This window comes from Cygnus atratus, chromosome Z (assembly GCF_013377495.2).
Source record: "Cygnus atratus isolate AKBS03 ecotype Queensland, Australia chromosome Z, CAtr_DNAZoo_HiC_assembly, whole genome shotgun sequence".
NCBI lineage: Eukaryota > Metazoa > Chordata > Aves > Anseriformes > Anatidae > Cygnus > Cygnus atratus.
The window spans coordinates 11,231,258-11,375,436 of record NC_066396.1 but is presented as its reverse complement, the minus strand read 5'-3'; the positions used below and the strand labels follow the sequence as shown (position 1 = coordinate 11,375,436).

Sequence of the window (144,179 nt, the reverse complement as noted above, 5' to 3'; positions counted from 1 at the left end):
TTGTTGTTGTTGTTTTTGTTTTGTTTTGTTTTGTTTTGTTTTTTAGAAGGAAGAATCTAGCAGGACTCTCAGCCACTGTGCCCTAAGTGGGGACCAATTTGACATTTTCATGAGTGATTTGGTTAGTGGTATATAAATCATCACTGCTAATAAATTGGCACTGGCTGGGAGGAGTGGGGGGACATGCTGGCTGAGAGCCCTAAGGAATTGCCACAGGTAACAGCAGAAGGGAAAAGGGGGTTGCATGGCCCAGAGAATAGGAAGCACAACTGAAAAGTGGTAGTTGCCTTCAAATATGTGAAATGTAAATGCAAATCAGGAGGGCAGAGCCTGTTACCCAGGCCTGTCTGCCCTCTAAAACCTGGACTAATAGGCGTACATTTCATCAAGGGAGATGCCAGCAATGCCTTGGTGTGAAGCAGTTTAGAGGAGCATCTGTGTGCAACTGATCCTACTTGGGGATCAGGGCTAGAACAACACTCATCTCCTTCCTAGCATGGCATTTCTTCTGATTTTAATTGTAATGGAATATTTGTGTGGGCTTTAAAAAGGAAAGTAAAACCTGAGATTAATGTGTGGACATCTACTGACATTTTGCTTGGACTGTTACCATCATTAGATTGATGCTAGTTAAATGAGCAGTGAACATCATTTAATTTCATTTCAAATTTTAATTCAAGATCAGTTTTTCACAATGAATCATTCAAGCACTGGTGATTAGCTATTCCAAAACAAATTAGGTGTTTGAAAAAAACAAAAGCGAGGGGGGGGAGAGAGAAGGTTGGATTCCAAGCTGGCCTAGAGTTTACATGCAAGTAGTTTTATGAAGATTCTCAAAGACATTTTCATATCCCATCACTTTTTGCTTTCATCAAGTGAGAGATCATTTCATATTTAGAATGAAAATCGAGACACTCAGGAAAACTAAGTTAAAGACACAAAACTTTAATCACATTTGTTTTTCATTTTCTTCAAAAGCTCATGACCAGTCTTTCATGTGTGTTGAGTATATATTTTTAATTCTTTAATTTTATTTATTGGACAAGATTCTGTGCTGGACAAAAATACTATATCAGAACTCTCCTGGATGCTGCTACTAGACACCTAGAGAGTTTTAATGCAATACATGGAATATGTAGAATTGTAGCCTTGTCAAGATTTTTAGAAAATATGATCAAGAATTTGTAAACATTTGTATCAGCTTTTCATGACCATCACACTCACAGATTTTAAGATCAAATTTAACACTGGGAACCACTAGAGAATTACAGAGCACTTTATACCTGAGGAATTAATGAAGAAGCAAACAAAATCCTTTTAAAAAGACAAAAATAGGAACTACAACCATCATAATCTCTGGGGTTGGGAAGTACAGACAGCGCCATCATCTTGGTCCATTTTTTTTAAGGAAACACGCTAAAACGGGTCAAAGTCTACAAAGAATATTAAAAAAAAAAAAAAGAATAAAAATTTCAGAATACAAAGCAAATAGCTTTGGAGAAAGTCCTGGCATATTAAAGAGGCAGAGGCTGAATGACTGTGAGTTGAATACAGTCTATTAAACCCTTGTTAGCTAAATAACATATTTCCCACACACATATCTCTAAAGACCTGCTGGAAACAGAAGCTGTTTATTTGTAAAGGGGTGTGGGGTGTGGTGGTGTACTCCCCTGGCCCTCCCTAACCTGACCCTTCCTCCCGTAACCCTGCTTGGGCAATAAACTGGGCTCAAGGTGGGTTTGGGGCAGACAAACACAAGGGCTAAGGGAGCATGCACTACCCAAATACAGCTGGTATGTTAATACAACTAGTAGTCATTTGTCTCATCCTATGAACAAGAGACAGCCCAGAGCCCATTTTACTCTCCCGTGCTGTTGCGGGCTGCATGCCTGGATCTTCCCCTTCTGTAGGGATGCCTCTTGAGGTTACTCCTCAAGGTCAAGAGATTCCTGAGCTGCAAAAGATACTTGGTAAGTGACTAATAGCTAGCCTGTTGAAACTCAGCAGGTAAGTTGCTAAGCATGCTGAAATTTTGTGATCTTAGCTAAGTGGCATAAAAGATTGATTGTGCATATAATCCTTTAGCCATAAAAACATTAAGTCCGAGATTGGGATAGGTTCTGGCCATCTTGATTCTTTGGGGTTTGGACAGCAAAAGGGACTCCATTCTGAACCTCATTACAAAACACAAGGCCTGATGTTTTCAGCCTGACCCTGTACTTTATGCAGTAAATAACCAAATGGCCTCGCCTTTACAAATCTTGCTAATGTCACATTTACCACTAGAACTTTGTTAAATTGGTGTCTCATCCACAATTAAGACCTGCTAAATCACTGTTTTCATCCATAAATATATTGCTGCTTCTCTCTTATGAGCGAAGTGCATGATCCCTTCTGGGACAGGGGGACATGCTCACATTCTTGTCTAGATCCAGTTAGGGATGAGGGCATGATAAGCACAGCTCTCCCAGAGCCTGGAGCTTTCCATCCAACAGAGATTAAAGAGACATGAGAGGTGAGAAATCAATTTTCAGTGGGGGGAAACAGCAGAACAAGTCTTTGGTTTTCCTCCTGAACACAAAGATCATCTTAATAATGATGAGAAAGTAAAGGAGCAGAGGCTTGGATGCCCCCAAATAATGACACACCAGGAAATAAGAGTATTTGGCAGTCCAGGTGTGCATCCTGAATGGATATATGCAGTGATGTGCTGCCGGTATTTTGACAGCATTACCACACACCCTCCCTCCCAGCGCTGCTGCCCTGGCCCTTCAATCCTACAGAGCTTCTCTTCTCCAGGTATGACCATGTTTGAAGGAAGAGAAAGAAGCATCCTGCATGGCTCATATGCAGGATATTTAATAACAGGCATTGGAGTGTTTTCCTCTCTATTTCTCAAAAAGCTTCAAATTATCTTGGTTTTATCCCACTGTAGAAAAAAAAAAATATATATATATATATATATTTAAGATGAAAAGGGTTAGGGGACAGAAAAACTATTTCCTGCCAAACTTTAATTTCAAGTCCATTGAGTCAAGCCATTCTGACCTCACTGTTTAAATTTCAGATTTACTTGGCCAGCCCTTGGGCTTTTGGACTGGAAGTGCTTACCCTGTGCAAGCAGACCTCTGTACAGCCTTTCCCAAAGTCGCAATAGCAAAATCACTTTGGGAACCTGACTTTGAACTGTGTCAATGCTCAGTGTCAGGGTCAAGGTTGAATGTGCATGCAAGCAGTTCTTTAAAAATGTTATTTTCTCGCAGTCTAAGCCCATGGTGAATGGGCTCTGTGGTCGTCTGTTGGAGCTTATCTTACTTTGATTTATTTGCAGTTCTTTTATATGCAAGGGAAGTTCTGAAAGAAATGTACATTTTGCCATGAAAGTCACAAATCTTGTGCTGGGAATCCACACATCATTTCAGTGTTTTAGCTGAACAAGTTTTCACCATGCTTCATATGGCTTTGTGATAATAGAGCAACTTTTACTATAGAATGGAAATTGCCCTAGAGCAAAGTAAAATAGGTTATATTTGTATTATGTAAAGTGTTTTGTGATGTGAGAAAATATATACACACATTTTCTAAAAGGAGAGAAAAAAAACTCTTTTAGTTCATGTTTGGAAGTTTGGATTATGTGCCAAGCTTTGATTGAAGGGCGAGCTTAATTTGAACACCTGAACCAACAACGGGTATTTCAAAATTCATCCATACATATTGCATTGCTTTTATTTGAAAGTTCAGAAAATAATGGTGGTAAGAATTTTAAGTAGCATGTTAAATCTTCAGCCAGTCTTTCCACTCAATATATTTGTTAAAATAATGTGCTGAAGTAGCAGGAATTTATTATTGGGCTTTTTCACACAAGACACACCTTGAATTTTTCCATTCTAAATCTTTTAACAGATGCATAAACTGGTAAAGTGTTTCACAGAAAAAGCTTCATATATGACATGAGCTCAAACAGCAACATAAAGAAGATATGAATTATCAGCTATTGAACTGTATCTTAACTAGTTTCAGATTTTCAGTCTACCATTTTTAGGTGTTTTTGAAGTCAACAGTCCTATAAAGCAAAATCTGCAACAGACATTAGGCTATCAAGAAAAGTCAGTTATCATTTGCTTATAGTTGGAGTAAGTTTCTGGTTTAAATTTTTTAAAATAGCTGTTTAAAGTATCACTTTTACAAATTCAGAACACTGATATGCCAAAGATTTTGCACACATCATTTTTAGATAATGTCCCACTGCAGCCAACCTTGCATTGACCAGCAAACTGAAGCAGTGTCAGAGGCACAGAAACCTCCATTACCATATCACATGCAGTAACTGCATGCAAAGGTGCCCATATTGTCTGAACAGATGAAGCCAGACAACAGTGCAGAGATCCTGAAAACCAGACTTACTAGGACATATAGCACCTTTGCTTTTGGAGATGTGCACACAAAACGCTGCAACAGATGCACAGGAATCAGACTCTTGTGTTGCAAATACACACAGTGCAGCATGGGTGCTGCACCAGACAGTGCTGCCCTCTCCTCTTGGCACAGGTTCACGTTTGGATATCATCTCTGGCAAAATGCAGCTAAGATGGGAGCTGCTGGAATGGATTAGACCACATTTCTTCTTTCCCCATTTGTTGCAGAATCATACGTTGGCTTCTCGCCCATGGGCCCTTTGCCTGCACTCACACTACATCCACCCTGCCACCTTCTCTACAGAGACAAACCATCTGTATAAACTTTGGCTTTAAATAGATGTCATTATGTTACACAAAGAAATGGCTAATCTCTCTTGAGCTTACATTAAAATTCAAAAGTTTAAGGTTATCTCTTTTGTTTTTATTTTTGTTTATTTGTTTTTATATTCTCTCTATACATATTTATAATCCTGCCTTTCCCTCAGAAACATCCCATCATTTATTCTTGGACAAAACACATATCATAGTATGGCACTAATGCAGCGCCTAAACAGATCAGCTTCCAGGATTGAATCTGAAAAAGGCAAAGCCCCGTCAAGCTTGCAGAATTCTAGTAATAAGTCCTGGCTTTTAAGTTATGCCTAATGTCTTTTGTTTTCAGCTCAAAAGTAAGGGTTATAAAAGAGCTATATATATATATAAAGCTGTTTGTAAGGTTACTGAATCAGAAGTAATTGCCCACTGAGATCAGACAGCTGTTGAATCAAGAAAGCCAGAAGTATCTCACAATTTTATAAGAAGGTTTGCAATTTTCAGAGCCTGTTGTGTTATATATAGTTAGCTAGGCTGCATGGTGTAGGTCACAGTATTTCATCCATTTCGTACCCGGCCTCTGGGTAAGTGAAAGAATCACTGGCTTAAAACTTTTATTAATAAATTGTTTTTCTATGGTGTTTTGCTTCACAGAAGAAGAGCTACTTTGGGGAAGGAATAAAAAGAGTCTTTTGATAAGAAAATAATCCACACAGGCAACCAAATTAAAAAAAAAAAAAAAAAAAGAGAGAGAGAGAGAGAGAATTTCACTAAATATTTCAGCATTTATGTGTGTTTCTGGAAGCAAATCACGTTTTGTTTCCCAGCAGGCTACGTATTGCTGGGCAGACTCCACTGCCTGTGGGCAAACTGGAAACGTTCCGGCCAGTTCAAGGCAGTTTGCCATTTCACTCAACTCACTTTTTGGAAAAGAGAAACCAAATGGGAGAAATTGTCCTGGTTTTGGCTGGGATAGAGTCAATTTTCTTCCTAGTAGCTGGTATGGTTTTGGATTTAGGATGAAAATAATGCTGATAACACACTGATGTTTCAGTTGTTGCAGAGCAGCACCTACACCATGTCAAGGACTTTTCTGCTTCTTATGCATCCCTGCCAGCAAGGAGGCTGGGGGTGCACCAGGATCTGTGAAGGGACAGAACCAGGACAGCTGGCCCAGGCTGGACAAAGGGATGTCCCACACCATATGGCATCATGCCAAATAATAAAACTGGCGGATTTGCACAGGGGGGCTGCTGCTGCTCAGGGACAGGCTGGGCATCAGTGAGCAGGTGGTGATCAATTGCATTGTGCACCACTTGCTTTGTATATTCTTTCATCGTTATTATTGTTACTATTTTCCCTTCTTTTTCTGTCCTATTAAACAGTCTTTATCACAACCCATGTGTTTTACCTTTTTCTGATTCTCTCCCCCATCCCACTGTAGGGAAGTGAGAGACCTGCTGTGCAGTGCTGAGCTGCCTGCTGGGTTAAACCACAACAGAAATGTAGAACAATATCTGCACTTGAGCAAGATTAACCCTTCTCACTTTTGAGTTTTAACCTTGTCAAAGAATCTCTGCCTGAGCAATTGAAGTTTTGATAAGGACTTACAGCTGCAGGAGTTGTTTGGAAGATGAAAACCACTTGGAGGATTTTATAACAAGAATAATTAGGCACTGAGCTCAGCATTTGTAAAAACAAAACAAAATTGTTGCTGCATTACTGCAGTTAAAAATTCCCAAGATGTAGAACTTATGGAAAGTTTCTTCCATACTTTTAATTAAAGTAATCAATTGGAAAAGAAAATCAGTCACAAGATTTGGTAGCACTGAGAGAGCAGGTGAAGTTCGTATAGGATGCTCCATGAATAATTGGACTATCACCAAAAAGACAGGATCCTCTAGAATACAGGTACATCCAGAACAACTCTAGAAACCTGGAAATATGATACATTTTTTATCTGTTCTAACATCTTAGAAAACCAATGGAAGGACAAATGCAAGTGATATTTGTTGAAACTCTAAATAATACAGGAGAAGAAAATCTGTGGCAGGAAAATAGTTGTGTGTACAACAGATATTGAAAGTGAGCAAATGAAAAACAGCACACTTTTATTTCAGTTAGATTTAAATATCAATATGCTTTGTCTGGGTGGGTGGAAGAAGTAGGTCTGCAAGTATTTGTTTTATTACTGTAGAATCTTAGAATCATTCAGGTTGGAAAAGACCTCTAAGATCATCTAGTCCAACCTTTGACCTAGTACCAACAAGTCCACGACTAAACCATGCTACTCAGTTCTCCATCTACACATTTCTTGAAGACCTCCAGGGATGGTGACTCAACCACCTCCATGGGCAGCCCATTCCAATGCTGCACAACCCTTCCAGGAAAGAAATTTCTCCAAATATCCAACCTAAACCTGCCCTGCCACAACTTGAGACCATTTCCCCATGTCTTATTACTTCGTGCTTGGGAGGAGAGCCTGATCCCCACCTTCTTTAAGGTAATTGTACAGCGCTATAAGGTCTCCCCTGAGATTAATTTTCTCCAAGCTAAACAACCCCACTTCCCTCAGCTGTTCCTCATAATATAATTTTTTATTACCATAAAAATGTGCACACTGCCATAAAGCAAGGCAGATAGGTTGCAAGTCCAATAGTCTACAAAAAATGTGGCAACTGGGAACAGCAAACACTGAGCAAAGGACCAGGACATCTAGAAGTGCACATGACTTCATGATTAAATGATATGGGGAGATTAAATGCATAAAATGAGCATTTTCAGGGAGAGCAAACACAGTTTAGAAAGTTTTTTATAGCCAGCTTGCGCTAGCACCTGTCACAGGTCAGCTTTTAGCCACTGTGCAAGACTACCTGCTTGGAAGTCAGTTGTGGCTTCATTTCTGTTTTCCCTAGTGAACAGCTTTCCTTTTCCTAGATGTTACAAAAATTTGGCCTTTTCATAAAATTGCTCCCAAGTAAATTAGCAGCCCACATCCTACTTTCAAAAAACATGACTTGCTACTTAGGAATGTAAATTACTTTGCATCATGATCTTTGAGAAATGTAGCTCAGCCCAAAGAGTGAGAGAATGATCGTCCTTGTTCTCAGTCGCCCAGAGGTCTAAGGGTGGGCAACCTCTGCCCCCACAAGCAGAACATGCTTGGCTGAAGGGACAGGGTAGCAAATGAGTGCAGGTCACGTTGAGTTGAATGCGTTTCATTTACACATAGCATGGGCATGCCCTCCACCAGCCTGACGGAGAGGCTGGATGCCAAGACTAATGATAGGGCATTTCAACACCTTTCAAAAGAGAGCATTTGTTTGTTGAGGGCATTTTCTGATACTTTGTTTTGTGTGTGTAGGCAATATATACGCAAAGGCCTGACTTGCTGGACACTCCTGGAGGAGGCAGCAACATGGCACAAAAGAAGAAGGTAAAGCCTCCTCCAAAATGTCTTTAAAATATTTTGTCAAAGGTTTTAACCCACAGATGAAAATAGATTATTGCAGCACTGATATAGTTAGATTTACTTCTCTGCAATTGAACTGTTTTTAAAGACAAACATTTTTATGAGGTAAATATATCAAAGCACATGAAATACATACCACATCACAGGAGTATGGTAAATTATGTACAGTAAGTTATTAACAAGACAGTAAATTATTAAGCTAGTAGTGCGATAACCATCAGGAGAGGTTGGTGCTGGTCTGAATCCACAGCGATATTTATCAGCCTCTATGGATATGTTTCAAACTTACTATTATGCAAGTGCTGCCCTGGGAAGACTCAGGGAAGTCAGATACACTCTCATCACCTTGCAAGCAGTGTTAGGGAAGGTCCCATGGAGATTTAGTTCCCAGAGAAAGACATTAGACATCAAAAGAACAAAAAAGAACACTTACTGACCTAAGTGAGTCACAAGCACTTGGCTGCCTACTCTTCTCGCTACCACAAGCTTTGTTTTTATTCTCTAGGCAGAAACCTCTGATACCATTCAGTCTGGCCTGCTTGCTTTTATCCAGGTGCAAAGTCATTGCTAAATAGGGGCAGATACACAGGCAAATCACACATTATTTCCTAAGTTTCTCACTCAGGAACAGTTTTGTCCCATATTACTGTAAGCTCTTTAAGGTAATAACTACCATGGAACATTGTATCTCTAGGGGCAAAAGATTAAAAGAATATTTCACAGAGTTGTTGAGCATCACATAATGTTCAAATTACCAAACCTAATTTTAAAAGTTCATAACTAGTAAAAACCATATTAAATTAAATAATTGTTGCTGGACTAGCTCAAAGAAAACATAAACAAACAATGAAGTTACCAATAGTTACTCTAAAACAAAATCCACATTCCCACTTTGTTCTTTCATATATTTGGGGGCTGCCAAATGGCTTATTTACTTTTACTAGATAGTGCTTACTGATTCTCAAAAAAAAAAATAATCAGTAAATCGCAAACTTAGTTATGCAGTCCAACAAAGGGAAATAAGAGAATTATGTGTTGAAAAATGTTTGATTATGTACAACTGTAGTATTCATGTTTTGGCAATAAATAGCAATCAGAAATATCAGAGTGTCTTCAGTGATGACAGTTGTTTGGAGCCCAAAATTTTAAATTCAGGTATTTATGAATCAACAGAAGTAGACGAACCATAAAGACAATAAAGCAATTATGAAAATTTGCCGAAAGACTAAATGATAGTAAAATGTAATTCAATTAAATGAACTAAGATGCAATTTCATATTCAAATCTCTTAGGCTAAAGAAAAGATTCAAAGGCATAATTAGATATGATGGTAATTGCTTAAAATCTCACCAGTGCACCCTATTAAACAGCTAATAATACCTTTTAGTGCTCCTTCATGGAAAACCTGTTTTAGAGCTAACACTAGGATTAAAAAGATAATGTCATATAACAATTAATCCCCAAGGCTATGGAGTATTCCTGTTAACAGGTGTAGCTGAACATTTTTACGTTGTAAAAGTTGGATTAAAATAGCTGTATCCAAAGAGATAACTAGAATAACATTACAAAATGGGACAGAGGTAGTGTTAATTATACTAGATTTGTTGCACACCAAAATTGGCTTTGTTGAATAAAGGTTAGAATTTTAATTATTTCAATATTCAGGAAAACGTATTTTTCCCATCAAGAGCGTATCATAGAATCATAGAATGATATGCTATCCTGAGCTGGAAGGGAACCACAAGGATCATCAAGTCTAACTCCTGGCTTCACACAGGACTGCCCAGAAAAACAAACTACAAGTCTAACACTCCACAAACTCTGTCAGGCTGGGGGCCATAACCACGCCCCTGGGGACTTGTCCCAGTGCTCGACCACCCTCTGGGAGCAGAACCTTTCCCTAACACTCAGCCTGACCCTCCCCTGTCCCACCTCCATGCTGTTCCCTCGGGTCCTGTCGCTGTCCCCAGAGAGCAGAGCTCAGCGCCTGCCCCTCCGCTCCCCTCGTGAGGGAGCTGCAGGCCGCCATGAGGCCTCCCCTCAGCCTGCTCTGCTCTGGGCTGAACAAACCCAGGGACCTCAGCCACTGCTCACATGTCTTGCCCTCTAGACCCTTCACCATCTTCATAGCTCTCCCTTGGATGCTAACCGTTTTATGTCTTTCTTACACTGTGGTGCCCAAAACTGCACACAGGCCACACCAGTGCAGTGCAGAGCAGGGCAGGTCAATCCCTTCACTTGACCAGATAGCAATGCCGTGCCTGATGCACCCGAAGCTGCCAGAGCACACTGCTGGCTCAAGTTCAACTTGCTGTTGACCAAAACCCCCAGATCCCTTTCTGTGGGGCTGCTCTCCAGCCTCTCAGCCCCCAGTCTGCACATATAGCCAGTGTTGTCACTTCCCAGGAGCAGAATCCAGCGTTTGCTCTTGTTGAACTTCATGTAGTCAGTGATTGCCCAGATCTCTAATTTGTCAAGATCTCTCTGCAAGGCCTCTCTGTCCTTGAGGGAGTCAAGAGCTCCTCCCAGTTTAGTGTTCTCTGCAACCTACTTAGTATACACTTGAGTCCTGCATCCAGATCACTTATGAAAACTTTAAATAGATCTGGCCCCAAAATGGAGCCCTGTAGAATCTCAATGCCAAACTTGTCCGATTACAGCTCTTTTTGAAATCCTGAAGGCTAATAAAATGAGATATAACCTGTCTTTGTAGCTGCCAGAAGCAGCTTTCTCCTCCTTACTTTAGGGTTCTTCCGTCTTCCCTTCACATGTAGGAAGACTGTATTCTTCCTTTGTTAAGTAAGTCTCAAGTTAATTATCATAACCATAATTAGTATACCTTACATAGACAAAAAATTCTGCTTGAAAAATCTAACTGCCTAGAAATTTTTGAAAATATAATGCTAAAGAGTATGGCTTCTGACTAGTAGCATCTCCTACAGTTGCTTCAGAAAATACATGTTTTGATACAATTCTTTGCATTAGTAGCTGAATAATAACTCCTAACCAGAAAAAAAAAAAATCACATAGATACAATATTTGTAAAAAGAAAAGTTATCTATGCATCTATTTAGAGTTTCAAGCTTCTTACAAAAAAAAAAATCTGCAATTTTCACTCTTTGTTTGGGAAACTACTCACTCTTAAGTTGTTTCTTTTTCTGAATCAGAATAATCTCTTAGAGTTTGCATGGCTGATTAAAAGTCTGGTTTTTTTTATTTATTTATTTATGAATGTCCTATACATACTTGCTTCTTTCAACTCCTTAGCAAACATTATGAGTTATAAACATGGCACCAAACTTGCTGATTTCTGTGAAAGTAAGGAAAGATTCTCAAATAATAAGCTTCATTATTTTAATACTAGCAATAAATTCCTGATTGCAGCCTTCCTAGGAGAGTTATAAATATTTTTTGTCAGTGTCCAGTTCTACCATTTGTAACATGACGTGACATTCATAGTAGTATCAAAAGTTCAAATCACAATATCGTCCTAGGAAGCTTTAAAGCCACTCTTAGACTGAATTAAGATATCTGTTAAGGATCAAATATAGATCAGTAGTTGCTCATTTCCCCACTGACTTCTATTTACTAACCTGATTTTCTGGATAACACACAGAAACAATGGAACATACAACTTGTAGAAGACAATTGCAGTCATTCAGAAAGGAAAACAGAAACAAATGGCACTGTTGTTTTCTTGTTCAAAATATTTTATGGTTAAAGCAAGCAAGTACATCCCTGCACGCACAAGGAACAGATTGATGGGAAGAAGATGTAGCCATGACACTGAAGACCAGCAAGGGGATTGTAACACTAATTCTCAGTGCTCTGTGTGGGCCTGCACAGATATGACTAGCTGTTAAGAAGTGCCATGTAATCCTGGGAGAGGTGTTTGAATCCTGGGTGCTCATTTAAAACTTAAAAAAAAAACATGCTGAGAATGTGATGCTAGCATATACATGTGATACTAGCAGCAGCATTCATGAGATGGCTTCTATATGTGATATCAGGTTCGTTCACAAACTCAGAACATGTCCACCTCTCCCTCATACATAATGCCAATATATTACAAGACTCATCTATTAACTAATTCCCGTCAGTTGTAAATCATTGTGCAAAATATGACATAAAACTTATTGAGTATGAGGTACCACTCCTCCCTTCAAATTACATACGAATTAGGCCTGAAGCTGAGTTTAAATATTCAATTTCAGATTTTTATATTGTTCCCAGAGTCATTGTTTTCTAAACATGGAATTTTAAAGAAATCTCTAAAGTCTGTTGTGAAAGGAGATCAGAAGCGTGCGACCAAGTGTGAGAACTGGGATGGGATAATTTTAATGAAAATCATACTTTTCTATCATTGTTACTTAGAGGAAAAACTGAAAGGACATAAAAATAATCCTTTTTGCCAAAATTAAGCAATGAAACATCCTAGGGGAATCTTCAGAGGAAGAATATCCAAGCAGAGAAGCAGAGTATATTTGGGGTTCTCTAACCATATGTGAAGCTGTCATATAAAGTTTTATGAGCCCTTTTCGAGAAGCTATAAGGAAGTCTTTGTTAAGTGTACTGGAGATAATCTGAGCTCTTGAAAGTGCTTTTTAAGTGCAGTGAACATTAGTGCCCTCCGTGCTAGTGTGAGTTTTATAGAAATACAAATGTATTTTTATAGAAATACTACAGATACATTTTCCCTTTTATAAATAAAATGTTTATTCACATGTAAATGGGACCATGACCCACTCAAGAACTGTATATATATTTTCAGCCTCTAATATGGGTAAATAGTCTCTTAATGGAAAGATTGGCTGTCATATGGTGAAGGAAAAATGTAGAAGGTCTTACAATTTATAAAGCTTTTCTGGATACTTAGGCTTCTCAGCTCTTGAGGGAACAAGTGGGAATTCCTGCAGCTCTTAAGTTCTCGCCTCCCAAGTTTGTTTGTTATCTCCTGCTAAATTCAGTCCTTAGCAAGGTTTGAAACAGATTAAAATCCTTCCTCTCAGCTTGCAGTCTCACAGAAGGTTAGGAGTTCATGAGTTCACTGCTATTGCTACAAAAACTTAAGGCCCACTTTTCCTCAATGTTTAAAATATGCCAGAGAGAGTGAGAGAGAGAGAGAGAGAGAGAGAGAGAGGAAAAAAATAATAAATAAATAAATAATTTTAAAAAGATACAAAGCTTTCTGACAGCTTTCAGGTCAAATAAATAAATTAATTAATTAATAGAGAAATAGATAAATAAATAAAGAGTTAAAAAGCAAAGAGAGCACAGGGATGTGCATTACTGGGACTGAGACCTCTCAGTCTGCCAAACCAGTACCTATATATGGATCTTCTACTCTTCATTTGTATGTTCTTCTCTGGTTAACCTTCCCAGGTCATGGCTAGATAGGGAAAAAAATAGTCAAGTGCAAGGAAAAGACACTTTAATTAGCCACTGCCCTCTGCAAGTGGGGTCACCAAAGTGATGAACTTACTCAGCATCCACCAGTAAAATCTTTTGGTAAGAAGACAAGTCATAAACACATGCGCCAGGCTTCCTCCTCCCTTCTTTGAGTTTCTAGTCCCAACCACATCTCTCCCACAGAGACAGCAACCTCCATGAGTGCTGTCCTCGCAGGGTCAACCCTGAGTCACCCTCAAGCCTGCAGGTCTTTGGGACAACCTTAGTATCAGATACAGGGAATAGTAATAGACAAGGGGAGACTTTCACACTATCCTTGTCTCTACTAGGGAGTGATCTGGTAGAGTAAAGGAGCTGGGGCTGAGGACCTAGCATTCATACATCAAGGTCAACCTCTCCCAGTAAGCCCATTCACAGACCTTCTGGGGCAGCCATTCCTTCTAACCAGGAGATGCAATACAAAGTAAATCACAGAAGAATAAACAGTTGGAGCTGGAAGGCACTACCCTGCATGATACTAACCACCACTACCAGCAAGGAGGACAGCTGAAATGTACCCTTACTTCTGACAGTAACTCTTGAAGAATGGAGCAACTTTTTGGCAATTCTCAGCACAGCATAGGGTGGCATTCAGGAGAGAAATGGAACGCTTCACAGAAATTAAACATATCAAAGGTGAACTTGAATAGCACTGGGATAGGTTGCCCAAAGAGGTTGTGGAGTCTTCCTCCTTGGAGATCTTCAAAAGCCATCTGAACATGGTCCTGGACAACATGCTCTGGGTGTCCCTGCTTGATCAGGGGGTTGGACCAGATGGGCCCAGAAGTCCCTTCCAACCTCAGCCATTCTGTGAGTCTGTGAATTTGAAAAAGAGATTGCAAATGGAAAGTGACACCAAAGATGTCTGTGATTCACCTAAAACCATTCATACACGTGGAAGTAAATGCAGGCAGGAAGGTGGTAATTTCACTTTGAAAACAAGACTGAGAATCAAAAACATCAAAAAGAGATGCCGTGCAGAAAGGCTGGGACTGCTCCAGATCAAACAGGAACAGCAATTCCGCGGTCTGGACCTTGTTGCTGGACCCTGTTCAACAGTGACCAAAAAAATATTTGGGGTGGGACCCCACCTTCACCCCAGTGTTCCCTGAAGGAGGCCATCTCAGGTTTGCCAGAATGGTTTGAAACACGATGGGGTGAGAGCAAGAGCCTGCGATGCCACAGCAGGTCCAGAGGGGAAGGAAGGGACAAGAAGAACAGCATTACACAATTACACTTCTTATATATCCAGAGTGCCCAAACCACACCATGCTTTAAAAGAGGGTGACCTTCCAGGAGGAAGGTAAACAAGGCACGGGCTTTAAAGGAAGCCAATTTACTTCACAAACATCTTCAAGCCTTAAAAGCAGGCCGTTCTACAGCCTTTGGGCAGAAGTTTGACTACTGCAAAACAGCAAAATAGCTGAAATGAATTTAATTGAAAGTAAACAAAACCACAAACCTAAGCATTCAAAATAAATACTGAAAGCATAAAGTAAACCTTTGCCAATAATCCAGTGTCTATTTAGATGACATTCTTGGGCTGCTGTTATTTTAAAATGAAAGTTTTAACAATATACAGTGATATAATCCAAGCACTGCAATAGGCTCTGCTTTAATTAGGAGCTCCAAGCTTCCCCATCCCAAAGGAAATAAAAAAAAAAAAAAAAGAAAAAAAAAAAGAAAGTCATGTTACACTTGAACAGTGGAGAGAAGCAGAGGAAGACTCCCTGGAAAAGGGAATTTGCTCTTTTTTTTATCATAGAGTGCAGGGGATGTGTGTATAGCCCTTTTTCCCTTCAAAATACCTTGGTGACTTGAATGGAAATGTCCTTCTTTCTTCCAGCGACACTGTTTCCTTGTGCACGATCTTTGATATTTCTGTGCAATTCCTAGAAGTCTCCCAGCTTTCTGCAGTATGCTTATTCCCTAGGAATTACCTATAGGAGCAACACGTCTGCCTTAACCATTCAGCAAGAAACTTCCAAGCCACATTCCTGCACTCTTGCCCCAGAGCCTCCTTTCCCTATTTTCCTCATCTTGCAACCACAGGCAGTGTGCAAGAGCTCTGAGCTGCACTGGTGTTCCCCAGCAGACTGACCTTCTGTATATGGGGTGAAAGAGCTCCACAGTAAAAGAGCTGAAAATGGGACAATTTTTGCTTAAAAAAAAAAAGGAAATAGGCAATCCCCTGTGACACATTCTGCTTCTTGGGCATCTAATCCGGTTCTTACAAACTGTTCTGGAGCAAATGACCAAAACCTTGACAAAAGCAGTCTCTGCACCCAGTGGACAATTACCATGGTGCTATAACCAATATCCCTTCATACTCCCATTACTTTCCCAGTCCCATCATCAGGCAGAGAAATATGTTCACCTGTTCCCAAGGATATCAAGGGTGACAGTGATTTCCTCCACACAACATTTTGGAGTGACACAGGAAAGCAGAACTGTAAGTTAAGTGTCTGTGGGTCCTCTCTCAGGTCGGCCACTCTTTAAACAAAAATTTTGATCAATGCACAAGAAGAATTTCATGATGTTTTGTTGCCACATTTTCAAAATGGGGGAATATTTGCAGAGGCTGATAGGACAAAGACAGTTCTTCCAGCCCTCTGATTCAGTTCAACAGTGTAAAGGAAAAAAAAAAATAATAATAATGAGAGGCAAAGATTTTTAACAGATAAAGTCTACACACACACTTATCCCTTTTCTTCTCTGAGAGACGTCACAGTAATTTTATGATGCTGCTAAGGAAAACCTTTGGCTTGTATTGGTTTGAAAACAGAAATTCTTTGCATATCATAGTCATTAACTAGCCTGGCTAAGAATTACTCGATGTTAACCGTGACCTACATGGATTGGAAGCAATTATCCCTTGATACTAAGAGCTTTTTCATTCAATAATGAAAAAAGGTTATTTTTCACTATGGGCCACATTTGAAAAAAAAATAAAAACAAAACAAACCAAAACAAAAAAAATGTTTTCCAAACCAGCCTAAATGCAAAAACAGATATTTACCCTAAAAACAATTTGTTTTAACTGATGCAACATCGCTTCTCATAATATATTTGGATCTATTTCAACAATTGTTGGAGAAAAACCGCGAGTCCGGGAGCTCAGAGTGCCTAAGGGCTGCCGTGGCAAGCTTGCACCATCCCATTGCCGTGCTGTGTCACTGGTATGAGGTACAGCTGCGATGCTGGGGGGCCGAGCACGCAGGATTGGCCTTGGCTACAGCCCTTGCTGCCCCACCACGGCACAGATGTGCACCCTTCTCCCCTTGTAGTAAATGCTTGAGCCGCAGCCAGCAGTAGGGAGTTCCCCTCTTCAAGGGGAATCGTTCACAGTGTCTCTCCGGTCTAGTTAAGGGAGCAAGGAGCCCAGCTTTAAGTATCTCCATGTAAGAGATTAACACTACGAGAGCTTGGTTTGCAAGAATAGAAGTTTCAAACGGCAGTTTTAAGTAACGAGTCAAGGTGCAGTATGAGGAAAGAGCTGCTACTCACTTCGTTCCAGGAAGTGCTTATTCATATCCTCATGCCAAACTGCCCAAAGCACATCTCTTGGGGGCTTTGAAATGAACATTTTTTGCTCCACCAACTGAAAGTGATAAAAGTTTCCCATGGTTTAAATATGTAATAAGAGCACAGCACAGAGGATTTCTGGTAAGAAACTGTGTTCTGCTTTCTGGCTCAAACCACAGGATCTCGTTCTGAGCTAAGGACGTCAGTAAGGCTCACTGGATGGCAGGTGTTACCTACCAGGGCTGGTGGGCAGGACACCAAGGGGTTGGTCCTGCGAGGGGGCAGAGGTACACATGAGTACTCACTGCTGGGCCTGCAACGACGGGCAGGGTTATAGAAGTGCTGCAGCTTGGTTTGTTGAACCAAGGATTTGAGTTTTTTTTCTAGCCAGGATCAAGCAAGGATTTTAGCCCACTTTTGGGGAAGAAGGTGTTAGCCTGTATGGGAGGGTTTCTCAGCCTTTTGGGGAAGAATGGTTGAATTGGGATAGACCATGAGGAAGGATGCCGGGCTGTAGGAAGATGTGTCGAGGGAGATATTTCTGAATCAGAAGGGAAATGAGTTGCGTTTGGAGGAAAGAGTGAGGGTGAAGAGGTGGTGAGGGGAAAGCACTCCCATGTGCAGCAAGCAGGGAGACAACAAACGCATGGAAGCACTGCCTTCTCTTTGGATTTCACACTCTGGCTTGTGCAGCTCCATCCTAAGCTGAAGTAGCCACACAAAATAAAACATAAGGAGTACATCCCACTGCAGAGATATTTTTGCTTCCTCAGATGAGATGAGCTATGTACTCTGCTTTTTCCTTCTAATTTGACACTGTTTTCTAGCTCAGAATTAGTTGTGAACTTGCAGTAACTGTGCCTGGAAACCACACGGAAAAGCAAGAGAGTCTTGGCGAGGGATGGCACAGTTGCAAGGCACCTTCCCCGAGCTCCCTGAGCAGAGCTGTGCTCCTCCGGATGCGCTGCTTGCACTGCAGAAAGCAGAGCAGTGACCTTTCTTCTGCAGCCTGGAACAGATGAGCTTGGGCTTGTTCACAGAGGGCTTGGGGGCACGAGGGAGGAAGGATATTTCATTCTGTTTACCATCGCCAAGAAAAGTCTTTCAATAAATGAGAAATAGTTATTTGTTTTGTATTGGACTAGATTGCATCCAGATTCTTCCTCTGTTGGAGCTTGGTTGTATTTCATTCTACTTGTGTAACAATCCTGGCCCTCTCTCAGAGGGGTTTGCATTTTGGATGATTGCCTGATAAGTGCTAGGATGGGACCCCTCAGCACTTCCCCATGCAGTGCGTGTAGCTTGTACCACAGGGCTATTTTCCAGGGGGTGAAGTTGTGGGATAGGGAAAATATTTTTCGTGATACTTAATACACTGTGACTCAAAGAGCATTGGGGTCTCATTTTGGCTTCTCTTCCCCATTCAACTGATGGTCAATTTCTTGCCTCTTTCTCTAAAAGTCATGGTTGGACAACACCATTTTGCACACAGCAATCAGACACCTCTGGGACATGGCCCAGACTCACACTAAAGGTGGACTTTCTCAAGTTAGAATAGAACAAAATACATCATAAATGTGAAGCCAAGGGTTTATTGTATTTCTTGGTGTTGCTGAGGTTTCTCCACGTGGATCCTTTCTGCTGCTGTCCCACAGTTAAGAGAAATAATCATCCCCATTGTCCCTGAAGCTGCTGCAAAGATTTGAAGGCACCAGTTGACTCCTGAAGGAAGCTGTCAGTGCCCTGAGGGCACCAACGAGAACTGCTGGCCCTCACCAAACTTCCTGGGGCCTCCCTGACAACCACAGCACCCTGACAGAAGTCAGAGGATGGAGGCCAGGATGGAGCCATTCCCCTGGTCTGGGGGAGCTATAGGCAGGAGCTGCCCTGGAGGAGGCACCCTCCTGGAGGAGAGCAGAGCCAAGCTGCATGCACGGTGGAGCAAAGGATGGCCTGGAAGCACATGCCCAGTGATACAGCTGGTAGGTAAGTGCTCAGCTGGCACTTGAACACACGTTCCTACTTCCCAAGTTCATAATGGATCTCTATAAATGGCTTTTTTGCAGTAGTTCCCTATGGAAAATACATGCAGGAGATGAGAGTAGGAACCAGGGGGAAAGTAGCTGAAAGAAATTTTAGAAGAGATTTGAAGGCAATGTAAAAACACAGCCAACTGTGCTTTTCTGGTGATTACAAATCCAACATATAACAAAAATCCCCTCTTTGCTTCTCACTCTAGTAACAGGTCTTGTTGTCATATAGACAGTTTGTTAAAATCCCATATCAGGGACAGTGCCAGGATCTGACCAATGGCTTTGTCCTGGGAAATCACAGCCTCAGATCTGAAGCTCCTAAAGATACACTGGTCAGAAAGTGGTGTTAAAACGCTTCTCAGCAACATACAACTCCAGACAGTCTCATAAAGGTGACTGTGCCTACCTCAGTGGACATCAGCATGGATGGAAGGGTCACTCATTGAGTCTGTGAGCTGTTGCTATTATTCTGTGATTGATTTAGTAGCTGCTAAGTAGAGAAGTAAAAAGAAAAGGGGGGTACAGTTCTCCTCCCACAGACAGATGGGCAAAAACAAATTCTTGCCTTTATACCTTAAAGAAGAGGGATTTGTTTGTTTGTTTGTTTTTCACAGTGGTATTGGCTTTTTAAAAATCTTTACAACTCTTTGAAAACACCTGTGGTCCAGAGAGCACTGAAATTACCCTGCAAGGACTGAAATCAGTCAGCCCTCAGGCTGTCCCACCAGGTCATTTTGGACCTTTCTTCGTCCTGCTAAGGCTTCTGCGTAAAATTTATCTTCTTCATTTTTAACCCAAAGCCACAGCCTTTCGGAAAAAAACAGTATCTGAGCAAACCGAGCTGAAAGCCTTTGCACGGAGCCCTGCTCAGAGCTAAGGCGCAGGGAGATAGCGCAGCCGGCAATGCCACCTAGCTGCGGCACTGCCTCCCGGTGCTGCTCGCCGTGGTGGTGAGCCCGTCAGCCTGCGTGGCCCTTCCTAAAACAACTTCTGGTCATTATTCCTTCCGCTGGAAAACGTGTTTGTTTTTACTCGGGGCATGAGATAAAAGGCTGGTGCTTCTGCACCAGTTATGTTTTATTGTACTTTCAATCCGTTCTTGTTTTATTCGTCCTTTCTTCTGATTTTAATCAGTTCTGATTCTAATCAGATGTTGCTGTGATTGCCTCTGCTCTGGTCTTTCCACCAGTACTGGAAATAATCCCCACTCCCTCTTCCCACTACCTGGATGCCTGCATGCCATCAACCAGTTTCTCCTTCCTTTTGACCTTCTCAGTAATAAATATAACTGTTCATTTCACAAAAAAAGACATAGTCTCCTGTGCAGTAGTTTCCAGCACCTTTAGAAAAATAAATGACTAGGCTCATTCCTCAGACCATCCAGGTAGCCCTGGATTTCACAGACAGCACAGCTGCCCCTGCTGCTTTTGTCTTCTCTCTGATGTTCCAGAAAGCTGACGATAAGGAAAGAATTATATATCCAAAGTCTAACATTTCTCTGCCACTAATCAAAAAGAATATGAAATAACTTAGGCAATAAGCAAACCTTTTAATGCAAATGATGACTGTTACTCATGAAGGTTTCAGCAATTCTAAAGAGGATTTAATTTTGAAAGCATTCACCTCCCAGCAGACTCTGTAAGCCACAGAAGACCTCCTGGACACTCACATCATCCATGGATCCAGGCTCTAAAGCCATCCAACACCTGTGCAAACAGAGCTAGTATTACACAAGGCAGTGTGCCCTGCCATAACATCCACTGTGCTGGGCTTCGTGCAAAGGACATACATCTTTCCAAGGGGATCCAATGTAGCAGTGTTCAGTAATGTCAGTGTACCTGCATGGTGAAAAAATGACACAAAATGATCTCGGATAGATCACAACAGCAGCAGATGCCCGAATATCTGCCACGGCTCATTTGTCCTGAGATAGTTTGAACTGCCAACAGTCTGGCCATGGGGGGAGATGCTGTGTTCTGATTCATACTCAGCCAATGTGAAATATCTGTAACTCAGTTGGAGCTCATTAACCACTCATGACTCCTCTGTCTTTTCCAGGAATCAGACTATTTCTGCATATTATGGCCAATGACCCCATGCATCTTCCATGGCGCGTGAAATACAGCCAAACAGAAAGGGACTGTGCTAGGCATGCAGAAGAGGACACGCTGGGAGGAGGCAGAGAGGCTATCCCTGGAAAATCACGCACTACACAGCATCAGTGGCCGTCTGCTCTCATTCTGCCTCGGGGGGAGCCCGAGTCTACGGATTCATCCCTCCAGAACACAGCGAGGGGGAAGTGGTGGTGGTGTGATAAAAGAAGGATGAGTTAATGGCAATGACAGCCCAACTGGAGCTTGTTAGAAACCAGGACAATGCAGGGTAAGCTGTTGCTAACACATTTGTCAGTAAACTGAAAACCACATCTATTTAAACATGATGAATGCACATAATTGGAGGCAAGCAGAACTAAAAAGGAGCATTGTAAGCTGTGTTGTGTGAAACCCCTCTGTATTATGAGACCCCTCTGCATTACACACTGTTCACTTTAATCCATTTCTTCAGTATGGATCCCAGAAATTTGCTTCTGGCCAGAACACAATCCCCCAGAAAGGCATTCAGCCCTACCTTAAGCATACATGCTTTGTTTGCAGTACAGGTGACAAAGCAAGGTATTGGGCTATGACCAAAGGTCAGGCTGGTGACTTGACCTCTCACATTACAGTGAAAGCTTGATCCCTCACATTGTAAAATCCTATTTTCAACCACATACAACGTTGCCAAACTATAACCATTTGGAATGAAATTTTCCATGCCAGGTATCTGCCTCAGGCTGAAGTGTTTGGAAAAAGTCCACAAACTCAGCCGTTTCCAATAATGAGGGTAAGGAAAAATTCCTTGTTTTGTCCAAGTTAAAAAACAATTGTGACCTTTTCTTTGAAAAGCTCTGGCACCCCTCTTCCTTGGAGCAGGAACTTGCTAGGGGGTTGCCTTTCATCAGAGATATCCCTTTTGCCCTTCTGAAAATCTGCCCAAATTTGGCTTCATTTTAAGCCTTTGGAAAGCTGAATTTGCACATGCTCAGTGTATAACTATGGGATTCCTTTCATTTTAGCAATTGAACCCCTGAAGGTTTCATCCTCCCTGAGCAGGTTTCAACCTGAGGTCAATCAGGTCTTTCCATGCAATTTCAGCTGCAGACTTCCACGGCCTAAAACAAGGCCAGGCACCTGAAATCAGAGCCAGGAGTCTGTCTCTTTTGCACTCTCAGTGATATTCTTTGGGGTGAGACAACGTGGAGGAGAAAATTCCTGTATTCCAACACAGAAAGGACAAGAGCCAGACGTGTAGGCGGTGATGAGGGAGGGAAAGTCTCAGAAATCCTCCTGACAAGATGAGCAGAAGGAGCAGGGACTCAGGGATGGCACATAGATGTGGAGCAACAGCATGGGATGGATGTAGAGCAGGGTGGTGGGAGGGGGTAGAGGAGTGTGGTGATTGTGGAGGTTAGGTGAAATTAAGTAGGGACCTTTAGAGGTGATCTAGTCCAACCTCCCCTGCCATGGGCAGGGACATCTCTCACTAGATCAACTCACCCAAAGCCTCATCCAACCTGACCTTCAACACTAAGAAGTCTTTCTCACCTGAGAACATGGTTCCTTGGAATGTCGTGGAGCCCAGGGTCAGCATTTCTACGTGCCACATCAAATGCATGTGAAATGCTTGGCCTCAGCCCAGACACTGGAATGAATATATATCCTTTACACTAATCTTCAGAGTTATTCTGTACAAACAGCACCTCTGAATGATACAGTAAAAATGAATGAAATGCCTCTTATATGTGAGAGCCTGTGGTCTAATTTTCTTGGCACTGCTGGCATTATCCATGTGTAGTGGGTTTACGTGGCAAGGTTTTGGTAGCATGGGGCCATAGGGGTGGCTTCTGTGAGAAGAATCTAGAAGCTGCCCCATGTTAGGTAACGGCCCTGCTGCTAGCCAGAGCCAAGCCAATAAGCAATGTTGTTTGTGCCTCTGTGAGAGCATATTTAAGAAAAGGGGGAAAAAAAAAAAAAGAAAAGAAAAGAAAATGCTGCTACACAGCAACTGGGAGAGTGAGAGGAGTGAGAAACAGCCTTGCAGGCGCCAAGGTCAGTGATGGAGGAGGGGAAGAGGTGCTCCAGGCGCCAGAGCAGAAGTCCCCTGAGGCCTGTGGTGAGGACCATGGTGAAGCAGGCTGTCCCCCTGCAGCCCATGGAGTACCATGGTGGAGCAGGGTTCCACGCTGCAGCCCGTGGAGGAGACCACGGTGGAGCAGGTGGACCTGCACTGACGGAGGCTGCAGCCTGTGGAAGACCCCTGCTGGAGCAGATTCCGGGCCGGACCTGCAGCCTGTGGAGAGGAGCCCACGCAGGAGCAGGTGACCTGGCAGGAGCTGCTGCCCGTGGGGGACCCAGGTTGGAGCAGTTTGCTGCTGAGGGATGGACCCCATGGTACAGACCCATATCTGGAGGAGTTCTTGAAGAGCCTGTGGGAAGCCCACGCAGGATCAGTTCGGCAAGGACTGCATCCCATGGGAGGGACCCCACAGCACAGGGGATGAGAGTGACCGAGAAGGAGCAGCAGAGAAGAAGCGCTATAGACTGACCATAACCCCTGTTTCCCTGTTCCCCTGCACCACTAAGGGGGAAGGAGGTGGAAGAGGGTGGATGGGGGGGAAGGCGTTTTTGGTTTCTTTCCTTTGTTTCTCACTTCTCTAGCTTGTTAGTAATAAGCAATAAATCTTACTATCTCCCTATGCTGAGTCTGTTTTGCCCATCACGATAATTTTTGAGTGATCTCCCCGTCCTTATCTCAAACCTTGAGCCCTTTGTGTCGTATTTTCTCCCCCTTTCCCTTTGAGGAGAGGGAGTCAGAGAACGGTTGTGGTGGAACTCAGCTGCCCACCCAGGTAAAACTACCACACCATGGGAGCTAACTTGCACTTCAAAATGAAGAAGAGCAATAGGCATGGATAGCTGTACCAGTTGGGATTTGGCACTGGCTCTGGTTATTTAGAGGTGAAAAATCTGAGGCAGGAGTTGTTCAGAAAGGAAACTGAGATCAGACTGTACCTTCTAGAAGGCTAATTTGGACTGAAGAGCTGCTTACTCTGGAAGAGAAGGGGTGACCCTGGGAAACTCTTCTTCTCTATATAGCTTTTTCTTCAAACATTTTTTCAGGTATACTTAGAAAGGTGCATAAAAGAAGCACATCTATCATCATATCGCTAGATTAATTTCACTTTATAGGAGTTTGGATTTCAACTGGAAAATTTCTCCTGCAAATTAAGAAGTTATTAAAAATGCAAACTAATGTTTCTGGAAGAGAACTTCTGACCCACTGACGTGTGTGCTGATACAAGGAAACATTACAGACATTGGTGTATATTTGCCTGAAGTTCTTTTTACTGTATTTGCTAAATGCATATGGCTCTGCCATGGGCACCCACAGTGTTTCCATGAGATAACCCCATGTTTCAAAGTCTTGGAGACAGGGCTAAAGACAAAATCAAGACTCTGTTGTTGTAAGAATGCTGACAGTATAGTTTGGTACTGAAGAGACATATTTATAACAAAGGGAAAACCTGGTATTTCAGTGTTGTTGCAGTCCCATGAAGGGAACTTTCTCATTGTTTGACTGTCCGTGGGATATCTGTGTGTTCTACCTCAGTGACTGGGAACAAAAATTCTGCTACCTACTTACCCTACCTACATAACAAGCCTGACTGATGGCCCAAATCCAGACCTAGTCCCTCTAACGACTGCTGCTTTGTGCTCTTACAGACTTTCCCAAAGTGAGCAAGTGTCTCTGCGAAGCCACCAGGCACCATCTGAGGAACCTAGCTTAGTGTCTCAAAACTCTTGCCGAGACCTATAGACTGACTCAGAAGTTCCTGTGCAACCATTCTGTATGCTTTGGTCACCCAAGATTTCTTTGAAAGCCTCCAGATGTCATTCGCATATATTAACAACTGCTTAGCATATGCTCATAGTTCCCAGATGGGAAATGTTGCTTTGCATTGGGTAGGTCCAAAATAAGTGGAGATTCTGAGCATTACTGCATGGCTTCACATGAGTCCCTTATCAGCCCAGACATCAGAGAGCCTATTGCCATGTCAGCAAGCTGAGTACAATGGCATCTGATCAAAATATCGATCCAGAGACACAGAGAAATATGCAGTCCTGCTTGTAGTACATACTGGCATGAGGTCAGAGCCAGCCTGGAAGACTGTTGCGTTCTTACCAGTTTGAGGAAACAACACCTTTTTCTTATGTTTATTTTTGGGTTATTTTTGACTGCCTGGGAGGTGCTCAAATATTTTAGTGTGATGGGAATTACACAAACAATGAGGCTGAATAGGGGACGCATTTTTTTCTTGTGGGAGACATGTCATATGTTCAAGAGTGGCAGTAATTACTAGGCAATTTTTACCTTAAACGGTCACCACCAAAGCAGCCTTTGTAACTATTATTTCCCAAGAGGCCTCTGGACTTGGGAGGCTTTCACAGTCACTTGTTTGCATGCCACTGCGGAGGGGTCATTAACCATGCTGAATTTTTTCTATCCATTGGCCTTTGGGCAACTGTCTGTGCTTCTTTTTATCCAGAGGACTAACTATGGAGAGGCAACAAGTTTTTTATTGTTGTTGTTTTTTTTCTCACTGTCCTCATTCTTCCAGAGTCAGTAAAATTTTTCAAAGCATCAGAAGCTCAGAAGTGCAGGAAACAGCTCACACCACAGTCTGGAGTGTGGGTTCAGCCTGAGTGAATATTCAGATGCTTCTCCAAAGCTTATCTGGCCTAGCCAAAACCTCCTGAATTTACAAAATTGGGCTGGGCATTTTATAAGAACAGGATCTCTTACAAGATTTTCAGTATTTCCTCTACTGACTAGAATGAGATCAGCTTTGAAATCAAAATAATTTATTTTGATTTAAAAATGGATCATAGTGCTTCCAGATCTTTAAAAGATTCAAAGTGAATTGGCTTGTAGAAATTGGTTGAAGGTTGAGGAGGATGACTCCTTTTATTTTGCTCTTCTTAATCCAGTTTGCTCTTGTTCAATGGCATCCAAATAAACTCTACCCTTGGCAGCTGTGTGTCTCATTTCAAACACCACCCTCTCCTCTCTCCGACATTGCCTTGCTGCTGCAGCACCTTCTCTTGAAATAAATTATTAGCAACTTGCAAATTCTAAGCCAGCAATTATTCTCCAAAAGGTCAGGCAGATCAAATGACTTCCACATCAGCTTAAAGCTCCTCCGTCAAAAATGAGACAAAAGCACTCGTGTGCCTGATTGTCATTCCAGTCCTGTATCCCAGGTTTCAAAGGCCACCCTCTGGTTTTGAGGTTGAGGATGGGCAGTCAGCTACCTTGAAGCTTTCCATCCAAAAGGTTTTCCTATGAGGCTGATTGTCTGCTCTTTTGAGCAGACATGTCAGGTCATTAACATTTACACCCACTAGGGTGGCTTTCTTACTGTGCTCACAACTGAGCTGGCTTTATCTCTGCAGGCTTCAGTGTGGCAGGAGTCGAAATGCCAACTCCCAGCAAGACCTGATAAAGCTTTGCTGAGAGACATGGCTGGCACTACTTTGCGGAACAGTAGGAGCAGCAGCTGTATCCCACCACTCATTACATCTTCATCTTGCACACACCACCCTCTCTCCCAGAAAACATTTCAACAACGAAGGTTACTTGCAGTGCTTAGAAGCTTTCCCCAGAAGAGGCTGTTTTTCCTGGTGTTGCCTGTGAGAAGGAACACAGCCACTCTGATGACTCCAGACACATGAAAATGTAGATGCCAAGAGTGGTGGAGACCAACCTTGCTATGACCCGCAGGATGGGGCCAGGAAGTCTGCAGTGGCTGCTCATACTTGCTCTGCCTTCCTATTTTCAGTTTGCTTTAATTATTTGTTTCTGCCCTGGTGGGTGGTTGACTTTGATGACCGAGTTGTCCCTTTAATGACCCAGGAGATGGGCAGAACCCAACGGTCATCTGCTTTGTACACAGACTGCCACATTTCCCCATCAGTGCTAATGGGGGTTAACAAAGGTGATCAGAAAGGGCTGCTTTTGCTCCTGTACTGTGTGCTGTAACTGGGTGCGCTGCAAGGAAAAACATGGATGCATGTATATACAACCCTTCGAGGAGGCAGTAGCAGCAGTATTAGAGCTTTTTTCACACTCAAAGGAAAGCCAAATTCAACTGTGAAGAATAAAACACAGTGGCTGTGACTATTTCAGAGAAGAGTGAGCTCTGGCCAGGCCTGGACTGCATCCACACATCACAGCTAGAGAAGCTGCAGCACTGCCACAATGAGAAGAAGCAGCTACTGACCCCACTGAACAAGTTAATGTGTAAAAGCTGCTTGAATACCCTGCTCTGAACTACAGCTTTTTATTTTTGCTCAGTGTTAAAACTTGCAGAGATTAAGGAATTTGACAGAGGAAATCTCCCAGCATCAAACATATGAGAGAGGAAGTTCACTGGACATTTTAAAGCAGGCAATAGAGAATAACAGTACAACAACACTGTAGGTGATTGGCAACCCATCTGCCAGTAGTTTCATCTGTGTCACCTGTGGAGATGCTTATGGTGGCCAGAGGTGAGGGTACGCACCACACTGCAACCTGCATTGAAGTGCAGTGAAGTAGCACACTGAGGCTTCCTAGGGGTAAATGATGAAACCCCAAAAGATGTTACCCCAAACTCTTAGGAAAACACTTTGACAGAGAAAGTGTGGTGATTTAAGGTGGGCAAGTTGCCGTGGGTTTAAATCCACTCTCGTGAATGTAAACCAAATCTTCCTTTTCAGGCAACAGAGCTAGATAATGAATAGATAATGACCATACCAACTCTATGGAGCCCATAGTTAGCTTCAAGTGCTTGATGCTGAAGCAGTATCTTTGAAATTCAGGGTGATTACTCTACTGCCTAGACATAAAGAAAGCAGGTAGTTGGATATCAAGGATTTATTCAAGTTCCTTTCTGCTATCACACCCTGGTATGGCTCAGGCTGCTAGGGAGATGCAAAACTTGCTGTACATGGTAGTGTTATTTGTCAGCACTTAGCAAATAAATGCTGGTGACAATACAGCCTTGGGTCGGATACATGCAGACTTGATGAAGTCTCTGAACTGCATTCTTTCCCTTCTGAAAGTTGACATATGCATGCTTTAAATGTGTGTCTATCCTGCAGTTATTTCCTTCAAAGGGAAAGAACTGCCTCCCTCTAAAGAAATCTAAGCAGGGAAAAGGCAAAGATCCAGCAAGGAAAGACAACCCAAAAGACAGAAGCCTAAGAAAAAAGGGGAAAAAAAAAAAGCATAACTTTCACTCTGAGGCTTAAGGACTGGTGATGATGTATGAGATTTTACAATAAGGTATTTTCTGTGGTTTCCCTCTCCTTCAGACCCACAAGATGTCTCTCAGCAAAGCACAAAGCCCATCATTGCAGCTGGGACTGCACAGGGCACCGAACAGTAAGTGGAGTTCAGAAGGCATAAGTAAACTATCATAGGGCAGGTAAGACTTCTCCTTAACCAAACTATATTGGGAAAAAAATCTGAAACAACCAGAAAAATAACTACCAGACTCAAACAGAGGGGAAGGGAAGAAATAAAACCAGTGGAAAGCTGGACCAGTGTCACCTTCCCACCAGACGTCTGTCTTGTGTCTCTGAAACACACAGCATGGTTCACACCATGCTTCTCCTGGTCAGAACACCTTGGCAACAAATTCATTGACCATTTTAAGGATCCAGGTGAAGTTTTGGGAAATGACATTTTTTGTGCCCTCAGATGGCTTGCAAACCTCACTTTTTTGTGGTTATGTTTAACTGGGACCTTTTCACTGTGAGCTGATTGTTAACATGGATTTCACACCACTGAGAGAATGTGCAAAGTCTACAAAGAAAGACATTGTCTGCTTTGTTAAACAAATGACATTATTTCCCTTCTGCCTAGCAACCCATAACAGGGCCAGAGGATTTGTAACAGGGAGCTAGCAGAATAGAGCATTTCAAACTAGCAAACAGGTCTCATGCTTTCATTGCACTTTGTAGCTTTGCCAAGAACTTGTAAAAGGATTAGAAAAAAGAATGGATTTCATAATCTAATAACTGTAAAAAAAAATCTCCATAAACTCACATACTTAACAATTTCATCAGAACTGTAAGGAAATATATCTTTCAACAGCATTTCAAAACACATTTTTTGGAACAATTAATTACTTGAGTCTTTCCAAAATAACAGAAGCTTTATAGAATACTTACATCTTTCCATGCAGACACTAAGATCATCACCTTACCATACCCTCAATTTCCATAGTGAGAACCAAAAAAATAATAATGTAATACTGTTACTGTAAACATTAACAGATCTGTAACCTTGGCCATTTTCTCACACTTCTTCATAGTCATCATAATTCCCTTTATGCCTGTGATATGCTGAAACTGAAAGAATATCTGGATGTTCCTTATTTTATGCTTTGCACTTAGTAGGCTTGCCTACAGCCAAGCCATATGAGTCAGGCTATGTCATTTCATGTGGAAGGGACAAGAGGATGAAAGCAAGAGGCAGGTAAAGGACTGCAGCCATCAGCTGGGCCTAGTGGCTAACCTGTAAACCTTGTACATGCAGTAGAGTTGGAGAGGGGAGAGGGGGACATTGCTAAAGTATATGTAGATTTGTTTATCAATCCAGAATGACTTGAAGAGCTGACAATACAACACTGAGACCAGAAAGCATGTCGGGGAGCAGCAAGAGCTGGATGTCCTGTAAGGGCTGGCAAGATAGAGTCGAGGATGACAACAAGGCCACCAGAGAAGTGACAACACCAACAAACCTCTCCCACAAGACTGGGGGCAGTACCTGGTGTCAGTCACTACCCAGGGATCACCAGACAAGCCCATGGTGATGAAGCAGGGTGGAGGCCAAGCTGAGAAGGCAGTTAAGCAGGTTGGGGTGAGGATGAGCAAGGTGCAAGGCTGGGCACTGGCATTCCTGCGGCACAGCTGGAGAAGACATCCACATTAAGGGCCTGAGCTTGACTGCAGCTGCTGGGCAGAGAAAAGGAGATCACAGCCAACCTCACTGCTCTTCCACATGGATTTTTTTCTCAGCAGTCTGATCCCAGGTTGCCCATTTGCTGGCTGTGAGCCCAGGCATCCCAAGTCCCAGGAGACATGGGACAAGGCTGCAGAGCCCCTTGATGCACACAGGGCATGGACAACATGTATGACATGGTGCCTTTCCAGCTTCTTCCTGGAATGGAAAAGGCAGAGAAGAATAGACTATGATCACCATCTCTGTTAAGTTACTAGACTTAAAGACCTCAGAAGAAGCTCCTGAGGTTTAAAACACCCACATGGAGGTGGTGCTTAGGGCCCCCACAGAAGTCACTGCCAGCAGATGCTGTGACACACGTGAAATGTTGCTTGGCTCAAGGGGAGACCAGGCAAGCACATAAAAGAGAAATCCACTGAGGGTCACACAGACTCAATGACAGAATTAGCTCAATGACAGAAAGAAGTTATATACCAAGGAATAAATGAGATGCTCAAAACCTTTCCTGCTTATGCAGGATGTTTTCTCATGGTATCTTCTTAAAGACAACCCTCCCACTTGTTTGGGACTCAAGTTTAAATTGCCCTCTGTTGGTTCCTTCAGCTGAATATCAGAGACTTTAGCTATATTTAATTACCAAGTTCGTGTAGCTAAATTATGCTTGTCTTTTTAGAGCCTGATTTTCAAAGGTACCATGTATCTGTGATTCTAAACTGCATTAAGTGTAGCTGTAGGTGCCTAGCACTTCTTCATCATCATGTATTTAAACACAGTTTTTTCCTTACCACAAACTACCAAAAATTAAACACAGCTATTGGCACAGTGTTTGGTAGTTTGGAGACTGTTTTTTAAAAGGTGTTCATTTTCTTCTCCCACTGTTATTTCTGACTGATTGATCAGTGTTGCTGTCAATATATTAGAGGGCCCAAAAGTGGAGGGGCAGGCGCCGATCTATTCTCCTTAATCACCAGTGATAGGATCCGCGGGAATGGTGTCAAGCTGAGGCAGGGGAGGTTTAGCCTAAACATCAGGAAGAGGTTCTTCACCGAGAGGGTGGTTGCACACCAGAACAGGCTCCCCAGGGAAGTAGTCACTGCACCAAGCCTGTCTGAATTTAAGAAGCATTTGGACTGTGCACTTAGTCACATGGTCTAAAATTTTGGGTAGACCTGTGTGATGCCAGGAGTTGGACTCGATGATCCTTATGGGTCTCTTCCAACTAGGGATATTCTATGATTCTATGATTCTAAATTTCTGTGCTGAAGACAGCACAGGAGGTTAGGAGGCTGCTGCAGGGAAGCATCCTATTCACTTTTCCTGTCTTTACTCTTCCCTATCACTTACAGCCACTGCTGGAGACAGGACACTGAGCTGCAGGAGAACTTTTTCTGACCTGGGACAGCTGCTTTGATGAACTTCCTGGACATACTAAAGGATCAGCTTCATCCTTCTTAAACTGGGAGCAATTCAGGCCCCTCACACAGTTATTAGAAAGAGAAATGAGCCTCATAGAAAAGCTCAGCTGAGACTCATCTTCCTCCATTCAGCATATAAAGACCAATTCCTCAGAATCCCAGTGCTATGCAGGATGAATCTAGGTCCTGATATCCTTTTCTGTCTTACTGTAAAAATAAGACAATAAAAACCTCATTTTGAACATCCTTATTGCTATAAGAATTGCACACGAAAGTTTAAAAACCTTATTTTCTCAAATTGCAAAACTGGGCACCTAATTTGACTCCTGTTGTAAGTGATGCAGTATTGAAAAAACTCACCTGAGAAAAGATCTAACTAATCTTGATGAAATGATTTTTAGATAAATACAGTTATTCATTGTACACACAAACGTTCTGCTTTATTGTACATCTCTTATATGATCAGATCAGAAACATTTTGCAGAGATATTTTTATATGCTGTGTATGTACCTTATTTTATCTCTGGTATATTACAGGTAAGGTATAAACTGTAAAATGTCATGGAGTCCTTCCTACTGCCACTGTTTCTTGTATTGCTTTGCCTGAAAAGCCAGGTCGCTCATTTACCCATGAGCAAACTGAAATGTGATTCTGTGAAACTTCATTAGGGACAGGCAAAAGAAAGCTCCAAATGATTGAAAGTCTCTCTACAAATGTGCTAGCCCAGACTTTCCCAGGTTGAGCTGTCTACACCCTGTAGTCCATAAGTTATCAGAAGGTGTCTGCAAAGCAGACAGAAGAAAACAACAGCACAAACAAGCACTCATGGCCACACATGGGCAAAGCAACAAAATGCGGGGGAATATGAATATTAAATGAACATTCAAGATTTGGCCCAACTTTCAGTTAATTGTGAAAGACAGACATTATTGCTATATAGTATAAGATGGCTTTGAATTTTCAAGTTGTCTCTTAAAAGTGGGGAAAATCTGGGTGGGTATTTTCTCAACAGTTTAGGATTTAAAAAACTTCCTAAAAAGGAATCCCTTCTGCTTATGTTCAGGCAGCAGTAATTTGGGAGAACAGAAAATGTCAAAACTAATTGTGACAGGAAGATTTTGAATATATACATGTAATGCATAATACAAAATAATATAACAACAAAGCAAAACAAAAGGCCAGTACCTTTTTGAAGGAACTCAATATTCAGAACTTAGAAAAAAGACTAAGGAAGTAGTACAAACCCAGGTATTTGATAATTAAGCAATACATTTAATTTTTTGTCACAGGTAGCATATCTATATACGGGGATGTGGAGTATGCACATCCATGCACAGCAGCAGTGAACTTCATGCCTGTCCCCATCCCTCCCTCCCCTCCCCCCACTCACATGGATTCTGTGATTATTTTAACAGCACCATGTGTTTTTCCTTATTTCCATTGTTTAATTTGAACAAAAACAACCTGCAGCCTCACTCACAAAAATCATAAATCTCCCGGTTCGGTAGTCTGTTCGGGCGAATTGTGTTGGAGCTCCTGGGCTGTATGAGAACTTGGGCAGTCCAGGAAGTGTTTATACAGATAAGAGATTTGCAGTGAGAGGCGAAAAAAATAAAAAAGTGCACGGTTCACGTGGGATTTCAGTTATTCACGGGCTCAGAGGGGCAGCAAGAGGAGCATGGGTTGCAAAGTGGGCTGTCAGGCCCATGGCAGCCGATTTTCTGTGGGCAGCATCACCCCAGGAGTGACGAAGACATGAGCACCTTGCATGCTTCCCAGAAAAATGAGTGATGGAAGAGTTAAAGAACTGCATGACATATTGCATGGCCTATAAACAAAAGCCAAAGTAAACGAAAAGCAATAATTTATCCCTCAGAAGTCATTGATTTCCCTTATTCTCACACCAAGCGCTGCAGCGTCAGGAATCTGTGTTTGCAGCCAGCACCAGGAAATCCTGACTGCTGGGGCTAAAGCTCGGAGGGATCATTTGGTGTGGCAGAGCAGCACATAGGCAGGAGCCCAGCTGGGGGAGAGATGTGCAGAGGCCTCATGTGGGCAGAAAGAGCCCTGTAAAAGGGGTGATATGAGAAAGAGGGCATCAGGCTGTTCCTCTGCTGCTTTCCTGCTGGAAAGCAAGTCACAGCAGAGAAAAGAGGATCTGTGACTCCTTCTAAGCTGTTAAAGTATGAAATGGAAGCTTAATATTAAAGGATTCTTAACTAATTAGAGGAATGCTTCTAAATGAAATTGCTCTGGGAAGCTTGCTGAATCCTATGTGAGAGCAGAGGAGCCTGCTGACAGGGGCTCCCATCCTGCTTGCATGTGCTGAGCGAGTAATTTAATTAAAAGCGAGTAATTCAGGAAGTTTCTTTAACCCAGCCAGGGGACACACTGTGATTCTCAAAAGGAAGGTGCTGAAGGAGCACAAAATTCGCATAAATTCCTGATTTCACGGTCCCTGTAAAAGTTGTTAAGAGCTAGGTAAACAAAGTGTTTTCTCAGTAGCATGGACGCAGTGGGAAGTGAAAGGCTTAGTTTGATTTAAATTGTGACAAAACACTCTGAAACCATGCTAAGGGCTTAGGGCAGGCAGATGGAGTGTTTGTCAAAGCACAGCTCCTGAGCCCTGCTGCCTTGGTTGATTGAAACTGGGAATTTTTAAGGTTACACATGTAAGGCTGCCCTATGCCTTTTGAGAGTGAAGGCTGAAGGCAGTGTTGGCTGAATTATCTGGATTCACAGAGAGGAGATTAACATGGAGATGATATCAGGGTACCAGAGGACAGCACAGAATCACTAGGAATTCCTGGCCTCTTGGTTTGTGTAAATTAATAGCACGAGTGCAAAAGGAAGGTTTCCAGGTTTGCTATTTAGATTCAGCAAATCTCTACTCAGATACAAAGGATTTAAAAATCTATCCAAGAATTTGCACCAAGCAGCTATCAAACATAGTCCATAAGAGATAACTGGGGGACAATAAGGCTGAAAGCAAAAACCCACAACAGGAAATACATGTTTAAAATGCAGGTGCTGTATCTGATTGACCAGGGACATTGAGTTATTATAGACAAAGTCCTTAATTCAATGTACAGCTGCAGATGAGAGCTGCTTTTGAGATGCTAAAAAACTTGTTACATTTTTACATTTAAAGACACAGGATTTAATTTGATTGATTTAGAGTATGCTTTTAGGGGCCCTCATGCTGGGAATCCCATACTATAGCTTTCCCAGATCTGTTTCACTGCAGTGGCTCCTTTATTTATACAGGTTAAATGCAATTGCTGGTCATCCTAAACATACTCCTGAAGGGGGATCATACTCCACCACCAGACTTCCCCAGACTTTGTCTTGCCTTGTGGCATAACTAGTTGCACTGGGAATTAGCAGGTGTGCTTCTTCGTCCCCTTCACGGTGCTCCTCTCTACCAGCTGTGTGCAGCAGGACACCAAACCCTGCACTCGCCTTCAGCCATTTTTCCTCTTGCACTTGAAGTTGGTGCCTTCTTTCCAGGCTCTCCCAGGTAGGTCCTAATGAAGGGGGATCACGAGCCAAGTGTAAGGTCCTGCAGCTGGGCTGGGGCAATCCCAAGTACAAATAAAGGCTGGGCAGAGAATGCATTGAGAGCAGCCCTGATGAGAAGGACCTGGAGGTGTTGGTTGATGAGAAGCCCAACATGAGCCTGCAATGTGTGCCTGCAGCCCAGCAAGCCAACCATACCCTGGGCTACACCAAAAGCAGTGTGGGCAGCAGGGCGAGGGAGGGGATTGTCCCCCTCTGCTCTGCTCTCGTGAGACCCCACCTGGAACCCTGCACCCAGCTCTGGGGCCCCCAGCACAAGAAGGACACGGATGTATTAGAACAAGTCCAGAGGGGACCACAAAGATGATCAAGGGGCTGGAGCACCTCTGCTATGGGGATAGGCTGAGTGAGCTGGGGGTGTTCAGCCTGGAGGAGAGAAGGCTCTGGGGAGACCTTACAGGGGCCTTCCAGTACCTAACGGGGCCTACAGGACAGCAGGGGAGGGACTCTTTGTCACGGGGTGGGGTGATAGGACAAGGGGGAATGGCTTTAAACTAAAAGAGAGTGAGTTTATATTAGACATTAGGAAGAAATTCTCCACTCATAGTGTGGTGAGGCCCTGGCACAGGCTGCCCAGAGAAGCTGTGAATGCCCCATCCCTGGCAGTGCTCAAGGCCAGGCTGGATGGGGCTTTGGGCAGCCTGATCTGGGGGGAAGTGTCCCTGCCCATGGCAGGGGGTTAGTATTAGGTGGTTTTTAAAGTCCCTTCCAGCCCAAAACACTCTCTGATTCTCTGATTCTATGATCTCATCAAGGTCTACAGATACCTGAGGGGAGAGTCCAAAGGGGATGGATCCAGGCTCTTTTCAGTGGTACCCAGTTCCAGGGCAAGAGACAATGGGCACAAACTGGAGCACAGGAGGTTCCCTCTGAGCATCAGGAAGTGCTTCTGTACCGTGCAGGTGTGAGAGCACTGGCACAGGTTTCCCAGAGAGGCTGTGGTTTCTCCCTCCTTGGAGATCTTCAAAAGCCACCTGGATGTGGTCCCGAGCATCCTGCCCTGGGTGTCCCTGCTTGGGCAGGGGTTGGACCAGGTGGACCCAGAGGTCCTGCTAACCTCAGCCATTCTGGAATTCTATGAAGCTAGGAATCAGCTCCTTGCTCTCTACATCCACCTTAGAGATACTTTGTTTTGCTCTGTTGAAAGAGAAGCCAGCATAACTGTGATTCCTTACCCCACCTGCGGAACAGGAAACTCATTTTCTCATTGTGGAGGGGAGAGAAGTTAGTGTTTGTCCAAGGCTTAGATAAGCTGGAGAGCATCGACAGCAATGCCACAGCTCTTCTGTGTTGCTCTGGATAAAGCAGGGCTGATCCCAGCAGAACAATTCATCTCATTTGTGTGTCTTTAACAGGCCTTCAGCCTGAATATTCAGGCAGCAATGTGCTGCTCCTACCACTAACATCACTCTGCAACTGACTGTGTTCGTTGGCATGCTCGCCTGTTTATTTAGGTGTGTGAGAGGCTTCCATTGTTATTTGGATCAGACCTGCCTCATTATGTTCATTCCAAGCACTGCTTGCGTGCTGTTTTGTAGACATCTCCTAGACGTACAGGGCACCAAGGGGATTAATAACATTCATCCAAATGTTTTCCCAGAGGTTGGTGCGAGAAAGAAATATTCATATTGACCTCACAGAGCTGGTTTACAGATCAGATTCACTTAGAATGTGTACAGAGTTAAGGCTTGATATGATAGAACAACATTACACTCCACAGGGTTTCATGCTGGTCTTCTTTTCTAGACACTTGGTGTTATTCCCTCTACCAGCAGGTCCCAGGAGAGAACTTCTCTGTGCATTCTGCAACCAACAAAGAAGGGTGGTTTAGCATTGCAGAAAAACAACCTATATGTAATGAGTCTCATCGAAGTATCACCTCTCCATCATCTCTGATCTGCTCACAGCAGCTGGGCAGGTGAACCACCAGGGAGAGACGTAGCTGGCCATTTGGTGCCAAGAAGGGTGAGGACCATCTATGATGGGTCTGGTGGCCTTGGTGGAGCCTATCAGTATGGGGCAGGGAGCTGAAACAGAGCTCTGAGCATCTGAAGGAATGACTTGAGTATGAACACAGGCAGGAGATGGGAAGAGGAGTACAAAAAATTCATCTTCAGTAGGTGTACTAGTATCAGCAGGATGGGCTATAACTTTAACGTTTCGCTTAGAAAGAGCAGGAACTTCTTTCCTACTCTTGTTGGATGGATGTGAAACAGCAATTCACCCCTTGGGGAAGGAGCTGATATGTAATGAACATGGATGGCATCCTCCACCCCACTCCCCAAACACAGGAGAAAAGTAGATTGGTGGAAGTAAAGACTTAAGTATCGTTGACTTAATTCTCTTACACTTTGACCAGCACAGATTTAAGGTACTTGCTCACTTTCCTCACCGTCTACGTACAAACCCATATCTGCCATTATCAACTCTAGGAGAGAAAGAAGTATTACTTGCATTATATGGTCAGGTAAGGGTCATGCTATTTTTGGATGAATACAGGGTGCAGAACCCATAAGTGATTTCATTAAGAAAACATAGATTTACAAAAGAATTTACCAACACATGGGCAACAATTGGAAAAATGCAGAGTTACACTCCCAGAGACAGTTGGGCATGGGACACAGGGAGGATTTTTGTTTTGTTTCTAACAAGAAGTAATTCCACAAGTGGAAATCATGTTTATGATCCTTTTCATAAGCCTTTAAAGAAACTTGTTTGTGTTGGACACTAAACAGGATTTTGGCAAAGGAGTGACAAAGAAATAAACTTAACACTCTGTAAAAAGCACTGCAAGAACAGGATAAAACATATATCTTGTGACAGTTAGTATCCTGAAATAGGTTATTTCAAGGAACAATCCCAAGCAGTAACCATCTGCACTTAAATGCACATCAGACTTCTAACTTCAATCCAGGTTACTTTTCAAAATCAACATTCACCAAACTCTTGTTGAAATGAGCAGGCACAGAGCCAAGATTGCACATTTATACCAGTAACTTCAGCTCCCACTGAAGTTAATGGAAGATCTGCCATTATCTGAAATAGGAGTTTTTCACACATGGTTGAAGTCTGGTGAGATTTGGGAGCACTGTTTGAAGCCAGATGACTGTATTTGGCTGATTTGTTGTGCCCCTGACTTAGAGTGTTCATGTTTTTGAGGTCTACTAGCAATAGCTGACAAACCTGTTTTGCTTCCCCATTTCACATCCCTTTTAAGATACCTATTGGTCATACTTTGCTGAATCAATAGTGTTATGAAATGGATCCAATACAAAACCAAACCAACTGAAAACAATTCCCTTAGAAGTGGCAAGTCAGTCATTAACTCTAACCTCACATTTGGCAGCACATACCTCTTTGAGATACATGGAGGAATGAACTAGGCTGCAAGGTAAGAAATCCTCACATTCAGTCTTGATTTTTACAGGTTACTCTAGTGCAGTCATATTATATATTATACACATTACATGTGACAGTGTCATGCTCAGAATCCATTCCTGGACATCGACTTTCCCAGAAAAGACACACAGTGGACTGGTTTCTTCAGCTGGTTTCTTACATAAATCTGCATAACCGAGGAAGCGAGCTCTAGAAGCAGGTACATCTTCACTGCAGGGCAAGCGTTTGGTCTTTAGCAAAGCTGACCTCCAGAAAGCCCAGCTGCATCTCCCTCCAGGTTTCATCTCTTCCACCCCTCTGTTACCCTGGCTCAATGGTCAGTCTTCTGGGTTGCACCTCAACAGCCCTTGTACCTTGCATGCTAACATCCCACGAGATTTTCCAGGGTTTCTTTCAGGGAACATAAAGTAAACATGTGTCTGTCCATCCCAAAGCCCTGGCAAGAAGTATCCCAGCCCTTCTGATGCACTGCAAGCTGCACAAGGGGAATGAGGATGTTGCATAGCATGGTAGCTCATGGCCAGTGTATTTTCCCTTGCTTTCATGAGATTACAAGGAATCAAAACTCTATTAAAAGCTTCTAATTGAGATTCACAATTCTTTGGTATTTCCCCAAAGACTCACACACTGATTTAGTTTACAACCAAGAACTGTTAAAAAATACTGCATTGAGAACCGTTAAGGACATCTCAGCTGCCAGGAAATGAAGTGTGAAATGGCAATAAAGTCAGAAAATGCAGCAAACCCTGCTCTCAGTGGCCTGGCTCAGACTCCTGCATGATGGAGTTAGAGATCTGCTGGGGGCCTGATAGGTTTACCCAGCTGTAAGCTGGGGTCACCTACTTCTGCAGGTTTCTAGCTCAGGGGGCTGCCGCATGGATTTTTGGGCTACCTGGTTATCCACCTCCCAAAACTTCTGGTGCGGCAGTGAGATGGGCTAAAGGGAAGGAAGGTTCACAGGCAATGATAGTGGTACCACTCCACTAAAGAAAAAAAAATGAAAAAAAAAAAAAAGAAGAAAAGAAGAAAAAACTTTGGAGCAAGCTTTGGGGACATGGAATTTAGGGTGATCAAGGATTCTTGACTGCTTTCAGATTTCTTCTGTTTAAAGCAGCATCAGCCACCAGTGTCTGCTTACCTGTTGGCTATTTCTCAATGCTTTCTGGCCTGCAAGGACAATTTATCGCTCTGTTCAAGGAAATCTGTAAATCACTGAACTGAGAACAATAGTGAGACACAGAAAAGGGCTGTGACACTCTGTGTACCAAAAAAATCTCCCAGACCAACTAAAACTATCAAACATTACCAGCCAGGCCAATGTTACATGCTTTCAGACTCCATCAGTGTTTGCCAAGAGTAGAAGAAAATTTCATCCCTTCTTTATGGACAGAGTGCAGTAGAAAGTAAATTTTTATCACTCCCTAGGGTCTTTTGTGAGGGTTCATAACTCAGACTGTAATGACAATAAAATAATATTAATATTAATCAATATATGCATAATTACTCAATAATAATCATAATATTGTCAATATGACAAAATAATGATGACTGTAATGACAGCCCCAGCATACCAGCACAACAAGGTGAGAGAACTGTCTGTGTCAATCTATGTACCAGTAGTTCTCAGCCTGTATCACCAGCTTTGATTAATTATTTTGGGGTCAGTCAGTTCAGATGTATGTTAAATAATATATTTCCCTATTTAAATCCATCCTTTTCACCAAGTGTGAGGGAGTGGAGTGAGAAGGAGCATGACACTGAGGTAGCTTCCTCCTTCCCCAAAACTACAGCCTCCTCAAAACATGTTATATGCTTTACAACAGAAACTGCATTTATCATAACCCAGGAAAAATCCCTTTATATGCTGCAATTTCCCCTCCTGGCGATGGTGTCAAAAGACTCCAGCCGTGACTTTAGTTCTCTCCTTCCCCCTTTTCTGCACAATACCCAGATATACAACCCATGCTGCTTGAGATTTTCCCCTTTGGCCCCGGCTTTGCTCATTTTACACCCATCTTGACAGTTTTGGCCTCGGCCCTCTGCTTTTACAGCCTTTTAGCATTTGTCACCTAAGTGTCTTCCCAATGGCTTCTCACACAACTTCTGTCTTAAATTTTCACCCAGGTGGGGTTGGCTAAGTGCTTTGCTTCTTATGTCCTGCAGTTTCTCTCATTGCTACCCTGTTAGTCACCCTTCTGTGGGTTCTCCATGCATGGAGGCTTTCAAGATTCACTTAGATGCACACAAATAACATTTGGTGTTGGCAATAGTCCTGACCGAAGCAGGAGCCTGGGCTAGATCTTTGGGTTACCTGACCTCCATGGGTCTCTCCCCACTGCTGTTTCTGTGATTCCTGCATGAGATAGCATCTGCAGGGATGTTTTCTGTCTCTCACTTTGCATTCGGGACCTCTGATCTATAACTTTTTGTAGTTTTCGAACTATAACTTTGTACAGCCTTTCTGCTGTCTTGAGAGCACTTGGTCATGTGAACATCAGAACAAGGTCCAAAAAAAATCTACAGTTTCAATGAAATAAGAAGTTCTCTGAAAATTGACAGCACCACCAGTCCAGTGCCCATATGACATGGCTTTGGGTTAAGGTGTGCCTTACATTGACAGCCTGTCTGCCAGCAAGTAGACTTCACAATGTTCTTCCATCACTAGATCATGCAGTCAAAGCTTACAGTGGGCTGTGTCCCTTCCTGCCACCCCATACTTATTTTGTTGTCGGTTCCAGGCTGGAGAGCTGGTGGAATGCATTCTTGCAAAGCCTAATCTTAAAACCATTGAGATTTGTGTAAAGTTTTGGATCAGTCCTGCATCCTAATTCCAGAACTGGGCAGATGGCAAAAAGTGAAGCGTATTCTAAGAGAACGTATTGGAATATCATAAGAAGCAATAATGAGCAAAATTTGTTTTTTTAGTGAAACATTTAATATGCATGACATACACTACACAATTACTCACATTCTTAAAATGAAATGGATAAATGTTTCCAGCAGGCATCATCTTCTAACAATTCTTTCAAGTTGATGCCAAAGGAAAAAAAAAAAAAAAGCTAGTAAAAGTTCTGTACAGAACATACCATTATTTTCTCCAAAGCTATTAGACGTGTTTTCTTGAAAATTAGAGTCAGGTTAAGAGAGAGGCATCCAAAATATATTTTCTCTAAGGGTGGGGATAAGTAAGTGAATCACGTAAGACCACTGTTTCACGTAAAACATTGTTTCCATTAGAAAAGGGCTGTGGACGAGAGCTTCCAAAACATATTTATCTGTATTTACTATTTCAATAAATATTTAGCTAAGCTAGGTTCAGATCTGATCAAATATCCCATACAGGAGTGTAAAATCCCGAACATTTTATCCTGTTAGCATACCTGGCAACATCAAAATCTGTCCACTTCTAGAAAATGTGCATACCTCCAAGGTTACTGAACCAAACACAAAAAGTTGACCATCTGCTTTCTGATCATATTTGTATTACTGGTCCATTCCTCTTACATACACAGCATGTGAAGTCATCCCAAACCCTCTCTAGTCTGTAAGCCCCCTCATCTTTCCAGGCTCCTATATTTGTTTCTTCAGCCACTATCTCAGTACCTTTTTCCAAGCAGTTTTAGAAAATTCACTCTGATTTTGCTGCTTTAAGAGACTTGTGCTAACTTTACACTAAAAATGTTCTGGTGTTATTCTACCACTCTTGTAGCTGCCTGCTTTTCTGTCTAACCACGCAAATATATATACATATATATATTTCTTGCTTGTCTATAAAATTCCTGGCATGCAACAGATGCTGACACAAACTAAAAAAGTCCTGCTTGCAGGCTGGGATCATATCTATGTTTTACAGTCAAAAGAAGTCTTTAGATATAACTCACTATTACTACATCTATTTTTGTCGTTTCAGATGGCACCTGGGCAATATTTCAAACACCCGGACCTACAAAACATGGGCATGCAATTTCCAAAGTGCTGAGAACAGGTAGGGCACAACAGAGCAGCAGTCAGCAGCCAGGAGAAAAGCAGACCATGCAATGAGCCAGCTGTCCTGGATACAAACACAGCTGTGCAAAACCAGGCAGTGATGGGAATTTGGAGACTGCAGGGCTTGATTCAGGATCAACGCTTAAGTTCATGCATCCAAAATGTCCACAGGTTCTTTGTTCTGTTCACTTTTTTCTACTTTTTTTTTTTCTTTTTCCCCCAGATCTCTGCTTGAGGATTATTTAAGCAGTTGTTCATCCTCCCCCAACTATCACATTACCTCGAGTATTTTTCTAGCGATGCTTTCCTCTTTCCTCTCTTTCCCTTTCTCTTCCTTTTCCACTGACGTAGTCTTCGTTTACTCAGCAATGGCTACTCTTCCCATCATTTGGAGTATCAATCGTGGTTGCTACCTATAGATAGCAGCAGTGACAGGCTGCCTACATTTCCAAGTGAACACAAATAAATAACGTGGAATTAGACCATCTTTGCTCCATTCACCAGCTTTCCCATGTGGAATAGGTGGCCACTGAAATATCTGCAGCTGCTGTTGCTGTGTCCTACAGCTCTTCCTTTCAGGGAGCACCTCCCATGGGTAACCTCAGCAGACACGCTTGAGCAGCTGTTGGACCAGCTGACCTCCAGAGGTCCCTTCCCACCTCAACCACCCTATGATTCTGTAATAGCAGGTTTACAGCTCACCACAGAGGTCAAGTGTAAGTGATCTGGACCTAGAAGTGATCTGGAGAGATATAGTGACATGGCTGGTTCTACCACTCACAAATGATTACTGAAGCTATAGGCATGTGTCATACACAAGGCCTTGCATGATACCTCAAACCCTATTCAGGAGCAATTAGTAGGTCAATAAGTTGCTGGGGCCAATAATTGGAAGGAGACGTTGCCTGTTATATTAACCCATTGTGAAAGAGCATTGTCTTATGCTATGAACAGTGGGGTCAGACTGGGCCCTTCTATGCTTACCAGTACAATCCTCAATGTGGCTAGTCACATGCCCAAAACATCGGAGGAATGAAGTGCCTATAATCTTCCTTCAGCTTTTCTCACTTTAAAAATGACTTGTAACATTTCTTCAGTGTTTTCTGTTGTTGAGATGACTCATTACACACTATATTGCCACGTAACTGCTTGCAAAATGCCGTTCCCTCTGTTTTCACTGCATATCATCCAGTCCTGCTATCTATGAAGGGTTACAACTGTAACATCTCCCCAGTCTACACTGTTCATCAAGACTCATGGTTTGCACTACTTCAGTTTGTCCATAATTGCTCACAGAAAGAGCAGCAAAATGTCTAGAATCAAACAAGATCTCTACTTCATCACTGAAAGGTTCAGAGATCATTTCACAAAAGACATTAAAAACAAAAACAAAAACAATTGGTAATGTGGAAACAAACTAGTAAAAGTTGCCAGCTGATACGAGCTGGCAATTATTTTATTTCAAAATAATTGAAAACATCCATTCTTCTTCTGCTGGTAGTTATACTCCCTAAATTTTGGATCATTTTGATTATAACCCACACTAGAAATGCGTTATAAAAGAAAATTTCAGCCCATTGCCATCCAGCTGAGGTGTGCAAAGCCACTGCAGAGTCTGACTTTGTCTCTGAAGCTTCATTCCCAAACACAGCCACATAAGGCACAATTAATACACAGTCTTGTGATTATTCATTAGTTATGATGTGCATTCACATATCTATACATATGCCCTTGCTCTTGAAAATGCATTAATGGAAGGGACTGGCAAACTAGTACTCAGGTTCCTCTCCTTGGAGAACAGCCTTTTTGTGAAGAAAACCAGAGAAATAAGAGAAAGAGAGTTATAGCACAGCTCATTTGCCATCTGAGATCCTCTTCACATCCTTTGTGGTTCATGTTGACATCCCTCAGCCACACTGGCCAGCAGTGCACGCAGGGTGACCAGGCTCCCCACATCCCTCCAAACACAAACATTTGAATCTACCCTCCCTGCTAGAGATTTGGCAGAGACAAGGGGCAAAGGGAGGACACTCTCCTTGCTAAATCTGTGACAAGTATGAAAGACAAATCCAGGTCACATATGACATTGCCCAATAATTTTAGGCACTCACAGAGTCAAGCAGCAACTAAAAAAGCTTCTGGAGATTTGAACTTTGTTGTTAGGCACATGCAGTCAACCTGTTTCCTACTTCTGTGTCTTTTTCTGGATCCTTAACTCTTCTTCCCTGCATGCTTTCTCCTTTAGTCATACCAAAATTCTTCAGACAGGGACTGTCTTTCATTTCATGTAAGGAATGTGCCTACTGTGCCCTCAGCCCACCATCTAGCTTGAGGCTCCAGAGAAAGAAACAAAAATATTATTACTAAGAATAATAGAATAATGAGTTGTCCTTAGAAACCTCACATGCCCCACTGCGTGTCCTGTTTTTGTCCCCTCCTGTTGACCAATGACTGGCCATATGAAAAAAGATGCTTGATTCAGGGTTACCCTGCGGAGACTGGTTTGCTATTCTAACCAAGTTCTGGGAATAACAGTACATTCTTCATCTTGGAGAAACAAGATACAATAATAAAGACTATTAATGAAATATTGTATTGTGTTCTCATCTTTGGTGAGCCTGAAAACATTTTCCACAGTGAATGAAAATAAATAATCAATAAAGGAAGCTTTTTTTAAAGGAAACAAAGCTGAAAATCATCCCATAAATTTACAGTCAAATGCAGTGTATTTTTATACTGACCTATAAAATGTTTATAAACATTGTTCATTTTCAGTACCATGGACCACTGATCATTCAGTAGATGGCAAGGCAGTATCTGATTCATTTTTACAGATATTTTTCTCGCAAAACTTGATTGCATATTCATCCAAGCCCACCACATGCCAGTTCTCCTCTGTTTGTCATAGTAACCACAGCTGAATGCCATCTCAGCTGCAGCAAAGTGTCCTGTGAAACCTGGAATGTATTACTCAACTCAAAAAAATAAGGGCTTGTAACGCCAGTGGGTTCACTGTTTTTGAAAGGAGAAGCATCATGTTTTAAAGCATTCAATACATTCAGGAAGCATACTTCAGGATGCCTCTCCTGGTGTGTTTTGTTTCCCTTACTGCACTGCGGACAGCCCCATGTTGTTATTTCCCTTTTTTTTTTTCATACCATAAGTGCAGTTTCCCTGCTCTACATGCATTCTGGCACAATGGGAAAATATTTTGTCCTGTGCTATGCATAGTGATTTCCTTGGAAATGCCCTCTCCTGATGGTGAAAAAGAAAGCAACCTGCTTGCCTGTGACTGCCAGCCAACATGTAAAACCATTTTCCAGCGGTTGACAGCACTGCCTGGTTCAGAGGCTGTTCATCCAGGAGGAAAAGTGGTGTGATCAGTGGGAACGTAGCCTCCAGAAAGATACCAATGAGCACAGACGATCCATCGACCCCTCAGCCACAGGGAAATCAGCAGATTATAATGGTATAATGCCCTGGGTATACAGCTCGCTCTTGTTTCCCCTGCCACAGCTGGTTCAAGTACACATCTGCATGTTTGATGGTGCATAAATATATACATATATATACATATACGTGTATATATATATATATATATATAGACATACACATGCACATGAAATAGAAATTCTTGCTAGCACGATTGACTTCCAGTGAAGCTGAGCTTCAAAACTACCCAACTAACCAGGAACCTTAGATCTTATTGTTAAGGATATTTAAAAGCCTAACTCTTACTCCATTTTGCTTTGTCGTTTGATACATTAAGCATCTCCCGCAGCTTATTGAGCAACACTTAGAGGGATCCAGTTTGGTTAGCCTATTTTTATTTGGTTTTCCCGAACAACAAGAGCACTCTCAAGGGTTTTAGAATACGCTATAGGAATGTTTAAAATAAGATTTTAACCTTATACAAAATCCAGGGCAATGGGTTATCTTCTCCTAAATCTCACAGTTGCCTTCTTGTATCTATGTGCTAGCTATTCAGCACAGACAATAAGAAAAAGAGCTTCGCATTACACATTTCTTTTATATTTTGTTAAGAGTCTCAAGAGATCATTGAATTCTGTGGAGCTGCCAGGTTCTGTCCTTTTATTTACTCTTGACAGTGCGACAGAAGCATGTGTGGTGAAGGAATACAGCAGCAAGCTTACTTCCAGCCTGCTCTGCCCTTTCCTGAAATACCAAGGCTAAACACTTACTTCCATGATGGGAGCAGCCCCTTGTGTCTAGTAGCAAACATTGAAGTGGAAATAGTGTTGCAAAGCAAAAGATGATATCAAGTAGAAGGACGGTGTAGATAGTGGCAGATTTATCAAGGTATCCAAGGAGCTGTAGCCCTTCTGCTAACCTCAAAACTGGGTGGCAAGTCTTCTGTCATGGGGCTGCTATTAAATCTTTCCTTGTGGGACAGTGTGGCTTTACCTAATTTTATGCTCAAAGCTGACCTATGATACAATGCAGCCCTGGCCCTGACATCCCTTATAGAAGGTTGAAGCTGGACATTGAGCTGTGCCGGCAGCCTACTGGAGCCACAGAACACAGAACAGAGCTCTGGGGCTTGCAAAAAACTAGTGAAAGGCAAAGGCATCTTGCCCAGGTGATGGTTAGTCACAGCAGAGCAAAAGGCTACACGGCAGCTGAACCAGGGAGAGGGTTCACCAGAGGCTGGATGTCACTGCAAGTTCAGCTACTTTAACCAGCAAGTACGGGACAGCCTTCACCAGGCAGTGAGCACTATATTAACCCTAAATTGTGTCCAGATGCACAAAATTTGTGCTGGTGCAAGTCCTCAGTTCCAGTGGAATTCGCACTCCAGCTGATTCTGGGAGAAGCCAGGACAAGGGACCCATCTGTAGGGCTCCCACCTCCAGTTTTGCTAAGAAAAACCCTCTCCCTCCACAACCTCTGCAGTAGCTAGAGTTAGGGACTCAGCTCTCCATCTGTTTGGGCCTCTTCACAGCAGTAACAAACACATTGTGCATGCTATCTAGAACACAAAAGCACCCATAATACAAAACAATAAATATTTTTGGCGGGTCCTTCTTAATCAAACATGTCCAGGCTGCACTCAGAGGGCCCTTCTTGGCCAGTGGGCTTGTTGTGAGCCGCAGCGCACACCTAGAGGAGTCCCTGCCTGCACACTGCATTAGGAGACAGATGAAATCAATCATCACTTGGAAATAACTACAATGGAGAAGTGGCTGGAGACACAGGTGCAGAGCAATGGATGACGAGCTTCCACTGCAGCCATAAATCTGAGCAAGAAACAGATGCCTCACCCACCCCCTAAAACTGACTTTCCCTCGTGTAACTCAAGCCAGGCTGTGTTTCCTCTTTCAAGTGTCAAAAAGCCTTCGGTGCCTACAGACAGTGTACATGGTGGGAACTGCCTAGGCAAGCTAAAATAGAGGGCACAGGGGAGATGTCTGGAGCAGCAGATCTCTAGGAAACCTTTCCGTGCGTTTTAATTTCTCCTCCTAAATCACATTCTTTCTGCACTCACTCCTTCCCCCTCCTCACTGGCAGGGAGCACTGAAGGGGGAACAGCAGGAGATGGTGGGAGAGCTGCTGAACTGCCTGACCTTTTATGCAGGAAAGTATCCCACCAAGAAGACATTCCTAAATTTGAAGAGGTAAAGGAGGACCATTCTCCTCTCACCATCATTCGACAGGGAAGGGAAGCTGAACACAACACACAACCAATCTCAACTGTGACATTTTCTTGCACGTTTTAAGGGTGCTGGGGGATTTCAAGGCTGCCCAGGCAAGTTCTGATGTCCAGGCCACCAGTCTCAGTGCATCTCTGCATGCTCTGGGATCACAGCCACCACCACAGGGCAGCCCTCTTTGCTCAAGGCACAATGTCACTGCTGCATCAAGTGCATCTGGGGCTCAGCCCTGATATTCCCCTACTTACACTCTCCTGTGCATTGGCACAGGCTGTGTTCCTGCTGTACTTCAAGCATGCACATGCCCAAGTTGATACCAAAAGTTACCAAGGGTGGCATAATAATATGATAAAAACTCTTCCATATGTCAATACACCTGTAAGGGTGTCTGTATACATGTGACTGTTGTTGGCATTGCTTTCACCACATCTCTGCAGCTGGCAGGCTGGTGGGCTCCCAGCAGCTAGGATTGCTGTGCACACTGCTAATCTGATCTGGCTGATGCATCCTTCCCTACAAAAGTGTGGCAGCCCACACAGGAGCAAGAATTGGAGAGTGCATTGAAGCATGTCATAGGTTTTTGGTCTCTTAGTTGCTGAGGCTGAAGATCTGGCTTTTTGGCCACACACTGTGGGTCTTGCCTCAATGCAGAGCTGGGACGTGACCAGGGCACAGTCCCACAACACTGGAGTTCAAAAATGCATCTGCATTCCCTGGAGCAGACATAACCCAAGGGCCTGGTTTCCCAGTGAGAACTGGGAAAGACCTTGAAGCCTGGGCTCAGGAACAAAAGGTAGAAGCCTAGAAATTAAACCTGCCTGGGTTTCTTGCATGAGAGGGCAAGGCAGTTCCACTGCATCAGCTCTGGTTCCACCTAAAAGGCAGTGCTGAAACTAAGGAGAGCTAAGCAAATTATCTCAGCAACAATGGTGTGAGTCTGAAGTTTAATAACCACTTTCTTCTGACAACTCAAATTACTCTTGTTCAATTGCAGTAACTGTGGTCTAATGCTGATTCTCCTTTCAGTGGAATTAGCATGTATATGGGAACAACATACATTTTGTGCAGGCTTGTATGTAGGTAGTTCATATGTTGGGCCTAAAAGCTAGAGCAACAAGTGTCCAGAGATTGGAGTTACAGTCTCTCTGAAATATATATTAAATAGAACAAAACAGTTTAGTGTAGTATGTACAACATCAGAAAGTGAAGACATCTTTCAGGACTGTCCCCCATCGGTGAAGAAATGCCATGTCATATTTCCTAGTGCTACTATTCCCTAAGCAATACAACTTATGCCACAGACTGGAACAAAATACAGCCATTATTTCAGAAAACATTAAATTTTAAATAAACATGAGGAAAAGAAAGGTGTTGAAATAAATTTAACCTCTGATTATGTCTTAGATTCCAAAATAAAAATCAGTCTTGAGTCTTATCAGCTGAGAAAGAATTAACATAGTCTGGACAAAGTTCAGTGTAACCTTGGCTAAGGAGAGCCAAAAGCCACTTGAGCAATGTTTCAGACAACCCTGTGCCCTTGCAGACTCTTTCCCAAAGAACCTGGTTTATTGTGCCCAAACCAGTACTGAAGTCCAGAGAAAATAAAATAACAACCCATATGAGACACCATCAGTCACTGAGTTCTGAAGCCCAGGGAGGTTAGGTTAAAAACTGCTGCAACTGAGAAAACAAGTTCTCGTTTCAAGAACGTTTGACCGGAATAGCTGATCAGACACCGGGGCTCTGGCCTCCCACCCTGGATCTGCAACCGATTTTTGGTTTCTTTATTTATGTAAAACAATAAGCTGTAATAGGACCTATTTTCAAAGTAACTTAAGACTTGTTGCCAGAAGATGAACAAACAGCTCTGATCACCGAGAAGCTGCTGCAGCAACGCAGTATTGGAGTAATTCAGCTGGTGAGGAAACAAGTATGAGTGGTGGGATTTAAATCTGCATTCAAAGCAGCAGTTCTGTATGTTGGGTTTACTGATTTATTTGAAGAAATAATATTAGCATCAACAGGAGATCAGGCAATCATTCTTAGTGATGGGAAAAGCAGCTCCAATCCCTTCAACTTTTACTTTAGAAAAAAATATGAAAAAACATTGTTTTTCTCTGCAAAACAATAGGTTGAAGGCTAAGTCTTTTCACTCGGATACAAATTGTATATGTTAATAAACAGCTGCCAAGGATTATTCCTGATGTTTGTAATGAAATGAGATTTAAGTATCACACTTATAGCAGGCTAAAAAGCAAAAACAATCACATGTGAATCAGTTATTTTAGTGCACGTAATAGCAAATAAGGGTTGCAATTTCCAAAACAGTCAGGGAATTGTATACTTGTTTCCCAGTGAGTACCACTAGGGTTTGGGCACAAAAGTTCCTTGAGGTCCTGTAACAAGGGAGTTGAAGATGAACATTTTAAGTATGTGAGTTATCCCACTGACCTAAGACCACCCTTAAAAAGGGTAGCTGGTATTAGGTGGCTAGTATTTCACCCAACAAATCTTTTGACTGAAAGAGCATGTTTTCTTTCTCTTCCTCTCTTGAGTCCACAAGCAAGTTCCCACACATCTAAGGTGTGCTGGAGGTCAGTTACCAACTGTGCAGAAGAGGGAATAAAAAGAAAGCAGACTTCTCTGCATTTTTGTATTTCACATCGTGAGACGTCCAGTTGCATATTTCTACTAGGACAACAGACTTCAGTCAGAGTGAAAAGACTTCACTTTTCACGTTACCATGGTCCTTCTAAAGGCTTTTATCTCTCTGGCTGCTTAAAACATACTATGACAAAGCTAGATTTTACCCCTCCTTCCTGTTCCTGGGTTGAACTGGTTGAAGTTCAGGATTGGTTTCACAATCAGATAACACTGAGCTATGCCCGTACCATGACCAAAATGTCCCATCCTACTCTCCACTCATGTTCATATCCACGTTCCTGCTCCTTCCTCCTCTGGAATCCATTGATCCCACAGCTACACAGAAAAAGACTGAAATAAGTTAAATTTCAAGTGACATACAAAAAATATTTTCAGCTGATGCATTTAGATCAGCTGTACTCAGTCCATCATCCTCCTTTTGTCTGTCCACCAAGTTTCTGGGTCACCATGTGTCTTGGGAGCCCACAGTTGATCCTGCAGCCTCAGACACTATGTCAGGACAGGCACTCCAAACAGGCAGAGATGAAATCAGAGAGCACAACAGAGATGAAAATGAGAGACAATATGTGGTTTGCACATGTCGTGAGCTAAGATTAAGACAAAATGAGAGATCAAGATACAACTGAATATAATGCAGGAGACAGACAGAATAGGCGAGGGCAGGAACCAGAAGATAAGGGGAAATCATTTGCCAGAAGGAGACAGAGCTTGAGCAAAACAGCATGCAGAGAAATGTGGTTTGCTGAATGCACAAGAAACAGATGTGAAGAAAACATCCAGCAAAGCTCCTCAGAACTGAAGTGAGGAGCAGCCAGAGAAAGCCATGTAAAGAGAATTATATTCTCTCCACAGTCCATCAAAAGTGTACACTGACATACCCAAGAGCATTGCCTTGTGCTTAAATTTTCAGTGTATGTCATGAAAGGGAGATGCCACCACTCCTGGGTAATGAGGCAGTGGAGATTATGGTCTGACCAAGTGAACAGGATTGAAATCAACAGAATTTCTGCTATGTACTTCAGGGTTTGACTTTTTGCATTTGAAGACTGATGATTAACATCAACTGATTAAAAATGTAGGAATATAAATAAAATGGTGCTGGAAGAAGGGGTTTTACCTTCAGGTGGTTTGATTTCAGGGAAGAGAAAATCATTTGAACTATTAAGAGACTACGAACATATTACTTTTTAGACATTATTTTTGTTTTTCCCTTAATTTCAAGTCCGCCTTTGGGAAAAACAACTTGCAGGAAAAAAAGAAAAATTTGCTCTTACCCAGCAAGCTTAAGAGTGGAAGATGCTGGCAAACTGTACCTCCTGTGGGAAACAAGAGGCAGCAGAACAGTTGTTAGGTCTCAAAAGATCAAATAAAGATCTCAACTATGTCTTGGAAGAAAAAGTATTTTGTAAGTATATTTCCCCTATGGGCAGCCTTGTCTATACTCAGTCATGCTTATGCTATGTGATATTGTGATGAAAGTTCATATACTTTATGTTCAGTAACATATAAATCTGAAAGAGAGTTGGCTGTACCATTGTCACTGTAAGCCTGCATTTCCTAGAAAAACAGCAATCATTTTAAATCATCCTTATCACTTTTATTAATGCAATTATTTATTCCCAAATCAGAAATCGTGTAAAACATATTTCCTTTTAACCACATAATTCTTTGCTTTCCTTTCAGCCTGGACAGGCTTACAGTTGGTGTTAGTTTCTTGTGCCAGAAAACAGATCAGCCTATTGCCCTCCAATTCAACATCTTGTCTGAAATACCAGCTGCTTAAAACACCTTTCCCATGGAGGGAATACAGGATACCTTCCTCCAAGAAAAGCTGATTTCTAATCACTGTTCCAAAAGCTTTGTTCCATTACTATGTCATGACATGGCTAGGAAACATCTCTGCATCCAACAACTTCAATGCAGCAAGAAATATGGGGACTTCTATAAATGAAAACACAGAATAGATGAAGTCGTCCCAAAAGGCCATAGCAATTTCCAATACGTTATACCCCCAGAAACATTCTTCCTTCCCTTTCTTCTACCTCACCAGAAGATCTTTTTGTTTTTCTGGCTACATCAGCAAATTGCATTAACAGCAATGCAAATGTCTTTTGTGAGATTAAAAGCTGTACCACAAAAATCATAAAGGGTTAGAGGAAGAACTTTTTGCTTAAATCCCTGTTGTTTAGCGTGGCACTTGAGAAGCCAAACTATTTGATTAGGTACCTTATATAAGTGAAGAACAGTATTATTGCTTATACTCAATATTAAAAACACACACAAAAGATCCATGTGGATCAGATGATCACGCGGCTAATAAACTTCTCATTGACTTCTAAGAAAAATTGCACAAATTCATAGTTATCCAGTTCCATCAGACCTGCTTCCTGTTCCAAGGAGAGTGAATAAAGACAGTCAAACGAAAAGAGATTCACCCTGAAACTGGCTGTAAGCAAAGCCACAGAAAGACAAATATGCATCTGAACATTATTCCATCCATGCATTTAGGATAGATTTCGATGCTCATTGATAGTATTTTTAAGAATGAACTAAAGCAGTCCTCTCTAGCTAAAGTCAGTTTATATGCAATCTGTCATATGTTGCTTAAGTTGCAGATCTTCCAAAAATAAGGAAAATATTAAAAGCTGAAAGAAAATATTTTAGAATTTTATTTCAATAAGCTAAGAAAAGATACACAGGGCCAAATTAATCTCTGTTGCCATCACACTGACCACAATAGAATTGCATTTGGAAGGTTCTGCATCAGCATTGCCAACCGTATATCTACATCTTACAAAATTAAAAGCTAATGCACTGAGCCAAATTGCTGCTGCTGTCTGCATGCCTGCAGATTCATTGGCTTTCACAGCCAAAGGGAAACTTTGCCTCAGTTCTGTCACTGTGCAGGTCCAATCCACCAGTTCTTACAGACTAGGACCTCACCTCTCTGCTTTGTTGATAAGGTATGAAGTCAAGATCTGTAACAGTCCTGATTCTGTTATAAAATTGCCCTCCTGGGTGTTCCAGTATTGTATATACATCAAGCAGTGGTAAAGGGGACACCGTTTGAGAGCTTGGCCTTACAAGTCCACCACTGCCTGCTGTCCATTCCCCCACACTTCCCCAGCATCCAGAAAGATGGATGTGAGTACATGCCCCCATTTTTTTAATTCTCCCCTCACATACATGCCTTTGTCACAGCCTTTCAAACCTGTCTCCACCACTCCTGAGGCAGTAGGCTCCAGAAGTGCTTTCCTTTTTCTGTCTCAAACCTCTCCCCAACTCATTTCACTGGTTTTACCTAGTATCACCTAGTTCTTGTGTTGTATGACATAGAGAACAGCAATCCTCCCTTTCAGTTATCCACCACTTTCCAGATTTTCTAAATCTTAACCATAGACCTCCTCAGCCATCTCCCCACAGACTGAGGAGTCCCAGATCTTGCTGGGGCCTCACACAGGCACAGCAATTTCGTGGATCTGTCTAGAAGTCCCAGAGTGTCTGCCTTTGCTTTGTAGTAGTAAATTTTGTTTTGTGGCAAAAAGAAATAGGCAGAAATTGTAATTCATTATAGTTAATAACTATTCAGGATGAAACCAAGATAGACAGTAGATAGGCATAAGGTTTGAAAGCTCAATATTTTAAGATCTCATTGCTTCTTTGCAACATTGTTTTCTAGCAGCATATATAATTCATTACTCTGAATTATGGACTTGCACTAACTATGCTAATATTGACAGAAGTTTTATGCTCTCAGGCACAGATGAAAGTATTTTAGCTAAAAGAGGAGGTCTAACCAACTTCCACAGAAAGTATGGAAAAGCTGTACTAACAAACAGCCACTGAGAACATCCACCTCTGTTCAGATCCATTGAGATTAGACTGCCCACCTGAAACTGAGCTATGCTGTCAAAATGATACTCCCGTGCCTCAAATCCTAGACTTGCCCTGCCCTGGGAGCACTCAAATTGTAATAAAGATTTCTCAGTCTTCATCCTGTCCCATTAGGCCTTTGCAATGAGGCATAACGAGGCATTCAGAAGAGCCAGGCTCTGCTAGGTAAAGCAATCACAATAAGGCAATTTATAAAGGTCCTTAATTGAAGTTACTTAGTTGGAAATTTTCAAACATTCAAACACACAGTACAGGGGTTGCAAAGCAGTCGAGTCAACAGCATCAGCAGAAGACAAATATCTTGTCAGGATGCATGGTGAGGAATAAAAGTCTAGTTTAGCTTAGTGACAAACCTTAACAATGTTCTCCACATCACCCAGCTTTTCAAATATAAAATGTTATTCTGTAAAACAAATGAGAAACCAGCTGATACTATTTTCCCTTGCAGATTCCCTGCAAGGCCAAGTGTCTAAACCAATTGCACTCACATTTCAGAAAACATCAGCCTCCCAGGCTGACCACTCATCTGCCAGATTTTAGCCTGAAAGGTATTGGGGAGTGGGGGACACAAGACCAAATGTTAAATTCCACTAGGGCTTTTAATGGAAGCACTGACAGCACAACATCATAAATGCAACCCTATCTTCCTGGATGCTCTCTCCCCCAGCCACTGGTTGGCTCCTGATTTGAAACCAGGAACTGCTGAGATGTGCCATTTCCAGCTATTTCTCGTGTTACTTATACTTGGTGTAAACTCGTCCTGAGGACTCAGGGCCCCCTTCCTGCAAGCTGATGCATGTAGCCCTGCACAAGCTCCCATTATCTACAACAGGGCTTTGCGTGGGTGTAAAAGTTTGCCTGAGCAGGTCAGTTTGCAAAATCAAAGCCTAAGAGACTGAGTTAAGTGCATTTTCATCTCTGTCTCCTCTCCTCCCTGCAGCTGGGCCTTAGTTATCTCTCCCCCTAAGACATACTTCCTCTTCACTTCAATCAATCAAGGCTCACATCCCAAATTTCGCTGCACTGAACTCCAGACTTTCAAGCTCCCCATCTTTTTACTCAATAGGCATTTCACTATTTTTTTTCCTTTTTTCCTAGTTAACAGCTACGTCTTTACCCCTGCTAAAAGCTCCATCTGCTCCCCAGCAGATCAGCTCAGGCTCAGCTCCTCATAACCTTTACTCATGAATGAAGCTGAACTACAGCTGATATTTTCATGGACTAGAACACAGACATATTTGATTCCCCAAGCGAGTATTCGACTCTTTGGGGACATTTGTTCATAGTCAAATTCTGTTCTAGAATAAACTTCCTATGGATTTGTTTTTAAACTTTAAAAAAAAGCTTGTTTGAGCTAAGCTCTGTAAAATATATTTCGGAAGAATACTATTGTGGTGTAACCAGCAAAACTGTCCTTTTAAGCCTGGCATAATAGTCTTCACTTTGAAGATTTTATTTCAAGGCCAAGCTTGCAAAAAACTGCTTCCATTACACCGAGGATCCTCAATTCTCCATGGTGTCTGAGCCTGGTTTTTACTCCCTTTTTTTGCTCTGATAGTAAGAATCAGGCTGGTCTGCTTTTACAATTCACAAATCTACTATTGGATACTGTAGAGGGTCTGTCTGGTCCCAGATCTGTGATCTACTTCTCAGAGACCACATTTCACAGAGGGGATGATGTTGGAAGGGATCTCTGGAGATCACATAGTTCAATCCCCCTTCTCAAAGGGGGGCAACTACAGCAGGTGACCAAGGGTCATGCTTTTGAGTATCTCCAAGGTTGGAGACCCCACCAACTCCCTGGAGAACTTGTTGCAGTATTGATCACCATTAGAGAAAAAAAAAAAAGCATTGTTCTGTCCTTATTACTCCTCACCCCACAAGGGATTTATATACATTTATAACCCCACCCCAAACCTTCCCTGCTCCATGCTGAACAGAACCAGTTCTCAGGCTGTCCTCGGGAAGGATGCTCCAGTGTCTTCATTGTCATTGGGGCCCTTTGCTTGACATATTCCAGTTCGCCCATGTTTCTCTTGTTCTGGGGAGCCCAGCTCTGGATCTAGCACTCCAGATGTGCCCCATCAGTGCCAAGCAGAAGAATCTCAACCTCCCTCAACCATTTGCCACCCTAAATAAAGCCTCTTGTCATCAGGAGCAAAGCTACACAACTGACCCTCCCTTGTGATTTCATAGAATTCCAGAATGGGTTGGGTTGGGAGGGACCTTAAAGACCACCCAGTCCCAGCCCCCTGCCATGGGCAGGGACACCTCCCACCAGCCCAGGCTGCCCAAAGCCCCATCCAGCCTGACCTTGAGCATTGCCAGGGATGGGGCAGCCACAGCTTCTCTGGGCAGCCTGTGCCAGGGCCTCACCACCCTCTGAGTGGAAGAATTTGTTCCTTATATCTAATCTAAATCTACCTTCTTTCAGTTTAAAGCCATCCCCCCTTGTCCTATCACCCCACCCCCTGACAAAGAGTCCCTCCCCAGCTTTTCTGTAGCCCCCTTTAGGCACTGGAAGGCTGCTGTAAGGTCTCCCCAGAGCCTTCTCTTCTCCAGGCTGAACAAACCCAACCCTCATCCTGTCTGTAGGAGAGGTGTTCCGGCACCCTTGATCGTCATCATATCAGTTCTCCTCCTCTTCTCACCGAGACCTTGAAAACAAAGGCCTGCAACAGGTTCTGCTCTACAGAGTTATTTGGCAGTGCATTTACTGGACTGGTGCACACAGGAAACATTCATCATTTACCAGTTAATCCTAGGTCTTTCTTCAATCCAGAGAAACTACACTGGCATAATAAATTACCAAATTCAGAATTCCAGAGGGGAAAGTTGAACACATTTATACATTGCTTTCCATAGGTACATTCACTATTACTTGCATTGCTGGATCTGCAGCTTTTTTTTTTTCCCCACAGACATCTGCTTTTCCTTCAGAATAAAGTTTAACTTTGTCATTTTTTTGATAGGGCTTTTTCAGATTGTCAGCTTTAGAAGGTATTCTTTTTGCACTTCCTTATGTTTAGAAAACTGGAAAGACACAATACTGTTTGATAAAAGGACAGTTTGCATTCAGTGTGACTTATCTCCCCAAACTGCATAAAAACTATGAAAAACTATAAAAAGCATAAAAACTATAATCTTGCATTTTTAAATGTGAGGATAGCACACTTCAGTTCTACACATTTCATTCTCACAAGACAGCCACCTTTTTTCACCTTAAAATCTCTGCTGACCAGTAAAAGTAATAACCCAAGTATCCTCAGCAATTACTAAAGCTGAAATTCGTAACTGCAGAGAACACTCGACTTGCTGAAATGTATTAAGTGCATCTTTGACATAATCCCAATTAACTTAATGGATTGTTAGAGTTTGCTCCTAGATTTCTCTCTCATAATAAATAACTTTAGCAGCAGATTTATTAAATAAATGTGCTTTCCCACTTCTATTATAGGGAATAGTCACCTCGCATCCCCTTAGTATTCTATAAGCAGCATGTTTCCTGAAGCTTTACATAGGTATACATGGCAAGAGATACACTGATTTAACTTGTGTTTTTCCAACAAATTCAGACAAAACAGTTTCAATTTTCAATATGCACAGCCCTCCTACCTTCAAAAAAAAATACTGAAGGGCTTCTACCTGCAAATCCAAAGGGCTAAGAACCAGAGACATCGTTTCACGTATTCAGATCTATTTCATTGCATCTTCACACCTCCTACACTATAAAATTAAAAATATATGCATACTACAATTGAACACAATTGACAAACTCTGATTTTTTTTTTCCATTATTTAGTTGGTCAAAGTAGAACAAATTGTCACAGAACGGTTAAAGTTGGAAGGGACCTGTGGAGGTCATCTGGTCCAATGCCCTGCTCAAGCAGGGGATTTGTGTATATTACAATATACACCTCAACAGTGTAATTTTTTTTCCTCACTCTCTCTCCCCCTCCCAAAACAACAACAAATTATATGGAAAAATCTGCGTTTATTTTTTGTAATTATTTCTGGGCTGAGACCAAGTTTCCAAGTGGAAGCAAATTTCTATGTCCAAGTTATAACCTCTGAAAAATAGCTTATAATGAGAATGCTGACACAATCTTAAGTGGAGTGACATGAACGGCGCCAATATAATGTAGTCAAAACATGTGGGAAATAAAGTATTTTGTTCCAGAAGGATATGAAATTCCCAACTCAAAATAAAGTATGTGTCTGGTATTTACTGGGTTCTACCAAAACAGCAATTTCGCAAAACGTATAAGGACTTTGGGGAGTATAGGATTCGATCACAATTCAAAACCTCTTAGATACACTTGAGACATGGGGATCCACAAGCCATAGCGGGTAACTTCTTTCCTTCCTTCAGAAAACCAAAGGGGATCCACCCTGAGTGAATAATACTAATTGTTAAAATAAGTGTTCAGCAAAAGATCTGCCTAGAAGAGGCATTCAAAAGCCCACATAAAATACAAAATATTATAAACCACTTAAAATGAACTGTGTAGTAACTATGCAGCACAGAAACTGTAACAGTACACCAAAAATGAAGAGTTTATATGTCTTTTGCAAGTCAGCAGAAGTAGTTTCAACACTGACATGAAGCAGAGCCTTAGATTAGCTATTATCATGTTATTCTTTATTAGTTGTAAAGCCCTTCTTTACCAGAGGGCCCTTGTCCTAACGGATTTACAGTTGCAGGCCCTCTGCCATTTGTTCCAGCCAATTCTTAAGTCCTCTCAAACTCCTAATGTCAAATGGATAAAGAGATCTGCCAACACAAACCCAATGACTGTGATGAAGAAACTGTATGAGCCAGTAAGGAATACAGAAAGAGTTAATCGCACTTTCACAAATCAGTTACTGTGGGAAATACAGAGAAAGAAAATATTTAAGAATGATTTGAATGAAGAGGTAGATTGGTGAAATAAGGGGAACAAGAAAACTGGCACAGAGTAGAGAGCAGCAGATGACACTTGCAGAGCTCTACCACGGCATAAGGCAGAAATGGAATAGACATGAAAAGTAAAAGGAGCAAAATAGGGTGGAAGTTAAGGCTTGTATGGGACAGGTTGATATTGTGCTGCATGGGCAAAGACAGCAAACAGAAATGAGGAAAAACCTAATGACTCATATCTGTCAAAAAGAGTCACCCCTTTGCCTTCCTTCCCCCCTGCCCTGGTTGTACTGTCTCACTCTTGATGCTGGCTTGGTCATTTGTCTGATCAGAGAGGAGTCACCTCCCCAAAAGAAAACTCCTCTTTTGTTCCAGCTGTGTTATTTGTTCTGCCAAATTAGCAGAAGAAGATATGAATAGCATATGAATATATATTCTATGAACAGAATATGAAGAGCAATGGAGAGATGAATGGGACTATCTTTTCTGCATCAGGGAGCCTCTACAAAGGTTGAGCCAACACCACCCCATAAGATGGAGCCCTAATTTGCACACAAAAGTTTTTCAGCTTTGCTGAGGACCCTGTGGTGCAAAAGCATTTCTGCTGGTAGGAAGCTGCTCAGACAGGGGCTGCAGTCTCCCCCATCTCTCTGATGGATCCACAACTGAATACAAACACAACTGAACTTCAGATATCTTATTATTAAATATCACTTTTTCTTAGCTATTTTAGCAGGTAATGATGTCTTTCTCAGGACTAAAATGTGAGAAGTTGGAAAACTCACCCTGGTATGCTGCTAGCAACATGGGTTTCACTGAACATTTCACAAATATAACTGCCAGTAGTCTCTTCATACTAGCTACCAAGTCTTGTGCACAGCCCATTGTTTCAGTAGAATGAACCCACAAAAACAGCTATTAATTACTGACTCTGAACCTAAACATACAATGCAACTCCTACTACTCGGTCAAAAATCAACTTCACATCAACGCGTTTTAAGCAGGAACTGACAAGTGGTCCCTCAGCTGGTAATACTTAAAATAATACTGACATCTAGTGGCTGGCTCTGCTCATACATGTCTTTGCAGCTCAAAGCTATTGCTGTGTGCATCTACCTGAATTTCTTACCGTCTAGTGATAAGAGTCTTCAGCTGGCAGTGTCACATCCCACCTAGTCATGCACTATTCAATGAAAATGCATCCTAGTTCTACAGAGATGACAATTTTTTTTATTATTTTTTTAATGGCAAGGAAAGAGGAAAAATGCTATTCTTTCCATTTTGTAAATGAAAATTACTACAGGATAAAGAAATTAGGAAGCCAGACAACTAAAAGCTGATGGGGTCAATACTGCAGCCAAATGGGGCTGGAGTGACCACCGTTTCCCAGAAATATCAGGTGCTTGAAAATTGTCAAATCAGATGAGCATGAGTGAGGCACATCAGATACTTACTCTACCCCAACTACTTTTCAATGTCAGCTAATGGGCTGCTGGGTGGCTCTGCACTAGAGCATTGCCACCTCTGTTTGAGCAGGGTGGAGACTTTGCAGGTTGAAGGGTCCTATGTTACCCATACACCAACACACCTGAAAGAAACTGGGACACTGAGACACCAAGACAGCTTCTCTTCATGGAGAAGAGAAGGATGAAACCCAGCCAGGACAACAAAGATTAGTGCCTTGTCCAGCTTTGTCTGGACATTTAACTTTTTGTTGAGACCTAAAGGCTACAAAGCAAATAGCTCTGCACTAGGATGACCTCCCCCCCCCCTTTTTTTTTTCAGAACTAAGAAAGTTCTGCAAACACATTTGAGTGGAACTCATTTTGGCCCAGAACTGTAGCTCTTCTCATTTTAACTGCCAGAATATAGGAAAAATCTAAACAGATGCACTTCCAAACAAACAGCACTGCACATACACTACTCCCACACTGCAGTCGCCTCCTGATACAGTAAGAAGCACGAACAGACCCCTTACTTGTGCAGGGCATTTACATTTTCTAGTGTAAGACTGAAAAGCCATGTATATATTCATATGCTGAACTGTGGGATGGTTTGGTCAGAGATAAACAAGCCAATCTGAAATTCCCTGAGTGCTGGTTATTAGAGCATTTGTTGATAGAATATAGGTTGATCCTTCATCTTACCTGTTGCAGAAGTAAAATACTCCAGAGATGAGCAAGTCAGCCTTCTTCATGACAGAAATAGAGTTCTGCTATTTTCAAGCAACGATAGGCACATGCTTCCTGGAAACAAGTTACTGTTCTACAGACACACTTCATACAGCTGTTATTTTACTTTTTTTTTTTTTTAACCCTATCAAGAAGAGTCCAAAGAGCACTGCTGAACCTCACAGCAGTACCTTGCCTCGTTTCAGAGCAGACTTTGGTGGAAGGCTATTCTCCTTTTTCCAGGTGTCACAGAGTACTGCAGATAACAGGTACAAAAGCAGACAAGGAAGATCTCAAAGGCACTACTGCTGCTGCTACCAATATCCCAGGAGATATGCCCAACCACACTGTGAGAAGCTGACAGGGGTGAAAGGTACTTCAGGGAGAATTACAAAAGGTAGGACCATAGTAATATTGCTTATCATTCAGGAAAATTTTTTTGTAGTAAAGAGATGAATTTTATGTCACAAAAAATAGCATATTCCAATACCAGAAGAACAAGTACGAACAGACCCCATCTTGTCAGAGGACAAGCCAAGAAGCTCACTTACAGTAATTCATCTTTACGCATTTGCGAAGGACCCCTCAAATTTTCATATATTTTATAGCATTAACAGCTCAGTGGTGTCTGAAATAATGAAATGCAAAGGCAATAGAGGCAGTATGTGGTCAGCATGATCTGTACTGCTTTTCATCTCAATGCTCTGGCAGAGTTCCGACAGGCTGAAACAAAATTCTTAGCAACTGTAAACATGTTATTCTAAATATCTTGCACAATGAGCATTGTCTTGTTTGAACATATTGCTCAAAGTAGTCATACCAAGACAAAAATGTATCTGCAAAATATCAGGTAATTAGGACATCAAACGGAACTGACACAGGAACATTTTTCCTGAAGGCTGAAGACAACTGTTTTCTAATATCCCCAACCCCATCATTAACACAGTAAGAGGGAGTTATTTAAGACAGTGTTTTTAACTTCAGCTTATTACATTGAAAACAATGACTCAAATCCTTGTCCCACCAAGTCAAAGCATTGAGCAAAGGTTAGTGTGTCAAGTAGTGAAGAAAAGCACTCCCACAAATGTTTCATTTCTAAATGATCCAACTTCCTCTGTGCAATTGGCAACCAGCAGTACAGAAAACTCAAACAAGCAAAACTACATTTGCCATTACAACCTAATACTCTCTGAGCTAGCTTCAAACCTTATTCTTTTCACAACAGTCCTCTATAAAACATAGAAGAGTTTGACCTTTAAGTCCAAGCAAAGTACAGAAAGTATCTAGGAGGTTTAGAAATACTTTCAGAACGAAGGACTCCAACCCAGCAATACAGGACTAGGACTATCATGGGCTGCACACATGGAAAATTTTAAGTCTTCTACAAAAATACTTCCAGTGACCTTTTTACTCATTGTCTCCCCCGACAGTCTCATGTCTCTGAAATAAAACACTCTTGAAGATTAACCAAGGGGTAGTCGAACTTTTATATAAAAGCTTTCTAATTCAAAGCTTGTCCACTTGTAAAAGAAAAGGCAGTGATTTGATTTTTTTTTTATTCCACTTCATTACACATAACGTTTCCATATATGTTGCATAAAAAGATCCATAATAGAGAAAAAAAGCAGTGTTTGGCATCAGAACAGTATTAGCTTACCTTGCACCCTGACTCCCATCCTAAATGCTGTACGGATGATGCCTGCAGAAGTACATCAGCAATCTGTCTCAAGCAGAAATGTAACCAGATACAAAACAGAACTGGAAACTTATCCAAACTACATATAGATTGTGGAATTATAAATTTATTGCTATATGTACCTGGTCTCAATTCTTTTGAAGACAAAACCACACAAAATAGAATGCTTAATTATAAAAAGCTAAATAAATTTGACTTTAATAGAATAAATACACCAAAAACTAAAAAAAAAAAAAAAAAAAGTCAGTTGTGCCCTTCATTAACATAGCAGACTGCTAATACCAAAGCTTTTAGCAATGACTGATTTAGTTTAGGTCACTATTGCCTTAAGTGAGACTCTGTCCAAGAACTTCCATATGAGGACGTAACAGGTCTCTTCCTTCAGCCAAGGATAAAATCTCCATCTGTAGAAGGTTCTAAGTTCTCATAAAACGCATAGAAATTTACCTACTGAGTAACATGAGAGCTTCCAAGTGTCAAAAGCACAAAAAAAGTCAAAAAATCATATAATGGTGTAGGTTTACAGTTCTAAACAGTGTTCATCTAGACAGATTTCTCAAAAAATTATTACAGCTTTTAGAAAAATGCTGTATAACAAAAGGATGTATCTGATGAACTTGTGTTTCAAGAGCAGGGATTTCAAATTTGAGCTTTATTTAAAAATGCACAAAACACTGGGTTATAGATTTTGCCTTCCAATTGACAAAAATGTTATTTCTGGAGGAAGACCTGAAGAAGTTCATAAAATCTCAATTTTTAACTACACAACTCCCCCTCCTCACCTTTTCACATGGCTTATCAAGCTCGCAATGTTATAGTCCTGGCAGACACTTCTATCTCTTTTCAACAGGTGCTAAGACTACAGAGCAAACAACCTCCATCAAGGTAATCTAAATATCTAACAAAATCTCTGAAGGAATGCATCCAACTCTGAATTTAACGAGTTAATTTTCAAAAGCTGTTAACAACAGCATGTTTAAAAAAAAGTTGGAAACCCTGTAGTGATCACGGCGGGGGGGGGATCATGTTTCCAGCAAAACAGTGACAAAATTAAAATACCAAGACATGAATAAGTTTATAGCATGAGTAGGGATAAGAGCTAGATAATTTATTTACAAAAAATTTATTTCCCAAAACAAAAATGTTTGTCCCCAGACACTTTAACAGACAAGCCACAAACATCCACTGGTTACTGGAACATTTTCTGATAGATAAAAGGCACATTACTGTGAAGCAGTAACATAACAGATGTGTCAAAATGAGAAAGATACACACACCTTCCCTATCACAATCTCAGAGAGCAACAGAGTCAGGAAGAACAGTTCTACTACTTAAACAGGAGTACACAACATACACTGACAAATCTCTAAAAAATAAAAACTAAAAATGTCAAAAACACGGATGAAAAGAAAAATGGTATACATAGGGACAAGCAGGCAAAGTAACAAAGAAATCCTTGAACAATGTTAATTTGTCTGCTTGTCCCTACATAGGAACAGGAGGGTAGTCTTTACATTGTAATTGCTACTCTTTTTCCACACAGAACTTCAGGAACTTTTCAGTTTTCTTTACATTAAGCATTTGCAGTTAAAAATGCCCTTCCTTACAAGGAGACAATATCCAGGTGATATCCATTTTTACCACATGAACTCTCTCACTGTAGCATTTTTCAAGTTGTTAATAATCACTTAAAGGAAAAAGCATTTGTACAGTACTTTCACTGTACACAATAATCCAAGCTAGTACAAAGAAAATTATTTCCTTCAGGATATATGTATGTGAGTTGACTAGTTAACAAGATTAAAGTATACTTAAAATAGTTGCATTATCACAACACTAAAAAACAGCATTGACCTATGATCGTTAATTGGCCTGTGTTAGTAATGGCAGCAGCTCTTGCAAACTATTATCATGCTGCTTTTGTAGGTATATACAGACAATTGTTAAAAATACTTGTCTTGCAATGACAGTAGCCAGAGATGCTTAACTGGTCCAAGAGATGGAAAGATGCTTCCAGTCTGAGCACAAATAGGAGAAATGCAAAAGAATCACAGAATCATCTAGGTTGGAAGAGACCTCCAAAGTCACCTACTCCGATCTCTGACCACTACAGTTCCCTTTCCTAACGGATGGCTAACAGCAAAGAGGAAACAGAACAGGGCTCTGGAAGCTCTGTAAGGGCATTTCACATTCAGGTGGCTATCAAAAAGCTTACAAGACTATATAAAATCAGCACCATGACAAGACTGCAAAGTTTGATTGCTATATACCAGTTAAGCTTCAAATTCAGTTAGCTGTTCATATCACATCAATCTCAAGTTTGTTCTTAATATTCAATGTAATTCACCTCTCCCCTACACGTTACATGATATTTTAGTGAACAGAACTTGTCTTTCCATTTGTGAGAAGAATCCGGCTTTATTTTCAACAGCCCCAAGAATTATTCTGATACATTATCCTATCAGTGAAAGCAGAAAACAGAAAACGTTAAAGTTCTTAAGGTGTGAAAAAGTTATTCTTTCCATAGCTACTCTCTATGCAACACAATTAACAGTGTTATGTAAAATCTTACCATTTCTTCACTTCAGCAGGTTTTACCTCATTAACTCCTGCCAAAGTGAACTGACACCTAACAGTAGTCTATTAAGCAAGGTGTCCAAAGAAGCATAAAATGTTTTTGTTTAGCCTTAAGGTATCTAGGTATACTATACCTACAGATTTCTAAGAACGTTCTGGTTGTTCCACTAGCTTTTGCAGTTTCACAGCAAGATCTATTCATCTTCAGCATTTTGAGAGCCTACCTCCTCACGAAGGATAAAAATACTTTTAAAATTTGACTATTCATCTCAACCTCATTTCCTTCCTCATTCTTCATTGCATCAATGATGAGCATATGGATTCATTCAAAGCTGAAAGGAAGTACAATGAAGACCAAATTAAGCAGTGTCATACCAAGGGAACAGCTCTGTCACCAAGTTCTCAGCCTTAAATTATCACCAAAACTGATGGTATGTCCCTCTGCTCACAAAAGAGCATTATTTAAGATTCCACGAAAAACTATCACTGAGCTAAGTGCCACTTATTTCAGTTCTTTTGCAGGTATCTTCACACTTTTACATATGTAAACTTGAGAACATGGGACAAAAGGACTTGGCTCATAGCAGGAAAATATTGCCTATCAGATTGCTCTTCCATACTTTAGTCACCAGAGCTATAGTCAAAACTATAGTCAAAAATGGATCCTATCAATAAGGGGAAGACAGAAATGGGAAACATGCAGATGGAGAATCTTCTATCAACCTCAATTTGTGTTTCTTCCCTTTAAGCCACACTTGTTTCTGCTTCTGTGGCCATGTAGTGCTGAACTAATCAAAATTACTTTTAAAACATCTGTTTGGTTCAAGGCTACGATCAGATAAATTAATTCCCTATAAATCAATCACAGCAAGCACTCAAAAAACAAACATCCTTCCTAAAAGATCCTACGCTAACCAAATTATGACCAGTGATTAAAAAAATGGGTGAGCAGCCTTTTCCTATCCAGTCTACAGTGAAGGAATTGGATTATTGTCAGATCAAAAAATCTCCACTTTTTAAGCCCTTCAGTTTGGTATTTGAAAATGAGTTTCTATCTGCTACTTCCAAATTCAAAAGACACAGAATGGTATGGGTTTAAAGGGACCTTAGAGATCACCCAGTTCCAGCCCCCTGCCATGGGCAGGGACACTTCCCACCAGACCAGGTTGCTCAAAGCCCCATCCAGCCTGGCCTTGAACACTGCCAGGGATGGGGCATCCACAGCTTCTCTGGGCAGCCCATGCCAGTACCTCAACACCTCTGAGTAAAAAACAACTGTCCAAAAGTAAATCTTCTATCCTTCTGAGCCTATCAAACCCCACCACCCACAAACACAGACCAAGTACAAGATGATTAAGTGTTCAAATTTCCAAATTACAACAGTTGCAAGAAACAAACAGCATTTTTCATAACAGCTTAAGAAAAAAATAGTGCAGCTAAGTTTCTATTAAAAATAACACTATGTCAACAGAAGTCTTCATTTATTTCCAGGTGTTCAAACTGTTATTACACATATGCCATTTAACTACTTTTTATTTGAACATTAAGAGAATTACAGTTGGAGGGCTCATATTTCCAGTGGCCTCTGTAGTAGATACCACCAGAACAAAACATTAAACATTCCACATGTTAACAATATGACATTTGAGTTACCAGAATTACAATTTTTTTTATTTTTTTTTTACTAACAGATCACATAAGAAATACGTAACTGGGGCATTTCCTTTAACAGAAATATCAAACTCAGTACTGTATTTGTTTAATTTCAATATGAACGTCTCTACATAAGAGCAACATCATACATAACAGTTTGATTTAGCACACATGGTACTTTGGCTGCTCTAACTCTGATGTATGTTTCCTCCTATGCTCCATAGTAGGTATAAATTATAAAACATATTGCTAATATGCCCTGCATAAATATCAAGAACCAAATGTATCTTTCTTTTGCAACTTCAGTGGAAAAGCAAACAGCGTTTATTTTCATCTCATATTACAGTCTTTTTCATACATGCAGTTTTCTTCCATGGACACTTCTACATGTATCCTAACTACCATTTTTTCTGCAAGAAAATAATCTGTATTAAAAAAAAAATTCTTATCTCAAATCAGAAAAACTACAGCCATAGACAACACATGACAAATCACAACCGTTTATTTCAAAATAACACTGAATGTGTCAAATTTATGTCAACTAACCATCAGTCAGCTGAGGTGCAAAGAACTCCCTCACAATTCAGGTTCTATTTGGAGCTCATTTGTGACACTGACTAGTTTATCTAGTTACCTTTTTTGTAGGACATGCAGATGTTAAGACCAGCGCAAGTAAAATATATTTCAATCAGTATTACAGGCAGGAATATATACCCATCAGATGGAAAACTATTTTCCAAACACACAAGCTAAGTAAAATCAAACGGCCCCAAATTTTACCAAGTAAAATGGGATAAACAGCTCCAGTACTTATCTCCACAAATTCAGTAAGGGAGTTATCTATAAGAAATAATAGCTCTTGATTAACAAATACTAATTTATTTGAACATCTCTACCATCAGTTTCCACAATAGAACTAATCACTATAGTAAAACTTTTTCCACTTACCCTCCCAAAATGAATGAATTTAATTTTCCACCTTCCTGAACACAATTATATTGTACTCTGATATTACAACTGCCATCCAATGACCTACTACCACAGTAATCTAATTGAGGATAATGTTCCTACTATTATGATAATCATGCACTTATGCATTTTAAAGTAGCCACATGGAAGTTTTGAGGTAAACAGTTGAAATCTGGTTGCAGTCAGATTTAAAGGGAAAAAATGTAAAATACATGCTGCAAATAAAAAAAGATCTAGAAACTGTCAATGACAATCTAAAGCAATTTATTTGATTCACCGACCTACTAATCTGAGAAATTTTAGCAAATATTTCATTTATACTGTTTGGTCCAAGTGTCCCTAAACACCACTCGAAGTTGTGCCCAAAAACATATCTGCTACCACAACACATCTCTTCCTCTTCTATTTAACTTTTTCATAGCTCTGAAACTCACATTTCCTGAGCTACACAAAACCAGATCTTAACTTTGAACTATCTCAAGAATCCGTAAGTTAAAAAGTAGATGGAAGTATCTAATACAGTATTTAAGTTAAACAATATATACTTAATTTGATGAGGTCACCTTCCCTCACCCTTCATATATCATTTGTATTGAATTACAAACTTTGCAGCACAGGAACAGTCTGTGTATGGCACTTAGCAGAACAGGACTTCCAAGTATGTCTGCAATATAAGCAATTATATTAAGATATCCCACAATTAAACAGTAAATCCTGTTTATCTATACAAAATTTAAAAATATTTAAATTTACCATCAAATGGGAAAGTTACAGCTGAACCAATAAATTGTACATTCACTACTTAGTACTATATAGCCTTGAAATGACAGTTTTCATGAAGTTGTTTCATCTTCTTCTTTCTATTAATTATGTCATAAAATGAACTCTTCTCCATTTCTGCTAATGTTAAGCTTCTTCACTGTAGTTATTATGTCAGCTAACTTTGAGCTTTAGCCATTTCTCTAGCGGAGTGCCCATTTGCTCTCTAAGTCCTACTTGAACATATTCATTCTTCTTCTTTCCATAGCCTCATGATGCCTACCAAGATCTCCCTTCAGCTGAGACATCTAGTCTAATAGAACATCCACTGGACAGAGGCTTCTCTCCTCAGAATGTACATTGATAGACAAGCAAAGTTCATTACTTGTGGATCCACTAGGTACCAGTACTCCACTGGAAGCACTACATACTTTCTATACAAAAGAAGAACCAGTTGTGCACATGTAATGCACGCAAGGCAAGCCAAATGGTTTGGTCAGACAGGGTGGTCAGAGCAAAAGCATGATAGCCTGATAGTCTGTCTGAAGCAATTTTAACCCTGTATGACTGTTTAACCTATGTTACAGCTTATTTTAAGCACTATTGTTTAAACAGTGCTCTCAAACAAAAGCCCTACAAAAGCAGGTTAACTGCTATTTTCGATGGAATAACTATTCAGTATGTGTTCAAGAATTAATTTAATGCAAAGATTGAAAAGTGTGCCTAAACAATAACAAAGTTTGGAGCTTTTAAACGCTACCTTACTCTGAGGTATATGTCTATTACTGTAAAAGTTTATGCATCACACTCTAGAAACTAGGGTCCATGAATAAAGGCTAATTGTATTTTCTAAGTCAAGCAAGCTATATAAAAATGGGAACAGACTGTGTGGGTGGTGTTAAAGTGTTACTGTTTAGCATAACACTCCATGCAAACAATGCAAAAAAGTCTATATACTCAGGACTGTTTACATCTGAATAAATAGGGAAAATTAGCAAATACAGTATTTAAAGTTATCTACAAAAATGTGTTTTTAACAGGTATTCACTGCTTGTATCAAGTTTTAAAGCAGAAAGCTGAGGGCAATACCAAAGGGTATGAAACAAACAAAAAAAAAAGTAAATGGAGACATTTTTAAAATCTCCTTAGAAAACAAACTTAACTAAACTGAAACAAAGCCTAAAGCCAATAGATGGCCTTATCAACAAACGTCTTCAATCAAAAGGCCATAACAACTATGCTTTACATATTACTTGATTTGTTTATTTTACACCATGAGTTGAAAGCAACACATTTCTTTTTAGTAAAGTATACACAAATAGCCTCACTCAGAATACACTTTTAATGCACATAAAAAAAGTATTCATCTTACAAATTGTTTTGCAATCCAAATATACAATAGCTTCGAAAACAATATTTTAGAAAACAAAAGCCAATGTAAAAAGACTGCTTAAACCAACAAAAATGATAAAGATTTCTGTATGGCTGTCTTTACAGTTTTCTTACTGCATCATCAATATCAGAAATCTGTTCCTTCAGCTGGTTCCACTGCTCTGGATTTAAAGAAATACCTGAAATGTATTAAAAACAAATACTTAGTACAAAAAGAGAATTGTTATCAGGATCTTGCATACTTACAACCAAGACTGATTTCACACACAAATACTGTCACAACTCTTAATGCTTGGGCTACATCACGTGTACTAACAAGTCTCAGCTGCATGGTTAAACTACTCACTTAGAACCCTTCAGTTTAGACCTTTAGCCCAGGTCTGAACAGGTTTACCTTACAAAGAAAACGGGTACAATACAACATTCATTCACAAGTGTTTTGTGAAACACAGTAAGGGAAAGAGAGCTCTCGCCCTTATAGGAGGCAGCACAAAATGAGATGAGATGGGAAACCAAACCTATTTCAGTTGGCTGCTAAAAGCCAAATACCTCTGTAGACTGAACTAAGTATTTTTGATGTACTATACGTCTGTTTTTTTATGTTTTTTTTTTTCTCTCTTGTGAAGAGAAAAATGGGGGGGGGCATGTCTTAAACCACTGTGAATTACATATGCTATAAGTAACATTTTAGAGATACTCTATTCTATTCCCTAGCACTCACAAGCTAACATGGAAGGGTTTTTTTTTGTTATTGTTTTTAAACTTCAATATCACTACAGATTCTTGTGACATTCAATCAATAATCACTCAGTACCCCAGAAACCATCTCCTCAGTTCTGAATTTTTACTTCTTCAAGCTTCAGTCCAGGCACATTTCCTTTTACGTATTAGCCTCCTCCTTCTTCCACTACTAATCTTTATGCCAACTCTATGTAAGTACAGACTCACAGGCCTACCTCTCACTCTCTCCAGCCAGGCTCTTCTACTATTTACCCCCTTTCTCCCCCCTCAGTGATCAGGCTTCTTTCATTGCTTTCTCCCTGTAGGTGGAGCAGGACCTGAAAACAGGTGAAACTATGAATTCCATCTTTGGGACTCATTGCCTTTTTCCCCCCCTCTTCTACCACCAGTGTTTTACCAGAGTACTGTTATTTTAAGCAGCAAACACTCCGCATTGTCACTCTTCTAGCCAGTTCTCCCACCAGTCTTTAGGTGGAAGATTTATTTTGAAAATAGTTATACCAGGCATGCTAACCATTACTGGGGGACCAAATGTCATCAAGTTGCCCCTCAACAACATACTATATGAACTGTACGCAGACATGAATTTAGAGCTGCTATTTGAAATAATCTGACAAAGTAACTCTTGTTGGAATTTTTTCTTCTTTTTTATTATAAAATTACAATTGTTTATATTGTTTGTAGCATAGCTTCGTAAGCAGCTCGTAAATGCATCACTGGAATATTAAACACTCATGCTATCACATTATTAGCGTTATCCTAATAAAATGCCGTCCTGTTTACCTCAATGACAAACATTTCCATCTATATCATAGAGATTGATCATCACTTTGCCTGCCCACCAAGTCTCACTGTTGTTTCCCACTCAAGCTTTTGATTGATGTGCTTTTAATTTCCACCTCAAAATACACCAGTTTAGTCTTTAAACATCAAAGTCTTTTTTTTTTTGTTAGACAGCAGCAACACATCCAAAAAATAAATTTTCCTATAAGGTGCCCATAATACTCTGCTCATACAAACGTACTGTCAGTGGTTATCTATGAGATGTTGAAAATTCTCAAGCTTTCCAAGTATCTATTCACTGTGCTGCTCCTGGACACATCATAAAAATATAAATGCCTTTAATCTTCAGAACAGAATGTTTCACACTTACCTCTTTCCTTTGCATAATATGAAAAATGAGTAAAGTAAGCTTTTCTAAACAACCAAATGACATTAAGGAAAGCAACTATCAACTCATCCTCATCTTGCAGGTGGCCCAAGTTCCAAAAACAGTTAAGTGAAAGGATGACATAAAAATTAGGTATGGGAGTAGCAATTAATGGTTTAAAGGCTTATGTTGTGTTGCAGATTAGACAGACACAAAGTACTAAAACTCAAGCACTTCAAGTATTTTCACCTCAACTAAAATATTTTTTTCCAAAAAAATTAGTCATATGAAATATTTCTATTATTTTAATTTGAGATTTGATAAAAATGAAGAACACAATTGTTTTAAATAATTTAACATTGTATACCAACTAAACCCAAGCCTTTTCAGTCATATTAGAAATAAGAAAATCTGACTGTAACATAGGCGAGAAATTGAGTTAATTCAGTTAATCAACAGGGGAGAAAAAGTATGGTTAGATTTATAGCTCCCACAATAAATATGCTTGTACCCGATGCCTTGTTTCCATTAATTATGCAGGATCCATTTAGAAAAACAGACTCAGGCCAACAAAACCGCTTTGCTTTTGTGTTTATAATGAACAGATAAAACTAATCATCTGTTAAAACAAAAATATTACTCTTACAATACCATGCAGTAACAAAGTATAAAAATCTGGTACACAGTTTTCCAATAAATTGCAGGCAATGTTTTAATACAAAATAAGATGAAGCAGAACAATACCTTTTCTGCCTGGCTTCATTTCACCTTCTTGATCCATCCAATATTCTCTAATATCAATTAAGACTTTCCCTTTAAAGTCACGAACACTGACATACCTCATTTTGCCAATCTGTCAAAACACATAGAAGGATCTTTTAGGTATTTTACATATTACACCATTCACTTTTCCAAACAGTATTAGACTCGGACATGTGACATTACCCACTGCAGCTTATTTTAGACATGAGAGAAACAACTAGATCAAGAGCTTAATCCAGAGTAGTCAGTAGGCTAATAGGTAATGACAATATAAATGGATGAAGGACTTAAACCAGTTGAGCATTCAATACTTTTTTTTGCAGAAGCGGCTCTCATAGAATAGAAATACCTATATTCTTATCAAATTGAATTCTTACAAAAGCCACTAATTTACTTTTGTTTTTTATTACCTGTATTATAACCATCTTTGTTAGCAGCAGTTCTAAACAAAGAAAGAGGGAGCTCTATTACCAAATCTAAATTTGAGTACATTTCCTATCTACAAAAAAAAAAGCACTGAGATATTCACACAAGAAAAGCACAATTTCTAGAGTGGTCTTAGTGGTATTTGGTTGGTTTGTTTAAAACAAAGCAAATACAGATGGAAAATGAAAGGAAACGACCAAGTGGCCCCACACCTGTTTTCAAATCCTCTCGGTACTTCATTGGAACAGAGGGTAGAAATTTCTCACTTGTAACCGTATGTTCCAAAAAAAAAAACAAAACTTTCAAAGTTTACCAGCATGTACCATGGCATGAAATTGTCTTTGTTAAAAATGATGCTTTGGGAATTTCTGTACCACAACAACTTAACTGAATTTTGAGGCCTTTTTTTTTTTGAGGGGGTTGAGAGCAGAGGGGGAAGCATAGCGCACTGCACCACACTATACATTTAGCCTTATTAATTTTTTCCCACATTTGATAACATTTATTCACACCAATTCAATGTATGTGAATTTGAGAATCAGAAACTAGATAATGAAAATGAAGCAATTAATTTAAGAAATGCTTAGAGTTCTGTATGTACTTTCTGGATACAGTTCCTGAACAAAGAACACATCCTAAAGCAAACAATTTTAAAACAGAAAAAGTAAAACAGCTTTATTAAGAATATCAAATTTCCTTAATTGATGCACTGACATAATTTAACAGGGGATAAAACACGTCTTACTAGCTTCAAGTCTGACCAGAAAACATGAACTCTTATATCAGTTAAAGTCATCCACAGTTAAGTCTAAGCTGTTACTTCATAAAATAGATGTAAACAAGTGTGCTTTACGTTTGGTTAAAGACATTTTTCTTCTTATGCAGACCCTCTTGAATTATCTCCAAAATTAATTTTAAAATAATTGGAACATCTTTATATACCGTAAGCATGAAGCTTTTTTCTTACTTCAAAGTAGCCTTTAAAACGAACATGAGTTTACAGTTCATAATAGTATTTTGTGATTTATTAAATACTTCCACAGCACTACAAATACAACACAAAAATAAGCTATGATGTCAGAGCAGCTGAGTTCTTTCAGACTTAACTTGGTAACATGGCCATATCTGTCAGCACTGCTGGCAAAGGATATCCTAAGTAGTCTGCATATACGACATTTCTTGGTTTTACACTATAACACTTCACCAACTTCAAGTGACTTAGGTCTCCTTCAAGTACTAGTACTCCAGAACATCTTTTTATCCCAGGTCTATCAAAGACCACTAGTGCATTGCCAAGTAATTCCAGATTTGCTCTAAGAAATAAAATCTGACACAATACAGCAGATTAGAGATGCAAGTACAGTAAAAGGGTTGAGGATTTGAATATAAAGACTACATATCTTAATTCAACTACAGTAAGACATGGGTGCAAGAATATAAAGCACGCATTATTTAGCCAGTAAATCAACCCTAACTGGAAACAGGTCCAAATGAAAGTGCTGAAAGGCTTCATGCCTCTGTCTACGTTTCCTCTGAATGCTCATGTTAAATACAGAATGTTTAGTTGAACTTTATGCAAAACAGTTGTCACTGCTAAAAGCTTTAATACTGGTTTCTAACATACAGTTCTAATTAGCAACAAATGTTAAAATCAACCAAAATCTAGATTTACCCAACTAAACTGGTTTTTCTTAAGGTCCCGATACCTGCAATTCTGGCACCGAGTCATTTCTAAATAACTTTTTTTCCACACAGCAGCTGATAGTACTAGAATAACTTCACTGGATATAACACCACAATCACTGTAGTGTTCCAAGGGTTGTATTGCTTTAAAGCAGGGCAGTTAATGCTGCTCAACCTTCATACACAAGCTAATATGCTTTTTTATTAAATATCACAACTCTTTATATACACTATTCTATTAAGTCAAAGATACTATTTCCAGGTTTCCATTACTTAGAATAAAATGCACTGAAATGCTTAGGTTACTTTCAAAGACACTTATCTGACTTCCTGTATGAGTTTCACCAAGTATATTTATCTACATTTTCCCTCTAAATTGCCGGTTGCTTTTAAACTGCATACTCACTGTGAAAGTAGAAATTGCCAGAAGTCAGCCTTCTATCTTAGCTGGTAACTATACATATAGTGTTAGAAGAAGCACAGTAAAATAATAGAAACCCCTAGAATGCAAGGTTCTGTAAACAGCTGAGCTCTGCAGGACAGATTAGATTCAGAACATTAATTCTGAAACTGAGGTGGTTACCAATGCAACACTATTCATTATTTCCATGATCAATCACCTCTAGAGAGCATCATAAGCTTACATATTTATCTTCAGGAACCTATGATAAGTAAAGACTTTACACCATGAAGCTGATGAACTTATTTCTCACAAGTCAAAAAGTAAATACAACTTAACTTTCTAAAAAGAATGAGAGTGTGGGCAAAGTTCGCACAAACTGAAATAATAAATTCTGTGAAATACCTTGTGTAGTGTGGCTCCATTCTGGACTGTCATTAATACTGTATCCAGACAGCATTAACAAACCTTATCCAAATCAGGCATAGGTAGATGACAGGATTTTTCTCAAACTAACCAAAGCACACGATGCAGAGCTTACATGGGCTTGAAGCCACAGATAGGAATCTACTGCATGAACACTGAACCCTTCAACATTAACATGAACAAAGCTTCTCTTTAAGACCTCTAGCAGTGTCACAAATTGCAACAAGGTAAACTTCTGCACTCCAATTGTGCCCAAACTCCTTTAACAAATTCCAAAGTATACTAGGCTACCTATAAAGCCTAAAAAGGCCAAGACATGTAAATAAGATACACTTGGTCTCATACTGAAATAATTCTCTACTACTTAGATTAATTCTACTCTTAATGAGTTTCAAGAATAGTTACACCAACATCTGCTTTAAAAGAAAAGAAAGACCTAGACCTTGACAAAAATGCTGAATCTTCTGAATACAGCAGTCACAAAGACCTCTACTTTAAGTGAAGATGTATACTTCCAGAACACAGCCTGAGGCTTAAAACATTAAGTCACTAAGTTTCACATCATTTGCTGCCACTCCTACACACAATATGGACATTATAAAACTTCTGACTATCCTATGAATGCTTCACTGACCAATTTCTATCAGTATCAATTCAAGCCACATCTGTGCAAATTCACTTGCACATCAGAGATAATTTTACTGTCACAGGGAAACAGAAAGGAGGTTTGCAATATTATTAATAGCCCCAGAACAAAAAAAAAAAGTACCTAAAAAAAATTAAAATGCAACCAGAGCTTCTAGCATGCTATCATGGGTACAGGGGAGAGAGAGGAAGTAACCATTGACCAGCAATGCTATTTCTACACTGAAACAGTTGCACCTTAGTTAAGGCACATTAAGCTGATGTAGCATAAAAAAAAAAAAAAACACAATGCTTCACATAACAGAATAAGCAATCTAAAAAATATTTGCTGTTGAGTAACTAAAAGGCAGGCAGAGACCAAAGGTTTAGGACACATTAACGGTCAAGTACAACCATTAACACGGTGATGTCAATCGAAGCCCTCCCTCCAACTATACATGATAAAACAATGTAAGGACCGATAACATCAAGAGTAACTGCCCTGTATTACATAATCAGTCACGCAGATCTTATTTCTTGAAGAGATTTTTTTTGCCATATTCCTTTGCACACCTACAGCCCAAAGCCGCCATTTCTTTTGCCTTACCCAAGATTTGGATCATCTTATTAGACATCCTTCCCACGCCCTTTCACAAACTTAAGTTCTTACATACACTGATTCTTCAGTTTTTCCCTGCCCTTAACAAGCCACCTAGTCACAGATATTAACTCTTGACCCACTCCCCTAAAACAGGGGATTCAAAGCTACATAAATTCTTGCACAGCTTGCATGTAAGAAACTAAGTTGTGTTTTTGCAGTAGAGAACTAATTTTCTGTATTCCAAGGTAGTTGTGTAGTCGTAGCAGGGAGAAACGTTAAGTAGGTAAGTGGACAGTAGAAGGCCTCACTGTTCCAAAATAAGGTGGAAGCTTGAGAAAAACAGGATGAGCAGTGTGAGAACAGTAAAACAAAGATCACACGTTCTCAAAACTTAAAGGGGAAAAGAAAGGGAAAAAGGAGAAATTAAAAGGTTGAAAAAAAAAGAAAGAAAAATTGTACATATATGGTATAGAGGAGCATCGAGTAGCTTGTGAACCTGTAGTACTCAGCCAATGAGGAAACAGGGGAGGTGATCAGGTGTCGGGTAATAGGGAATAAAAAGTTATGATTTGTTTACTAAATTGACAGGACGCCCGCCATTGCAATCGCAAATGAAATAGCTTCACAGAAGATCCTGTCTGAATAAAATTATTTGAGATTTTTCTCACATTGCAGTACACACTGCTACTGCTTCAGCTAACCCCAAGAACCATACGCCTTGAGCTCATAAATGCATCTTGCTGAAAAGGAGAAGATCTACATTCAGACGATCTTACAGTCTTTTTGAATGTTTAGTGAGAAAAACCTGCATCACAAAATAAACAAGCGAAACCTATTCCAAGACACCATCTTATAAGACAGGAGTCAAGATGCCACTGACCTAGTTAAATAGGAATGAAGAGTCCATACTTTGTTTTCCAAAAACCTTTCTTTCAAGAGCCCTGGTTAAAAATATTCCCACCCAGAGACTGTCCTGATTTAATATTTACAGTATATTCAAGATGAGTGCTGTATTTACAGACAAAATGATTATCTAGAAAGTTACCATGGACAAAGACCACAAGGGACAGTTAGATCAATTGCCACAACTCAGATTCTTTTCCTCTACTGAAACCTGGAAATGCTTTTTGAGTACCTCATCTGTACCACAGCATCACAACTCTCTTTGACCAGGGCTTCAGGAAACTAGGCTCTACACTACCACAACATTCATACCACCTCAAAATTCATATTGAATATGATGTAACATGCTACTTTAACCAGGCTTTAAAAGAATCATCAATTTTACCTGAAACATATTCTCATCTCTGTTACTGCTTTGCTTAGAAGAAGCGGCACCTTTTGAACTCTCACCCGTCTTTTGTTTCTTTACAGGCTTTTCTGGAGCTGCTTGCTTTTTCCGCTTTGCCTTGGAGCAAGAATAAAATAGAAATGCATGAACCACACCTTGCAACTGTTAGTTACAAAAAAAGCTTCCATTAGAGGCTATAAACTACTACTACACACTGTATCACCTTCCTTTTGTGATGGCAGGCCTCCAGTACTGTACAATTTACACTGGAATTTCAAAAAAAATCTCCAAATGAGTCTAATTCTGTTCCCAGTGAAGTTTACAATAATACTCTGGCTTTAAAGAGAGTCAGATCAAAATGCATTTCAAAAAGCCTACTCTTTTTGCGCAGCAATATTATCAGTCCAATAGTTCTAATTAAAAAAATTAAGTCTGATGGAAGTTTCACATTCCTTTCTTCTGAAAACAACAAAAAATGCAGGACAGCTACCAACTTCTAAAAAAATGAAAATTAAGAAATTGAAAATGAAAAATTGAGATAATAAAGAAAGGATCTGGAAGTCACCTCTATCTGGGGAACATTTTTTTTCTTTATTATCAGGGTCCCGTCTTTGTCTATAGCATGATAAATATATTTTTAAAACATTCAGATGGTATTACCTGTAAATCAGATTACTTGCAGGTGCTACGAAGTTACTCTATCAATATTTATATGGTAAGCATACTCTCCCAGCCCACCTCCCTCCCACCAAGAAAACAGTGATACAGAGATACTAAAAGTTAGTTTCACCTGCTAGAACCATATTGTGGGTAACCTCTTTCAAAGAGAAATGGTTGCAACAAATATGGGAGGTTGTCAGAAAAAAAAAAAAAAAAAACTTATACCCACTGAAGCAAACGGTTTGAGTACAACTTCTCAGGAATACATTTCCCTACCAAAAAGCCATCACCTGACCATTTTCTCTGATATTTTTATTTGACAGAATACCTAATTTGCTTATTGCAACTAAGTCACATTTGAATCAATTCAGTAAAGCAAACTAGTTTTTTTCACATACAACATTAAAAGACCTGATGCATCATTACCACCTAGTGTTTCTAAAAAAGGTAATTCACTGTTGTACTCAGTTTTTGTTCATAATGACTGGTACACCAACAAAAACTTACAAATGAAATAAAAATAACTGGGAACATTTGATATATTCATTTAAAAGCAGTTAACATTTAAAATTAATCAGCTCAAAGACACCCAGGTTGGCCCAGCTTTTAAGTAAGAAACTAGCAGAGAGTAATAGAAAATCTGAAACAGAAAAAGAACATGTAAACAAGATAAGCAAGTGGTAGGGGGATAACCAGGCAGGTGGAGGTTTTGACTTTGGACTTGCAAGGTATCCAGACACCAGAATGAAAGAGGGGGGGTGTCTCTCAAAAATAGTCCAAATTCTTGCCACAAGGGGCTGCTTATACCAAAATCTACCTCTTGCCACAAAACAAGAAAGAATTACAGAAAGCTTGTGTCTAGATACGCCATATAGAAAATATGGTATAAAACAAAATGCAACTTAAGAAAAAAGTTTACTGCAAGCCAAAAACCTCTTATCTACCCAAGCCCTAACCCTGTTTTTTTTTTCCCTCAAGTGTCTAACAAATCATATGGAATGACATGCACTTTGCCACATAGAAGTTATTACAGTAGTAATGAACCGCATATAATTTTCACCTTTTTGTCAACTTCACTATCTGAATCACTGGCAGATGAGCTTGAAGACACAAGTTCCTTTGACTTAGGCATTCTACAAAGAAAAAGATAACATGAGAACACTGTACAAGAAATACATCCCATTATATCTGGAAAGCAATCTTCAAACCTGTTTGTAAAGCTTCACCTCATTCAAAACCGTCCTAAATTTTCCTGCCTTTTCATATAAGCTTTAATAAACTGTTCATGCAATCTCAAACACCATTCCCTATTCCCTTTTTTGCTGCAACAGCCTTAAATGCAGCGTCTTAGTTTCCAAACTGTTCAGAAAGGGACTTTTTTTCAAAAATACTGCACACTGCTATCCTTAGCTTGAATTCTCAATGCTACATTCATAAACTATTAAGGCCAGAGCATTATCCATATTCTTATACAGGCATTTCGCCTGGTTGAATAAGCCAGCAAGAGCTGTATAATCACTATACACTAAGATGAGCTTCCCCTCAGTAATAGGAAAGTCTGAAAAAACACCTTAGTTACAATGAACTACGGTACTGTAATTAATATTTCTACTGCAGCTTTAACACATCAGTCACTACGGTCTATTCACTTGCCAGACAAGCGGACATTCAACTTTCCTTGAATGCTTGCTGCCAGGTGTGTTTCTACATCTCTTTACTATACAAACATGTGGTTAGATATAGCAGCTGAAGACCTTGCCTGCTACTAGAAACTCTTTGTGACAAATAAATAGTTCTTTCAAAATAAAAATAACCATCACAGAGAAATTGAATATAAAACTCAAACTATGGAAGACTAAAAAAAATATTAGAGAAGCGGATCTCAGTAAAGGGAAAGGGGTGTTTTTAAACGAACTTGTGGTCAAATAAACCATGTACGCAGGTAAAAATGGAGTCTGAATAATGCTAATGGCTCCATGTGGTTCTAAAGTGGGACAAGTTCTGTCGTAATAGCTTGGAGCACAATGATAGAAGCTGTAACACTGAAAATGAAACACCGTACGTGGGAGCTAACAAACCACGCTACAGAATGGAGGCAGAGGAGAACTGGAATGGGACAAGGCAAAGCCAAGCACAGCAACGGCATGAAATCGAGGGGCCGAATGAGACTGATAATTCAGGGTCAAGGGCTACAGACAGAGGTTGCAATCCGCATTAAGATGAGAGAGCGACAATATGGAGGAAGGCTGGGGGTGGAAATTGGAGGAAAGAGAAATGGAGGGGATGGCGGTACCCCCTGGGGAGAGGCTGGCAGGCAGAGGGCGAGGCGACACCGCAGCACTGGGGAGAACGAGGGCAGAATGAGACAGACCACGGGAGGGCTAAGGGAAGGGAGAAGAGAAAGAGGAGCCGGGATGAGCTGGGAGCACCGGTAGGTGGATCCCAGCCGCCATTTTCCTCCCCACGTCTCTCCTTGCCCCCCGGAGGCAGGGGGCGAAGGCCCGAGGAGAGGGGAGGCGCTGGCAAGGCCAGCCCGGCCCTGCGGGAGGCAGGGCGGTAGAAGGGGGCTGCGGCTCATCAGCCGCGAAGAACAGCAAAACCAGCCCAAAAAAAAAATAAAAACACAAAAAGGGTCGGGGTCGTCCGCGGGCAGGCTGCGATCCCGGCGCAGGGGCAGGGGGGGTAACGGAGCCGGGCGGTTCCCTGCCGCCATTTTCTCCCTGGCTCGCACCCTCGTTGCCCCCCCAACATGGCAGTTTCTCCTCAGCGCCGGCTCCTCCTCCCGCCCCCGGCCCGCTCCCCGCCAGGGCATCCCTCCCGCGGGGCGCAGCGGGCACTCGAGGAAAGGAGGAGGAGGAGGAGGAGGAGGAGGCGGAGGGGGAAGCGCCGCCGCACGGCCGCCCCGAGCCGCCCGGGAGGCGCCGAGCCCCCGTCAGCGAGGCACCGGAGGAGGAGGGGGGGGTGCGGGGGGCGTACAAAATGGCGGCGGGGCGCCGGGGAGGGGGGAAACCCCAAGACTCACGTCCTGCTCCACGCTGGGCTCCGCTGCACCGCTAGAGGAACGGAAGTGACGCACCGCGGGATCCCCGCCCTTGCCCTGCACCACGTGAAGGGGCGGGGGGGGGGGGAGGGGGGGGAGGGGAGGGGAGGGGAGGGGGGTGTTTAAAGGGGACGCGGCGCGTTGTTTATTCCCCCCCTCACGGCGGAGGGGGGAAGATGGCGGCCGGCCGCTGAGGGGCCTGCGGGGGGGGGGGGCTGGTAAATGACCGCTTGCCGAGGTCGTTCCTCGAGCTCGCTAAGGGGACGGGAGGAACGCGGTGAAGGGGCGCCGCCGCGCCTGCTTTGCATGCCGAGACCGCAGCCCCGGCCGTCACCTGAGGTGCTGTCCAGGAAAGCGCCGCTTCCCCTTTTTTTCCCCCCCTTCGTTTTCCTCCCTGCAGGTGTGTGGCGGGGGGGGTTGAGCCTCCTTGCCCTCCTCTGGGCGCCAAGCACAGGATTCCCACCTGGGGCCGCAGGTTCTCGGTTTCTGTGGTAAACGCTCGCTTTTAGAAAGCTCCCCCTGTCCGGGTTTCGGGGGACACGACACCACAAAGCAAGCCAACCAACCCCAAAATCTGACCAAAAAGCCTTGAAAATATAATTTGCCATCGTCTGGTGTGTATTCATGCCAAAGCATGCTGCATCTGAAGTGCCTCGTTGGTGCTCTCTCCTATGTCAGGACCTGAGAATGAGCAGTAGGCTTAATTAATTTAAACAAGTGTGCAAACATGTGCTGGGATAAGCCAAAATGACGCCTCATTTTGGGGGCTGTGCCGTTTGCCCCCATCTTCGTTGATGGAGAAGACTTCTTGCAGTGCAGCAGCCAGGTATGCCGTTGGAGAAGGAGTGGTTTCTCATGGCGTCTTTCTGTATTCGCTTTGTTGCAGTTCATGGCCTTCCTTTGCAGATAAACTTGAGAGCAACATGGGTTTGGGCAGCATCTGTGAACACTTCAAAACATTTTGAGAAACAAGATGAAAAAGCTGAACCTCATCGCTCTCTACAGCTACCTGGAAGGAGGTTGCGGTGAGGAGGGTGTTGGTCTCTGTTTCTCAGGTGACAAGTGGTAGGATGCAAGGAAATGGCCTCAAGCTGTACCAGGGGAGTTTTAAATTGGATATCAGGAAAAAAAAATCTTCATGGAAAGGGTAGTTTTACATTGGAACAGGCTGCCCAGGTAAGTGGTGGAGTCCCCATCCCTGAAGGTATTTAAGAGATGTGTCAATGTGGCACTGAGAGACATGGTCATGGTTTAGTGGTGGCTTGTTAGTGTTAAGTGATGGTCGGAATTGATGATCTTGCAGGTCTCTTCCAACCTAAATGACTCTAGGATTCTATGATGAGATTTATTACCATTAAAATATTACTGCAATCAACACAACTTCACACAAACTACCACAGCCTGTCATAGTTTAATAATCCCTTTTAGCACCAGTCGATCATGTAGTGCTGTAAGCATGGCAGGATGACAGTACTTCAGATACTCACTGTCAGTTTACTTTAGCCCCTTTATTATTGTTATTACCGCTCAATCTGTGCTTTTGCTACCGTGACAATGTGAGCTTTCCCTAAAAAAAAAAAAGTGTAAACAATCGGAAACGGGAAGTGTACTCTAGTCCCAGCCCTAGCTTCCAGGTAAAGCTGTTATGGGTAAAGATGGCACAGGGTGCTATGTAATCTGCCCCTGCTGTTCCAAGAGCAGATGTCTCTTAATAAAGTGTTTAAATTCAAAAGTTTGGGGCTTTCTGGATTCCAAAGATCCCTGTTCATGAGACAGGGCCAGAAGGATAAATAAATTTCAAATGAGGATAATACCAAAAGTCACCAAATCCTAGACAGTGTTTCTGAAATACTTATATAAAGGGAGGTTGAGAGATGAGATTTCTAGAAGGGATCCATCAGGTTTTCATAGTTTTCACTATGAAGTGAGGTAAATAATCTGTCAGTAGAGCCTTTTTGACTTGAGTAAGAGAAAAAGAGGAAGTTAATACCAAAAATTAGAGGTGTGCTCTTTTAACTAATTCTTGGAAATTCCGTGTTTCATAATGTTGTTATATGTCTTGCAAAACAAATAGAAAAATACACAGTTCTTAACTACAAGCCTGACCTTTGGAAAATAAAATGATGTTTGTTTACCTAGAAGTAAAGCACAGTAAATCACGTGCATGTAAACAGTAGTAATTATCACCACTGTGCAAATATCAAGGTTGTCAAGCCATTTATTCATGGAAGATGTAAAAACAATCTCTCAGTACTTAATGCTTAACAGCAAGACTAAAGGCATTCCAGACAAGATGGTCTCCATATAGAGAATATTAATGCCAAAAAAAATATTCTCAGACCATGACATAGCTATTGGTTTCAAGGCTTTTACTAACTTTCATATTAGAATAGTAATGGCAGTTCAGGTCTTTGTAACCCCTATCTGCTTTGCTTTCTTATAGGTCAACACCTGGTACACAAAGAACACAAAGGTTTTAGAAGCATCACATTCAGATCAGCAATCCTTTATGCATTTTTAATGAAGTCCCTCAGCCTTGAAATAAATCAAAATGACTGAAAGAAAGAGATTTTTCTGCTGGATCTTAATGAGTTAACCTCTTCCACCTGCAACATTTCCTCCAAAGCAAGCACCAAGTTTATTTTTATAGCTGAATTCCCAAATAGCAGGTCAGTGAAGGGAAGGGAGTGTTTGCTGCATCTGAGGTTTTCATGTTACGTTCTTCTGTAATGATGGGTTTCTTTAAGAATTACTCTAGTAGTTAAGTTTAGTGGGTCTTTAAGCTTTTTGGTAAATTAACCTTACTGTATTTTATTCTATTTAAAAAGAAGAAAGAAGATACTAAGAAAAGATGCTGGCTTTTAAAAAGTGGAGAAAGAGTCTTAATCTTTGCAAGGTAAATTTGTTCTGTTACCTTCTGAGTGAGTCATCTAACCACCCAAGGAGTATAGTTCACCTTCTAAGCTCTTGAAATAGTTTTTTGTAATGGGTTTGTTCTCTCATCAGACACTTCCCTTCAGTAGCTGCCTTAAAAGGGCTTAAATTCTTCTAGTTACTGCGTGATTGTCTCATTTCATCTTACACATCTTCAGCTGAGAAAAGTGTTGAAGCATTAGCTTTTTCTTCAAAGAGGAATTATAGCATGGAACAGGAATGCTGAAAAATACAAGCTCATACTTATGATCACGGAGCAATTATTATCGACAATTGTTGACTCTGCTAGTTACAAATAGTAGAGTTGGTTTGAGACACATTTTGGGGAAGACAGAATGAGAGACAGCTCTTAAAGTTTTAGTATTCAGTACTTAATAGTATAACAGGTGAGTGAAAAAAATTTGGATGAGGAGTGGAAGGCTAGCTTCCATACAGACTTTTTTTTTCTTTTAGCTTCAGGAAAGAAAAAGTGCATTGTTAGGCATTATTTTTGCTTGTATACTGTAACTGATTCATTTCCCCCCCCGTGTCTGATGTGTAATTTCAGTTTGCATTAACACTTGCATAACTTTGCATTATGGTTGAATGTTGGGACTTTTTTTCCCCTGTTGCAAGTAGGTATTATAAACATTGATAACTTTCACATATGATATAAGTATTTTGTATTTATTTTACTGACATATATGTTGGTCTCATCACTGTTCAACTTCTAAACCCTCTATTAAAAGGTAACATTTTTTTACTTTAATCACTTAAAGTCTTGGTGAAAACATCAGGTTTTTGTCTTCTCTGCTTATAAAACATAATTTCACTTCAAAAGAATGTTGATAAGGTGATGAATGTCTTACCTCTGTATAGCTCTCTGAAACAATTTCCAGGTGAGAAGATAGTACTGGATTCCTTAAACTAATAGAAAAAGAATCCTCCTATTCAGGGCTTTTACAAAGAGAGCACTAAATGTTAAATTACCTATTCAGGAAATAAAAGTTGCAGTTTTTGTGTGTGTTCTGTACTTGCTGTGAGTAAAGCTTTAATCTGCTGCTACATCTGCCCTGCCCTCTGGTGGTCAAACAAGCCAGCTGAGAGCCTAGTTTCTGAGTAAGCTCGAAGGTTGCCTGTAAGAAATCTTACCTACATCTGCTATTAAAAAAAATTAAAAAAAAGTACATGCTTGTTCAGTTTTAGTCCTTTATGGAGAAGATTCAGAAATTTAGAGTTTTCCTGTTTAAACAGTGTTGGGGTTCTGTGGTAGTGGTAGGGGTGTGCATATTAAAGTAGGGCTGATGCCACTGCATGTTAAATTGTGGACTTTCTTCTTGCTGTATTTTGGTGATCTCCTTTCATATTCATGAAATGAAGGTCAAAGATTTGTTTTTCTTAATGCTTGCTTGCCATTTTTGTCTATGATATTTTTAGATGCACTGAGCTTTGGACAAATAGAGTAGCTGTACTATTTAATCCCAGTTTGAAGTTTTGTGTTCCATTGTATGTTTTCATTCTGGAAATTCTTGGCTGTTGTTCCGTAACTTTAATAGGAACATAGATGGAGAATTTTGTTTTTCCTATTTGGAAAAAAAATCTTTTGAATGTTTCACTAAAGCTTTTCTGCCTTTCTCCCTCTGCCTCGTGATTTGCAGTTTATCACTCCATTTATTTTTCTTTCCAGTCAAGGATATAGAAATAGGTAAAGTTCAAAATGCCCTAAAGGATCTAATTAAATTTATTACTGCTTCATTTTGCAGTAAATCTGATATACATAAAACAAGATCACATCTCTGTATGATAAACCATTGAGGTTTTTTTTTAAGTATAGACTATGAATCTGATCCTGTGAGCTAGCAGTAACATAAATAGATGTTATGTAATGGTTTACAAAGTCATCAAGAAGCATGAGGTTCTTATTAGGGAACTGCTCAGAGAAAGATTTCTACCACTCTTTTTTTTTTTTTTTCCAAGAATATGACAAATCTTGAACTTTTTTCTGTCATGCTTAATAAGTGTGGCTTCTCATAATATGTTATATTATAATCTTTTTCAAGTGATATATGCACTAAAGATTCAATGTGCAAAATTCAACTGGAAAAGTAATCTGAAACTTCTGCTGAAATTGCGGCTGAATTGAGCTGCCAAACAGGAGCTTATGCACAGACATATGCAGTGCTAAAATCATAAGATATAGGATGGAATATTTAGATTAGACTCATAGGAATTACTTGGATAAAAGAAGTTGTGAAACCTAAGATGGAAATCTATTATGAATAAAAAAGCTTTATTTTTCTTCAGCTTTCAAAACCAAAGGTTTAACAGAGAGAAGATAGTCCACATTCATCAGTCCAGAAGAAATAAGCAATTGCAAGCCTGACTATTTGCAAAATATAACTTTATTGGTACAGTTTTAAAAGATGTGTGAATGTCTATGTGTGTGTATATAGATGCATATATTTTTAATGAAATGTGTATTGTATACTTTGTTTTTCAGTATATTGAGAGGTTTTAACTGAAAAAACTTGAAAGGCGGTGGAACAAAGAAAACTTCAATTTCCTTTTTGTTGAAGTGCCATCATCCTATGGTCCAATTATGAACAGTGTTTACTAAAACAAGGAGAGGAGAGTATGGCTATCTCATGTGTCCTGAGTCCATTGAGGATATAGTGACAGAGGTCATGTCCTGTAAGTTCTCCTATGAAGGATTTGTATAGAGCCTTCTCCTGAAGTACTCTGTTATTTAGTTGCAGGATTAGGGCTTTTGTTTTTCTAAGCAATAGCAATAAAATATCTTTACCCAATATCTGCTTTCTTCACAGAACAGCACTTTTAGTAAAAGTGCACAACAAAGGTTGGAAATTTATTCCTTTTCCCATGCAGGTTCATTTTCCTATTGTGCTTGATTAGGACAAGAAAGTACAAGAGGTACAGTGCTATTTAGTTCCTGTGTGAAGCTAATAATAATGACCAATGAATTATGTTCAGTGAATTGGCAAGAATTGCTTGGCATCTTAAATACCTGTGCTTCATGCGTAGTTGTGATAATGCCAACTTCAGATGAGAATTTACTTTTCTCATTTGTTTTATGAACATAAATACTTATGTTAAATTCTTAGAAACTAAGAAAACTGTTTGTAGTTTGAGGGAAGAGAAACCTGTCATTTTGTGGGAACAATAGGAGATGCCAAATAGGTAGAGCTTGTGGAAAACGAATACCTCTGAAGCGATCAGTTCTGAATTAATCCAGAAGTGCTGTTTTATGAGCCTTGGTTAGTTTATGAAAACTGCATGTCACAGTGCAAAGCACACAAATGAGATGAAAGTATTTAAGGCTTCAAGTTTTGCTGTATTCAGAGTTTTGAGAAGCAGCCAATGCTTAGAGGGAAGGATTACCTAAAGGTGAAATGGTCACCAGGAGGAACAGAACTGCACAGGTACAGGTTCAGTCACCCAGAGGTTACTGTGTGGCCTGCAGTATGCTGTCCTACAGTTTCTAGGAGCAATCTGACGGACTGTTGCTGTGTGGAAACGTCAGATAAATGTGTTGTGTATGCGCAAGTCTTTACCTTCTGTGTATGATAAGCATGGGGAACGATGGGAATTTGTGGACAGGCTGTGGTATGGTGGGAATAGGTCAGACTAGGTGTGCACATGGCTTCGGTTGGTGACAGCTATGCTGTTTTTCACGTCTGTGGTTGTGGTTGGCGCACCACGGGCCCCGGTGAATCTGAAGCTTGGTCGTCACACATGGAGCCAAGCCGTAGGTTTTGTGGTCAGTTCTGCATGCGTACACCAGCCATTTGTGCTGCCTTCTGGCTGCGTGGCCTTGTGAGCATGGGGTAGCTGGGTACTTGGTGTGTGTGTCAGGGTTGGGGTGGGACAGCTGCCAGCACTGACACCTCTGGTACGTGTGTGGGGACAGGTATAGCACGGGTGGTGGGCACCCCTTGGGTTACTGGCTGCTGTGTGTGCTCCCTGTGTAGGCAGGAATGGGAAATCGGCCCTATACTTTGCCATATAAGCTCACGGGTGCGCCCGTGGTGCGGTTATGGGCACAAAACACAGAGTAATGGAGAGAGTAAGGAAGTACGTGCACTGCTCCCTCGCGCCTGGGCCTCACACAGGAGGACTACACTTCCCAGGAGCCTGTGCACATCCCGCGCATGCGCACCCGCCGAGGCCCGCTCTCCGAGCTGAGGCGTCGCCGTCGTCTCCCGGCGGCGCCAAGCGCGCGCGCGTTTCCGCGGGGCGGACTACAACTCCCAGCGTCCCCCCCCCCCCCCCCCGCACATCTCGCGCGTGCGCACGGCGCCGGCCCGGCCGCACTCCGCCGTTGTCGCCGTAGGTGGGTGGGTGGGGGGCAGGGAGCGAGCGCGGCGGCGAGGAGGAGGAGGAGGAGGAGGAGGGAGGAGGGGGGGGTGAGAGTTGAGAGTTCAGACGCCGCTGCCGCCGCCAGCTCGGACTCATGATTCCCATATGCCCGGTAGTTTCGTTCACCTATGGTAAGTAACGGCGCTCGGGGGGGGGGGGGGGGGGGGGTGGCTGGGCGGGGAGGGCGGCTGTGAGGGGAGCGGGGGAGGGGAAGGGATGAGGGGGAGGGGATGCCGGGGTGGGGGGGGGGTCCTGAGGTGCCTCGCCTGACCAGGCTCGTTCTGCCCCCTGTCCGTCTGTCCCCTGTCCTTCTGTCCCCTTCTCCCCCTCACCCCCTCCTCCTCTGCCTCCACCCCCCCACCTCCCCCCCTCCTCCTGTCATGGCCCCGACCGCCGCCTCCTGTCGGTTACCGCCGCCGCCGCAGTGCCCAGCCGGCTGGGAGAAGATGCCAAAATGGCCACCGGCAACTACTTTGGATTCACCCATAGCGGGGCTGCTGCTCAGTACAGGTAACCGCCGCCGCTCTTCACTCTTTTCTCCGCCCCGCCCTCCCTCCCCTCCGGCCGGGCCGGCAGCCCCCTTCTCCGTCCCTGACGGGGATCTCCCCACACGCCCACCCTGGGGGGGAGCCTGGAGCTCGCTACCCCCCTTCTGGGGGCTTCCTCTGCACCCTGACCCCCCCGGGTGATGGTGCCAGGGACCCTTTTGCTCGCCTTGCCCCGCCCGAGGGTGTGTTTGCTTATCCTGCTGCCACCCATGTCCCCCGTGGTGTGAGGGTGGGGAGGTGGAGCTGGGCACCACGGAGGGAGGAGGAGAATCAGTGGCAGCATCAGGTCCCGAGGCCCTTACATTAAAATGGCCACTTACAGTCAACAACACCACCGAGTTACAGCCTGCCGCCCCCGGGCCCTTCTCCTCCTTCAGCTCCAGTGAGGACAGGGCTTGCTCCCCGTGTCTTTGCCCCCACCTCTGTCAGTGTGGGAGGACAGAATCCTTTAAAATTACACCACCCCAAACGATGGGAGACTGGACGGATAGGGCAAGAGCTGAAGCTCCGGAAAATACAGGGGATTGTCTCGTTCCGCTGAAGCAATGTTGTAGTTAATGCTTGCCTGAGAAAATAGGGAATGTATTTCCAGGGCCAAGCAAGCACCTTTTAAAAAGATTGCCTTACTTGGTTATCTGGGACCAGGGGAAAGTCTTAGAGTGGAGCTCAGGAACCTGAAACTGTACCTCTTTTATGTAATATATGACGTACTCCCTTAAATCTTGGTATCTTTGTGCATCAAAGACTGTGTATCAGAGTTGGAAAAAAAAAAAGCTGTAATTGGTAGCATCTATTGTCTCTTTCTGAAATTAATGCTCTTAATTTGGCAACAAAAGAAAGAAAATTACATAACCAGAAACATCTTTACATTTTTGATTTATATTGGAGTAGTACCTTGAAGCTAACATTTGAATCCCCGTTATTTGTTTTATACATCTCTAATAAAGATCTCCCTAAACACCTAAGTCTTGACTAATGGGAAAAACATAATAAAGCAAATATATCAGAGGTTGTTAAGAAGCAAATACAAATGTTAACAAGCTAATGTAACTACCGTTAAAAAGCTAATGTTAACTACTGTTAACAAGCTAATCAAATTTGCATACCTACGTAGTTTCAGGAGAGTACAGTATTACGGATGTCTTGCAATGATGCCCAAGTCAGTGCATCTATTCTTTCCTGGAAGTAGACATAAAATACGTTTGTTTTCATTTACGTTCAATGTTGAATATTTAAAGGAAGGGATTAAATTTATCACATCTTGACAGTTAGTGAAATTTGAAACTGGGTTCTCATGGGTTGTAGAACAGTTTTTAAATAGCATAGTGGATTTTCTTTTATTTCGTTTGAGAAATGATCTTTAGGGGAATAATAAACTATGAGGTCCATATGACTGCAGTTATGGAGATGAATTTTTAAAATTATTTTTCTGTTTGTTGTGAAGCTGAGGAGGTAGGTATATGGTCTTAAAAACCTGAACAACTCAGTTGAACTTTCCTTTTGCATTGCAATATTAAAGTGTATAATTGGAATAAAGTTCAAGTTCAAAACTGTTTTCATGGTTAATCATAAATGTGTTCTTGAGAAAGTGGAAAAACTGATCAAAAGAAGGTTTTTCCCCTTTCCTACCACAAGTATATCAGTAAGACTTTGTGTCCTATAAATGGTTTGAATGTGTACTGTGTTTGAAAGTGATGAGACACAGCAACCAGTATTAAAGCACTCTTTTCATAAGAGAGAAATTTAATACTTTGATCAAAAAACACAGAAATCACTTGAAGCGGCTGAAAGGGGGTCTCACATTCATAAAGCAGATTTGACAGGTCCTTAGTGGATTATTTACTGAGTGCTACAAAATGTATATTCTACTCTAGTATGTTTTAGAAAGGGATAGAGGCCATCAGGGAAAGATAATTGAAGATGTAGTATTGCAAAACACTCTTTAAGCTTGTTACCAATATTCAAAGTATCACAATACATAAAAATAATAAAATTCCTGCCTCATCAGAAACCAGGATTGTAGAGAATACGAATGAATGATTATCTGCTAGCTAACACACAGGTGGGCCTCATAAATCTACAGAAGACTTTTTCTGGCCACAAAACTACTCTGTGGATTTCAAAAAGTTGATCAAAATAACAGGTTATTTTAGGAGGGAAAATTAGACACTTGCAACTGCAGACTTTTTTTTTTTTTTTTTAATATAGGCCAGTTACACGTTTTACTGCTCTGGGTTTTGTAGAAAGTAACAGAAATGTTCATAATAAACATGATTAGTCACATTTTTGGTTTCTCTCTTGACAAAATGGCTGTCGAAAATTCTGATGCATTGGGAGAACTTTGGGATACAATTTTAAAAGGAATATCAGTGCTTCTTTATGATGATTTATAGAATCTTGTTGATTTCAGCACTTCAGCTAAGTGCAAAAAAGTCTTTGCAGTTCTTTGTAGAATATAGGCTTTTCTTGGAATATCTCAAAGTGCAAAAGTGTTAAATCTTCAGTTGAAAACATGCAGATGGAAAAATAAGAACTTTGCATTAGAAAGTAGAGGGTCTAAGTAGTTTCTGAGATATAATTTCAAAGGAAAAAATCTGACATACTAATTAAGTGGTATTTGAAAGGTGTTTGCAGCAGAGGTTTTCCATACTTAATTGTAGGCTCATAGACGACCAGTATGAAGCCTTCTGGAATTCTATTTTCATAAAATGTTAAGTCTGATTTGCATTAATGGTAGTAAAGACACAATGTATTAAAAGTGTTGGGCTCAAGGAAATGGCTTCTTAAAATCAAGAAATGAGAAGATGATGAAGCTATTACTGACATGGAAATCACTGTGTGTCTTCCTGTGATTCTGGGTTGTTTGTGGCCATGGTGGATCATTTAAATATTGTCTCATCCTTATTGTGCCGAGTGAATGATCGGTAGCTGCTCCTGTGTTAGATCTTGGGTTTGGGAGATTCATGAGCATAGCATTCAGGAGTTGATAACATGTTTACTGTTGTGACATGTAAGCAGTATAGCTCCTGAATTGACTAGATAAGAAAGGGAATAGATGTCTTTTTTATTTGTTCATGAATAATAGTTTTCAAAAAGTACATCTGAAATCTTACCTCATCTCACACTTAATCCAAGGCAGCAAAAGAGCTAAGTGCCCTTTAAACCTATAAATAATGGATTAGAAGCATTCTCGTTCCTTTCAGTGTTGTTACTGCATAAAACTTCCTGCTGCCCGCTTCATTTAGAATTCTTCTGTGAACTGCACAGTAATAATATGACTTGATGAGAGAAGAATCAGATTATGCAAATACCCATACAGGAAATTTCTCTGAATATTGGAATAGCTTTACAATGTGTACTTTCTGCTGATGGTGGTATTAGAACCTAAAGTTATAAATCTGTGTGCGGTGCAAAACTCATCTGTTACTTATTTCAGTAACTGTTCTAATCTATTTAGGAGTCTGAAATAAATGCGTAATTTGGTGATACCAGTACCCTTCTCTTGTGTGTGTGTGCACATTGTAGCTCACGTGAACCACTGTGTGTCTCCGGTTTGAAACGAAGAGCTTAATATTGGCTTGTCTTTCACATGCAAAAAAAAAATAGCATTCTTGTTTCGATGCTGCAGAGTCATTGTTACGCTTTTATTTTAAAGTTGGCTGATTGAAATGTGGGGATGCTGGTGGAGAGACGAGAGCATTGAGAAAAATTTGGATAGAGAAGTGGGCTTTTCTTTGCTTGCAAATGTAATGGTTTCATTTAATCAACCTCATGTTAAAATTTTGGTTTCAAGAAGATAGAGTAACCCTTTGAATTTCGTCTTAGTGATGTTCTTACCAAGGTTCTGCTGTAATGAGACGGGTCATAAATGGGAGATCCTAGGGTAGTTAGGAGTGATTTGTTAACTTCAAATTGTCCTCAAGTAGTGTGAATATTATACATTCGGTATTGCAAGCCGTAACACATAAGGGCAAAGGAAGCTGTTTGGGTACAGAGCAAATCATGATGCTCGTGAGTTTGGGTTAAGATGTGGCCTTCTAGGCAGCCATATGGAAGTGAATTCTTGCAGTTATAGCTAGTCTGGCATTCAGGTGCTGTGCTTAAAATGAATGGGGAACAAAAGTAATCATAATTTTATCACAGGATGAACCTACTTATTTCAGATTGTAAAATTGTAAATGCTTTCTATCTGTGAATTTTATGACCTTGCTGCTCTGAGTTGCATCACATCTTAAAGGATATGCATTTTTAGCAAAAGGAACTTCTTGATATGATCAAGCTGCCTATATTGCCGATTCTCCTTTGCTCAATCTATGGTAGTCTTAAGTGGTGTCTTAAACCTGCGGTTCCATCTTGCTTAATGTACACAAGAAGCGTCCAATAAGCTACTGCTGTTTATGCAAAGATTTTGGTAGACTTGTTTCCAAACCAGTGAAGTGCCACCCTCAAGTGAGATATGTCAACATTAGTAAGGCAATAAGGAGCTCTGGGTTTGTTAGTGTGGGCTGTGTGCCAGTTCTGCTGTTGACTATTGATAGGGAATCAGAGGAGGTGGTGGTATCTGGGGAGGAAAGGTGCCTCAGTAATAAGAGGAAGCTTTGTCGTTTGTAAGAGTGAAGTCTGCCAATGAGGTGAAATTTGCAACAGGCTCTTGACTTTAAGAACCAAGCACTTGGGGAAACTTTTCTGTTAATTCTAAAGTCCTTTGTAGTTGTAACCTCAAAATAGATTGACGATTGTAACTCTGGGGTGTTAAATTATTTGTAAAAGTTTGTCTGTTACTAGGTAGGGTAAAGTGCAGTTGCATTATTGGTACCTAGAAAAGCAAAGTAGCAGCTAAAGGCAGGAAATATAGAGTGCTTTGAGAATTGAATACATTTTTCCATACTAGTGAAGTTTCTATCATCTAATAGAGAACTTGCCAATTTTAGTGTGTTTTTTCTGACAGGGAAAATGTTAGTAGTTGGTATTTTTTTAGGCAGATGTGACATCTTGAGCTCAGTTCTTTTTGTGTTGTGCTATCATTGTGAACATGGCTGTTAACTAGACTTGAAGAAAAACAGTGTTTTGATGATGAAGAAAGCAATATAGGGATGAGCCGTCTGTGTGCAACTGAGTATGGGGGTGGTAGATACAGAGCATATATTGCATCACTGATGTAGATGCTTGCAGCTATGGTCAGAGGTACAGAGAGAAGAAACATTACCTAATTTAATTGGTTTAAGAAGGTGGTGAGAATGAATGTGAAGATTAAACAGTGAAGGTATATTAAAAACATGAGCATATTCATCCTTGAGATGAGTTATTGATAGCATATGATTTAGCTATGTGGTAGCAGTCGGTACTTTTTGTAATAGAATGATACAAAGATGTTTTTAGAAACAGGGAAGAGGAAGAGAAAGTTAAAATTGCTATAAGGAAATGTCTTTTTCAGGTCATGTGTGGTTGGACTGTAGAATGCATTACCAGAAGCTGCTAAAATTTAACAGGATTCAAGAGAGTTGTATGCTTGCATACCTTCAGGTCTCCATTTGGATTTCTTGTGAATTGCATTACAATCAATATTCTGTTCACAGAATTGTGATAATAGGAAGTAATATGTTTTGTTAAAGTTATAAAAAGTTATATTAAATCTTCATTAAAGTTTGATGCTTATATCAAGTGACAGACTAGAAAAACAGAAGTAAAGTCTCTTCTAAAATATAAACTAACTTACTGTAACTGAATATTTTATTTCAGCATTTTATGCTGTTTATTGTTAAGTGAGTTCAGGAGAAAAATGTTTAGTATTTTTCACTCTGCCCAGGTTTCATTAACACACCTGAAACTTCATCTGACCAGTTATTCAGTAGTGCCTCTTTATCCATTTCTCTGTAGAAGCAGCAGGTTGTAGCGCTTCATTTAGTTTTTGGAGAGTTAAGTCATACTCATTTCAATCTTGATGTCACTGAAAGAAAAACTGCAGAATTATATTTTTAGACAGACCTTTTCTATTCTGCTATTGATAGAATAGTCTATGAAACTTTGAAAAATCCCACAGTTGGGTCTCAATAAGTACAGTTCCTTAATACTAAAATATTCAAAGAAGTGGGAATTTTCAAGAAATGTGGCTTATTTTTTTTTTGTCTTAAGTTCTAGATATTTGTATTTTTAAAATTATGTTTGAGTAGTTTAAATGTCATGCTAAGCTAGCATATAAATCACTTCTTTAAATGAAAAAATATGCAAGAAACATAGTTAAGTTGTTGTTTCTGAGGAAGCTGGTAATTTGGGTTGAGACAATTGGTTTTAGACTTACTCTAAAATCTCTGTCCAAATAGCACTCTTCAGAATGCTAAAGCTGAAAACACAAGAATGTCCTTTGCCTCTAGGAAGAGAGTTTTCAATGTTCAATGCTCTAAACCAAGCTGGAATAGCAGCAGAGTTAAAATTTATGTGTTGGTTGTTAGTACACATGCATAGGAGATCAGCATTTTTATACTCTGTGGGCTTACGTGCATGTGAACTGTAATTCATTTTTAAGTTAAATAAGTTGGTGTGCAGAAATGCAAGGCTTATAGGGAGCCTTTTTTGTACTATCCTCTCTGTTTCCTTTCACATGCAGCATACCCTGTATAGAAATACTGTGTTCTTTTGAAAGTGAATTCCTCTGACAATAATTGCTAAAGATACCGTATTAAGTTGCTTAATGCATGGCTTACTCCACAGACATCCTAATGTGGAAAATAAAGTATCTTACAATCTCAAGTCACCTGAAGTTATTAGCTGATAAAATAGCATTATATCCACGTGTTACATTTTCTTGATATTAATAAATAAAAGAAATAAAGCATTAAATAAATAAAGCTTTCTACTTTCAGTGGTTTTTTTGTTGTCTTTTTTTTTTTTTAGCAAAGCCTCAATTATTTTGAATAGAAAAGGCCAATGTCTGGTAAAGGGCAAGAGCAAAGTGTACTGCAGAGGAAGATTTAGTATTTGCTTCTTAAATTTAAGTGCTCTTAATTCTCTGTCACTCTTGGGCAGATAAGTCACTGGAAATCCAAGCCTTCCATCAGTGTTGATCTATAAAAGTAACTAACAAGGGAGGGTTCTGCTGTATTAGATCTAACAGTTAAAAGTTCCCATCTAAGTTTGTTTTTGTGGAAGGATATTACTCACTTGCAAACCTTTATTCAAACCTTTATTATGTAGCTATTTAAACTAGACAAACTCTTATAATTTTGGAACTGGACAATAATGTTTTGCTAAGGGGACACCAATTCTTCATTAACTGCTATTGATCAGCAACATCTGCTTCCTAGCCAGCTTCTGATCTAAAATAATTTGAAGCGCTCTACCATCACATGGAAAAAGAAATAAGGACTTTCAAAATGGAAAAAACACTTTGAGAGTCCATATTTCTTCTTCTATATCAAAAACACTGCTGCAGTTTCCTTGGTGAAGGTTTTTGTGCAGCACAGAAGAGGTTTTCAATCATTCCTTGAATATTCTTTTTTTTTTTTTTTTTTTTTTTTAAAAAGAGGAATAAAACTGCCCAACAGAACAAGAGTTTTCAGGAGTTTGTTCTCAGGGTGTGGACATTTTGTTGGTGGTGTTTTAATTCAGCTTAACCGAATGTAAGTGTTCAGGCAGCAATTCTCTACCTACAAGCACACTTCTTTTTTTTTAAGCTATACTGGAGCTTAGTGGATTTCACAGTGTAGAATTGGGCAGAGGGCATCATAACTCTTCGATGCCTCTGTGTTTTGGAATGGGTCCAGTCTTGTTTAACATCTTCATTAACAATCAGGACAATGGGGTAGAGTGCATCCTCAGTAAATGTGCAGGTGATACAAAGTGGAGGAGTGGTCTACTCACCAGAGGACCATGCAGCCATCCAGAGGGACCTCAACAGGCTGGAGATGTGGGCTGACAGGGATTTGATGGAGTTCAACAAGGAGATTCACAAAGTTCTGCACCTGGGGAGGAACAGCCCCAGGCACTAGTACATGCTGGGGGGCAGTTCTGCAGAAAAGGACCTAGGGGACCTGGTGGACATGAGTCAGGAACGTGCCCGTGCTATGAAGAAGGCTAATGGAGTTCTTGGCTGCATTAGGCAAAGTATTGCCAGCAGGTCAAGAGAAGGTGGTCCTTCCCCTCTATTCAGTGTTGGTGTGGCTACACCTTGAGTACTGTGCCTGGTTGGTTCTTCAATCCTCGGTACACGAGAGGCATGGACTGAAAAGAGTCTAAGCGAGGGCAACCTTGGTGGGCCACCAAGATGAAGGGACTTGCAGCACCTCTCCTATGTGGAGAGAGCTGGGACTGCTCAGCCTGGAAGAGAGGAGGCTCGGGGGTGGATCTTATCGATGTCTAGAAATATCTGAAGGGAGGGTGCAAAGGGGATGGAGCCAGGCTCTCTTTAGTGGCTCCCAGTGCCAGGACAAGAGGCAGTGGGCACTAACTGGAACACAGGAGGCTCCCTCTGAGCATCAGACAGCGCTTCTCTGTGGTGCGGGTGACAGCACTGGCACAGGTTGCCCAGAGAGGTGGTAGAGTTTCTCTCCTTGGAGGTCTTCACACCTGGACACCTGGGCATCCTGCTCTGGGTGTCCCTGCTTGGGCAGGGGGTCGGACCACATGCCCTCCAGAGGTCCCTTCCAACCTCAGCCATTCTGGGATTCTGTGACTTAAAATTTGCAAATGGAGAAAAGTTTTCTACATGTTACACTGGTTGAGAATCACAGATCTGAGTATATACAATACCAAATGCTGATACTAACACTGCAGCTACATTCATAGTCTTAAGTCTAGTTTGCAAAACTTCCTTTGACTTGGTGAAAGAAGTTTCATACAGCACACAGCAATATGGACAAGGCTAACTTCTCCAGTGGCCTTTGCTCTGGGATGAATTCTGCAAGATTGCAGAACAGTGCATCCCTTTACCCCCCAGAAAATCGAGTTGATAGGGGATTGGAGATCAGTGTGGAAAAAGATGTATGGTCACAGCTTGCTGCAGAGAGTCTTATCTAGGAGGGGTAATATCATATTGGTATTTCATATATGGCACTTTTCCCCAGGTATTAACACATCAGAAAGATTTGATTAGTATTTTCCAACATTAATGCTGTAGATATTAGTATAGGTGTTCTTCAAAGATTGAGTCAATGATTATTTTTTTTTTACAAAAAAATACTTTTCTCATGCACTGTAGTCCAATAATTGTGAATAAAGAGCTCATTCTCAATCTGAAGGTTTCTTAGGTACCTTATGGAAGATAAGAGCAAGCTAGGTATACAGTGGGGTGTAAAATTTGAAAAGAAGCAGATTTATTTGGCAGTAAGAAGCAAAGAACATGGGGAAATATGGATATGAATGGTAGCAATTTAGGGCAGTTAGGGAAAGACAGTAAATTAGGTATGGTGCTGGAAATGACCTTTTAAAGCTGACTGAAACATCTACAGAACCTGGAGCAGAAGACTTTAGTGCAATGTGTAGACTGTAAACTGGCTGTGGCTGGGATAGTGAAAATACAGTGAAATCTGAACTGGAAGATCCTTATTGATTAATGTGTGTTGTTCCTAGAAAAGAGAAATGGAAGTGAGCTTGGTGGGGAAGCACTGTTCCTATTATGATCAGCTAAAGAAATAGGTTGGCATGAATTGAAAATATTTTTTGAATGAAAATCTCTGGTAGGTGATGTATTATTAGCATTATATTATTAGCATAGTATTATACAGCAAAAGTGCAATTTGAAGCTGCCAAGTCCTTTACTAATAACTTAAATCAAAGAATTACGTTTATTTTGATTTTGTTTTCAGAGTAAGTTAAAACACTGTAAGAATTGTAATATGAAGTTACCTTGAATTGGGTGGTCATAAGTTGCGTTTACTTTAAGTAAATGTTCATCTAGGACTCCTTTGCTTTCCTGGAAATAATCAGAAAGTGACTGGAGGAAACCCTGAGAAACATAATCTAACTTCAAAATAAGCTGTGCTTTGAGTGTAGGATTAGAAGAGATGATTTCCAAAGGTTTGTTTCAATCTAAATTATTTAGTGTTTTTAAGCTTTGCCCGTTTAGTAAAGCCAGTTGGTCTCAGTGGAACTGCAAATTCAGAGGTGCTTATAAGGATGTGAAAATTTATTTTGGGCAAGAAAAGATCTGACCTGCACAGAAAAATGGCTTAGTTAACAGACCATTGAATTTGTTTGTGGCAGCTGTGCTGCAGTAATTGTTTGCGCTGCAGTAATTGTTTGCATGTTCTTAGCCCATAGAACATACGGAGGAATTTAGTTCAACTTTTTCCCACTGTGTTGGGTGATTAAACTAAACTGAATTACTTTCTTTGTTGTGTTGAAGAACATGCACGTGTTTTGTTACCGTAGGTCAGCTGACATATTCATTGTTGCTCTAATAACTTGATCACATGCCTAAGTCTTTGGGTCTTGTTTACTGGGACTAAGGTAAAATATTTGATGAGGTGCAGTGTGGAAAATTATTACTTAATGTAGAGATTAATAAAATAATTGTAGAGACGTACTGGTAGGGGTAGTTATTAGAAGAGTGATCATCAAATAGGAATAATTACAGTGGACTTATCCAGGGTTTGGTTGATTGTTATTTAGTACTTACTTTAGTATGGCATGTCTTAGTGTTTGATGCGAGGGAGGTACTGTCAATACATGGGTAGCTTTACAAGAAGCTTCTCTGAGGAAGACAGACTGGAAAGAAAGTACTGGGTAGCAAGCACAGCTGAACCTTCATCTGAATTGGTGCCATCCATAGCCACAAAAGATGGGTAGGTAGTAAATAGGTGCAAAGATGCATTGCAAGAAAGACGGGTGGAACAGGGGGTCTGACCAAATAGTCTGAGAGGAGGTAAGTTGTGCGATGAGGCATTTGTCCCTGAACAAGGATAAAACCTCCTGTAAGTCAAGTGACGAAGTTGGCACAAAAATCTTTAGGTGTAGGTTAATTACATGGAAGAGTCTGGTCATCTTAAATGTTAAAAGGTTTTCAGTAAGAACTTGAGGAGAAAAAGGAAGCCCATACATTTGGAAAAAACTATGTGAACTTCTGTAACAATGAGTAGTTCTTTCAAAAAGGAAGAAGCAACCAGTTCTAGAATATTTTTGTTGTAATCTTGCAAACTCGATCACTAGCTCTGCATGATGTTGCAGAAGCAAGGGGAACAGGTTTGCTAAAGTAAAAATGGTAATAGAACTGTATTGGCCTTAGAAATCAAATGATTGGGGCTGTTAATTCTATACCATGATAAGGAAATTTAATACAAAAATAACAAAGAAGAAATGAGACCGAGTAGAATCTTGTTGATAGTACGATCATGATCTCTTTGCACTGTTGAATACAGAAAACTGTCAGGTAGCTTTAATCATGTATTTCTGAGAATAAAAGCATTTTCTTTGATAAACTGGCTGATAATGTTACCACGTAATGTGGTGTGAGCACTGTAGTGCTGTTACTGGGACAAGAGGGAAGGGCCTCAAGTTGCAGCAGGGGAGGTTCAGGTTGGCAATGAGGAGACATTTCTTCTCAGAAAGAGCGGTCAGGCATTGGGACGGGTTGCCCAGGGGGGTGGTGGAGTCACCGTCCCTGGGGGTGTTCAGGGAAAGGTTGGACGTGGTGCTTCGGGACATGGTTTAGTGGGTGACGGTGGTAGGGGAGTGATTGGACCAGATGATCTTGGAGGTCTTTTCCAACCTTAATGATTCTGTGGTTCTGTGATACTATTTTGTGATAGCAATTTGAGCATGGTTTCATGAAACTCGAAGAGCCAATTTTTGCTGCCTTGGCAGGTCCCTCTCCTTTCTCCCCCTTCAAGTTTTTTTTCCATACATATGCCTCACGTCAGTTCTGGCAGTCAGACTGTTCTGTGAGCTCCAATATTTCTAACTGTTCTACCATGTCAGAAAATGGGCCAAGGGAAAAAAAAAATCTTGTACTTTTCTGCTAGAGTAATGAAAAGCAGAACTAGCCCAAGGAATGAAATATGGCATGGCCAGATTTGGTATATGGGAGGAGGGAAGAGAGAGAATGAGGATGGGGTGGAGCAAGACTGACCCTTTGTTGACAGTATTGGACTGTTGATAGGTTCACGTGAAGTCCAAGTGAAAGTATAAGGCTGCCTGTTTTCCCAGTGTAATACATTCTGAGTAGATGCATATGATACTGTGAATTACCTCAGAACTTGTGAATGTTTAACACTTTTGTGCTGCTAGGTACATAAATACCGCAGCCTAATTTTATAGATTATCATTCACTTTTACCATCTTAAAATAGTCTTCATGAGTTTTCTGACACAGTTGATTTCTGACCCTATGCTAACAAAACAAAGGCACTACCTATATAGATCAGGTAGGAGGAATTGTTTCAAGCAGTGGTAGGAGCTACACCAAAGTATTTTAGGTCTTATCCTTCCACTGTTAACATTAAGAAGCTGAAAATAAAATGAAATATAATCGTGAGTACAACTCACAACTGCGTTCAGTTTGGATGTACTGTAATTGGTCTTTTAACAAATGAAATGTCAGGGGACTATGGTGGGAAGAAGGTAGAGTCCAGACATGGAAGTCCAGTAGTAATAAAATTTTCTCTGTGTGTTTCTGCCATAAAAATGACTTTTTAATCTGTTAAAGTCAATGTGTTCTGCTCTAATTAAATGACGATTTCATTTTATTTTTAATTACTAAACACAAGGGAGTTATGGAAATGTTTTTAGCAAACATTTCTACAGCACAAACGTGCTTTGTTTCTGATAGTTATGTCAGGGAGAATATTGCTCTCTTGGAAAAACTGTTGTGACTTCTTGTTCCTTTTGGTTTTGAATATAAGCATTCTTCAATTCCACTTTGCCACTGAGTGTTTTTCTTTCAAGTGAGATATCGTTTCTATTTTCTTTAAAATAGTGGATATTATCTCCTCGATAGACATGAAATTGGGTTTGAATTATCTTCTAGTAGTTCTATGGAGATGTAAAACTCTATATAGATTCTTAAGTATTATTGAACAGTGCTAGAAATGTATAAAAAATCAGAATAATCACTGAATCCCCATTTCATATCATTGTTCCAGATAATGATATTTTGCCTAGTTTGTTTCATTTGTTTAAAAAGCAAAACTACTATTGTAAGCTTTTAATCGTAATGGGTACAGAAGTAAGACAGTAACATCAGTTTCTGTTCAAATAATTAAACCTATTATTTATTTTCTGTTTCCACAGTTAGTAATTACTCATTCTTAGTAAATAGCCGCATATTAATGTCCTACCTGCAAATATTAGAAAGGCACATTAGTCACAGCATGTTCCTGGAAGTTTGCCAGAGCTCTGGTGGCAGTCATCTTGCTTGATTTGGCTGTCTTTTGATGATGCTTCATGTGGTGAGGCAGTGTACTTCTGTGCAAGTGCGGCCAGTATTTTATAATTCTAAACTTTAGCGGGAAAAGCCTGGTATTAGAGGTATGTTTTGAAGTGTGTCTGCCTTAACTTTAAGAGTTCTGAGTTAATTTTCATGGAAGTCTTTAAAAGCTCATAGCTTTAATATGGTTTACTGAAAAACATCATGCAAGTGCAGGTCAATAATGAGCTGTCATAGAAAAGTAGTATTTTTCTTAATTTGACAGGTGGTTTTATTAAAGAACTAATGAAGCTCTTACAAACTTGTCAGATATGAAAAGATAATGGTTTGAAACATTGAATGAAAGACTTCTGTTCCACTGCTTCAGAAAAAAAATAACCACAGAACAAACCCACAAACCCTCTCTAAGAAGAAAGTCATCAGCCACTTGATATTTCTATATCCACAGAAGCTTCAAAATAATATAGTGTTGTTTTTTAAGAGAGTGAAGAAGAGGTAATACTAGCCATTGAAGTGTATACATAGGTAGATAGACATTCCTGGTTTGTTTATAGAACAGACAAGTATTGATCAAATCCAGGATTTTGACATGTTTATGTATGAGCTTAATATGTTGAATTAATCTAATTATTTACTTACTGTCTTTTTCCCATGTAGCCAGCAGCCTGCTTCGGGTGTAGCCTATTCCCATCCAACTACAGTTGCTAGCTACACTGTCCACCAGGCCCCAGTCGCTGCACACACGGTTACTGCAGCCTATGCCCCAGCAGCAGCTACGGTTGCAGTAGCCAGGCCTGCTCCAGTAGCTGTCGCAGCTGCTGCAACAGCTGCTGCATATGGAGGCTACCCGACGGCACACACAGCTACAGATTATGGTTACACACAGAGGCAACAAGAAGCTCCACCACCACCACCTCCTGTCACTACACAGAATTACCAGGTATGTTAAAAAAAAATGCTCTGTTTAATGGTTTTTAAATTACATGTTGAAAAGGAGAGGCCTGTTTGGGTAAGAGAATGTGATGGTATTTGTTGTTTTTTTTTTTCTCCTTCTGTGAATCACAGCATGAGTACAACACAAATTACTCAGCAGCTGAAACCGATTGTGTGAAGTGACTGCGGTCTTGTGGCCCACATACAGAATTGTCAGCAGTACTACTGCAGGATCTAAGACATTCACACAATAGTGAACTGACATTTACCTCCAAGTGATTTTGTGAACAACTGCTGAGAAAAGTAGTGCTGTCTTGGCTAGCCTAAATGTTCAAGTAGCATGTGTTAAATCAGGTCATGGAACTGACTTAGCTGACAGAAATGTTTCAATAAAAATTTTCAGTGGGAGGTAGAAATTGTTCTCTCATCAGATTTGTGGGTGCCACAGGAGTTGCAGCACCAAACGTAAGAGGATAGAAGATTGCCTTAGGAGAGGAACCACCTTTTTTGGCGGCTCTTTGCACGAACGAGGTCACTGCCTAACCTTGTGTGACTACAGACTGCCACAAAAGGGAACTGTTTCTCTATTTTCATCTTTCCCTGTCTTCTGTTGACACTTTCTTGTGATGAGTCCAGCAGTTGTCAGCATTCGGGTGGGTCAGTTCAGGAAAAGGATCCCGTAGAAAACTAACCAATGAAAAAAGGAGGATCTTTCCATGGGATTAACAAGCTAAATTAAATTTGTTTGCCTCTGCACAGTTGTGATGTCAGTGCAAGAGGTAAAGGTGCAATGACACAAGGCTGTGAGGAGAGGTGTGTTGGTTCCTCAAACAATTTCCCATTCTTGCACTGGCTTAAACGTAGTATGACAGCATCCTGTTACTGAATCATATTCCTTCTCAGTTCATGAATAAATAAACTTGCAGTGTAAATCAGAGTGCTTCATCCGTTTTGCAGCTGGAAGATTTCAGTCTGTAGAGGTCATCTTGGGACTTTCTAACATACGTGTTTACTCCTGTCCAGTTTTTAGAAGAGAGTTAGAAGTTGCAATTTTTCCTGTCTGTCTAGATTCACATAAAACAGGTGTATATGGACTTCAGTAATTCTAGCTGATTGGTTTCAGTCAGACAGTTTAGATGCAGAAAGAGTAGGGGTTTTGCATGGCCAGGTAGTTTTCCAGTGGAAATGTGAGTTTTATTTGTATTTTTAACAGCTTTTTTTTCTACATTAGCATTCATTAGTGTAAGTCTTCAGTGGATATCTCTAGGCTGGTGTGTTTATGTACGAGAATTATATAAATTTTGTGACATGGCTCATATTTAAAATTTGCATTTACTAGTGAGGCAGAGGATGTTGAAGTAGTATGTCCCATGTAATATCTCTCTAATATATTAGTTATAAAATTATCAAGGCATTATATAGATTCTAATTAGTGGTTTTGTTTGTTTAAAAGGATGGTACTGTTGCTCTGTGTAATCAGTTCTTTCGTGCAGTTTTCAGAATTTGTTACATATGATAATGCATTGTATGTAACCTAGGAGTCCTTCCAGTTGGGTGTATACTCACAAGGTCGTTAAGGTAGTCAGTTACAAGAAGTATTCAGACAGATAAGAGAGTCCCCTAAATTAAAGAGAAAAATAATTCCACTTTATGGAGGTTGGATGGAAAAAAGTACTGTTATATTTCTTGGAAATAAAAAGAAATTTCATATGTCAGTAGACTAATGTAGCTCATGCCTTGCTACCCAGTAGTTGGTCAGTTAGTAACACTTTACCATAAACATGTTAAGGATGAGAAAATACACATACATGCATATAGTGGTTTCCAGGATCACCTCTTCTAAGCTTACTTACCATCTTCTGAGTTTTGGCTGTGTTGAATTGGCTACTTGCCTTGCCCTTCTAGACTAGTTTATGGTTCCCTCATGGAACAGTTGATATGTCAGAAAAAGAAGAAGGCTTTAAAAGTGTCGCTTCCATACTCTAAAAAATACAACCAAGAAAAATACTCTTATTTATGGGATTTTTAAGGCAAATATAGGGTGATGTTTCTAACCTTGTGACTTTTTTTGTGGTTTATGGAAATTCACATTTTGTGGGAGATCAGTGTTGTTTTTTCCTTCATATATTTTAGAAATTTGATATAGTCCCTATGAAAAAAACTACAGAAAAGTAGTTGCTTTTCAGTTACAAAAATAGTGTGGAAGGGAATGTGATTTAAAAGTATGAGGTTAATTTCTATATTAAGTCTGAAATTATCAGGATTGTCTTCTGTATGGAACTGTTTGTAAACAAATTTAATTTCTTTAATGCATATATCTACATATATTGTCTCCGTAAATAATTTTTTAAAAAATAATCTCCTTGAGTATAGACTAGCAGGAAATATGTTGTTTTTATTTTTGACTCTCCTAATGATCTTTATTATTCCAGATACCTATTTTAAGGAGAAAATAACTGTTTTCTTTTTCTTTTTTCTTTTTTCTTTTTTTTTAATTTTTAGGATTCCTACTCATATGTTCGATCTACTGCCCCAGCTGTAGCTTATGACAGCAAACAATACTATCAACAGCCAACAGCAACTGCTGCAGCTGTGGCTGCTGCTGCCCAGCCTCAACCTTCAGTAGCTGAATCATACTACCAGACAGGTGGGTTGCATGCTTCCAGCTCCTGTCATTATACAGTGTGGGTAATATATTAATGCCTTAAAAGTATGTCCTTGAACATATCACATTACCAAGATTTTTTTTGGTTAGTTTTCTCATGTAATCCTTGTCAATATGTAGAAGAATATGCTGCATCTAGAACTTAAATGTTATTGGGACGTTGCTGTAAGCAACTATCTTTGAGTTTTGGGTTGTTATTAAATGCACACAAAACATACTTCTAGGGAAACACTTTGCTAATTTGTCTAGAAAGTTTGCTAAACTAGGTACAAATAGTCAATGGTGGGTTCATATGATAATTTGGTTAGACTTCATTTGTAATTCTGTGGTTACTTAATGATGTATGTGGTTCTTTAATTATTGGTATCATGACTGCTACTAAGCGTAATTTTTTTTTACATTAATGAGAAGTATTATGAAGGTTTAGATGTTCTTTGCCTGAGTATATTCCAGTAAAACCACTGAATGAGAAGGTTATTTGAGAACATGGCAGCATAGTTTAAAAAAATAAATAAATCTGAAGCTTACTAATGTGACCTAAGGCATAATTACACAGTTGTGTGTTACACAATTGCACAATGCATAACCATGATTGTTAAAAATAGTAATAATATAGTAATAAAGGAACCAAAGCGAAAAAACCACCTCCCCTTGTTATATTTAATTCCCAGAATGTTATTAGGTATTAAGCATTACTTAATACGGTTTACACTGCATTCAACTAAAACCTATCTAATTTTGTATACTTCTGTTTTCTATCTTTAGCTCCAAAAGCAGGATATAGCCAAGGGGCAACTCAATATACTCAAGCTCAACAAACGCGACAAGTGACAGCTATAAAACCTGCAACCCCAAGTCCAGCAACAACTACATTTTCTATATATCCGGTATCCTCTACTGTGCAGCCAGTAGCAGCTGCAGCTACTGTTGTTCCATCCTATACTCAAAGTGCAACGTACAGTACAACAGCGGTTACTTACTCTGGTAAGAGTTTTGCATATTATGCTGCTGGGATCTTTGCAATTATTACAGAAGATTACAGGATTTAAATACTCAGAACATTTGTGTTCAATTACATCATAGTCTACTGAGAACTATCAGCCAGTTACATCAAAATGTTTTGCCAGTATAAAGATTTATCTTTAAAAGAATTTTGATGATTAAATATGCCTATTTTGTTACATGTGAAAATATAGAAAGTATTAGCAATGGTATGTGCACAGTGTTTTGTGACTTATTATAAGTTTTGGAGAGAAAAGATGGGGGAGTAGAAAAAAATGAAGAGACACATCCACACAAATAAAACCCAGGGAAATTGGAAGAGAGCGTGATGCTATCAAACAACAGAGAGGAACAATGCAATATAAATCTTGTAATTTGGGGTTGTATTGGTCCAAAATGGGAGGAGAATGTGTGCTAAAAAAATAACAAAACCACTTTCCTTTAAACATTAGAAATCCAAATCCTAGTTAAAGGTGAAAAGAAACTTAAGGTTTATGGCTGGATGTTGATCAACTGGCATGTTATAGCTACCTTGAATTTTTTTGTTTTGTTTGTTTTCTGTTTAAAAAGGGATTTTAAAGGGACTTCCTTTAAAGAGAACCTGATCAGAAGATTAAAATAGTTGAACGAGTAGATGTAGAAAGTTTATGGGAAAACTAGCTCAAAAGTATGAAAGCCCAGTTTCCTTGATTTATTCAGCTTTTATACTAGAAATCAAGCAATGCATACCTGGGGTGTGTTGCAGAGGTTTTAGCAGACAAGCAGATTTGCACTAAAACAATTTAAATCACTGAAGTAGAATGTAATAGCACTAGCATTTCTGTCTTTTCATTTTTTTCCCTTCCTTTACATAATTTCTGTCCTCCTTTCAATTTTGGATCTTGAACAGTAAATCTGGTTCCAAAAGACTATTTATTCCAACTGGCCTTTGAGAAATATTTTATTCTTGTTACGTCATACTCAGTCTTGCCAGATGTACCAGGAATTTTCACATATTCTTTAGGGATGCTTTGATATATCCAGCAACATAACTGTGTGTCTGCAAGGATGTCAAAAAAAAATCAAATATTCCCGATACAAGTGGTATGCTGTATTTGTATTTGTGTAGTGTGAAACATCAAGAAAAACTTGGAATGTGTAACATGCTATCAATAAATTGTTTATATCCCCACACACACTCTATTACGCAGCATGCTTGTAACTACTGTGTTATGTAATTGGTACGTGTTGTACTGTACAGTGATGTAATATTTATTTTATTTTTATCTTTGAGGTACCTCTTATTCTGGCTATGAAGCTGCTGTGTATTCAGCTGCATCGTCCTATTACCAGCAGCAGCAGCAGCAACAGAAACAGGCAGCAGCAGCTGCTGCTGCTGCTGCTGCAACAGCTGCTTGGACAGGGACCACCTTTACTAAAAAGACACCATTCCAAAATAAGCAACTGAAACCAAAACAACCTCCCAAACCACCCCAGATCCACTACTGTGATGTTTGTAAGATCAGCTGTGCTGGACCACAGGTACCTGTATTATGTAATATTCTGCTATACGTTTTTGTTGTAATTTCTTCAGCTAAAAAAATGACCCCTTGTAGAATACTTGTCAAATTTTAAAGACCAATTCTGCAATTTTATTAAAGGAATAATTAAATGAAAGTGTGTGCTATTACAGAGTTACTATGAGAAGAAAAAAGATGCATCCTGTTAGATTGTACAGAGAAGCTTCAACAATACTTTGAACTCCGGAAGTATTACAAACTATGGTTTTGATTTGCTTTTTTAGCATAGCAAAATTCTTAGAAAATACGTTTTTCAAGATTGCTCAGTTATATAAATTTTGTCAATGCTAAGCGTGAAAATTTGTTCTTCATTGTATTCCATCATTCCAGTTTAGTTTCACGGTGGGTAGAAGTGTGTAAAAAGTACATACCAATTCACATAAGATCTGCACATGCTTGGCTCAACAGTTCTTTAAGTAAATCTATCATTATTTCCCACCCTGTATCTCTCTAGGTCGCCAGTGCTGTTATAGGAGCAAATCTCAACTTCTGCATTTCATTTTCACCACAGCTTTATGTGCTACCTTCTTTTGAATCAAATTGTTTTGCTCTCAGGATACACTTAATTAGTGTAATCGTGCAGGTTGAGGCAGATTCAAAATTGAGAACAATTCAATGCAATGCAGGAAACTGCAATTGAGATACAGTTTTGTGATCATCTCAAGTTTTCAGTCACAGTATCTTTTGAATTGTACTTGATTGAGGCATTGAGCAGGTAGGGGAGGAAAACCCGGATTGTATTACTTCTAACAGTGGAATTCTGGTGGAGGAGAAGAAAATTTCTTGGCCTTACAAGTGGCCTGCTTATTCTTTAGAGCATGTCATATAAAATAAATGTTCAGAGTAGGAAGTATTTCTTATACAAAGCATGTATTTTATCTTATGTTCTATGTGTATTCAGTTGAAAGATGAACAAGCAGTACAAAGGTGGTTTACTGTGTATTATTTATTTAAACAGACTTACAAAGAACACTTAGAAGGCCAGAAACACAAAAAGAAAGAAGCGGCATTAAAAGCTTCCCAGAACACCAATAACAGCAGCACTTCTGCTCGTGGAACTCAGAATCAGTTGCGCTGTGAGCTTTGCGATGTGTCTTGTACAGGAGCAGATGCGTACGCTGCCCACATCCGTGGAGCCAAACACCAGAAAGTAAGAGCTTTCTTTGTTCTTATTACAAAAGTCAGTTGTATATTTTTCCCCTCATCTTAGAGAGGAGAAAATGAGCAGAAAATATAATTTGAATTGTTTTGTTTAAAAATGTTTAGTTCTGCTTTTTGTTTCGAATGTAACTTTAAGCTCAGTATTAGAAGGGCATTTTTTGGAAAAAGGGGGAAAAATACTGCCACTGCATCAATGAGAAGGGGGATGTATTAGGGAAAGGATGGATATCATAATCATAATCATAGCATGAAGATGTAGAATAAGGTAGGGAAAAGAGTCAGTAAGGACATGTTGTAGCATGCTTGTCTTTGCTAACTCTTTCCAAGACTTCTCTCAGTAGTCAGTTTATTTGTTTGGTGCTGTGAAGTTCACAGTGTGCTTTGAGACGCTGCAAGCTGAATCAGTGCCAAGGGACAGGACAGTTACGCATCACACCTTGGCATTTCTTGCAAACAAAATTCCTATATGGGAGCACAGAACAGTGCCCCATAGTAGTAGACTTTATAATGAGCGTGTTTGGAATACTTACAGTAAGCATGCTTTCCCTGCTATCTGGGTGCAGTTATGTAGGCGTTCTGGAATGAAGACTGCAGGCTTCACTGTGACCCCTGTGACCTCTGTTTTGAATTTGGTCATACAATAGTAAATGGAATAGCACTGTAGTGCGTGTGTTTATATATTACAGATTTTCTTCACGATTTGGGCAAGATTGATGTCAGTAACAAATACAGTATTAAATTCAGCTTTTACAGCTCTTACCTTTCTATCTCAGAGCACTGTACAAAGTGGCATCAGTAACAACATTCCTATTAAAATAAATAAATCTCACCGTGCATTTAAAAGTTTCCTCAGTTTTGTTAATGCAAGAACAAATATAATTTAGACTAGTCTAGTGTTTTTTCTTTCATAAATACGTTGAGCCATTAATTTTTTTGTGGTGTGCCCAGTAATTGGATAGGTATATGGAGTGTGGTATATATTACCCTCATACATGTGGATGTAGCTTTCTTTTCCCTGTAGATAGTCACTATCTACTGCTAATTTAGGTTGTCATCTGTGTAAAACTGAAATCACAAAGGAATATATTACTTTGACACACTATGAAGAATCCTGTACATTCTACTGCGAAAGTCATTTTGAAGAGCTGCTTAAACTTGTAGTCTGTATTCCAGTGGAGAAAATATGATTTACTTTAAAAAGAAAAAAAAAAGGAACAAAAAACTAAGAAGTGTATGTGTACTGTTGTATGCGTATTATTATTGTCTACACGTTTGCATTAACGGTGTGTCTAGCAGATTTTTTTTTACTGCTACGTTCAAATCTTTTCGAATCTTTAGCTTTCATTTTGTGTGTTTGGTTTTTATGGACTGCTTGCATTTCTTTTTCAGGTGATGGTCAGCTATTCCCAAAAAGAAGTAATATTCTATCCTTAAACACTAAGAATTTAAGACAAAGCATGTGACTCTTTGCTTTCTATGAATTTTAAAGAGCTCTGAAATACCTCTTACATCCTCCTTAGTTGCCTTTGTGGATGTGCTTAATGAGAAAAACAACCTTTGTCTAAGGAATCTCTTCAGTTTTACTATGTAATTTGGCTGTTCTTTCAAAATGAATATACTTAAAAGATAGTGATCAAAAGAGATAGAATTGTTGAATTTGATTTAAATAACTTTTTCTTATAAGGAGTATTTGGAACCAAAGTAATTTAATGTATTACGCTTTTTGAAGAGAAGAAAAAGCAACCAGGCAGCAAAACAGTGACATTGAAACAGTTTAAGCAAACTCCTTCCTTCAGTTTTACCGGCCTTTCAGTTTATTGGCCTTCTCATCCACATAGCTTTTGGAGGAAATGCTGAACTTGTAATGGAAATAAGCAATCTGAGATGACAGTTAATTATTTCCTTGTTACAGATGACAAAAACTTCTACACTTTCATCTTTTTTTTTTTTTTGCCAAGATCACTCCTCTTTTCTTTTTTTTTTTGTATCATACTACAGTTTCTATAACCTATAACAAGTTAATTTTTTCTAGTTGTCCCAGGGAGATTATATGAATTTCTCTTTATTCTTATAGGTAGTAAAATTGCACACAAAACTTGGCAAACCCATTCCTTCAACTGAACCAAATGTGGTTACCCAGGCAACTTCCTCAACATCCACATCTGCTTCCAAACCAGCTGCGTCTGCTTCAAATATAGCAACTAGCAGCAGTACTGTGAACTCCTCTGTTGCATCCTCTGCAGTGAAAATTCTTACTCCCACGACAAATACACCACTTAACACGGCGTCCAACAACAAAACATCTTCAACTGCTGCTAATATAGCTGTAAAGAAAATATCTACACCGAAAATAAACTTTGTTGGCAAGTACAGAAGTCAGTCTTTATTTTGAAACCTAACCTATTCCATAATTTTTTTAAAAGATCTTAGTGTAGCAAATACAAATGTATTTAGTTAACTATGCATGAGTAATAAATGATAGGTGAAGATAAAAATGCGTATAAAAGTTTTGCTTCACAATTTATGGTGTTTTCTGTCCTGTTGTCTCCACCTGACCTTTCCTGGAGGCTTCTTCCTCTTTCATAAGAGCGTTTTGGTTTCTTACATAGTAGCTGATGCAGTATTGCAGTTTATAGTCCAGTTGTTCTTAATTTCAGTTTACAGTCTGGGCAGCTAAGGCAGGCAGGCAGTTGATAACTGGACAACTGAAACATTCCTGTAACAGTGGAAGTGTAACATGGAAGCTTTTGAAGTGAGCACCATAGACATACAGAGATGGGAAGCAACTGTTCTGAAATAAGCTATCCTCCTCTTGAGGGAAAAAACCTATGCAGTTGCAATATTGAGAGCATAGTACCTTTGCTAATACACAAATTATATGGTTTTAAAGTATGTTCTTGGATCCATTTACAAAAAAAAATCGATGATGAAAAGAGATTATTACAATGTCTTTGTCCCTTTCAGTCTCATCTATTTTGAAAAATCATGAAAGTGAATGATGAAAATTATGTAAAGCAGTAGGTTTTTGTGCTAAAACTAATATTAAGTGTTTAAAACAAACTTGAATGTTTTCAAACTTATTTATTTAAAAAAATGTTTAATTATATTTTTAATATGTTTAAGTTTTACCTTGTTTTAAAAGACTGATAAAGCTTTGGCCACGACATTGATACTTGTACATCATGTGAAATCACGTTCTCATTTTATGGAAGTTAAAAAATTTAATGTTTTGATTTGTAGGTGGTAATAAGCTTCAGACAACAGGAAGTAAACTGGAAGAAATGAAATCAGCAGAAAGTGTTAAAACAGCTCCTGTTGCCACGGTACAAACACAGGAAGTAAAACCAGACACAGCAACTGAACCAGTGACTCCTACAACTCTTGCTGCCTTGCAAAGTGACGTCCAGCCAGTGGGCCATGACTATGTGGAGGAGGTATTGATACAAAAATGTTTATTTTAACTATTTCAGTGAAAATTTGTTCATCATGAAACAAGGCATTGAACCTGCAAAGGCTTGTGCAAATGTACACGTTTTTGTATTGTGTATGTTTTGAGTAGAGTGGGGCAGTCTTCATGTTGGTGGTATGAGATGTGGATGAAGTTACTAGGACCAGAATCTGATGTAAATCTTTCATTATTTGCAGGTTTGCAATTATGAATTTCAACTCTGTATGTTCAGGTTAAAGTTTAAAGCTGTGTCCTCATTGGAATGGAAGAACTCAGTTCGTTACGGAGCACAGTGGTGTCACTGGCAGAAGTGAAAGTTCTAGTTTGCCTTCTTTCAGTTATTGTGTGAACTTTAATTTACCAGATGTTGTGTAGACAGTATCCAATGTCACTAAATTAAATTCATTTTTACATCAGTTTTGGGTTTAAAAAAAAGAAACAAAAAGAGCAACAACAACAAAACCCACAAAAACAACTGTTAAACTTTATTTTTCAGGTAAGAAATGATGAAGGAAAGGTGATCCGCTTTCACTGTAAACTTTGTGAATGCAGTTTTAATGACCCTAATGCCAAGGAGATGCACTTAAAAGGGAGGCGGCACAGACTTCAGTATAAGGTTAGTAAAAATGTTTATGCTTCTAACTGAAAATCTGTTAGATGACAGCTGACTAATTGCACAATCTTACATTTAAAGAATAGCTAAATACTCTGAGTGAACAGCACACTAAGGAAGGTAGAGAAATGCACTCACCTTCTAGTTGATTTTCTTCAGAGTATAGTCTTCAAAGTAGTAATGCAGACTATGAAACTGCATTTTGATTTTATTTGTTTTTTAAACATTTTGAATGTTGCTTTTGGGAAGTTTTGCAACATTAAAAATATGGTGCAGCATATACAAGCAACAGTAGGTTCTTTTGTGTTGTTTACCATTAATTTCAAACAGTGTAAAAGAACAGTGCTTAATATTTTGGCAGGATAGACCACATAAACCTTTTGTGAAGACATTTGATAAACGAGCATTGGAGCTCTTTTTCCAGTCCTGAATGGAGAGCCACCTGTATTGACATATGGTGTGCATTTTGATTATTATGAAACAATGTAAGAAGAATCTACTGTGGTCTCAGGAGATGTAACTAGCTTGTGTAATCATGAAGGGGATGAAAGAAGAGAATTGCTGGAAAAATGTATTCAGTAACTCATGGCTATACATCTGTATGAGGTACCTTTCAGGAATAGGGTATCAGGAAGCACACAGTAGTTGTGAGGAAATGTTTTTTCAGGCTACAGAACAGTCACCCAGGTACAGAATGAACAGCAAATTACTTGGTGTTTTGTGTAACATTTTAATCTTAAATTACTTTGTTCCTGATGTAGGTAAAGAGGGGATTCGTGCTATTCGTAATACGTTATTTCTTTAAAATACTGGACAGCTACTTTTCTTCAACTACTCATTCACTGTAGTTCTAAAACTGCATTTTACTCCCCTGTTAAATGTTCCAGAAAAAAGTCTGTAATTTTGAGATGACAAGAGGAAAACCAACATTTCATTCATTTTTTTTCTGAACTAGAAAAAAGTAAATCCAGATTTACAAGTAGAAGTAAAACCCAGTATTCGAGCAAGAAAAATTCAAGAAGAAAAGATGAGGAAACAGATGCAGAAAGAAGAATACTGGAGAAGGCGAGAAGAGGAAGAACGCTGGAGGATGGAAATGAGGTAATGCGTTGTTTTATCAATAAATGAGACAAAGCTGCAGTCAGATTAAAACTAACTCTGCTTTTGTAGTTAATTCTTTTAAATGATGTAAGAACTCTGTACTGTCTTGTTTTAAATTAAATTGTCATTAACTCACTGGGGTTTTCATTTGGTAGTGTTGGAGCCCTCTGAGGAGGGCTGTTGGAGCGCTCTGTGGACTTACTCGAATTACTTTGCTATAAACAAACTCACTTTCAAAAAGCCATTCATTTTTATTTAGCCTCTGGAATTCTCTGGTATTTGCACAATTACTAGAAATGAGTTAGTGAGTACATCCAAGAATTCTTTTAGAAAGTTTGGAAGTACTAACAGCTACGTAAAGAGAATTCTTTGTTTGATGCCCTTCAGGCGATATGAAGAGGACATGTACTGGAGGAGAATGGAGGAAGAGCAGCATCACTGGGATGACCGTCGCAGAATACCAGATGGAGGATATCCTCATGGTCCTCCAGGACCTCTAGGCCTGCTGGGAGTTAGGCCAGGAATGCCTCCTCAGCCCCAAGGACCAGCTGTGAGTTTAACTTGAGGGGAAAAAATTAAATCTTACTTACCAGAAGGCACAGTTAAGACCTATAAATTATTCAGTGCTGAGTTTTCTCTGTTGTTTCTTAATAAAGGATTTGGAAAGGTGAAGAAAAAATTACATGCTAATGAAAGTGTGTAAACCTTGTGAAACCTTTCTTCCAAAATAAGTCCACTTACTATGACAATAGGATGCCTCGAAGACAAATACTGATGCTTCTGAAATACAAGTCTTTCCGGATTTGTGTATTACTTTTATTTAATTGCATTATACAACATTATTTTCTTGATCTTTAAAGGTCCCTTCCAACCCAAACCATTCTATGATTCTATAATTGTGGACAAATATATGGGTAAAAAGTGGTTGGATCATCAGTCCCAGAGGATAATGGTTAGTGGTGGGTCCAACTCTCCTTTGAGGTTGGTAACAAGTGGAGTACCACATGGGTTTATCCTGGAATTTGTCTTGTTTAGTACCTTATCAATCATCTGAAAGGTGATGGAGTTAGTGCACCTCATCAGGTTTGCTGCTGACGTGAAACTTAATTGGCTCAGGGTGGGGAGAACAACCTGTACCTTTGAGGATAGGATTTCCATCCAGATGGACTTAAGCGAGCTGGAGGAATAGGCTGGCTGGAAATTTATGCAATTCTGCAAGAACAAATAGCTAGTGCTGCACTTGGGCAGGAGTAACCCATTGCACTGGTGCAGGTTGGGGAGTGACAGGCTGGGTAGCAGAGCTACTGAAGGGAACCTGGGGATCTTAGCAGACAGTAAGTTGAACGTGAGCCAGTAATGTGCCCTGCCAGCAAGGAACACCAACAGCATCCTGATCTGTAATAACAGGACCATAATAAATAGATTATAGGAAGCCATCAGCTTTCATTAGACTCAAACTGCAATACTGCATTCAGTTTAGGGCTTGCTAGTACAAGAAAGACATTGATAAATCATAGCAGGTTCAGTGTGGGGTCACCAGAATGACTGGGGACTGCAACATATGTGCTGTGTGGAGGGATCTTGCCATTTTCAGCCTGGAGAAGAGAGAGCTTCAGTAGGTCCTAAGAGCCTTCTAATGCCTGTGCCTTGGAAAGACAATGGAGTTGGGCTCTTCGTAGTCGTGAGAGAGCAAGATAGAGCCAACTTAAGCTGGCAAGAGAGTTTCGGACTGAATACAGGAAGTACTTTTTCACAGAGATGTTGTGGAGCCTCCATCTTTGGTGTTTTTCAAGGCATGACTGGATAAATCCCTGACCAATGTGATCTATCTTATAGCTGACCGTGGTTTGCACAGGAAGTTGGACTAGAGACCTGCTCAGGCCCCTAGCTATTTGAATTCTTCGTTCTATAACAGCAACTATAGATAGGTAATTTTGCAGCAGTGAATAAGTATGCAAGTATTTCCCGTTTAATAAAAAGACAATAGATACTTATTTTGGGGGAGAGGAGTACTTTGGATCTAGAGATTTCATAATTGGTTTTATTTCGATACAGTTTATCTTTCCTCAAACATGATTGTTTGTGAGCAATATAAGTTGTTAAGGACATCTCAGTTCATGTTTTGTTACATTTCAGTCATTTGAGGTTTGAATATTCTGTGAACTTTGAAATGTTCCCACATTTCAGAAATACATTTTTTTCTCTGTTTAGCCTCTACGCCGCCCTGACTCCTCTGATGACCGCTATGTGATGACCAAACATGCGGCAATATATCCAACAGAGGATGAACTTCAGGCAGTCCAAAAAATTGTTTCTATTACTGAGCGTGCTTTGAAACTTGTTTCTGACAATATGACTGACCATGAAAAAAACAAGAGCAAAGAGGGAGATGATAAAAAAGACAGCAGTAAAGACAGGTATTTTTTTTTTTTTTTGAGAAATTCATCTTTTGTTTCTAAAATCATCTTATGTTTTTCCTTGTACTGTTTTCAGTGCTTCCAGGGATCCTGTTCTCTTCCTGTTTTTATACTGCAAATTTTGATGAGGACTGTGTTCCTCAAGAGCATGTGGAATATTCCTACTTCATTTAATTTTTCTATCTGCAAAACTAGCTTTAAAATTTTAATACTATTTTATAATGCAACTTCTGGCTATAATTTACTTCACAGAGCTCTGAAAGGAGTTTTACGGGTAGGCGTTTTGGCTAAAGGTTTGCTGCTCCGTGGAGACAGAAATGTCAATCTTGTTTTGTTATGTGCTGAGAAGCCTTCAAAGACGTTACTCAGTCGTATTGCTGAAAGTCTTCCCAAACAACTTGCAGTAAGTACAGTTTAGATTCTTTCATCTGATTTTTTTTGTTACTGTTTTAAAAAAAAAAGTGTTCAAGTTATGTCTGCAGGGCTGACTGCTGCATTCCATAGCTCAAATTGAATTTCTTTTGTTTTTCTGGGTGTTTCCGTCTGAATTCAGTGACCACACTGCATGTTTTGCTTTCTGTACATTGTGTTTACAAGTGTCTAGGTGTTTATTCTAGTGGTGTAGTATTAATCATCATTTAATAGACTTCACTTAACTGGAAAATAAAAATGAACAGAAGATGACTTTCTGTTGTCCATTTACCACCAGTGACAGAGGTAATTTGTGCAGTGTTAAAGAAAGCTTACTGCTTGAGGGTCAAAGTTCTCCATTAATGCCAGTCTGTTTCCAGTATGTATGCTTCATAGTTCACAGTTAAATTAACAAATAAAGTCTTGTAGCTTCTTAATACGGTACCATTCTTAAGAGTTACCAAAAAATAAAAAATAAAAAGGCAGTCTTAGACCGTTCAGTGGAACTCATATAAACTATTTGCTATATTCATTTAAGAAATGAGTATTAAGTCTTTAACTCCATCGCTCCTTACTGAAATAAAGCCTGCCCCCCATCATTATAGAAAGGTTGCTTGTGGCATCAGTGTTTCAGTACAGTCTGGTAAATTGCTTAGCAGAATCAGTGGCATGGTAGAAGCATTAGCAGGATCAGATTAATTAGGAAATAGTCTTAGGTCCTGCTCAAAGTAACACAGCAAGAAAAGCTGAAAATTGCAAGTCTTGGTCTGTCTTTGTAGAGAACTGACTTCTAGTTTGTAAAAGGAAATGACAGAGGTGCCAACAGCTTCTTCTTGAGATATTTAGAACTATTGTATCATTAGCAAGATGCAATGCAGAGTAATCACCTTGTAATCCTTAAATTTTGCCATGGTGTTTGTCTTAATCTTTGTTCTCATTTGAAGATGTTGCGACAGCCAACTATAGAATATGCCTAGCAGTACCCAACCTCTAAGTAAGAGCTGGAAGGAGGAGAACCACTGAGGCTTTGTGCTTTTTAAAGACTCATATGTTCAAACAGGAACTATACCCAATTGACATTTCAAGTGGCACTGAGTCTTTTCTTTATTTTAAATGCTGTCAAAGTTTATGTTGCGTAATTTACTTTGCATATGAATTTCCTTTATGGGTAGTTTTGCCTCTTTCTTTTGCATGCCTGGTGACTGCTGTGTATTTTCAGTAATGATTTGATAACAGTATGTAAGTCCACAGATCTATGTGCATCTATATGTTTATATTATATATATATATTTAATTGCATCTACTCTAACTTCTTTGAATACAGAGGTATCTGCTTCATATAATTAATACTGCATTTCTGTCTTTCTGTTAAAAAAGACTAAGTTGAAGTCCATTTTCTTCTCCATACTTTTGTTGGTGCTGATAGAAATCTCTGTTTCCCAATATTTAGGTAATAAGTCCTGAGAAATATGATATCAAGTGTGCAGTCCCAGAAGCAGCAATAATTTTAAATTCATGTGTGGAACCCAAAATGCAAGTTACTATCACGCTGACATCTCCAGTCATTCGGGAGGAGAACATGAGGGATGGAGGTTGGGAAGTTGTTAACGATGTTACTTCTTTCTTATGTATTTTATATGTTTATCTATTCTGCTTAAGATGGCGTTAAGGTCCTGGAAGGTAACATGCTGGCACAACTAATACTGATTGAAACCTTGTTTTTCAACAACCAGTCTCAGCAGACAACAGTTGGTTAAAATAAATGCTTATATGATGCATTTATTTAATTTTTTGAAATTGTAACTTTATGTCCAACCTCAGCTTTCTGGAAAAGGTACAAACCTAAGTATTTTTTCCCCTCTTACAAAATTACTTGGAAAACTAAGTATTTTACAGCGTGTGGCTATAAACTGGCTTTGTAGAGCAGTCTTGCCCTAAGATAAAGATTATATCCTTTTAGAAAATCAAACCATATGGTCTTGGTTTTAAACTGGATCAGTATTACCATCACTTACACTTCCAATTAGCAGTACCACTTAAAATACCCTTGTGTTGGTAATGGTGCTTCTAACTTCAAAAGACAGTGCGATTTTTTCCAGCTCTCTGAGGTTGCTTCTTGGTCTGGAGTGCTTTTTGAGTACGTTTAGGCTCCTGGTATTACAATCAGTCTTCTATCCAACTGGCAAACCCAGACAAGTACAGTAAGAAATGGCTTTGTCGTTGAGCTGAAGCAGAAGGTGGAGCTTATAAATCAATTTACATTTGTGAAGTCCAGTTTCTCTGGTGCCAGCAGTGTTGCTTTAGGGTCTGTTCTATAACACTTTCAAAGCTCCAAAAGCTTTTAAGCCAACAAGCATGATTAATGTCTGCAGTACATTGGTTCTTTTTGTTTACGGGTCAGATAAAATTAACTTTTGTTTCCTTTTAATCCTGTATTTTCATAGTTGAAAGACATGGCAAACAGGGTTCTGGTGATTGACAATGAACCTACAAATAAGAAATCTGAGGTTATCTTAACGCTTCTCATGCAGGTTGAAAAATTGTGTTTGTTTATGTATACATGTGCTTGTGTATATACATATTTATATAAGCCACAGTTTTTTTATTCCATCTCATCATTACATGTCCTCTAAAATACTTGAGGTTTTATACTGTATTAGTAAATGTTCCGTAGCTGTGACTAGTGCATCATAAGCAAACTGGGTTAACAAAGTCATCCTATGTAATCAGAACAAAATCAAGATGCATTCTGTAGTTTGGATGACTTCTGAAGAGTCTTTGAGTGCTTTGTACATGATTTTTAAGCTGTACGTATCATACCTAGCTATAAACGCTTTGTACATGTACTGTCACACCCAACCAATACAACTTGGTTTTTGGCAATCTTAAGTGTCACATGACTTTTGGTTTGTCTGTGCTGATTCAGACTTTGCATATTGCTTAAGTCCTTAAAGAATACTTCCACTTAAAAGTTTTGATTATTAAATTAGATTAATCATTAAAAGAAGTTAACCTTGAACACTATGTTAATTTCTTAGTGTACTGTGCAAAAGTGCAATATTGATTCCTGCCACAATACTCAATTTCAATTGAATTTTTTCAGGCCTAAAATTTTATGATGCGGTCTAAAAATAAATTTCAAATGCCTACAATCAATCCCTTAATTTATGCCTCCTAAAGGAAACAAACCTGTATTTTTGTCTGACCCACACTTGAGTTAAAATGATCGTTGTGAGTTTATTCACTGCTGAATGCAGTACTGCCTCTAGGCAAGCCAAATCAAGTTAGTTTTCTCTTCAAGACACTGAGCAGAATAAAATGGATGTGCAGTAAAGTTCACTCTTGAAACGAGAGAAAATAGAAGACTGAATTGCAAATTATTGCAGCAAAGAAGGCCTTATTATGAAGACTGCTGGTTATTTGCTGCAGAGTTAACAGTATGTGTTTGTGTTTTTTTTTCTTACTGCAGCTTCTCATGCTCTGTGTCTTACAATGGTTTAAAGTTTTCATTTTTTTTTAGCTCGCTTGGGGAGCTAGTGCAGGTGATAAGGAAGGCTTTACCGGAAGAACCAGTTTGAATAAAGATGAGACTGAGACTTGCACGTGGAGTAGAATCGTGTTTGACGTGTAATAATCCCATTACATGATAAAAGGCAAAAAAAAAAAAACCACAGTGTGAAATAAAATTGTTAACCGCATAGCTACTGTTCCTTACAGTGTTGTGCGTTTGACAGTTTCCCAAATCTGATATATTCAAAGTGTTCTAACCCCTGCTGTGGAATCTTTCCTTCAGCAAACAAAGTGTACATATTTATAAACGCATATGTGTGTGCGCGTGTGTTTTTTTTCCATCCTTAGCTAACAGCCCCGGTCCAAAGCCTTCTAGCAGAGGGACTTGATTCCTGTCAGGGGTTGCTGCCAAGACATCGGAAGGATTTTTGACCAAGGTTTTCTAAAGCTCAGTGTCACACCTGCCATACATTATAAAGGAGGGGGTTTGGATGCATAGTCCTAGCATCTCCTGTTACTTTGTGTTTGGCTTTTTTTTTTCTTTTTCGTCTTTGTCTCTCTCTTAGAGTTAAGCAGTGTTCACACTAGTTTTGAAATAGTTGACTGGGTAATATGTATTTCACGTAACAAAACTTAACAAAATTGATATACCTGTTAACTTTTAATGAAGAAGTAGTGTGGACACGGCATGTCTAACTGAAGATTAACCCCTTATATTTAGGCTAGTAATAAATATGTAGGGTGAGAATTCATGCTTGTGTTTTGTAAATTAATTCAGTTTTGTGTGTTAGCTTAACAGGGTGGTAGGTTAGGAGTCTGAATTTAGTTAAATAGTCTTTAAGGGGTTAATCCTAAAATGTGAAACAGATGCAAAAATCCACAGATTAAATATTACAAGAGTTCCCTTATTTTTTTTAAGTCAACATATTCTCAGTTCAATAAGTGCCTCGGCAACTTCTGACTTTCACAGTCTTTTTAAGTTTCAAGGGTATTCATATGATTTCTATTACTAGAGGAACACTGTAGATTGACATTTCCAGCACTAAGTGCACTTCTGTGTGCTTACAATGTAACAATTTTTGATAAAATTATTTTCCAAATTGAAGTTTTAGAGAGCTAGAATTCAAGTAATCAGAGTTTTAAATTACGTAGTGAATTACAGTGCTTGAAATTTGCAGTGTTACCTATTTGCATATTAGTTTTATAAGAATGTAAATAATTGACTCTTTAGGCTACTAGAACAAACAAACCCATATTTTGTTTTAAAATTCTCAACTTTACTTTTCCTCTTTTTTCCTGCTGTGGGTTTTCTCTGGGTGTACCCCTTGTCTCTAATATCTAAGTTGTACCTATTTCATCTATTATCTTACCTGAAACCTTTCTTGTGTAGGTTTGGGTTGGTTTCTTTTTGTTTTGTTCCTTTTTTTTTTTTGTTTGGACTTTTTTGATTTTGTTTTAAATGACACAGTTTAATTGTCTTCATTTGCTCTGTAAATGCTTTTGTTAGTTTCGTATTTCCACTTTAACATGTGGTCCATAAGTTGAGTATCTGTGAGAGAAGATAACCTTGTTTTTCTCAACTTGGTTCTTACTTTAAAATCCTTCTCTTTTTAACCCTGTGCAGAGCAATAAGAATAACATACAAAAATGCCTAAATCCAAATGTAGTACCTTAGATTAAATTCAGTTATAATATTGGAAAGTTGTAGCACCATGCTCGTTTACAGCTTTTTTGCTCTGTGTAGTAAAGAATCCTACTGTTCGTTATGTATTTGTGTATGTGGCAGCTTCAGAGCTGTCTCTGCAGCATCCCTAGGATTTTCTCCATGTTGGGCTGTTTCATAAGTCTCTCTGTTTTTTTAATTCAATTCTCTGACTTACCTAAAGTTATATCTTGCTGCAGTAAACAATATAGTTTCACACAGTCCGTTCCTGTGAAATGAGTGCCATTGAGAGAGGGCTTTTTGTTTCTTCTTATCTGGTATATTACCAGTCATGCTACCATTTTGTTGTTGTTGTTGTTACTAGTCACAATAACCATTTTCATAAATAATAAAATAAAAAAATTACGTGCATCATATGCTTATAATTTTAAGTAACCTGAATATACCATTTCAGATTGGTCAGTGTGGTTCCTGTTGTTGATTAAACCAGTTCCAAAATGGCCTTATGGCCTACTCTATTTAGGTAACAAAGCAGTCAGCTTGGTAACTTAATTAAACCCTTTTCTAAATATTTAATATACAAGATCTTCTACATTTTCTTTCAGACATTCCGCTTTTGTTTTTTAAACTATTCCTTACTTTTCTTATTTCCTGCTGTATCGTAATTAAAGCAGTCCCCTTTCAGATCTTTCTTTACATCCGAAGTTATATTGGAGCACATGTATTATGGGTTGAAGAATTTAAATGAGTAAGAGAGGTTAGGTACTAGAAGGTAGTGGAACTCTGTAATAGTGAAGAGCATTTCAGATTCCTTTAATTAGCTTTTAAAGCAAAAATCATTTCATACCAAGGTTAAGGTATAGTAAAAATAACATCACTACTAAACGTCTAGTGCTTTTGAGATGTGTTATAATTCTTTTGAGGACTAGGTCCCAAATAACAGATGACAGTTAAAACATACAAGAAACTGAGATTAAATGTTACTACTTGGTTAAAGTGGATTTTTGTGTTCCTTCTGTCTTGTGTGTTCTCTGTGCTGGTGCACTGTGTCCAACCATCCTTCCTTCAGTATTTAATTTTAGGGGATACGTATTTTTCCAGTGGTAGCTTAAATAAAGAAGTGCTAAGCATTGCATAATCTGCAATGCGTTTGAAAATAACCTGAGAGCTAAATGAAGTTTATTATGCTCTTGATCTTCATGCTGGGTTGGTGCCCTAATCCTAATTGAATACCTTTTATGGAACATTTACACTTGTTTTTCAAGGGTTTAAACTTCAAATGGCATGTGTGACATTGAAGCTACTTTAAGGAAGTGTCTTGCTCACCTGGTCAAACACCCATTCCTCACTGCATTTTGCCAATTCAATCCATTTTAGATGTAACCTCGGGTATGGTGAAAGACCCACCGGACGTCTTGGACAGGCAAAAATGCCTTGACGCTCTGGCTGCTCTACGCCACGCTAAGTGGTTCCAGGTTCGGAACATCATTTTACTTTCTTCTTGTAGCCTTATGAGAGATTAGTTCAGTTGCGATATAAATGTTTAATTGTGTGAAAACACTCAGCGTTGTTCATGCTAATAATACTTACTATTTTTCTGGTCCCTAAATTTAAATGTAGAAAGTTGAGTATGGAGGAACTGCTTTATGCAGTTATTGCTCATTTGACATGATTTTTTTTTCTGGTCATTGAGAAGGCGATGTTGAAAGTTTGACTCGCTTGGGGTGATCATATGTTGTATATTTGTTATATATTCCATAAGGCTGCAGAGTAACTTTGCTTTAAATAATGGAATATGTGTTTAAAGCTTTGTGTTTAGATTTAAGACTTTTTTTTCCTATTTCTTTAAGTGCATTAAGTGTAGGGAATGAAAGGTGAGAAGCAACTGTTTGGTTTAGTGACTTTGCATTCTGGCAAAGGCACAATAAAGAAACCAAACAGATTCCCTTGACCTTTCAGTCTCTATACCTACTTCTTAGACCTTTACTTTATCCTTTTTATTTCTAATTTAGAAAGATACTGTATTTATTGTTACAAGTGAACATAGGTCAAAGTGTACAGGGGATCAAGAAATGTTATTCTTGTATAACCTGTGCACTTTGACTTTTACAAGCTTAAATTACTAACCCTGTATAAAATACTGCTGTAAATGGCAGCTCATGGAATAAACTTGTAGAATGATTTGTTTCAATCTTGTATCTGAGCTTCCATTGAACAGTGGTGTTTTAGTCTTTCAACAAGGCCTATTTGCTGTAGGTTCTGGGATTGATTAATTTGATTTTGTATTGCTCTCAAGGCTAGAGCTAATGGTCTGCAGTCCTGTGTGATTATCATACGTATTCTTCGTGACCTCTGTCAGCGTGTTCCAACTTGGTCTGATTTTCCAAGCTGGGTGAGTAATACTCTTCCTGAATGAGTCTTTTCAATGCACATGGTGCTACAAGTAGGGCACTGGAAAGTGTTACTGCAATTAAGTGTAGACCTCTTCAAAAAGTAGTATGGTTTTTGTGCTTGTATTTACAGGGAATATAAAGAGTGCCTCTAAAAACTTAATTTTCTGAAGTTTAGTCATTTGGAGCTGGAATTTTTCCAAAGGAATTTTCTTGTTCTTTGGAATTCTTTGTGCTTAGCATCCTTTTTCTAGATTTTAGGTGTTGTTTGTTTATTTTAACTGTATATAAAGAAGTCTGTTTGTTTTGTTTTGTTTTGTTTTGTTTTACCACCCAGTGGTGGTTAGAAATTCCTTGGGTTTTTACTGAAACTGATTTAAAGTGATGTCAGCTATGCCCAGGTACCTCTGTGATAACAGAAAGGTCACTTTAAAGAACAAATCACAGTAATTCCTTTGATTGTTAATGTGACCCTTCTCCAAGATGAAATACCACAGTACTAGTCAGTGAATGTGTCAAAATTAGCATCGTTAATCATTGTCACTTAGAAAAAGATCTCTAGGTTGAAACCATTTACTTCTGATAATTCCTGCAGCTGAGCATTCTTGTAGCATTGCTTTTGCATTGATTATTTTAAAAGATGCTCTACAGGAGTGCAATTTGTTTTCCAGTCTATGGACCAGCCAAAATTAATCTGAGAGAAAATTTCTGAAATGTATGTAGGTAAACTGACTGTTTTGTTTCACAAACCAAATCGTGTTGCATTATACTGCTTCCCAATATAAACTTTTCAGTTTTCACAAGAAGAGCACTAACATTGACAAGAGAGTTTCAGTGGTTGGCATTCTTTGCATGAAAAATGTGTTAGACTTGCAGACAATTCTATTAAATTAATTCTGATAGTGTTGATTGTTTCTGAGAAAATGTAGGAAAAGTTACATGTGTTTTTTAAGTGTGAGTAATAATATATAGATATCCAGCCAGTTTCTATGCTACGTGTCTGAAAGGTACACTGTATAAATATAGCATAAAAAAGCTAGAAAATTATGTAACTGTCCTCCTAATTATCACTGTGATGCTGAGTTGCCAAAGAATAAATCCTGGTGTGCCTGCAGAAAAGCACCCTTACAGCTGTTGCAACACGTGTGAAGGTGAAGAAGAAGGAATGTTGTTTCTTCTTTGTCACGTTGTCTGTTCTAAGGCACATCTAAAAGGAAGAGAGGTGTGTGTGAAGCCTAGCTGCATCTTAATTCTCTACAAGAGTGTTCCCTGGTTTTCTGAATTGATTTTTGACAATGCTGGGATGCATTGTCAAAATGTCAGTGATGTGGACCAGCACTGAAGTCTGTGTAGTCAGTAATTGCTCTAGCCTATTGGCAAAGTCTTACTGACAAAGCAGTTACAGAATGAAAAATTGTGATTTTAAATATCTGTAATTTCTGCTGGTCACAGGTGGAATTTCACAGATCGAAGAAACACACATATTTTTCTGAATACAGAACTTGTCCTGACGTGTGTGCTAGAAGCCTGTTACAAGTTAAGGAGTTTTTCAAAAAGAGCCTAAGTGTTTCTAATAATAGAAAATCTTAGGAAGTTTAAACACAGACATTTGTAGTACCCTCCTTATTTACCTAAAAATAAAAACTAAATTGGAAGAATTTTGTCAATTTCCTACAAGTTAGAAGGAATGACTGTTCAAGGTTGATTTTACAGACTTGAAATCCAGGACCTCACATGCACACGAACACTAGGGCGTTGTCCTGAGCTTTTTGGTTGCAAAACAATGAATAAATGCAAAAATGTGTTTTTTGTTGTTGTTGTTGTTTTTTGTTGTTGTTTTGTTTTTTTAATTTACTGATGTGTTTTGCTTCATACCTGAAAACAGCTAAGTTACTGTTGATAGAACTCCAAAGCTCGGTCCTGAGTGATATAGTGGAACTATGGAAATGCCTCGCTCAGGAATTGAAATTTATCAGTTAAATGGAGCTAAAATGGAAAGGAATGAACACCCTTAATGAAGAATTGTAATCAACACTGACTATAATTAGTTGCATGCATCAGAATATGCATTTACCCTTAGAAAGTGAAAATAAAAGGCAACGTTTGAAACAGTGTAAACTCAGAGGAAGGGAAAAAAAAGACATTGTTTGAAAATGATACTTGCAAATGAAGTGGTACTGAAACATCTGTTCAGTGCTGGAAAAGCTAAGGAAAGCTATTCCTTACTATTGCAAATCTTTTTAACAGTTTTCTGAAAAAAAAAGCCTGTAATAAAAAGAAGCAATGGAAATGGTCACAGAGGAAAAAAAAAGAGTATTTAAAATACACCTTTTAAAACAATCATTTAAACAATTTTTGATGTGTAAATTTTTGAAAATCTGTTGATCAATAAGATTTTTTTAAACTTGTTTAACATTTGAGTTAGTGTTAGCCTACATCCAGAAAAAGATTTGCTGTGAACTTCAGTTTTGTTAAACTGAGGAATTAGTAGCAATTTAGATTAAACTTAAAAAGATCATTAAACTTAAAAAGACCATTAAAAAGACCATTATTTTTTTTAATGATTTGAGTTTCTGTGTTCTTATAGGAAAAAAAATAAATTTTTGTCATATTCTGTTACTCTCATTAGATACATTGTGTGCTGTTTATTCATCTGGCTGCCAGGTTTAGATAACCCATCATTTTTCAAGCATTCTCAAAAAATTGTTGGACAAATAGGCTACGTGCATATGTACATTACTACTGTATAAATTTCTAAAAGACTTTTGGGCAATCTGTGATGAGAAGAGGCATGTCCACATTGGTACGCAATGTTAATCTTGCACCAGCTTTCTTTTATTCACTTTTACAAAATATGCATTTTTTTTTCTATTTTAACTGAAATTGTTCTGTGATGTGTTATGTTCTTCAAAATTTCTACATCAAAAGTTGTTGAGTGAACCTAATAAGGCTCAACAAGTCCAAGTGCAGGGTGCTGCACCTGGGTCAGGGCAATCCCAGACATGAGCACAGACTGGCAGAAGAACCCACTGAGAGCAGCCCTGCAGAGAAGGACTTGGGGGCTCTGGTGGACAAAAGCTCGACATGAGCCAGCAGTGTGTGCCTGCAGCCCAGAAGGCCAACTGCGTCCTGGGCTGCACCAACAGAGGGGTGGGCAGCAGGTGGAGGGAGGGGATTGTGCCCCTCTGCTCTGCCCTTGTGAGGCCCCACCTGGAGTGCTGCGTCCAGGGCTGGGGCCCCCAGCACGAGAAGGACATGGGGCTGTTAGAGCGGGTCCAGAGGAGGGCCACGTAGATGCTCAGAGGGCTGGTGCAGCTCTCCAATGAAGAAAGGCTGAGAGAGCTGGGGCTGTTCAGCCTAAAGAAGAGAAGGCTCCAGAGTGACCTTATTGCAGCTTTTCAGTACTTAAAAGGGGCTTACAAAAAAGATAGCAACTTTTTGCTTAGTCAGATAATGACAGGACAAAGGGAATGGTTTTAAACTAAAAGAGGGGAGATTTAGATTAGAGGTCAGGAGGAAATTCTTCACTCACAGGGAGGTGAAGCACTGGAACAGGTTGCCCAGAGAGGCTGTGGATGGCCCATCCCTGGAAGTGTTCAAGACCAGGTTGGACGGGGCCCTGAGCAACCTGATCTAGTGGGTGGCATTCCTGCCCATGGCAGGGTGGTAGCAAGTAAATGATCCTTCCAACGCAAGCCATTCTATGAAAAGTTCTGTATAGAACAAGAGTAGCAGCTTTTTTTCTGTTTCAATCAGTCTTCTTCATTAGCTGGTTTTCTTATTGTTGTTACAGGCTATGGAGTTGCTTGTAGAAAAAGCAATCAGCAGTGCTACTGGACCACAGAGTCCTGGGGATGCACTTAGAAGAGTTTTTGAGTGTATATCTTCAGGAATCATCCTTAAAGGCAAGTTGAATTTGATCAATGTACTTAATACTGAAGTAATATAAAATATATAGTCTTGGTCAAAATAAGGTAGAGATGTGCTACTAATAAGCCTAACCATTCTAGGTGGTCCTGGCCTTCTGGACCCTTGTGAAAAAGACCCTTTTGATACACTTGCTGTAATGACAGATCAGCAACGAGAAGATATTACTTCAAGTGCACAGGTAAGGGAAAGTATGTGTAACATTACTAAAAATGAAGGCATTTGTTATTTGTTTTTGAATGAGGCTATGTGTACATGAATTTTCCTTTCTTATAAGAACATAGTCCAGTGTTTTAGATGATGATCCTGAAGCTAGGCAATGAAAATGTCACAGGAGAGGATGCGGAGCAGTATTGTGTTTTGCACTAAAGTAAATGTGACAAGTTTGGAGCACTCCTTTCTATATATGACCATAAGGATGCTCTGTCTGCAGCAGTATTCAGTTAGATTTAAAATGATGTTGGAACTTAAGATCATATAAATAATTTTGTTTAAATTTAAATATTTATCTGTTTATAGTAATGACCACTCACACTTAACAGCTGAATAGCTCACTGACTATGTTGAAGTTGAGATGCTGGATTTTGTACAGAGGCAACAAATGTGACGTGCATATATTAATTACTCTGTTGACATTGTGGGAAGCAAAAGGATGATAGTGAGAGCTAAGGATGATATTATCTTACAGTTTCTTCATTGTTTGACAAAGTACTCAAAACTGACATCTATTTCTAACTGAAATGTCCTCTTTCTATCCTTTTTATAGTTTGCATTGAGACTCCTTGCATTCCGTCAGATACACAAAGTTTTAGGAATGGATCCATTACCACAGATGAATCAACGCTTCAACATCCATAACAATCGTAAAAGGAGAAGGGACAGTGATGGGGTTGATGGATTTGAAGCAGAGGGAAAAAAAGACAAAAAAGATTATGATAACTTTTAAAAAAAGTTTGTCATTTTATTCTAGGATTGAAGGTGATAAAAAGTCCATTTGTTGCCTTGCTTTTACTTCATTCATAATAATGTCTGTTTAAAACATCCAAAACCACCTCGGGAATTAGATTTGGAAGAGAACAACGTAGCTCTTCTGTGAGATTCTGAACATTGTAATGGATGTGCCGTATCAGACAAATTATGGATGGAAAGACTACAAATGGAAACTCTGTCATTGGGGAAAAAAATAGTTCGAGGTTTTTACCCTCATTGCATTTTCTTTAAATGTGTTGCTAACTTCAGTAAATTTTCTTTTTTTGTCCTTTTTTTTATTAACAAGTGCGTTGTCTTATCTCGACTGTATTTAATGCAGCGTTTGTGCTTCTGTTGGTATGTGTATTTTGACATTTTATTTAGAAGTTTTTTTGTTTGCCCTTGACACTAGTTGTATAAGTTACTTTGTGTTAGATAGTATAAACTGTTCCTCTCCCCATTAATATTTCACATAACTTTTTTTTTTGTAAAGTGAGACTGCAGGATTGGTTTTTTTTTCCTAAATGTGAAGGGGTTACAACACAATTATCCTGCCATTTGAGTGCTCAGAATTAAATGTTTTTGCCAATCTTGTGGCATTTGTCTTCTTAGTGTGATATAACAGTGTAATTAAGACAAATTTGTGTTAATCTAATCAAGTTTGCCGTTAGTTGTGCATTAGCAGTATAAAAGCTAATATATACAGTATGGTCTTGCAACAGTTTTAAAGCAGCTGCATAATTGATCAAAGTTTTGCATGATGTTTTTGTTTTTGATAGAAGGGCTTTTAAAACTATAATTTTAGATTAAATGCGTAGTTCTTCGTATGATTGACTTTGTGACATAGCAAGGCCAAAAAATAACTTTCTGAATTTCTTTTCTCAACATATAAGCAGAAGCGGGCATTTCCCATTTGGACAAAGTTAGTCATTCTTTTCAAACAACTTTGTCAATATGATATTAATGCCTCTCAGCCCTTAAAAAATAAATGTTTGTCATATCAGTGCCTGTGAGGTTATTCCTTATAGCTATTCCTGTATAAAATTTCTGTGATTTTTTTCAATAATTCAAATTTTAAAAGTGAAGTATTACTAAGTGAAGGTTATCAAAGTAAAAACCCAGAAAATTATTTGATGTGGCCATAGTGTATGCTTATGTCTCTTTCAAAAAGCTAAATATAGCAGTGGTGTAAGTAAAGTTACATCATACTGTTGATGTATGCTCTGGTACACAGGTGTGATTTATTGTCACAGCACTACAGTGGAATACTCGAATAAAAACTAAAATTTATTAAATGACTTAAATTCATTATACACTGGAAACTGAAGTTTCAATTACTCTGTTCAATGTGTATTATGCTTTGTTGCAAACCCATAAAACACACAGATAACATAGACTAACATTCCGGTATCTAATCACTGGCTGTATGAGAGTATCAGGCATCACAAATATCATTTGTTGTTTCTGATACAGTTTATTAAAAAAAAAACATTTTGTTCCAGTTTGTGGTTGAATTTATCTTTGACCTTTTTAAATAAAATAAGTTTTGGAGTAGGGGGATACTTTTGTCTTGCAACACCCACTGCTAACAGCATGGGTCTATGGAATGCAAATAAAATATTTTAGAAAATAGAAGCAGTCTTGAAGAAAAATGTTAATACAGTGTTCTTCAAGTATCAGAGTGCAATTTTAAAAGGAGTGAGTATTAGTGGTGAGCAAATAAAGAGAAAACATTCTCATTGTAAGAAAGATTTCTTAAATAATTTCAGTATCAGAAATACAATAATTAGTGTGTGCTTTAAAATTCCTGTTAAAAAAAAAAATTACACTAGTTTCTGTTGTCCAGCCTTGAGGCATAACTTCCAAGTATGTGCTTGTTCTTAGTCTTTTTTTTTTCTTTTTTTTTTTTTTTTTTTTCTTTTTTTTTTTAAGAGGAGGATGTCTTGGTGCCATGGTGTCTAGTTAGCCATTACTATTTATTTTGAAAGCTACAGGTGCTATTCGTGTGGCTAGTTCAACTCCATACCAAAGTTTCTTTCCTCATAAAGCTAAAACTTGTCTATTCAGGCATGGGACCCTCAACTTTAGGATTAAAAAGGTCAAAGATGTATTTTGGATTTCCTGTATTTTTGTTCTGCTGGCTTTTATCTCTTAACCAGTTTCTGGATCTTTTGAAATATTGTATACTTAAAGTGATTCCACATTAAATATGAAGCTGTGACCATGATTTTTGCGCTGTGTGGTGAAGAGTGAATTTCGTTTTTTTGCTGTTTTTCCTCCCCATTTTAATGGGCTTTTTTAACTAGGTAACTCCTGGCTCTGGCAAAACTAAGAATGGAAAAACAACATTTTAAAATGTACAGAGATAGTTTTGACTTCTAAGTATTACATTGTGTGCTTAGGGAGACAAAACTTCCATTCTCTTTCTTTCTTTTCTCTGAAGGCTGTAAGCCAAAGAGTTTTCTAGCCAAAAAGGCTACAAATTAAATTTCTTCTGATAGATTATTTTGTAAATCTTCTAAAGAGTTTTTCGTTATTTTTTATTCAGCGTGGGATTTCTCAGACCTTTTCAAATGAAACAGATAACAAATCTTCTGGGGGTGGGGAAGAAATCCAAGGAGTGTCATCTGTAGTATAGTGTTACCACAAAGGTTCTCACAACCAAATAAAAATCAGGCTTAATTCTGTAAGTAGCTGTTAATTTATATTCACCCATTTTGTACCATTTTCTCATTTGGATTTATGAAAATTGCAATTGTACATATATGTTCATAGTACTGTTTCCAGTTGTTCGTTGGACTGCTTTCTGATGTTTACCTTCTGCATTTTAAGAAATGCTACCCTAATAATACTTGGCAAGTTTAAAGTTACTAACAGGGTATAGTGTTCATGATTTTTCATAGCTACCAGATTGGCAGCAGGGGATTTTTATCCTACACAGTGCGTACTTTCCCACTTAATGTTGCCTTAACATAACAGCATTAGAAATGGTCATCTAATTAATACAATTATTTTCTTAAACTGCTTTGCAAATCCATGTCTATTAATATTTATTCTGAAGCCAGTGGTTAATTGAAGGACAGTTTAAAGCCTCACAGCTTTTAGAGGCTCAGCGTAGCTTGCATGTGTTCAAGTACATTCTACATCAATCCTATTTCAAGTTGATGTCCTAAAATCCAAAGACACATAGAAGGTATCAAGAAATATCTGTTAATTTTTGAAGTTTCCTACATTTGAAAATGTTAAGTTTGCAGAATGGAGTAGCTGACAAAGAGAAAACAAATCACTTATTCTACAGCAGAAGGTTACTTCATCATTAAAAAGGAGATTAAAAGTCTTGTTTCTACATGATTCATAAATGTTGCTCCTTACAAAAGCCTTTTTTCTTTCCTCTTCTGCATGCTGTGTCATGTTTACATCAATTGTATGCATATGATTAGGAAGCTCTGTCCAGAATATGAGATACCTTTGTCACAGATTTAACTGCAGGCATATGTTTAGATTTATCAGTAATTTGCTGGTTGTGCAAGTTAACGGTTTGCTATTAGGACAGGAAGCTGAGCTGTATTGCTGACAGTGCAAGTCAGAACGTTATGAGAGAGGTTAAGATGCCTGAACACAAGGGTTTAGTGCCATTTTATGTGCTCCTAGGATATGTGGTGCTGCAAAAGGGGACAGGTTTTGCAGAAGTCTGACTGTATCAGCCAGCCCTGTATGTATATTTCAGTATGTAACATCTAAAATGGCATTGTTTAGCTATGTATTGCACCATGTATTCATTTCCATGTTATAAAAGCGTTGGTATTTTTACCTTTTTAGAGTTCGTGCCAGTGTGGTCCAGAGCATTGCCAGTATAGTCACATGAAATAGCTACACCGAGGTTGGATAATCATGGAGAAAGCACTGGCATTAGCAATGCTGTGTGCTTGTCACAGAAGGAGGGGAAGCTCAAATGCCTGTGATAATTAAATACCATCCCAGTTTCTCCCAGTAATGATGATCGTTTTTTAAAGCATCTGTTTTGTGATTTACTTCTGCCCAAGGTTTTAAGAATATGTAGGAATCATGGTCTACAGCTCCCTCACAAGGGGAGCGGAGGGGCAGGCGCTGAGCTCTGCTCTCTGGGGGCAGCGACAGGACCCAAGGGAACGGCATGGAGCTGGGACAGGGGAGGGTCAGGCTGGGTGTTAGGGAAAGGTTCTGCTCCCAGAGGGTGCTCGGGCACTGGGACAGGCTGCCCACAGCAGTGGTCATGGTACTGAGCTCAAAAAGCATTTGGACAACGCTCTCAGATGCATGGTCTGATTTTTGGGTGGTCCTGTGTGCAGCCAGGATATGGACTTGGTGATCCTTGTGGGTTCCTTCCAACTTGGGGTATTGTGGGATTCTATGAATCATTTACTTGACATTTTTTTCTTTCCAAGCTATTTTAGTAAATTTTTAAACATACAATGGCTGACTTGGTTGGATTGTGTTCTTACTGCTTAAATGGAGTAAGAAAGCTGCTCTGCCAGCACAAGACAAAACAATCGTTTCTAATCATTTACAAGAAACATTTATCACCCATATAAATATTTAACCTGTACAAACGTGCACGTTAATTTTCCTGTTTCTTATATTGAGCAATCAGCGTTCCGTGGCCACGTCTCAAGAATGTCACCCAACAGTCTTTTTCCAGTCCCAAATGTATTGTTTCTGATAATGTAGCTTATTTCAAGTTCATTATGATTTTGGTGCCATTTTGCAGAAACAAGGACGTACACATATTAGCAGGAAAGATAAGTAGGATTTTAATGAATTATAAGAAGAAAGGGAAAAGAAACTGAGTAAAACAGTATCAGAACAGAACTTGTTAAAGGGGTCCAATTGAAGAAATAAAATGAGGAAGGCTCTTTGCTGGAGAACTACCGATGAAAGCTAAATGAAAAATTGAAGAAAAGTGATGTCAAGTCATAAAACAGATGACTACAAATACAAATAGTGCAGGAACATGAAGAGAAAGGCTCTGTCTCATGCAGAGAGAAGGGCCAGTGCAGTTATGTGATTTGCCACCCATGCCAACTACTGCAGTGCTCCACTAAAGCATAAAAGACAAAAAGTGCCAGATTGTTGAGGAGGTTGAGAATGAAATGGTTTAAGCTGGTTACTGCTCATGTGCTAGGACGAAAAGGGAAAGGGAAGATGAAGAGAAGGGACTGACCTTTAATGCATCCATCTTAGTTAGCAGGCAAAGCTGTACATCTGGCATTCCTGCCTTGTTCTGCTACGTTTGAGTGAAGGGAGAGTCTGTAAGCAGTGCTTAAAAAAAAATAATCTAAAATCAGGATGCTGCACAGCCAAAAAAAAAAAATGCAATTTTATGCAGGAAATCAACCGCCTCAGCTGGGCAGATGCTTGAAACGTGTCCGGGTGCTCTGAACAGCAGAGAGCGCTCTTGTCATTAGCAGCAGCTGCCATCTGGAAGGGGACAGTTGATTTTCACATCGCTGTGACAAGCACGAGGCAAAAACTGATCTTTCAGCTACTCCGGTGTTCCTCTCTATTGAGAAAAGGTGCACTTAAAAAAAAAAAAAGAAAAGAAAAGAAAAAAAGGCCAAAAAACACCCTCGGTGCATCAAAGTTGCCATGGCAGCAAAATGCAATATAAAATCACTGCTAGAGCATAAGAAGAGATCAGTGGTTAGAAGCCCAGGCAGGACTATCTCATGAACAAATTAGAAGTAAATACTTTCTGAGGTGAAGAAATTAAACATTTCAGTGAGTAGGTTTGGGAGAAGAGAGATTCATCTTGTTGACAGTCACTTTGGATCTGCAAAGAAGAAATGAGCTCTAGAAGTTTTCCCAGGTAAAGAAAGATTCATACTGACAAAGAGGTTATAGAGGAAGACTTGAGAAAATGTGTGTCAGAAGAATCTGTCTTGCAAGTCATTTGGAACAGGAAGAGAGGCATTTTAGATGTAATTCCTGTATGAGGAGACAGCATATTTTTGCATTCTTGCAGCCATTTCTCAAGAAACGTCTTGCAGCTGTGTTTGTTGTCTGCCTCTCGTGCTGTCAGGGTTGAATTCAGGATAATGGATTCAGGATAAGCATTCCTCATATGGCAGTGGTAAATCATAAGCCAGGATTCTGGATGCCTCAACTAATGTTCCCAGCATGCTCTCCATTATATCCAAAGGCATAAGATGTGCCAGTTCACAAGCTGCACAACTGATTCAGAACTCGTATGACAAGAGCAGCCAGAGCAGAAGTGTTTCCTAAGGAGCAGCAAAGCAAAATGAGAGAAAGCAAACCTGAATGACATGGACTTGGAACAAAGCCCTCACAAAAAACTTCCACACACCCCCTCTGCTCTTTTATGTGTTTCCCCTGAGGTATAGTCCCTCTACAAATGTCACCCATGCATTAGGAAAGAAAAAAGAGTTTAAAGTAACTAATTTCCCTGGCAAAACGTTCTGGAGTTCTGGAAGTGCAGGCAAGTGCTGGAGTCCCCAAGACAAACAGCCAGATTTCCAAATACCCGTCTGACATCCAACTGTGCCAAGCCCAGCGCAGACATCACCACGGACATGGTTTAAGTCTAGAAAGTTTGGTCAAGAAACTTTCCACATGCCTAGAACTGAAAACCACAGTAATTCCAGAGAAAAGTGTTCTAGCAAATGGAAGACAGTTGCTAACATGGAAGAATTTATGGTTTAGCAGATTTCTTTTGCAAGATCTGCTTCTTTTTAAATGGTTTGCTCCTTCAAAGATTCATTTTCCTAGCAATATAAAAGTTTACCTTGCTTAGACAAAGGTCATTTTGGAGTCAGGGACAAAAATGGGAAGCTAGATCCAGCCCCTAGACTCACATTTGTGTTTTACCATTAGTTTCTGCTAAAAGACACATAGCTTTCCTTAATGGGCGAGTTCATGCCCGTTTCTTAATTTATCCATGTTGGCATTTTTAGTTACAGCAACTATATGGGAACTGGGGACGACAGCAGGAGCGCTGGGCTGGATGGCTTCTGTCAATACTCAAGATACATGATTAGTGTGAGTCACACATGCATTTTTCATTAGGAAATCAAAGCCAAGAGTATGTCAAGGGCTTAGTAAGCAAATTAAAACAATCACGTTTTGCTTCAGTCATGCACTACATGTAATTTTTACTGATAAAGTAGAAAATGGAAGAGACGGGACATTGCTAGCACAAGCTTCAACTCTGTATCTGCTTTACAAAGAGAAGAGGCTGCTGTCTAGAGCAAACACTGAATATTTCTCCTTGCTGGTGCACTGGAACCTGCCTGTCCTGTCCTGTCTGACTCAGATGCCGGACGGTTCTCTCTGACTTCTCCCAGAGCGAGACCACTCATAGCCAGCAGGAAGAGTACTGCAAGGAACAGCTATTTAGCTAGATGGACCACATTCTCACCTGGTGATGGATAGCTAGAAATCTTCCCCAGGAACTTCCTGTCCGCATTATATTTGGAGAAGTTACTTAGGTGGAAAGAACCTGGGCTGCCTGGTAACTCCAGCAAGGACTCCTTGGCAGCTTTTTCCACCACCCAGCTCAGGGACTGGCATCCAGACTGGGAGCTGAATATTTCTTTCCTTACCTGGGGTTCATTCCAAGGCAGAAGAACGGATTCAGGCTCTTTGATGCCAGCAGAACTATATCTACATTTATCTTTCTTGTTTTCTAACAATCCTTAGCAGGCCCCTTTGCCTGCAGGTTGAGAAAAAATAATGTTGGGAGGTGAGCCCTGATGTAACTGCCTCTCATCCAGTCCTGGCATAGGCTTGCTCCTGATGAGGGTGGGCCTTGGCTCACCCTTCATGCATGGTTAGAGAGAAGAAGTCTGCAGCTTGATGTAATTTGGATTCAGAGCCTTTGGAGAATAAAACAGAGGTATACCACACAACAAAGATGACTCAGCGTGCCCAAGTAATTGTGTTTGCTTTCAAGAGAGCTAAAAAAAGGTGGAGAACTTCCCTTGCTCCTGTGGTTTTTGTTTCTGATGCACGTGCTTCCTTGGGTGATTAGAGATATTAGTTACTTCCTCCTCTCCCACTTAAAGCTAAGAAAAGGAGGTGGTTCTGCTAATAAAAGTGAAGTACTTTGTTCCCTCAATTTTCACAGCTCTCACAGCAATATTTTGCTTTCTATTCTCAAGTTTAAAACATGAAATTCCCAAGTACGTCTCCATGACTCCAGTAAACACTCTGCTTCAGGGTGTGTTCTCGGCAGTGAATGCCTCCATCCTACTCTTCATTATGTTGTTGTTAATAAAGTCTTGCTTTTTTCTTTTTGGCAGATGAACCCCAAATGGCATGCAAACCTGGTAACTGATGGGAGGCTCTCATGGCATCTCTCTACTGCCTTTTAATACCTGGCTTGACACTTGACCAGGGCTTAAAAATCTCAGTTTCTTCAACGGGCTTTGGAAGGCCCTTGTAAAGCAAAAACATTTGGTAATTAGGGGATGGATGCAAAATTGTAATGGCCTGCATCACTAGGGCTGAAGGAACTGCTGTTTCCCATCTGAGTCATGATGAATGGCCATGTGGGACCTCCCAGACAGTTTCACTTCAGAAGTTAAAATGCATCTTTTCAGCCACCTTCAGAGAGGAACTGGGCACATCCTGCCCCAGGGCTGAGTCACAGGATGGTGCAGGAGTCATAGCAGGAGGGCTCTGCCGAGGAAAGCTGCTACAGAGCTGCTTTACCTTTACTGGGGATTTTTTTTTTTCCATGGTCTACATAGTGTCACCCATCAGGCATGCACACACAATCCTCCCCAGAGAAATTAGGTTCTCCCAACAATGAATAGAAAAAGTTACTTAAAAATTTAAGTACACAATGCAGCCAGTGGAGAAAGCAAGTGCAACAAAAAGAAAACGCAAAAGATTAATATAGGAGAACAGCATTACACAATCTCTGACCATATACTTAGTAGCTGAGAGTGAAAACAAGAGCTCCAAGCTCCAAATGTTACCTTGAAGTTCACTATAAAGGTGCCAGACTGTGAAGGAAGAAATCTGAACCAAGTTTGGAAACTAACTCCCAAAGGGCATCTGAGAGCACCTGCAGATGAAACTGTCAATCCAGCACTAAAGCCATTGTCTTAGAGTCTTCTTTCATCTGCTTCTTGTTTTCATAGAACTGTCTCAATTTATATAAAGCTAAGACTTTTAATATGAAATTGTCTTAACCTGTGTAAAGCAGAGACAGCTGCTGGTTGTTTATGGGCAGACTGATTTGCTGACCTTTACCCACAGGACATGGCAGTACATTTGTCATTTCCATTTTTTTTTCTTCTGGTAATTTCCAGTAATCTGATATCCAATTTAGGCTTAAGTCTTCTACATTTCTTGCATACTGCTTTCAACTACTTTAATGTGGTCTCATACCTTTTAATACAATAAGCTATGAATTATTTAATTCAGCAATACAAATAGGGAGTATCAGACCCACCGTGTCTGATCCCTGGATACTCAGAGTAAATAAAACACTTTTCGGATACCTCCTACCTCCTAAGCATGCATGGCCATCTGTGATGCTCTGGGGAGTATCAGCCCATTTATACCCTAGAAGTATCCAGATTTCTACACCTAAGGGCAATTTCTCTGGTAGTGCCCAGACAGGAGTAAAACAAGAAAAGTCTTAAAATTCTATCTGGGTAGCTTTTCTGGAAGAAAGAAGAGGATCAGGAAACGTTCACAAATAGGAGCTCTGTCTTTGTGAGTTTCTCCTTCCAGCTGCCACTTCAAAATCTTTACCTGTGTCACCACTGAAAGTGCATTTTCTGGAAGCAGTCTCCAGATCTGGATCCAGCCCTGGTGAGGGCTCCAACGGGCAGCACAGCCACAGGGTCCTGACAGTGATTTCCCACCCTGGAACAGAAGCTCTGCATTCCTCTGTGCCTTTGCAGGTCTACAGTAGGGCAAAGCATCCCTCTGTTTTCTTCAAAATAAGGAAATAGGGAGCAGAGATTCAGATGTAGTCATGGATTTTACTGCTCACTTTGTTAAACCTGCCCAACCTAGAAAGTCTGTGGGGAACAGGGAGGAGACCTGTGTCTCCATGAACGTGCACAAAGAGTGGGTCCCAAGCTGGACTCCTCTCTGAATCTCCTTCCTTGGAGTCCTGAAGAATGACGGCAAGGCATTTCTGCCATCACAAACAATTCAATTAATAGATCTTTGACTTGACTCCAGATCCGATTTGGCAGGAGGCAAACATTCAGATCTTTCCCAAGAAAGGACATGTCTCCCAGCAGAAGTGTTGCCACAACACCAGTTTTAAACACCCAGAGGCTACTAACTCAGCCTCCGGGTGGGCTTGGCTCACAGATCAGCAGAAAGGCTGAAATGTGGCATAAACTCGTATTCGGTGATCTTCGCCAACTGCACTCCAGCCAGTGCCTGGGATAATGCCTTATCCAGGCTGTGTGGGACCCACAAAACCAAGGCAACCCTGACAAGGAGGGAGGAAAAGAAAACAGGAGATACGATTTTTTGTAGCTAAGAAGATCTCTGAAAGAGAACTGATAGGAAAGCTGCAGATGGCTCCTTTGTGGCCCCCCTCCATCAGCTGCTCCACCGATCCCTGGGCACAGCTGGGAATTCAGCCCAAGGAATTACTCAAATTCATGGCATGTAAGTTTTTTAAACAAAGTAATCTCTGTCCATGGGAAGAGTGGAGCTGGTCTGTGAGTTTCCCTACTGCAGATAGCTTTAGAGGTAAATACTGCGATTATATTTTTAGAAGGAATGCAAAATATCAGGAGCAGGTTTAAAAAAAAAAAAAAAAAGATAAAATGAGGGCAATGAAATACCAGATCTTCTTCACCCACTGTGGACAAGCTAGAATTCAACTCTATATGAAGTTTTACTCATCCATATTTGCATGACTGTCATTGACATGCATCCAAATTTGAATTAATTTAAATGACAGGATTTGATATGCTCACTTTTATCATAGAATGGACTGAAAGTTGGTGGAAGCACAGAACTAGACTTGCAATTTGGGAGTTACATGGGATGACAGACAGCAAGAATACACCACCCCAGGAACTGGCTTTGGCTTTTGTGAATACTCCACACAGATCCTGCAGATTTTGAGAGAAAGGGAGAAGACAGTGCACAGAGGTCCTCTGGAGGAGGTGAAAAGGAATGGAACCCCCGGTGCCCTGTAGTTTGTTGGGGTGCAGTGACTTTGGCTGGCAGCTGGCCTTTTCAGACATGTATGAACTTTCCTGAGGGAAGTTACCTTGCCTGCCTTAACAGCTGTTTCTTCATTCTAAAAACATGAAAACCTTCACCAATGACAGCAGGATCTAAATCTGGCCCTCAAATTACTGGAAAAGAGCTTCAAATCTCTTCTGCAGGGGGTTCTGCCCAGCACAGTGGAGTCCTGGGGAGCAAGCCCCCAGACAGAGCACTCCTGCTTGCACCCATCCTCCTCTTCCAAGCATCCCCTGCTTATTATCTGGGGGGTGGACACAGGGCTGTGGGGCTATTTGGCTGATGTAAAGTAGTGGCCACATTTTTTGGATGCAGGGCTTTTTTTCCGATTTTTCGGATGCTGGGCTTTTTTGATGAGATGTTGAAGAATGAATTCCCATGTGCTCTGTGGGAATTAAAGCTCCTTTTGCACTTTCCATCTGAGTTAAGACTCTGGCCCAGTGTCAAAACATCCCTTCCATATGTGCTATGCCATTAAACAGCTGTTTTTTGCCTTAGGCTGCTGTAAAGTCAGGGAGTGCTTTGAGGTAACCCTGCGATTGCCACTGTAATTCCCAACCCTTATTTTTATATATATATATACTATTATCCTCTTTCTTTGCATATATCCCAGTTTTTCCCTCCCCCTGGACTTACACCAACCAGTGTAATTTCACGGGCCATGCAGCCGAGAGCAGATGCAGCGCAGAGGAATGGGGTGGGAGCAGCTGTGGGGAGAAACATGAGAGCGTGGGATGACGCAGCAGGGCAGCCCTTGTTGTGAAACTGCTAATGAAACCTAGCCTTCGAGTTTTCTGGGGTCTGGGGTGGTTTTTTATTCATTCATTTATTTATTTATTTTTAGGCAGAAGGCGGTTAAATCCAAAGGGCTGCTCGTTCTTTGCGCTTGGGCTGAAGCAAGGGGAATTAATTTCCTTCTGAATTGAGAGTCACTACATTTTAGCTCTATAAATGCTGCCTCAGGACTGCATGCACTTCTTTTTCCTTTACGTTTTGTACGCCCGGGCTTGGGGTAGATAAAGAGAAGTACTACAGCAAAAGCAGCGGGAGGAAATGAGACGTCCTTATCGTTAATATTTCATATGTTGTTGTGTTTTTTATTTCAAATAAAACCTTTTGATGCTCACGTCCTACAGCC

The 144,179-nt window shown here is 39.9% G+C and overlaps 2 protein-coding genes and 1 non-coding gene across 7 annotated transcripts; 2 read left to right on the top strand and 1 right to left on the bottom strand.

Moving 5' to 3' along the window:
• Positions 1-70,894: 70,894 nt before the first annotated feature.
• SUB1 (SUB1 regulator of transcription) lies at positions 70,895-82,930 on the bottom strand. 2 transcript variants are annotated; one of them, XR_004781283.2, is made up of 6 exons: positions 82,832-82,930; positions 80,870-80,942; positions 79,147-79,266; positions 73,681-73,789; positions 72,002-72,103; positions 70,977-71,224 (listed from the first exon to the last, which is right to left on the bottom strand). XR_004781283.2 is itself a non-coding variant. In XM_035563830.2 (5 exons), the coding sequence occupies exons 2-5, from the start codon at positions 80,939-80,941 to the stop codon at positions 71,145-71,147; spliced, it is 381 nt and encodes a 126-aa protein (XP_035419723.1). In that variant the 5' UTR covers position 80,942; positions 82,832-82,930; the 3' UTR covers positions 70,895-71,144. The 2 variants fall into 2 exon arrangements, 1 of the variants encoding a protein (XP_035419723.1); XM_035563830.2 differs by lacking the exon at positions 72,002-72,103 and having other exon boundaries at positions 70,895-71,224.
• A 7,126-nt stretch (positions 82,931-90,056) lies between these two features.
• Positions 90,057-137,366, top strand: ZFR (zinc finger RNA binding protein). 4 transcript variants are annotated; one of them, XM_035563832.2, is made up of 20 exons: positions 90,136-90,270; positions 90,565-90,649; positions 104,701-104,983; positions 107,479-107,623; positions 108,407-108,625; positions 109,917-110,164; positions 111,161-111,352; positions 113,438-113,726; positions 114,604-114,797; positions 115,308-115,427; positions 116,380-116,525; positions 116,913-117,075; positions 118,737-118,942; positions 119,195-119,345; positions 120,804-120,945; positions 125,904-126,001; positions 126,823-126,918; positions 130,710-130,821; positions 130,927-131,024; positions 131,610-137,366. In XM_035563832.2, exons 1-20 carry the CDS (start codon positions 90,234-90,236, stop codon positions 131,787-131,789), a joined length of 3,204 nt encoding a protein of 1,067 aa, XP_035419725.1. In that variant the 5' UTR covers positions 90,136-90,233; the 3' UTR covers positions 131,790-137,366. The 4 variants fall into 4 exon arrangements, with proteins under 4 accessions (XP_050572236.1, XP_035419725.1, XP_035419724.1 ...); XM_035563831.2 differs by having other exon boundaries at positions 113,438-113,738; XM_050716279.1 differs by lacking the exon at positions 90,565-90,649 and having other exon boundaries at positions 90,057-90,270.
• LOC118256714 (small nucleolar RNA SNORA66) lies at positions 101,811-101,947 on the top strand. The gene has a single exon (XR_004781304.1). It is a non-coding gene; the product is annotated as a small nucleolar RNA SNORA66 (small nucleolar RNA).
• Positions 137,367-144,179: the final 6,813 nt, after the last annotated feature.

Bases quoted from the DNA above. Each gene is read 5' to 3' on its own strand.
- ZFR (XM_035563831.2), top strand. From the start codon at position 90,234: ATGATTCCCATATGCCCGGTAGTTTCGTTCACCTATG. The intron at 108,626-109,916 runs GTAAGAGTTTTG...TTTATCTTTGAG, and splicing joins AACAGCGGTTACTTACTCTG to GTACCTCTTATTCTGGCTAT. The intron at 110,165-111,160 runs GTACCTGTATTA...TTATTTAAACAG, and splicing joins TCAGCTGTGCTGGACCACAG to ACTTACAAAGAACACTTAGA.
- SUB1 (XM_035563830.2), bottom strand. From the start codon at position 80,941: ATGCCTAAGTCAAAGGAACTTGTGTCTTCAAGCTCATCTGCCAGTGAT. The intron at 79,267-80,869 runs GTGAAAATTATA...TCTTGCTCCAAG, and splicing joins ATAGTGAAGTTGACAAAAAG to GCAAAGCGGAAAAAGCAAGC. The intron at 71,225-73,680 runs GTATTGTTCTGC...AATACATTTCAG, and splicing joins AATGAAGCCAGGCAGAAAAG to GTATTTCTTTAAATCCAGAG.